At 45.9% G+C, this 117,232-nt stretch overlaps 1 protein-coding gene across 1 annotated transcript; it reads right to left on the reverse strand.

Moving 5' to 3' along the window:
* Positions 1 to 20,472: 20,472 nt before the first annotated feature.
* On the reverse strand, positions 20,473 to 91,083 carry SLC9A1 (solute carrier family 9 member A1). The gene is made up of 12 exons (XM_072609498.1): positions 89,781 to 91,083; positions 35,046 to 35,506; positions 30,901 to 31,151; positions 28,587 to 28,804; positions 27,250 to 27,452; positions 25,576 to 25,665; positions 25,024 to 25,094; positions 24,760 to 24,933; positions 24,276 to 24,390; positions 23,849 to 23,950; positions 23,190 to 23,262; positions 20,473 to 22,417 (listed from the first exon to the last, which is right to left on the reverse strand). Exons 1-12 carry the CDS (start codon positions 90,124 to 90,126, stop codon positions 22,095 to 22,097), a joined length of 2,427 nt encoding a protein of 808 aa, XP_072465599.1. The 5' UTR covers positions 90,127 to 91,083; the 3' UTR covers positions 20,473 to 22,094.
* Between the last annotated feature and the right edge of the window lie 26,149 nt (positions 91,084 to 117,232).

Below are 117,232 nucleotides of genomic sequence, written 5' to 3' on the forward strand. Positions count from 1 at the left end.
AGTTGTTTCACTTGTGTCCAACTCGCCATGATCCCATTTAGGGTTTTCTTGGCAGAGATACTAGAGTGGTTCGCCATTTCCTTCTCCAGCTCATTTTACAGATGAGTAAGCTGAGGCAAACAGGGTGAAGTGACTTGCCCAGGGTTACACAGCTAGTAAGTGTCTGAGGCCAGATTTGAACTCAGAAACATGACTCCAGGCCACTGGGTTGCCCTTCCACAAAACAGCCCCTTCAAATAGGAGAATCCTTAAAATACAGAAGGCAGCTTGGTGGCTCAGTGGGTAGAGTGCCAGGCCTGCAATCAGGAAGACTCATCTCACTGAGTCCAAATCCTGACTCTGACACTTACTACCTGTGTGACCCTGGATAAGTCACTTAACCCTGTTTACTTCAGTTTCCTCATCTGTAAAATAATCTGGAGAAGAAGAAGGCAAGCCACTCTAATATCTCTGCAAACAAGACCCCAAATGGGGTCTGGAAGAGCAGGTCATGACTCAACAATTGCCCTTTCACCCCAATGGGCTATATGACTACAGTGGCATGCATTCCCAGTCCTTTTCTTCAGCAGGCACCTACTGGGCTCAAGACCTTGGGCTTTGTGCTGGTCTGGAGAGAGAAACGAATGCCCAGCCCCCACCCTGAAGGAACATGCTGTGGGGGAGATAAGACAGTAGCATATATGGCTAGGACACAAGACAGGTTTTGATAAAAGACCTGTGTTAAAGATCTGGGAGGCGGATACCACTTCTAGCCAGAGAGATCAGGAAAGACTTCCTGGGTGTCATGGGACAATGGAGGGGGGAGCCTTGATGTATGGGGAGGGACTCAAGAAAGGACAGCAGGAGAGAGCATTCCAGGCAGAGAGGAAATGGTGAGCAAAGCATCAATCCTGCTTAGCTGAAGTTGAGCAGTAGCTGGACATCAACAGTAAAGGTTATTGGGAGCCAGACTGGGGAAGGCCCTTAAAAGGCAGCCCCAAGAAGTCAGAACTGGATCTGGTGGCTGGGAGGGAGCCACTGAAGATCTTTGAGCAGAGGAGTGTCATCACCAGAACTGTGGAATGGATAGACTCCCATGAAGCCTGTGGAAGGATAGACTAGAGAGAGATGCATCTATGAGATCAGTTAGGAGACTTTTGTATTACCAAATGAGAGGGGGTGAGGGCTTGCACCAGGGTAGGAAGGGATAGGAGTGAGAAACAAATCCCCCCCCCCCCCCAACCCTATTTGTAGGGAGAGGAAGAGATCCAAAGTGGGACAGATCCTCGTGTTTCTGGCCTGTATGTCCCCCTCCACACCCAACTCTGTGAACCTCCATTTCTTCAGACTGGAGGGTCATGGAAGCCATGCCTCTACTTGCAAGCTGTCCTGCATCTGAGGCCTCTAACTTGTGCAAGGCCTGGTGTCTGTGCTCCTGGCAGGCCACGGGTGAACGCCTGGAGCAGCCCTGTCTGAGGGCCCAGTCTGGGAGCCCGCCCCCTGTCCTGGCCTCATTCCTGGCCCCTCCCCAGGCAAATGCTCCCACGAGGCCCTGCCCACTCTCGGCCACCGAAGCAGTTCCCACGGGAGGAGCCAGGTTCCTTAAGAATGGGCCCTAGGGCAGGGAGGGAAGAGAGACCGAGGGACTGGTAGAAATTCTCCAGGTCCGCTGGCATTTTTTTGAGGAGAAAGCCAGCCTAGGATAGGAGGATTCTTCACCTGCTCTACTCCTGTGGGCAAGGATGGCCATGCCAGTGTAGACTGCCCTTATTGACCTTGAGCAACAGACCCACTGGTGATCCTGGCTTCCACTGTTCATTCTACTCATATTTGTCAATCACTTTCTATATGTCCAACCTTGTGTTCTAGACTGTGGGAGAGAGGAGAGAGAGAGAGAGAGAGAGAGAGAGAGAGAGAGAGAGAGAGAGAGAGAGAGAGAGAGAGGGAGGGAGGGAGGGAGGGAGGGAGGGAGGGAGGGAGGGAGAGAGGGAGAGAGGGAGAGAGGGAGAGAGGGAGAGAGGGAGAGAGGGAGAGGAGAGGGGAGGGGAGGGGAGAGACAAGAACAAGACAAACTCTCTTGCCCTAAAACAAAACAAAACAAACAACTTTAAATCAAGTAAAGGAGATGATAGAGCAATCATGGGATAGAATGTTAGAAGAGAACTCAGGACATAGAACACCAGGGCTGGGAGGGCCCTTAGACCGAAGAAGGTGGAGCTGGGAGGGGCTTTAGAACATTGGGGGAAGGGCAGGAAACAAACATTTATTAAGTGCCTACTGTGAGCCAGACACTGTGCTGAGCATTTAAAAAATTTTGTCCTTATAATGACCCATAAGAGACTTAGGGAAACTGAGGCAGACAGAATGAAGTGACTTGCCCAGGGTCACATAACTGGTAAATGTCTGAGACAGGACTGGAACTCAAGTTTTCCTGATTCCAGGTTAACCAAGTATTCTCATCTGCTCTGCCACTTACTGCCTCTCCAGAGAACGTCAGACCCGTGAGGGCCTTTTTGTCAAGCCCCTTCATTTCACAGATCATAAAACCAAGACACAGAGACTTGAAGTTACTTGCTTACAACCATGCATCAGCCTGTGACAAGTTCAGGATTAGACACCTCAGGTGACCAAGTGCTCACCCTTGGGGGAAGAAGGTGGAGAGGAGGGGAAAGGGCTTAGGGCCTCCCTAGTCGGGGTGGCCTTGTGCTGTAGGGTCCCCCTCCCTCACTACTAGTGGCTTCCATTCACACTGGATGTACCTTTGTCTCCCCCTTAGCTTGTAAGCTCCCTGAGGACAGAGGCCATTTCTGCCTTTCTTTGTATCCCCAATGCTTAGCACAGTACCCAGAATATAGTAGGTACTTGATACCTGTATCTTGCCCGGCCATGTTGGGTGGTAAGGAAGCAACAGAGCAGAATGGAGGGAGGACAGGAAGTAGAATCAGGAAGATCTAGATTCACATCCTATCACTGATGCCTATTAGCTGTGTGACTGGATAAGTTATCCACCCTCTTGCACCCTCATTTTCCTCACCTGTAAAATGGGGATCATAATAGTGCCAATCTCTCAGGGGTATTAGGAGGCTCAAATGAGAAAATATATAGAATTGCTTTGCAGTCTTCAGCTAGAAAAAGAAAAGTGAGCTATTTCTAGCTCTTTGTCCTCTGCCTCTGGAACTCAGAAAATCCTGGGATTGCGGCTCAAAGGGAAAAGGAAGAGAGAGATCATCCCCAAGGGATGGTGGGAGGCAGGTTAGATCTGTAGAATCTATAAACTCCTCCCCCAAATCCAATTTGCCCTTTCCAATTATTTCTTAAGTTATGAAAAAGAGCTATTACTAAAAGAAAAACTTTTCTCATACCCATTATTTCCGCGGTGGGGAAGTAGGATAAAAGACTTGTGATTTTTGACTCACTTGTGTTTGGAAGGAGAAGCATACCTGTAGGGGGCTGGGCTGTCTGTGCCCTCACGGGAAAACCCTGGTGTTCAGAGGCAGGCCTATCTGAATGAGAAAGCACTTCAGACTGCCTCTAGTCCAACGACATGCCCTAACCATGAATCCCATCTCAACTATCATGACGGGGAACTCATTACCTCCTCCTTTTGGAAATAGAATATCCTGTTTCTTTTGAGTCATGGCTATCATGCTGGGTACTTATTGCTAGGGGATCGCTGTCTAGGGGAGGGGTGGGGAACCCTCGGCCTTGAGGCCACATGTGGCCCTCTAGGTCCTCAAGTGTGGCCCCTTGGGCTGAATCCAATTGGCTGAATCCAAACTTCAGACTAGTTTGGATTCAGTCAAAGGGCTACACTTGAGGACTTAGAGAAGCACATGTGACCTCAAGGCCCCAGTTGAGTAGGGAGCTCATTCAGGGGATTGTGGTTACAGTTCAGTGTATTGGTCAGGATTAGGAATCAGTCTGGGTTTGTGGTTAAGCCAGTGACCAAGATTAGAGCTCAATCTACAGCTAGGGTTAGGGTTCAGTCTCTACTTCAGACCTTGGCTTGTGGCCACGGTGGTGACAGTGTAAGGTCTGTGGCCAGGATTAGGGTTTGTTCTGTGGCTCGGGAGAGGGTTCAATCTATGCTCTAGATTAAGCCAAGAAATGGCTCAGCCAGTGTCCAGGGGGAGGGTTCAGTGTGGGACTAAGGTCGAAGCTCAATCTGTGGTCTGGTTAAGGGTTCAGTCTGGGAAAAGGCACACCAAGCATCTAATTATCCCTTCTATCACACCCTCACTTTGGCCTTAGCCCCAGGCACCTGGAACTAACTAGCCCAGTCTCTGAACCCTGTCAGAAGGACTATGGTTGGGATGGAAAACTGGGTTGGAGGGGTGGGCATCCTGAGCCCCACCTTCTGAACTGCCAGAAATTCCAATATCCATGAACTCCTCCATCCCAGTGGGGAGATGACTTGCTTTTACCCCACTCCAATCACTCTATGGAATATTTCCCATGTATTTCCAGGAATTCTCAGTGCCCACATTCCCCTAAGGGCAGGGTTGCCCAGGGTCTTGGTCTGTCTTCCTAGTATTACAGCTCTGGATGATTAGCCGGTTAGCTTTTATTGAGGTAATTCTAGTAGCCAGAAGGACTGGTCTGGGAGCTGGCCTGCCTGGCCTGTCACTACACTACAGTTCTATCTAAGGACCTGTTGGAGGGAGGGAGGGGCATCTGCCAGCTCAGCTCCACCATCATCACTCCAGCTGATGTCCGTGGGATGGTAATAGGATGCTACCACAACTAATAAAGGCCTTGGTACCACCTGGCTGACAGGAGATGGGCCATCTAGGCCTGCCTTTGGCCAGAAGTTTCAAAGACTCAAGATTCTCCCTGAATCCAGGTTCAAGGTCCCCTTCTAGAGGGCAGTTTGGAATCTGGCAAGAAAAGTGTTTAAACAGTCAGTGCCCTTTGAACAATGAGTGGACTCCCTCTTGGGCATATGTCTGAGGAGTAAAAGGCAGAAACCGAGCCCCCAGAAGCCAAACCAGTGACAGTGGCCTTACTTGGGGTTCAAATAGCCACCTGGATTATCTTGTGACTTTTCCTGGCAGGATATTACATACAGCAGGTGCCTAATAAGTGTTGAACAGTGACTGAATTCTCTGAAGTAGATGCTGCAGATGGCCTCATCTCCATACCCACAAAGTGGGTACCCAGTGACTGGGGGATAGCCACAAAATTTCAGTATATGAATGGAATGGAATATTTGGGGGCAGTTAGAAATGACCAGGAAAAATTCAGAGAAACATGGAGTCGTTGGTATGAACTGCTACAGTGAAATGAACAGTGTACACAGTGATGGCAACTGTGTAAATGAAAAGATTGCTAAAAGGAAACCAGCATCTGAGTAATTAAAAAACATAGTGATAATCCCTAAGTGCAGAGGATGAAACTGACCTCCTTCTTCCTGGCAGAGAGGTAGAGGACTACTAGGGCAGAATGGTATATACATCCATGGGCCCAGCACCACCACTGATTAGCATGAGAGCTTTGATTAGTTCTATTTCTGACCAGGGCTAGTTCACCTCTTCTTGGGCAGCCCACAGGGACCAACACATTGGTGTTAAACTTAATGCAGATACTCCACTGGCCCAGTGCATGAGGGCTCAACTCTGAAGCTTAAGTGATCCCCCAGCTACAGACTCCCAAGTGGCAGGAACTATAGGCCTACCTGGCTGATGTTTTATGTGTCAACGGCTCTTCTAGCTTTAACATTCTAAGTTATAAGATCCCTTCCACCCCCAAAATTCTTTGTTCTAAGTAGTCATTTCAAGTCCTGGCACTGTATTAAGGCCTCTCCCAGTTCTGACATTCTGTGTTCTAAGGCCCCTCTCAGCTCTGACATTCCATATTTTAAAGTAATCCCAGCTCTCACAGTTTATTTGTTTACCTGTCTAGCCATAATTCAGACAGTCTGATATCTGAAGGATATTCTCCCATCCCCACAGAAGGCTGGATCGCCAGCTAGTCCTAGTGAGAACCCCATCTTTTTTCTCATTACCATCAAACAACATTTACTGGTCAGCTGGGTGGAACAGTGGATACAGTGCTAGACCTAGAATCGGGAGGACCTGAGTTGAAATCCAGCCTCAGCTACTCACTAGCTGGGTGACCCTGAGCAAGTCACTTCACCCTGTTTGTCTCAGTTTCCTCATCTATAAAAGGAGCTGGAGCAGAAAATGGCAAACCATTCCAGTATCTCTGCCAAGAAAACCCCAGATGGGGTCATGAAAAGTCCAAAACGACTGAACAAGAAGATTGTTCCTACTCCAAAATAATAATTAAACCTAGCTGACACATAGAATGCTCTAAGGCTCATAAAGTGCTTCCCGTACGTTATCTCCCTCACCTTTCACAGGGCCTTGCACATGGCGTTATTGTTGCCAAGTTGTTCTAGTGATGAACTAAGAACTGTTGAACAGATGAATGCATTTGCTATCATAACGATCCCATGAGATAGATACTACAGATGTCAGCGCCCCCATTTTACAGATGTGGAAACTGAGGGCTTGGGAAGATTAAGGGATTTGCCTAGGTCACAAGTGATCACAAGTTAGTAAGGATTAGAAGCAAGGCTTCTATCAATCAGGAAGCATTGTTAAGTGCTTTCACGCATTCCAGACACTGGGTCTAGATGTGCAAAGTGAGACAGTCCTTGACTTCAAATCACTTGCATTCTAAGGGGGCAGGGGAGGGTACATCAGCTATTGGGAAGAAATGTTCTGGGAAGGAAGCCCTAGTCTGGGCACTGGGCACAGACAGCCATGACCTTCCAAGACCAACATCATGCTGTGTCGACCCAATGACAAGTCCCAGAACAAGACCGAGAGGTAAGGAGAGGGCATAGAGGAGATAGTTTTTACAGTACCTTAAACTTTGCAAAATTCTTACCCTGTATGATCTTATTGGCCTCTCCTTACCATCCTTTGAGAATGGTACTCTAGGTACTGCAGATATTATCCCCACTTTACAAATGAGAAAACTGAGGCTCAGAGAGATGAAATGACTTGTCCATCCATGGTCACATGGTTAGAAAGAATCCGAGTCAAAGAATTTGAATTCAGACCCAAGGACTGGATTAGATGACTCTAAGGTCCCTTCTGACTCTAAATCTATAATCCTCAGATTTAAAAAAATCTTGAACTTGACACACACCAAAATCAGATGAGTGCCCTAGCTCCCAGGGTTGTTTTGAGAATAAAACAAGACATTTGTAAAGTGCATTGCAAATCTTGAAGCACTATATCAATGCTAGCTATTATTACTTTTCCTATGTTGTACATCGGCTCAAAGGGCAACCAAAGTGTGCATACTCTTTGATCTAGCAATACCACTGCTAGGTCTGTATCCCCAAGAGATCATGAAAAAGGGGAAAGGGCCCACATGTGCACAAATATTTATAGCAGCTCTTTTCATGGTTGCAAAAGATTAGAAATTAAGGGGATGCCCTTAAGGGAATGACTGAACAAGTTGTGGTGTATCAATGGAACAGAATATTACTGTGCTATAAGAAATCATGAGCAGTCAGATTTCAGAAAAACTTGGAAAGACTTAACATGAACTGATACTGAGTGAAGCGAGCAGAACCAGGAGAACATTGTCCACAGTAATGGCAACATTGTACAGCGGATCAACTAGGATTTGACTTAGCTCTTCTCGGCAGTACAATAATCCAGGAAAATTCCAAAAGACTCATGATGGAAAATGCTACCCACATCCACAGAAAAAACTTTGGAGTCTGAATGCTGATCGAAGCACGCTATTTTCACTTTCTTTGTTTTTTTTCATTGTTTTGTACCCTTTTGTTCTGATTCTTCTTTCACAACATGACTAATGTGGAAACATATTTAACATGATTGTACATGCATAACTTCTATCAGATTGCATGCTGTCTTGGGAAGCAGGGAAGGGTGGGAGAAAAATTTGGAACTGAAAATCTTATAAAAAATGAACTTTGAAAATTGTCTTTACATGTAACTGGGGAAAATAAAATGCAACTAAAAAGAAACAAATGTGTTGTACACCTGAAGGAAAAAGTTCTACAGAAGACTTTGAATCTCTGTTTGCAGAGTTTGCGTTTTTTTCTTAAATATATAATATATTTAACTTTCAAAGCCGTTCTGCTTGTCTGAGGAGCCTCTGAATCATTTTCTCTCCGAGTCCAACCCTGTCTCCGCCTTATATCACTCTGCTTCCATCTAAAAACAATGAAATGACATTTAACAGCTTAACATACATCTTTGTATCCTCAATGCTTAGCTCAATGCCTGACATATGTTGGCCTTCAGTCACATCCAACTCTCCATGACCCATTTGAGGTTTTCTTGGCAGGGATTCTGGAGTGGTTTACCATTTCCTTCTCCAGCTCATTTTACAGAGGATGAAACTAAGGCAAACAAGGTTAAGTGACTTGCCTAGGTCACCCAGCTAGTAAGTGTCTGAAGTTGGATTTGAACTCAGGTCTTCCTAACCCCAGGCCTCACTCTCTATCCACTGTACCACTTGGCTGCCTGTCAGCTATATAGCAAGAACTTTAAAAAAGTGCCTGTTGGATTATTTATTAATATGATGCCCATTACAAAGTGTCTGATTGGGGGCTGGGAGTGTTCTTGACTTTTGCATCCCAAAACTGACAGGAAACTCATTATCTTACAAGGCACCTATTAGACTGTTTAATAGCTCTGGATAGTAGAAAGAACCTCCTTATATTGAATGGAAATCTTCCTTCCTATTACTACTACCCGCTGAAGGCAAAGAAAATAAATGTATTAAATTGTTGTTGACTATGTCCTCCTCTAAGGAGAGCCCTTCAGGTATGTGAAGACAGTCAGTACCCCTAAGACCTCTCCATCCCATGCTAACACTTGGACTTCTTGTAATCAGTATTCTATGAGGCAGCTAAGTGGTGCACTGTCAGGATAGACCTGAGCTCAAATCTTCTTTCAGACATGTACTAGCTGTGTGATCCTGCGTAGGTCACTTAACTTTTCTCAAATTCAGTTTTCTCATCTGTACATAATGATAATATTGACTCACACGGATACTGGAAAGATCAAATGATTGTATTAGAACATTCCATGTTCTAAGGGCCCTCCCAGTTCTGACATTCTGCATTCTAAGGGTCCTCCCAGCTCTGACATCCTGGGTTCTAAGGCCTCTCCCAGCTCTGACATCCTGGGTTCTAAGGCCTCTCCCAGCTCTGACATTCTGTGTTCTAAAGCTTCCCTCTTACCTCTCTATCTTGTACAGCACCTGGCAAACCTTGATGTTAATGTTAATGTTAGCTCTTACTATTATGGTTTGATCCCCAGTCCCTTCACTGTGCTCCAGATAGAGGTTCTCCCCTTGACAATGTCCTTAATAAAATGTGACTAGGGCTGGACAAAGTGTTTTGATTATGGATCAAATGAGGTTTCTAGGCAATAAGGACTAAGGGAATTCAGAAGAGGGAGAACTTAGGATGGGATGAGGGGCTCAGGGAAAGTCTTCCTGGAGGAAGTAGGGCTGGGGCTGAGCCTTGAAGAAAAACTTAGAACTATAGTCATGAAAGTAATCAAATGGGGCTTGGAGTCAGGAGGACCTGAGTTCAAATCCACCCACTGGGTAAGTCACTTAACCTGACTGCAGAGAAAAAGAAAGAAAGAAAGAAAGAAAGAAAGAAAGAAAGAAAGAAAGAAAGAAAGAAAGAAAAAAAGAAAGAAAGAAAGAAAGAAAAGAAAAGAAATCCAATGATATAGCCATGATTAAAAATGATCATTTTAACCCTTTCTACTACATGGGGAGGCAGGACAGCTCAGTGGAAATGGGGATGTGGAATGAGAAGATTTGTGTTAGAATCTCACTTGGGCAAGACACTTTATCCCTCTGAACCTCAGTTTCCTTTTCTGAAAAATAAAAGAATTGGACTAGGTGACTTCTGAGGCCCCTTTAGAGCTCTCTGAGCTTCAGTTTCTCCCTCTGTACAATGAGGAGTCTGGATTAGATGGCTACTCAGCTCCCACCTAGCTCTGGATCAAGGATCTGTAATGACTTCCAACATTTTTATGATCATTATTGGCTCTCTCTGGATCTGTAATTTCATTGATACAGGGAACTCCCAGGTGAGGCAATCCACTTTACCAAGGCAGATTGACACCTTCTCTGAAACTTCCAGTCTTTGACCATTGTCTAGAGCACTGGAATGTGACTTGCTCAGGCTCACATAGCCCTGTATCAGAAGCAAGACTCAAAACCAAGTTCTTCCCCTCTCCAAGGCTGTCCCACTACCCACTGGACCATACTACCTCTCCTCAAATAACTTTTATCTATAGATTTAAAGATTGCAAAGCACTATATACTACCTACGTACATATCTATCTATCTATACACATATATAGACAGTGAGAGAGACAGAGAGAAAGAGGAAGAGAGAGACAGAGAAATGGACATACAGACAGAGAGAGAGATGACTAAACCTGAGAATGTTATGGAAACAGTAAGAGGAGAGGAGGGAGAGAAACAGAGAGAGAGAGAGAGAGAGAGAGAGAGAGAGAGAGAGAGAGAGAGAGAGAGAGAGAGAGAGAGAGAGAGAGAGAGAAACTCATTTGAATCTCATAAGAACTCTGGGAGGTATGTACCCATAGGCATGATTATCCCCATTTATAGAGGAGAAAACCGAGGCTTAGAGCAGTGCTGAAGGGTCACATCACTAGTAAGCTTCAGAGGCAGGAATCGATTCCAGGTCTTTGTGACTCAGTCCTCTGGATGCTTCCTCACACTTACCCCTGGTGAACTCTGCTCCTCCTATGTCCATCCCCCACCTGTGACCTTATAAGGAATAATGAGGTTTGTGTCTCTTCTTTGGAACTAATCAGAACTAATTTATCTCATGAGTTGAGTAGAGACTCACAGCAGGGAAATTATTGAATCTTTCAGCTGGAAGGGAGTTGAGAGCCCTTCTCATTCATTCATTCATTCATTCATTCATTCATTCATTCATTCATTCATTCATTCATTCATTCCTGTACAAGTGCCTTGGTGCTGATGACTTGAGCTGTCCAAGGTGGCAGAATCAGGTCTTTTTTCACTACTCCCTTGAGAAGAACAAGAACCTATGGGTAGTTCTTCCATCCATTCCCCTGCCTCTGTGAGGCTTTGCCCTTACCTCGGACAGTGATTTCTCCTGCTCTGAAAATTTATAAATAAAGGTTGGAAAGGCCTCTGCTACCTTGGGAAGGTTTTCCCATCCAGTCCCACTGCCCCTGGGTTGAGGCCCCATTTTACCCATCCTTCCTGTTGTCTGTAGGACATTGAAACCCCAGCAGCAGTCTCCAGGGAGGAGCCTTCTCAGCTGGCTGGGATCCCCTGGGAATGAGCTCTGGCGAGATGGGAGGTGAGGGGAAGTCAGAGACAGTTCTGGGCCTTTGGGGTAGGGAGGAGGAGAGATACTGAGAAGGCTTATGTACCTACCCTAGATAGCTGGCTCCCTAATCCCCCTCACTGAGTCCCTTATTTCACTTACTAAAGCCCCATTTAATATACTTCATTTCCATTTCTTTTACTTTATATCTCATATCTACTAATTACTTAAGACCATGGAGTTAGAGTTAGAAAGGACCTCAAAAGTCAACTAATTATATCTTATTTTACAGAGGCAGCAAGGTGGCTCAGTGGTTAGAGTACTTACTGGGTCTGGAGTCAGGAAGAGCTGAGTTCAAATCTGTCCTCAGATACTTGCTAGTGTTAGGACCCCAGGCAAGTCACTTCACCTCTGTCTGATTTGGTTTTCTCTATTTTTTTTTGTATTTTTCTGATTTATTTCCCATAAAATTCAGATAATAATAACGCTTGCCCAACAGAGCTGTTGTGAAGATAAAATTCGGAAAGCACTTTGTGAACTTTGAAGTGCTATGTAAATGCCAGTTATCATTACTTTACAGATGAAGAAACTGAGGCATAGTGAGGTTAAGGGATTTGCTCAATGTGGAGGCCACCATTTGCATCAATGTGGAGGCAATGGTCATGTTTTACAGAGGTCATGGGACTTGTCAAACCCCCTTGGCAGTCACTCAGAAATAAGATCTGAATCCAGACCATCCTATTCACCGAATCTCCCCCCTCCCCACCCAATATACTCACATCTCCTCACTGAGTCTTAATGCTGTACATGGGACTCTCCTCTCCATACTGGGGACTCAGGTAGGAGAGGAGAATTCTTATAAAGCAAGATGCCCATTGGTGTGACTGGAAGGCTTGGCTACAGTGTAGGGATGGAGGATTCTTCTCCCCAAGGAAATGGATGACTCAGGAGAGGAAGGAAAAGTTTAGTAAGTGGGTTGGAGACTCAATGAAGGAGATCTCTTCCTGAGCCCCCTACCTAATCCCCTCACTGAGCTTCTCATTTCTCTCATTAGTTACCCATTTCCTCAGAGAGCCATTTGTTAAGTCTCTAACCCTTAAGTCTTTCCCATTCCTATATGAATTCCCCCCAATACTTCCTGAGTTCCTGGGCCATACAGGGGCCCAATCTCCCTTACAGGGAACCATCATAGGGTCATAGGATTATCATGATAACAAATCAGAGAAGAGACTTCAGAGGTAAGTGGCAATTATGATTCACACCCAAGTCCTTGACTCCAAATCCAGTATTGGTTATAAGATACCCTGCTGTCCCTTCATTGGGTTTCCATCTTTTTGTTGTTGTTAAGTTGTATCTGACTCTTTGAGAGTCCCTTTTGGGGTTTTCTTGACAAAGATATTAGAGCAATTTGCCATTTCCTTCTTCAGCTCATTTTACATATGGGGAAACTGAGGCAGAGTTAAGTGACTTGTCCAGTGTCACATAGCTAGCAAGTGTCTGAGGGCAGATTTGTACTTCTGAAGATGTGTCTTTCTGACTCTCGGTTCAGTACTCTATCCACTGTGCCACCTAAATGCCCCTATGCCATTTCCTTCTGTTAGCCTTCACTAATTCCAAAGCCCCTTGTTAAAACTCCTTTGAGTCTCTTTTCATTTCCTGAGCTCCCATGCTCCCACTGACTCTTTATCTGCTAAATCAGCTCCTATCCCCTATATTAAGCATTCCTGAATGAGCAAATGAGACAGAATTTATTAAGCACTTACTATATGCCAAGCATTAACATGTGTTAATGGCTAGAAATACAAATAGAAAAATCATGACAGCCCATGCTCATACTAGGAAGAGATAACCTCTCAAAGAAAGTTCAGTTGAAAATCAGATCATGAAGTCTCAAAGTTCCAAGTGACCTTAAGTGAGATGATGATGTAGATCAAATGGCAGTGCCAGTGCTCCAGAGGGCACAGAGGCAGAGCAGATGGCAGGCAAGCTTCCTTCCATCCCTTTCCTGAACCTCCATCTCACTGGAAGGAAGAGAATCTATCTCATTCAAGTAGTGTGAGCAGTCAAGTCAAATGGGATTTCATTGGTAATAAGACTTCCCACTGAAGGACTCCCTCTGTCAATTCAGATCACTAGGTGCCCTTTAACTTACAATCTAGTCTCAGAGAGCAGCTGCCTGGGACCCTGAGAAAGAGGTTCACTGGCTCAGTTCAGAGTCACAATGTGAGAGGTTCCAATCCTGGCTCTGACACAAACTGCCTAGATGACCATGGGTGAGTGGATGACCTTCTCTGTGACCCTAGGCATCTCTCAAACATTGTAATTTGCAGAGATAAGTTGAGGGAGTTTCTTCATGCACACCCCAGCTTCCTATTGTTCAGTTATTTCAGTTGTGTCTGACTCTTCATGACCCCACTGGGGTTTTTCTTGGCAAAGACACTGGAGTGGTTCACCATTTCCTTCTCATTTTACAGATGAGGAAACTGAGGCAAACAGGGTGAAGTGACTTGCCCAGGGTCACACAGCTAATAAGCATCTGAGGCTAGAAAGATAAGTCTTCCTGACTCCAGGCCCAGAACTCTATCCACTGCGCCACCTAGCTGCCTCTACCAGCTCAGGTCTGTACCAAACTGCCCCTCCAAAAGTCAGTGCTCATCAGTTATTTAATAAATGTTTTTTGAGTTAAATAGAGCCCACATACTCTCACTGAGCTCCTATCCCCCTCCTAACTTTCCCCCATCCTCCCACAGGAGTAGCAAACATTCACAGACTGCTCTCCACAGGGGTTGGCACAGAACTTTTAACCTCCTCTTGTTTTCCTTCAGGCAGCCAGGTGACCCTCCCCTCCTGGAGGCTCTCACTACAATGGTGCCAGCCTTAGTGAGGACAACAGAGTGGCTTGAGCCTTCTTGTGCCCCAGCTCTCCTGAGCTCAAGCAATCCACCAGCCTCAGCCTCCCCAGAAGCACAAACCACCTACCTTAGTAAGAATGACATTAAAAAAAAGAAAAAAATGAAGGAAAAAAAAAACCTAGCAGAGACTAGCTTCCCCTTCTGCTCTGCTTTACTCCCACATAACTCACTGATCTCTCACTCACAAATTTCACCCCTCTCCTTTTACTGAGCCCTCATCTTGTCTCTGAGACTCCATCTCCTGTTTGAACCCTCATCCCCTTATGAAGCCTTTGTCCTCTCCCTCAGGTCTGATTCAGCCTCCACTTCCACAATGAGCCCCCACCACCTCCCTGGGCATCTCTCCTCTGAATAGAAGCAGCATCTCTGTGAGCATGCATGCCCCCCCCCATCTGCTGTCTGCTCACTCAGCCATCACTCCCACACTGATTGAGCTCCCATCTTTTCCCCATCCCCAGCCCTCCTCAATGAGCCCCAAATCCCCTCATTAAGCCTTCATTTTCCTCGCTTGCATCCTACTCACCGATTGAGTCCCCCTTCCTTTCACAGAACCCCACTGTCTCATTGAGCCACTGTGTCCTAGCTGAGCCTCATCTCAGCACTGAGCAACCTTTTCAATAAGAAAAGAGCCCTCATTACTGTCCAATTTTAATCACTCACAGAGTCCCATCCACCTAGGATCCCTGGCTAATAGGATTGGAGGGGGAAAGGAGCTTAGCGAGATTCAGTTAGGAGCCTTCCCCACCCTCCCACACTGGCTTTTCTTTTTTTTTAAGGAGGAAAGGAAGGCCCAGGGAAGATAAGTAATTGCCCAAATCAAAATTCATTAGGAAGAATTTGTTAAGTGCCTGCTGTGTGCTAGGCATACAACAGGCAAAGCTGAAAAAGGCCTTTGCTATGAAGGTTTTGTTGTTTTTTTTCTTTTAAATGAGGAGGAGGCAGGAGAGAAAGTAAATGATAGTTCATTGAAAAACAAAATGAAATTTAAAAAAATGAAACAATCCCTTGTCTCAAGGAACTTACCAGGAGAGACACTGCTGTTGCCACAATTATCACAAAGTCCCAGAGTTAGAAGGGACCTGCCAAGATCCCACATCTTTACAGGATCCCTGCTCCCCACCCTGCATACTGGGCCTTTATCCCCTCCCTGAGATCTAGTCCCCCTCATTGAATCTCCCTGAATTCCCATTCCTCTCAATTAATCTCATGTTCCCAGTGAACTCTCAACATTCTCCCCATGGGCTCTCATTGTAGGCCCATAGGCCCAGAATCACAGGACTTCAAGCTAGAGATTATTTTATAAATGGGGAAACTGAGGCCCTTAGAGGGAGGAATGACTTGCCCAATATCACATGGGTAGTCAGTGCTGTCAAGACTCTTCATGGCCCCCTTTTGGGGTTTTCTTGTCAAAGATACAGGAGTGGTTTGCCATTTCCTTCTGCAGTCCATTTTATAGATGAGGGAACAGAGGCAGGTGGGGTTAAATGATTTGCCCAGGGTCACACAGCTAGTAAGTGTCTGAGGTTGAATTTGAACTCAGATCCTCCTGACTCCAGGCTGGGCACTCTATCCACTGTTGCTTCTGGTAGTAAGTAGCAGACCTCCTATTGAACCAGGGTTGTTTTTTATTCCAAATGCTCTTTCCACCTCTGCACTGGGCCCCTATCTCTTCAATAAGCTCCCACTCTGACTCAAACCCTGTCTCCCCAACACTGACCCCATTTTCCTAAGTGACCAACCCATTCTGCTTCCTGAGATTCTCAGGCTTTAAAGTCCTTCTTCCTCTCAAAGGTCAGTTTGCATTCCTCTCACTGAGCCCCTGGATGAGCCCACCTCCAGGCCTCTGTTGCCATACTGGATCACCACCTTCCTACTCATGGAGCACCCATTTCCTTGACCTCATCATTTTACTGAGCTCCCATTGACTTATTGATCCCCTAGAACCCCATTGAACCCTTATCCTTAGTCATCCCTCCTTCCCCTCATTCCATACCCCATCACTACTGCCAATGGACCCATTCCTAGGTCTCATTCGTTTAACTGGGACCCTGTTCTCTGAGCAGCCATGATGCCTCCAGAAGCACATTCCTCCTTCAGAATGGTTGATGGGGGTGTCTGTGAGTAGACAGGGCCGGAGGGTTTAGTGATCTTGGGGGGTGGAATAAAGCAATGGATCTCAAAGAGAAGATGAGGGCCGAGGGAAAGATACAGGAACTCAATTTGGGGGCTCATGAAATTAGCATAGAGATGGGAACTTATTGTAGAGATGAGACTTAATGGGACTTAATGAATTAAATCCCTTTACAATTTCCATCTTCCTCATAGAGCAATCACAGGGCAGCTAGGGGGTGCTATAGAGCACAGAGTGCCAGGCCTAGATTCAGGAAGACTTGTCTTCCTGAGTTCAAATCCCACCTTAGACACCTACCTTGCCCCCCCCCCCCATTCACTTCATTTATATTATCAAATGAGATGAAATATAATTGGGAAATCTTAAGGCCTCAAATACATGTCAGTCATTATTATTCCCTGATGGACTGGGGTAGGGAAGTTGTTCTTTGGGACTTTACCTGTGAAAGCCTGGGCAAGTGAATGCAGGTTAGTACCACTGAATCAGGCATGCACAGCTAAGGGGTGTAGAGCTAGGGGTTAGGCAGCAATGTCCCTTCTAGATACAATTGAACAAGGGTCCCCTGCCAGCCAGTTGGCTTGGGGCGTTCAGTAAATATCTGCAAAACTGAATTGAATCCCTGTTGTTGTTTGGGTCTAGCTCTGCCCCACTAGCAGTCTAGTGGTCCTACCTATGCCTGACAAGGTCCATTGTGCCCTTGAGCACACTCCAAGACTACCATACCAACCTGGACTGCTCATAGTACTTTCTAACAGCACAGGAAATCTCCTTGGAAGAACCAAGCCTTCGTTCCCCTTGATAGGTACCTCACCCACACACCCCACCCCAATCCCACCTCATGTGTACTGATTCCCAGTGAGAACTCTGAAGAACAAGGGCAGTCTGGTAAAGCATGTACCTACTTTCAAGGAAGAAGATGCTCCTCTAGGGGTGGCACATTAGAACAAGCTGGAAATTGGACTGGGCAGAGCTGAAGAAGGGCCTTCCAGGCATAAGGTACCACTTGTGCAAAGACATGGAGATGAGAGATGTGGCATACTGGGTCAGCTAGACTGGAATAGAAAGTGGAAACTGGAAGGAAGCCAGACTGTAGAAATGTTTAAAGGTCAAAAGGCCAGATTGAGAGACGGAGGAATTTCTATTTTTTCCTCTGGAGGTGAGAGGGAACCATTGAAGATTTCTGAATATGGGATGTGTGTGACGGACCAATTTGGTAGCAGTGTGAAGGACAGGACGGCAATTAGAAGGTGAGGGGATGAGGAGAAGGAGAAGAAGTAGAAGAAGAAGAAGAAAAAAAAGAAAAAGGAGAAGAAAGAAGAAGAAAGAAGCAAAAGAAGACCTCCAAGATCCCTTCTAGCACTAAATCTACAAATACAGCACTTTAGCGCAATTGGTTGTTCAATCATGTCTGCCTCTTGGTGATCGCCTTTGGGGTTTTTCTCAGCAAAGATACTGAAGCAGTTTGCCATTTCCTTCTCCAGCTCATTTTGCAAATGAGAAAACTGAGGCACACAGGGTGAAGTGACTTGCTCAGCATCACCTATCTAGCAAATGTCTGTGGCCACAGATTTGAAACCATGGAGATAATCAGGCCCAGTGCTCCATCCACTGCGCCGCCTAGTTACCTCTAGTCAGCACTTAATAAATGCTCATTGACTGACCAGCTGACAATGAGCCTAAGACTGCATGCCAAGAGCCAGGGGCGAGACTACTCATGGTAGTCTGCCCCATCCACGCAGTTACAGGAGGTGGCTGCTAGTCAGAGAATAATTAATCTTTCTTAGCGCTCTTCTTTTGATGATCTCAAAGTACTTAGCACAGTTTCAATGCCCCTGGGAACCAACGTCAAGGCATGCTATCTGCATGCCCAGCCTGGACATTCCCTTGTCTGGCAGTCATGTCATGCTTAGTGTGTTTGCAAGACAGACTGAATCTCTTCTTATTCCCCATCCCTGCTGAGTTGTGCAACCCAATTAGTGTGAGAAACTTTGAACAAATACCCTGGCATGGGAACAGCTGGTTCTCTAACCAATTCTGGTTTCATATCCTACTTTATATTGTACTCTCTGGGCCAAGTGGTTATCCTTTTCTGGATCTCTGATCCCCTCCCATAATCCAATCAGGAGTAAAGAGAGATACTATCTTGGGGTTGCCAGGGCACCTAAATGGCTGTGTTCAACTGTCAGGCTGCTGGCCCCATGATTTCCTAGGAGCTGCAGCTTTGCTAGTAAGTCAACAAGAATGTGTTGACCATCTACAACATGCCAGTTATGGTGATAAGCCCTGGGTATACAAAGAAAGGGAAAAAACAGTCCCTGTCCTCAAGGGGACTACATTTTCATGGGGGAGACAACATGCAAACAATGATGTACATACAAGACATTTACAGGGTAAATGGGATGTGGTCTCAGAAAGGCATGGGGTAAGCGATGGGGACGACTAGGAAAGTCGCTCCACCAAAGGTGGGATTTGAGATGAGCCAGGAGCTGGAGCTACTGAAAAGGCTGATGCTGGAAACGGAGTGCTATTAAGGGTAGAAAAGCAAGAAGGCTGGACAGCTGAAACCTTAAAGTACTTGGAGGGGAATTAAGGAAGACTAGAGAGGTAGAAGGGGCCATGTTGGGAAGGGTTTTTTGTTTGATCCCGGAAGTAATAGGAACTCCTGAAGTTTGTTGAGTGGGGGAATGACCTGGAATTTAGGAGAATCTCTTTGGTAGCGGGATGGAGAATAGACCAGGGTGGGGAGAGACTTGAGGCCGGGCCAGAGTGTGGTACAAGGAGATGAGGGCCTGCACCAGAATGCTGGGAGTTTCAGAAGAGTGAGGGGGGAGCGTAGGGGAAATGTGAGGAAGCTAGAAAGGGCATTTGGCAACTAGAGGGGAGTTGAGGATGACAGCTATATTGCAAAGCTGGGTGAATGGGAGGATGGTGGCACCCTGCTCCATAACAGGAAAGTGAGGAAGAGGGGATGTTTTGGGGGGAAAGCAATGAATTCAGTTTTGGACATGCTGAGTTTGCACTTCCTATGGCACATCTATGTAGAGATGTCCAAGAAGCAGGTGGTGATACAAGGTTGGAAGTCAGGACATAAGTTAGGGCTGGATAAATAGCTCTGAACATCATCAGCACAGAAAGCATTTAGTATGGACTTGGGGTGCTAGGGCCTGTGTCCAGGGCAATTCAGGTGCCCTCTCGTGTACCCAAAGTCCACTATTCAGCTAGCGGGGTGCAGAAGGGCCAGAGGGCTCCATCTGCTTTTCTACCCTTAATAACACTCCGTTTCCAGCATCAGCCTTTTCAGTAGCTCCAGCTCCTGGCTTCCCTCAAGGCTCATCTCAAATCCCACCTTTGGTGGGGCACCTTTCCTAGTCACTCCCATCCCCTACCCCATTCCACATCCTGGACCCTAATGGCTAGTGCTTTTCTCCTAGTCTCCTGCTGGATGTCTCTGACCTGGTGATCTGGTAACGGAGAGGGGAGCACCTCAACCCTAGAAGTGTCCTTCTCCAATACTCCAGGGCTCATGGCAGCGTCTTGACTTCAAGACACAACATTGTGTAGGTGGAACCTGGAGTCAGTAGCATTTGAGTTCAAATCCAGTCTCAGATACTGGTGATTTGATCCTGGGCTAGTCACTAAACCTGTCTTCCAACTATGTCTTCATCTGTAAAATGGATAGGACAGTGCCTGGCTTCCAGCCTGTGAGGATCAAGAGGCATGGAGTGCTTTGTAAACCCTGAGGTTATCATTCTGGACGGAGAAGTCAAAGGGAGTTTGTCAAAGGGAGAAGTCAAAGCAAGTCAAAGAAGACTTGCTTGAGTCACCTAGGATAGGTGGGTAAGCAGAAGAAGAAGGACAAAGGGCGGCTGCCCTCCCCCTTCAGCTGGGCCAGCTCAGGGAAGCACCTCCCAGAACTTGGTGTTCAACATCCATTAGGTGCCATGGGGAACTCAGGACTGCAATGCCCCCTGCAGGATACCACAGCATGCTGCATCCCACCTGCATAGGGACTAGCTGGTACTGCGATTGACTATACTCCTTAGGGGATCCAAAGCACACAGTCACATGTCCTATGGCTGTCTCATTCTCCAGGAATAATCCCAAACATATTACAAAGTCACATTGATTTATTAGAATATGAAAAAAAGATTTGTTTCATTTTATACACAGGGAGGTGGGGGGGATGGGAGGGGGAGGTGGCAACCATGGCCTTATGCCCAGGCAACCTCCTCATTGCTTGGGCATTTCTGCCAGGGATGGCATGCGCACCCAGGCAAAGGGTGGGGGAGAGGGGCGGCCAGACCCAGGGGGGTGAGGAGTCTAGAGGGAAAGACAGAATATTGCACAATCGTTGTGGGGGTAAGGGGAAGGTGGTGTATGTTCTGAGGGACAGAAGGGGGGGGCTTCATAACATCCCTTCTTTAGGGTTAGGGAGTAGCCCCCAACCTCCTCATCACCTCCAGGATCACAGACGCTTAGACAGCAGGATCAGGATGAGTGAAAGCTAGCTATTGGCGTGTGTGTGTGTGTGTGTGTGTGTGTGTGTGTGTGTGTGTGTGTGTGTGTGTATAGAATGGCAGGGCCTGTGGGCACCTGCTTCTATGGACCCTGGGGAAGGGAGGTGGTCTTCAGGCCCTATAGTCGTGACCCTCATGAGGTGCCAGGGAACCCTAGAAATACACTGACACATACTGTGGGGAGAGGAGTTCCCAAGAAAGACATTAAAAGTGGGGGGATTCAGAGACTGTCAGGGAGGCACAGAACAGAGATTTGTAGGAAAGAGGTCCCCTAGGTGGGTGCCACTGGCTTAGTCTCGGGCAATGGGAATGGGGAGGACCAGGACACAGTGGGGGCATCAGCATTTCCTTTTCTAAAGCAGAGCTTGTGGGGACAGCAGGAGTGGGGCCCATGGCTGAGAACTCTGGATTCTGGGGAAGGAGGATAAAGCCCCATTCACAACAGTCTGCTTTCAGAAGCTTCAGTTCAGGTCGGGTTTCCACCGATGCGCTCTAGGGCTGACAAGACTCCCTGCTTGGCCCTAAAGAAGCTTCCAGGACTGACACCCCTCTACCCCTCTCCTGGGCCACTCTGCTTCTCCTCCAGTCTTGTCCTTTCTCCTCTGTAGACTCTGTGTTGCACATGCGGTGCTGTGAAGTGAACTGAACGAGTGGCTGGAGACAGGCAGGGGTAAACAGCTGCACTGCTTCTAGACTCCTCCACCCCCAGCCAGAGCAGGATCAAGGGGGCCAGCTGGGCAGGGAGAACCTGCCAGGGAGGGGAAGGTTCTTTGGTTACAGACACTGATAGGGTTTAAGGAGAACAAAAGCCTATTGGAACTAGGCAGGGGAGGAAGGCTTTGCCTGTGGGGTAAGGAGGGTCTGGGCCAACCATGGAGCGCCATCAAGGGTCATCAAGCCCCGGCCAGGACCCCAGAGTTCAGAAAATCCAGCGTTTGAAGATGACAGAGAATTTAAAGAGGGAGAGGTTATTAATGCCAACCACCTGTGTAGTCTCAAGGAGGGATGAACACAGCAATCAACCTCACTGTCCTCAGCAGGAGAAAGGGACTAAAGCTTTTCAGTGGTATCCACTGCCACCTTCTGAGGGCTGGTGCTGGGAGGAAAGATGGGCACTGCCCAGCAGGTGTGGGAAGCCGTGCTGGAGCCCAGCTGCCATGCTGTAAGGAAGGGGAGAGGTTCCCATGGGTCCTCAGTGGCCCCTGGCCCTGGGGTTACTGGCCCTTGGGAATGAAGGGTTCCCCCTCGCCTGGCTCTGGGCGAGGCCCAGGATCACTGAGGCATCGGAGCATGCGCTGGGTGCTGGGGCTGTCTCCTGGCTCAGGGGTGAAGACGTCATCTGTGCCTGGGGAAGAGGGCTCCTTGGGGCGCATCACAAGGCCAGGCTCGTCTTCCTCTTCCTCCTGCAGCACTGTGTCTTTGTCCTTCAGCTCTTCATTTACCAGGTCCACGGACTCGGGGGACTGGGGTGAGGCGGGATCAATGGTGATGATAGGGAGGTTTTCTGAATCAGGCTTTGGCTCATAGGCTAGGGGATCTGTGGGTCAATGGGAAGGGTCAAGGAGAGGAGGAGATGGCCATAACCAGTCCGTCCTCTCAAAGTGAAGCCTTGCTCTGCCCGGCTGTCCTTCCGGAAGGAAGGTCTCATCCCAACCCGGCTCCCTCTTGTCATGCACACACGGCCTCTTCTTTCAGGCCACTTGCCCCTCATAGGGCCAAGACTGGATCTCCTCTCTTACTCTGGGCTTATGGATGGATCTCTGTGCCTACCATGGCAGCAGGACAGGACGCTGGGGGATGGGACTCAGTGACTGATGGCTTGGGCCCATTCCCTTCAAGGCTGAAGGGAAGCAGCAATGCAAATGATCCTGCCCCTCCCTCTTCTAGCAGTTTCTGGACCCCCTCCTCTTCCTGTGGGCCTCTCTCTGGGATTGGGATGTGGGCCTAGTAGGCTGTACCAATGGACCCTTTCAACTCAAATCTCTCAATCCCACAGTCTCTGGACACCCCCAACCGCCTCCTCCAGGACACCAGTGTGATTCAGACCCAGTGTCTGTGTCTCCTCCCTACCCCCTTTCTCTCTCTCTTTCCCCAACCTGGCCTCTCCTTTTTAGACAGTTGGTAGTGGAAGAAAACCATCTGGTTTTGTTTCCTTGCCCATTCCCAAACTACAACAAGGGTGTGACGGGCAGAATGTGCCAGTCCTAGGGGGTGGGCATACAGGCCCCTCCCAACATTTGCAGCATTCGTTCTTCAGGACCTGAGAAGAGATGACAAGCCTGGGGGAACCCCACCACCACTCACCGTACCTGAACCAATTCGAGCTCGGGACATGGTAGGAGAGTCCAGTTTGCGGGCCGGCACTGTCAGGTAGTTATTGATCTGGGGAAGGGACAGAAAAATACATGGCAGGCTTGCGAGTGGGTCCCAAGGCACTCGGTGCCACAGAGTTCAACCTGTGCTGATTCATAGAAAGCCTCATCCTAGTCCTCCCTCTGTCACTCGCTTCTGTTATATCCCTGGAATCTTCATTCTTTGTCTGACTCTCAATATCCTGTGCAAAGAAAGGGTTGAACTTCATGGCCTTTAAGATCTTTCTCACCTCTGATGTTGCTGGGGGTGGGGGGGGAGGTTGGAACCCAGTCCCTGAAATCACACCCCTCCCCCCAGTAGTAAGGAGAGCTGGTGCCAAGGGGGGGAGTTAAGGGGCTGGGCCCCGGGGATCCAGGGCTAAGGGGCCAGGGGCCAGGGGACTGGGGCTGAAGGGCTGGGGGCTGAGGGGCCAGGTGACCAGGGGGCTGGGACCTGGGGGTGCATGGCTGAGGGTCCGGGGGGCTAGGGGGCTGGGGCCAGGGCCATCCTGCTGAGGACTCTCAGTGCTAGGTGGAGGGTGGGTCTTCCATCCTGAGGCAGGGCTGGGCCACACTTTGCCCTGCCCAAGATGACTCCTCAGGCCATGCCCACCTACCTTTTGTTCCAGCTGCAGAACCTTCTGTCTCCTCAGCAGCATCTGGTTCCAGGCTTCCTCAAAAGGATCAGCTACCAATGTGTGTCTGTTGTAGGATTTCAACTGCAAGGAGCAGGAAAGGTTAGTGGGTGGGCAGAGAGGGAGGTGCTGGGACTGGGGTGGGGAGGGAGGGAGACTCCAATACAGAGTCAGAGAATGTAGCAATACTGGAGGGGCGACACAGAGAGAGTGGGAAGGGGGAGAAAACAGGGAATATCCAAAAAAGGAAAGAGGGAGGTGAGAGAAATCCCACCATGGGGGGGGGGGGGGCACACAAAGAGGAAAGAGAATAAGGGATGATTCCAAAATGAAAGGCTGAGGGCACAGAGGCCAATGTCAACATGGGCTGAGCAGGGGCATGGGGAGGCATGCCAAGCCACACTCTTACCCGCTGTCGGGTCTTCTGTAGGCTGTTGCGCAGAATTTTTCTGATTTCCTCCTCCTTATCCTTGGACAGTGCTGGCAGAACTCGTTCTGAAGGCAGGGCCTTGGGATGGATGTTTCTGGGGACAGCCGCCAAAGAGTCAAGGTTAGGCACAGTCTCATTTCTGTGTAAAGCCCTTGATCCTCAGTGGGAGCCTGGGCTGGTTTGGAGATGGAGGGGACGAAGTCTGGATCTCACCTGCGTGACTTGAGGAGCTCAAAGGAAATGGAGGCACATTCCCTGTGTCCCCTCCCATCTCTGAAGCCCTGTTGGGGCTCTCTCTAACTAGCAGGCCAAGCACTGACCTCCCATAAGCCTGGCATTCCTCCCCCAAGCCTCAGGAACTTCACGCCCTCCCATCAGACATTCCAGTACAAATGCCTGCACTTTCCTTGGCTCCTCTCTTTCTCCCCAGGCCCAGAGGCCCACCCTGGGCAGCCCCACTTACTGCATGGAGACAGTGGAGACGGCGGGAGGGATCTTGCCCACGCCCCCGCTCTCCACAAGCTCGATGGCCTGCTTCATCTCCATCTTATGGTAGAAGGCGATGAGCTGGGGTTCGTTGGAGCGCTCCCCGGCGATCAGACACCTCTTGACGTATTTCTTATTGAACCGATTAAGTCTAGGGGCAGAGAGCAGATCCTCTGCAGATGCTGGAGGCCATGCACCCACTGACCCTGCGCTCTAGGCTCCACTGCCCCCCACAGCTTACTTATCCTTCCAGTGGTGGTGGCCGTAGTGGCCGCAGATGTCCTCGATGCCCGTCAGAAGGTGATCCAGGAACTGAAATGAAATCAACACCATGAGGGTCCCGGTCCCCACCATCCAGGTCATCCATGTCCATGCTCCTAGCTCCAGGGGCCATGGGCTCAGTGACTGGGCTTGCAGAGCACTTCCCAGAATGGACAGGAGGTGGCAGCAGAGCCTCACGTGGTGAGCCAGCCTGGGTCCAGGGCATCCCCACTCAGGAGGGAGGCCAAAGGAGAGCCGTGCCTTCTCCTCCCCCTGGCTGCTGCCCACATAGGACGTGTAACCTTGGTGGGGCCAGACACCTAGGAAAGCTCCAACTCATGAAACAGTCTAAGACCTGGAAGGGGTCTTGGAGGTTACTCCTGAAGCCCTGGTCAGCCAGCCTTGATCTGAAGGATCCCAGAGAAGGAGGGCTGGCTCTTTTTCCTACTTGGGTCAAGTTCTGATTGTCAGAAAGCCTCTTCCTTCATTCCCTTCTGTTTTGGCCCCCAGCCCAGGCCCATCCTGCCTTTACCTGGGTGTGGATCTCCTCATTGATGGACCGCTTGCTCTCCTGTTTCTTCTTCACAGCCAGCAAGTCCACCAAAGGCCGTATAGTCATGCCCTGTAGGCCAGAGAGGATGGAGGATCACCTGGGAGGGAGGATCAGACCTCCAAGGAGCCCACCCCCAAAAAGAGCAAGGCCAGTGGTAGCCCCAAATCTCTTTGCGAAAACTATTTTGGCCACATCTTGCACAGAGGGGCCTGCTACAGCCACCTCAGTGGTTAGATTTAGCCAAGGGAGATTGTGGGTTCTCTCTTATCATTTAAGGATGGACAAAAAATTCCTGTTCTTTCTTTGGCCCTAGATGACCCTTGAAAAGAAGAGAGGAGATAAGGAATTTAAACAAATTCAAACAATCTACATGAGTATTTATACTTAGCACATGCCGGAGCAGTCAAGGGACCTGTGTTCAAATGCTGGCCTTGCCCCTGCCTGGCTGTGTGGGCAAACCTTTCCCTCTCTGGGCTGATTTCTTCATCTGCAAAGGGAGGATTAACACCGTCTGCCCTACTGAATATAAGGGGACCAGACAAGAATTCAATGGGATGAGAAAGTGAACTGCTAAGTGGATGAGGTCCTCAAAGTGTCATTGCTTGTGAGTGAGTGAAGAAAACACTTTCCAAGTTGGAGAAATGAAGACCACAAGGCCACTTCCTTTACCAGGGTACCATCATTAACAGTGGTGCCAGGTCTGCCTGGAGCTGTGTGGATACAAGGTGCCATGTAGGGAGCATGAGCGACTGATGATAATTTTCTTAATTCTCCCATTCCCACAGTAGTTCATAATGGGCCAGTCAGGTCTTGGAGCCAAGAGCCTCCACACAGGGCTCCTTCAAATTCCCAGGCTGCCTTTCTGGCCACCCCTCCTGGCACTGAAGGGCCTGCCCTTCCTCAGCCTCACTCCAGCAAAACCAGGCTGACTCATCTAGGGCCTTCCTGTGTCTAGGCCTCTGTTCGTGCTCGTCCCTCACTCCGACCTGCTGAGATCTTGTCCATCCTTATCAAAGCGTAGCCTCCACCAAGTTCTGCTTGATCCCCTCAGACAGAAGAGATTTCTCCCTCCTCTGAACCTAACCCTGCCTAGAAGCTCAACTATAAATTCCAGTTTAACTCTGCAGGCCTCTGAGGATTCTCGGGGTGGGGCCTACACCAAAGGACTGAGGCCCGAGTCACACCAAGGCAGGTTTTGTAACACTCCAAACCTCATGACGAGCCTGGCAGGTAAAGTGTACAGTCCCAATCGTCCCTATTTCACAGAAGACACTGAGGCTTGGGGAGGAGAAGGAATTCGTTGGTGACTTTTCCACTGGGCCACTGTCTAATCCTCACTACTCCATTCCCTAAGATGCTCAAGCCTTTGGTATCTCATGAAGATCTAAGAGCCTGCGAGAAGGGAAGGGGTGCAGATCATTCCCCCCTACTTCACACTTGGGCCCGGGGAGACCCTGTGGCTTGCCAGAAGTCACAGAGCAGGTATGAGGATGGTCCAGAGCAGAGGCTGAGGTCCTGGGTACCAGCCTCCCTGTAGACAGCACAAAGCCAGGCCTCTGGTTCCATCTGAAGCAGGAGAAAGGCCCAGAGGAGAGCAGACACACCAGGGGCCTGTCCCTCCCACCCCCACCCTTTAGCCCTGACCCAAGCAACCTGCACGAAGACGGTAAAGAAGATGACAGTGATGATGGCTGTGAGGAAGAGCTCCCTCATCGGGAAGTGCCGGACATCCAGCAGGTAGCCCAGGGAGAAGGCGATGGCCCCTCTGAGGCCACCATAGGCGATGATGAACTGGTCCTTGGGAGTCAGCTTCACAATGCGGAACTTATTGATGAACCATGTAAGGCCCAGTACACCTGGGGGAAGGGGAAGGGAGAAAAAGACCATCGATGTGAGAACAGGCCAGCCATGGGGACCTCCTTCCACCTGTGCATTGACTGCCACTCCCCCTCAAGTGTCGACCTACGCAGCCCGCCTCCCTATGGAGCCTACTATCCAAACCACTGTTTACTGATCCCCTTAGTACCTGTCATGCAAAGTGCTGAGAAAAACAGAATGCCAGAGCTGGGAGGGACCTTAGAACACAAAGTGTCAGAGCTGGGAGGGACCTTAGAACACAGGATGTCAGAGCTGGGAGGGACCTTAGAACACAAAGTGTCAGAGCTGGAGGGGCCTTAGAACCTAGGATGTCAGAGCTAGGAGGGGCCTTAGAACACAGAGTGTTAGAGCTGGGAGGGGCCTTAGAACATAGAATGTCAGAGCTGGGAGGGCTCTTAGAACCTAGAATGTCAGAGCTGGGAGGGCCCTTAGAACATATGATGTCAGAACTGGGAGGGTCCTTAGAACATAGGATGTCAGAGTTAGGAGGGCCCTTAGAACACAGGATGTCAGAGCTGGGAGAGACCTTAGAACATAGAATATCAGAGCAGGGAGGGCCCTTAGAACCTAGGATGTTAGAGCTGGGAGGGGCCTTAGAGCACAAAATGTCAGAGCTGGGAGAGGGGGAGGGAAACATCTTAGAACACAGGATGTCAGAGCTAGAAGGACCATGAGATATCATTTGCTCTACGCCCCTTCTTTTACAGATGGAGAAACTGAGGTTGAAAATCCCAGAAGGTAGGTGCCAGGGCCTTAGAACTCAGTTCTCCTAACCCCCAGGTCAGGGCTTTCTCATGCCACAATACCTTATTTGGTTTGTACTGTCAGCTTAAATGCTGGTGTCAAGTGTGCATGTGTGTCCTCTCCTCCCAAAGAGATTGTAGCTTGAGGACAGGGACTGCCTGGTGATTCTCATCTGCCCTCCCAATACACCCTTGCCTCCAGCCTAGGGGATTGCTGGGTGGTCAGACTGAGGCTTTGCAGTGACATCAGAAAACTCTCTTCCCTAAGGCCGAGCCCAGAAGTGGCCAGCCTCCTGGATCCTAGCCTTTGGAACCAACAGCTTTCTCCCAACCTAAGACTGTTTTCTATGTCCAGATCCCCAGGCTCACCCAGCACCCGGGCAATGAGGCAGAAGAGCAGTGTGCTGATGACAAACGTCCAGTTCCAGTGGTGGGAGCCGGCCACAGTGGAGACGCCCAGGAAGATGAAGATAAGCGTCTCGCTGATACTGCTCCACATCTTTAGGAAGTACTTGATGGTGGTGTGGGACTTGTGTGAGATGTTGGCCTCCACGTAGGGACGCATCATCACCCCTGAGGCGATGAGTCTGTGGGGACAGAGGGCTGGAGGAAGCATCATGGGACCCACAGGCAGGGCCCCAGGGAAGGTGGGGAGAAGAATGGAGGGGTGGCCTCATCTGCCACTCCTCAAGCCTTTCCACTCTCTTCCCAAATCTGCTCAAATCTGATCTAACTCAACAGGTACCTGTCACGTGCCACGTACTGTCCTAGGGACATGATGACTAAAAGGGAGCCTGTTCCTGCCCTGGAAAAGCTTATAATCTGTTAATGGAGACTAACAGCACTACCTCCTAGGATCATCATGACAATAACAACAGACAACACTCTACCAGGGAGACATGAACTTTGGGTCCCCTATCCCAGAGAAACCTTCCTGGGGGAGCCCTACTTGGCTCTGTTGGCTCTCATAGGCTCCCCAGCCCTCTAGGTAAACACACCTCTTCTGGGGCTATCAGCTATGGAGAGGGCATTCATCCCTTTCCCCCTCCTCAGGAGAGGACTGAGGTGCCTCACCCAGACCACAAGCTCTCTGAGGGCAGGATCATTCTTTCCCCTTAGTCAGGGGTAGGGCTGGCAGCCACTTTCCCACTGGCTCTGTGTAGCAACTAGCTGAAGGCTCTGCCTCAAATGCCATCCAAAGTCCTCCTGAGAGGGTCCTCTTTCTCTTGGGATACCCAGGTTTGCAAGCTTAGAGATGACTGTGATTCCTGTCCCCTCAATCCATCCTTTTCTTGCATCTTGCCCCTTCTCTCTACTCAGAGAGTCACCACTCAGGAATCTCAGGATTGGTGCTGGACACACATCAAGGGGATCAAGATCATCTCTTAACTTTTACAGATGAAAAAACTAAGGCACAGTGGAAAGAAAGGGACTTACCCAAGATCACACAGATTAGTAAACCGCAGAGTCAGGATCTGAACCCAGATCCTTGGCCTCAACTCTCAAGCTCAGGCTCTCCTTGCCTCTTAGAGATCAGGCCACGTGCCATGCCTCCAATGGCTCTGGATAAAATACAACATCTCAGCATGGCCCTGAAAGCTCTCCAGAACTGGGCTCCCAGCTACCACTCTGGTCCTACTTCACACACTCACCACTGCAGGCCAACTGGCTAGCTCTGTCCCCCTCCAAACCTCCAGGGGCTCACGTGGGTCCCCATCCCTTGAATGGTTCCCCTCACCTCGGTCTTGCAGACCCCCTGGCTGGCTTCAATGCAGGCAACTCTCCACCCCCTACCCCTCTCAACAAGGCCCCTTCTCATCCTTCTGTTTGCCAGGACACTCTACCTCCACTTTGTACCGATATACAGTGGGAGAGCATTGGATTGGGAATCGAGAAGACCCAAATTCAAATGCTGCCTCACACCAGCTGGGCAGCTTCAGTCCCTTATCTGCAAAACACCTCCTAGGGTTGTTGTAAAGATCGAATGAGATATAAAATGCTTTGCAAATCCTAAAACAATATAAATGCTACATTATTAATACTGTTGCTATTACTAGGTAGACACACATTTTCCACCTCTCATGCTCAAGGTCAGTAACCATTTTGTCTTTGCATTCTCAGTGCCTTGAATTGGGCTGGGTACTCCACAGGCAACCAATTAATGCTTACTGAACGGAACTGATCAAACTTGCTCTCTAGCACCAACTAAAATATGATCTCTGCTCACACTATGTGGCAACATCTCTAGTCATTCAGTGGTGAAGCCCGAGGTCCTGCTACTCACCACCTGTGTGACCTTGGCCAAGTTACCTACCCTTCTGGGGTCTCAGTTTCTCCATCTGTAAAATGAGGAGGTTGTGCCAGTTCTGACTCCAGGGATATCTGCTCACACTGTGTTCCTGACTAACCAAAGTCCCACCCTTCAGGGTCAGGGGAAGTCCTACCTTCCTAGGCATCCATCCCCTTCTACTTTCAACCACATGAAGTATGGGTAACCTCAGCCTCCTGAACTTTGGGAACATGCACTGCTGCATGAAAACTCATGTACTATTTAGCTAGAGGCCATGGCCATGAGGGCTCGCTCTTAGCCATGTCAAGTCTGCAAACAATGTTCTAAGCACTCAGGGAATGGGCAGCCTCCCCCCAAAGCAGGTGAGAGGGAGCCCCAGGCCCAGGGACTCACGCCATGATGCCAGACAGGTGGAAGAGTTCAGCTGACAGGTAAGCCATGTAGCTGTAGAGGAAGACGAAGAGCGGCTCGATGACCCGGATGTGGGAGGTGAATCGAGAGGTGAAGGCTGCGATGATGCCGTAAACCACACCCACAAACACCCCCCCCAGTGAGACCACGAAGAAACTCAGGAAGCCCAGGACGATGTCAACGATGGTCACTTGGTCGATGCCAGCAAACTCTTCAAAGAGATGGTACAGCACCTGGGGGGATGGGGCAAAGCTCAGCAGAAGGTGAGGCTCACCTGCTCTGCTGGGGATAGGGACTGGGCCTCACTCTGCCACTAACTAGCTTTATCACCTTTCCCCCTCTGGGTTTCTGGATACTCCTCTGGAAAATGAGGGAGCTGAATTCAATGTTTTATTTCCAGCTCTGACATTCTGGGCTCTAGTGATAACAATTTCATTTTCTACAGTCTTTACATTCTATAGATTTAGAGCTAGAATGTAACATCCAGGGTCATCGAGATTAACTATCTCATTTATTTGAACATTCTATGTTCCAGAGACCCTTGTAGCTCTGACATTCTGAGATTCTCTTTCCAGATGACCTCTAGAACAGGATTCTGTTCCTAGTAAGAAAAGGGAATAAATACCTATCTAAAACCCATTATGTGACAGGCATTGTGCTAAGCACGTTACAGTTATTATCTTATTTGATCCTTGCAACAACCCTGGGAAGTAGGTGCTATTATTATCCCTATTTGACAGATGAGGAAACTAAGGGAAACAGTGGTTAAGTGACTTGCCAGTCACACAGTTAGGAAGTATCTGAGGTCACATTTGAATTCAGGTCTTCTTGGTGTAGGGTTAATGGGATATAAGATCTTCCCCATTCATTGATAGGCCTATGTGACCACACGTCCCCTTTTTCCTTAGGATAGGAGCCGTTTCCAGGTCTAAAGGTACGCAGGTATTTCAATCACGGATGTCTTGTTGCTGTGAACACTGGTTCAGTTCACAGCTGCGACACATCCTGAGTCACATAGAGCCCTGACATGGAGCCAAGCAGACTCTGGACCCCATGGATCCAATTAAGTGCTGAGGCACATAGGTTTTTAAGCCTTTCTTTGTTTGAAAACTATACATACTTGAAGGCTGGTATTTCTGTTTTGAGGCTCACTCTTAGGGAGAATGTTTTTTTGTGATTTGGCCAGATGAGACTCTGAGTGGCTGTTGTTAAGGGGACCCCCTGGCTTTGTGAACCCACATGTTGGTGCTCCCTGATCTGGTGAGTATGTATCTATTACTCTGTTTAGACAGTTGAAGCCCTGTCTACTGGATTCTTTCTTGTATACTCACTTCTCTTTACTTACATATCTTTCTCATTGTTTAATTAAAGTAGGATTATTTGTCCCTTTGAACCTGTCTTTCCTTTAGAAAAGCAGATCAAGAACCTGTATTAGGAGCACTCCTAGGTGCTGGTGTTATTGGTTTTACACCTCCACAGTAGCTGCTGGCAGCATTCCCACTACATCTGGCTGCAGGCTCAGTGCACTATCCACTGTACTGCCAGCTGAAAAAAAAATCAACTTCAATGGCAATGATGGAGGCCATTTCTTCACCCACCATCTAAAGCAGGGTAGTGCAGGTTAACAGATGCCTCATTAGTGACTACCTACATGACCTTAGACATGTAATTTCCTCTTTGGGATTCAAGATTCCCTATCTGTAACATGGCTGCACTAAGGTCTCTAAGGTCTCTTCCAGATGAGTCCTGTGATCCTCAGGACCCACTACGATCCAAAGGGATTTCACTTGGCCCTCACAACATGATCCTGGGAGCTCCATGGGCATGGGTGGGCTGAACACATTACAAGACCTGGGAGGGCCTTTAGAGATCATCTCACCTAATCTCATTTTCTCCCCCATGGTAATCACAAAAATACATACAACTATTTTAAGGAAATGAGCAAAAAGTTTAACAGTCAGAATCTGTCCCTGATAGTGACAGTTAAAAAAGAGGGCGGCGAGGACCAGCTGGTGGCTTGTTCTGTGATGCCGCTAACAGAACACCCTGGCTTCTGGATTAACTGTGTTCTGTCGTGTCTTTCCCCTGGTTGCTTGGTTGGGGTCAGGTTGCTTAGAATGGGAATCCAAATGCTCTTGCTATTCACTGGGCAGTAATGAGGGTGAACTTCCTGGGGCTTGTGCGCACCATCACCGAGGGCTCAAGCATTCTGAAGTGCCAGGTCCAGTGGAGCCTCGTGTCCCTGGGGGGTCTAGCTCTCCCACATGTACATGGAGACCCTCTGCTCCTTCCCCACAGTCAGCACTCCTCAGGTTCAACTTTAGGGAGCTCTATCTCTAGATCATAGAGGCTGGAACAAAAAGCACGTCTATAAAAGGGGCAAGTCACGCCAGCATTTCATTCATAGTCTAACTTTATTTTACCGATGAGTAAACTGAGGCCCAGAGAGGGAAAAATGACCCTAAGGATATGTAACTAAGAAGTGACAAATATTCAGGCCTTGTGTCGGGCAGGGGTGGGGAACCTGTGGCCTTGAGGCCACATGTGGTCTTCTAGAACCTTAAATGCAATCTTTTGACTGGATCCAAATTTCACAGAACAAATCCTGCTGCAGGTTCCCACTCCTGATCCAGGGAGTCTCTATATCATAACACTGCTGCTACCACCACTGACGCCCACTGGACAAATGAGAACATGGAAACTTTGCAAGATCACGTAATAAATTGTGGGTTGAGTAGGGATGAGAAACCAGATCTCCCAACTCCAGTCCAATATGGAGAAATTAGCAGGGTGGGTTTTTCCCCCCTGAACTAGGCAGGGCTCTTCCTGGAAGCTACAGCCTCTGCCAAATAAATTCTGGTCTGTCTGTGTGTTTGTGCCCCTCCTAGTCACTGCCCCAGTGACTCTGGGGAGAGGGGGAGGGGGAGGAGAGCCCACCTCCCCCTGAACTGGATGCTCCCACCTTTCTCCTTCTTTCTATGCAGTTCTCTCATTTCTTCTGGGGGTGTCTGGGGACACAAGCAGATTCTCTGTCCTATGTCCCTGGGGCAAGTTTTCCCCTGTCACTGTGGCTAAGCTATGATTGACTTGGGCTTCCATGATCCAGGCCTGCTCAGAGATTCATCCATCCACAGGGGCTCTTTCCTAGAACAGCCTGGAAGGCTAAAGGCCAAGGCCTCTCTACTGTTAGTCTGGGGCACTGAGCAAGGGGAAGTGAAGGCTGTTGTCAGCCAAATACCACTGTCCTTCCTGAGTGCTCCGGCTTCTGTGGCAGAGATAAGAGTAGAGTGAAGGCAGAGAGACACATGTTCTTTCTTCCTGGAGAGGGACTGGTAGGATTCCAGCTGGGAGATCAGAAAGCATCTGACCCAGCCCATACCCGAGACACCATCTCTTTGTGTCTCTGTCTCTCTCTCCATCAAATACCCCAAATTTCTTCAACTAGCCTGCTTATGGCATTTCCACTGCAGTCTGCCTGATGGAGCTCACATCAGCTTCTGTGTCTATTCCCTATCCAGGGCAATGGTAGTCAGACCAGGGCAGAAGATGTCATACAGGACTGTCACTGCTGCCCTCATCCTCTTCAAGGACTCAAACCCTAGTAGCCCTCCTTGAGGCACAGGACATGGTATGTCCCTATACATCAATCAGCTTCCAAATCTTGGCTGTTCTACTTCCAGAACATCTCCTCCTGCCTCCCCTCCAAGCTCCGGCCATGCCTCATCTCTCCTGGTCTACTGTAAGGGCCTGCTCACCAGACTCTGGCTTCCAGTTCAGACCCTCTTGAATCTATCTGTCACTCCACTGTCCAAATCGTGGTTAAGCTCTTTCCTATGATCCTCCTGTGACGGCAAAACCCTTTCCTGTCTGCTGGCTCCTTGAGCCCTGGGAGGCCTTCCCTCCACATACTTGGAATGTTCTGGCCCAAGTGAATTGCCCTTAGGTACTAATGTCTTCTAAGTCTGTCCTTCCCCATTAGGCCATAAGGTTCTTGAGGTTAGATTCTGTGCCTCATGTCTCTCTGTATCTCCAACATTAAGAACAAGGTCCTGCATTGTGTAAATGTGTGTGTCTGAGTAGGAACTGGCAATGAAGGGCCTCCCCCTGCTCCTCGTCCCCACACTTACGACAGTGACCGCATCATTGAGCAGGGACTCCCCAAACACAAGGATGTGCAGCAGCTCATTGATGTGGATCTCCTCAAACACGGCCAGCACGGCCACCGGGTCCACAGCTGAGATAATGCTGCCAAACAGCAGATTGTCCAGGAGGGTGATCTCATTGATCTGGGGGCCCCCGACCAGGCACACAGCATACATGAGCCCACCAAGGAAAAAGGCGTTCCACAGCGTGCCCACCACAGCAAATATCAGGATGGTGCCCAGGTTCTCTGTGAATGGGCGTAGGGGCAAGAAGTAGCCAGCGTCCAAGATGATGGGGGGCAGGAGGAAGAGAAAAAAGATGTCCGACTCCAGGACGGGGGGGCTCTCCCCAACTCCTTTAATCAAGCCCCCCACCAGCAGCCCCACCACGATCAGCAGGCAGCTCTCAGGGACGATGTTGGAGATGGTGGGGATCACATGGAAACCTGCAGGAGAATAACAAGAGGAGTTCATGTTTCTCTGCCCACAGTGGCCTCATGAAATGGGAAACAAAGGGCTAAGTGCCCCACAATGAGACTACATGAGGGACTGGAGAGAGCAGGGAGTCAGAGGACCTGCATTCAAATATCAGAAGACCTTGGCAAAGTCCTTTCTCCTCCTCTACAAAGTGAGGGGCTTGGCTGTGTATTCTCAGAGGTCTCATTCAGTTCTGAATCAGATGTTTCTGTTCACCTGTGACTCACTAAAGGTCAGAGCTAAACAGGAGGAAGTGTGAGATGGAAGAAATAGGGGGTCACCTTAACTTCTCTGCCCTGGAGATACCACAGAAGAGAACAGAAATGGATTCCAAGCTCAACAGGCACAGAGAGGCAAATGCAACCTGGAAGAGATGCTCCTTCCCCTAAAGAAGGGGACTAGGATACAAACACAGATACAGTCAAGGAAACTGAGGCTCAGAGAGGCTAAATGACTCAGCTATAGTTCCAGGTCAAGCATAGACAGGAGATGCTAGGATCATGGGATTATAAATTTAGGACCCTCGAAGGAGACCAAGTTCAACCCCCTCATTTTACAGATGAGTTAACTGAGGCAGACAAGGTCAAAAAGCTAGCAAGTGCCTGAGCAGCCTCTGAAGCTGGATATTAAACCATTATGAACCAGTATATTCAGTCCAAAGTCACTATTGGATGGGAGAAAAAGCTCTCAACATAGGGAGCCTCCGCAGAAAGCCAAGGTCAGATGAAGTGCCCTGAGGCCTTATGGGGAAACTGCTCAGGACTAGAGAACAAAAGGGAGCGTGGAGGAGAGGGAAGTCTCCCCGTCTGTCCCTTAAAAACTCCAGGCAGCCGGTCTGTGGGGCCTGAGGCCATCACTAGCTTGGGTCAGTTTAGCTTATGAGTCATTTTCCATTGAGGAGGCCAAGAGCTGTGTCCCTGTCCCTTACAGTCAAAGGTCACGGGAGCAGCCCACTTTCCCTCCCACACCTGTGCTCCCTTGTGTGTGTCTGGAGCAGAGGCAGAATCCCACCTCAGACACAGAATCCCCTAGCCACATAGAGTTCAAGGCATCCACTCTCCTGTCTCCCAAAGAACCCAGAAAGAAAGCCGCCCCTTCGCTGACGAGCCTCCAAAGTTTCTGTGGCACTGGATTTGTGTTCTGCCCACTTGTCTAATGGGGCGGTCCTTTTAAATCCCTCTTGCTATGGAGTGGAATCTTTCCAGCTGCCTGACTCTTCTGGGAGATACAGGTGGCAGTGGTGGTATTAATGCAGTACAAGTTGTAGAAATATGGGCTCATTCCATGGAGGGCTACAGGGTCCTAGACCTGGAACTCATTTAGTCCACCTCCTCATTGCTAAGATGAGGAAACTGGGATCTGGAGAAGTGTCACATAGGTAGTAAGGGGAAGAATCAAAATTCAAACTCAGGTCCTCTGTTGCCAAAGTGAACATGCCTTCCACTGAACCACAATGAGTCTCTGTTGTAGTCATGATGGGGCAGTGATTATCCTATCCACAGTAAGACAGGAACAGAGGATTCAAAAAAAAGAAGTCTCCATCTCTCCAAAATATCATCTTGGTTTCCAAACACTTCTCTCTCCATTCTCCCTCCAAGAAAACCACCCCCCATAATAAAGAAAAAACCAGCCTAGACCAGAAAAGCTAATCTGATATTATGTGCAATATTCCATATCTCTCATTCCACACTTCTGCAAAAGAAAAGAAGCAAGTGCTTTCTCATCCCTTTCTTGGGGAGCCAAGCTTGAAAATGATCATTTCAGGGCATTTAGTTTTGATTTTTTTATACCACAGGATTTACAGCTAGAATGGACCCACCCTCTTCATTTTACAGATGAGTAAACTAAGGTCCAGGGAAGGGGAGTGACTTACATAAAAATGTTCCATAAAATGTTTAAAAGATATGTGTGTGGGGCGGGGGGAGACAGATTTCATAGACTTTAGCGCTAGAAGAAACGTTTGTGGTCATCTTATGTAGAATGTTAACAGGTCAAGAAAAATGAAGGAACCTGCCCTCAGGTGACACTTGGATTAGTAGCAGCCAGGATTTGGACACAGGTCCCTTGCCTCTTAGTCCTACACTTTTTCTACCAGGCCATACCTGCCATACCTTTGCATGCCAATTCAGACTTAATGAGACACTTTCCCCTTCATTACCTGGGTTCATTCACTCACATCCTCTCTCATTCATTCCACTCTCATATTTATTTGCTAAGCCCTAGCTACCATAGGCAGAACCTGGGGCTGCAGGGGAAACAGAGCTTTCAGTCCAGCACCGGGATAAGACATGGCATCCAAGGATGCCCCCACAAAGGGACAGGCAGGCTAAGCTGGCCACAGGAACCAAGGCAAGAGCAAAAGTTGGGGTGGAGAGGAGGTTATGCCCAGAATCGTGACAGGATTCTGGGGGCACTTGGTTCAACCAGCACCCCTGCCTTGTCCAGGTGGCCCATCTCACGGAAGCCATGCCCAGCCTCCTCAAGAGCCCTGTGGGAGAGGAGAGAGGTGGGCCAGGGAGGCACATTAACCTCATGATGCTGAGGAGCAAAGCCCTTTGGTCTGGGTCACCTGGCCCACAAACTCAGAGTCCGGCCTCCTGACCTCCTCCCACTACTCCATATTTCCCTCCAGGTTCATCAGAAACAACAAATTTTTATAAATTTATATTTATAAAGCATTTTTATATTTATTTATAAATTTTTATAAATATTTTACTTATTTATATTCATTATATTCTATTTATATTCTATTATTATATTCTATTATATTATATATTATATTTATATTATATTCATACTTATAAAGCACTCATTTGGAGGCGACTGGTTGGCAACATGCTTGACTCAGGGTTACCTCAAACAAATCTCACCCAGAGAGGAGGGTGTTGCTTTTGTCATCCCCATTTCCTAGAAGAGGAACTAGACCTAGAGAGAGCTAAGTGCCCCGCCTGGGGTCACACTGATAGGAGGGGCTCCCCGGCCCCCCCCTCCCCATCCATTCATTTGTGGAGACTGAGGAGGATGCCCATTTCCTCTGGCGTGGTTCCAGACATACAGCAGGCACTTCATAAATGCGTGCTGACTTGAGCAATTGAAGACATCCTTGTTTTCAGCCCTGCTGCTCTGGGGAAGGGGAGGAGAGGCAGGTGGCTGGGATCACTGGGCCTTAGATATGGAAGCTATGAGGAAGTAATTCATAGGACCAGAGATTTCTAGACAGAAATAAGCAGACCTCCTTACTATGCAGAGCTGTAAAATGAGGACAATGATCACACCTACCTGTCAGGGCTGTTTTGAGGATAAAATAAGACAATATTTGTAAAGTGCCACTTATAGAAAAGCTGGTTATTACTGCAGATGAGCAAATTGAGGCTCAAAGGTGTGGGTAAAGTGATCTGCTGAGGTCACAGGCAAGAAGTGACAGAGATGCAGGTCCTCCCCATGGCGCCATGTTGGAATGGCTGGTTCCAGTGAGGCAGGCAGTGAGAACAGGAACGCAGACTGCTCTTGCGGGTCAAACTCCTGGAAGCCACCTGGCCTCCTCCCAGTGTTTCAAAGCCCCTGGGCCTTCTCCACTAGAAGGGTATCAGATCCTGCTCCCAAGAGTCCCTATGTAACACAGCACTCTTACCCTTACTACCTGAGGGACAAAATGCAAACTCCCTGGTCTCTCTGAAGCAGAGGGTAAGGAAGGGAATAAGCTTACCATGTGCTGGGCACTGTGCTCAATGCTTTCCACCTGTTGAAGGACTGGTATAACATAATCTGGATTCACAATGGGGGAAAAGGAGTATCTGAAAATGAAGAGACAGAGAGACCAAGAAGGGGAGAGGGAGAGAGAGGGAGAGAGAGACAGAGACAGAGAGAGAGAGAGAGAGAGAGACAGAGACAGAGACAGAGACAGACAGAGAGACAGAGAGAGAGAGAGAGAGAGAGAGAGAGAGAGAGAGAGAGAGAGAGAGAGAGAGAGAGAGAGAGAAGGAGAGAGAGAAGGAGAGAGAAAGGGAGAGAAACAGAGACGGGGGGAAGGGGAGACAGACAAACAGAGACAGAGACCCAGAGAGAATATACAAAGAAAGTACTCTGAGACACTCAGGTGGACAGGTGTATGGAAGGAAGGCAACATAGACCCAGATTTTGGCTCTGCTCCTGATTCAAGTGTGACCTGGGGGCCTGTTAACCTCCTCTACAAAAGACAACCACAAACATTCCTCTAAAGTCTATGAAATCTATCTCCCCCCCTCCCCCACCACAACATCTTTTCAATGTTTTGTGGGCCATTTTTATGTAAGTGTCACTTTCCCATGATTCCCCCGCCCCCATTATTTCTGTTGTAACTGAGAAGCAAAACCAAGCAAAAGAAACCACTGCCCTGGCTGCAGCGTAGGATCAGAAAATGCACCCCCTGGTCACCACCCTCTGTCTCCTGAGACACGGGGTTTGAGGCTTTATCATCTGGTTTTTAATGTCATGAATTATTAAGCCTCCCTTTCCAGCTTGCTGTCACTGTCTGTCTCTTGTCTCTATCTCTGTCTTTACCCTCCCCATTTCTGGGTGCATGTGTCTCTCTTGACACACAGACACACAGACACAGACACACACACACATTCACACACACACACACACAGACACACACACAGACACACACACAGATGCACACACACACAGACACGCACACACACAGACACACACACAGACACAGACACACACACACATACACACACAGATGCACACACACAGACACAGACACACACACACACAGACACAGACACACACACACACACACACACACACCCTCTCACTCCTTGCTTGCTCTCCCATCTTGTCCTCCTCTGCCCTTTCATCAGGCTTATGCCTCATGCCTGGAATCCTTTCCCTTCACACGCCCGCCCTGTGAAGCCTTCTCCTCTTGCTTCCTGATCTCTCTCAGCCTCGAAGGCGAGGACTGATTTTTTGTGTTGGTAGCCCCAGAACTTAGCATGCTGCATTGCAGGTAGTTGGAAGTGACTCTACGCTTGTTGGACCGGATGGGATTCTGTTCTTAGTCTAGGGACCAAAGGACCTGCGCTGGAGAGCATCCTACACACTGTCGAGTTCACCCACATTTCTCATAGTGGAAGCTGAGAACTAGACAAGTGACTTGCCCAAGATCACCCTGCTCTTCCCTGAAAAAACCAGCCCCTGTGTATACCTCTCCCCCAACTTCAAACCCAGCATTCCTCCTGTCAGCACCCCACATCCTTGAGCTAGATGGTATCTGGGCTGCTCAGGATCCGAACTGCCACCGACAACAGCAGCAGTGACCAGCCCGCAGTGGCAGTGGAGGCATTCTGAGAGCCCTCGTCCCCAAATCACCTGGTCCCTCTGAATGCCTGCTTTCTAGAGAGCTAAGAGAACAGGCAGTCCATCCCTGGTGTAGCAGGAAAAGAACAGTTTTTACAGTCAGAAGACCTGGGTTTTAATCCTGACAGGGATCACTAACTTACTTTGTGATTACGGGCAAGTCATTTACCCTCTCTAGGGGACTCGGCTTACCCACTCATCAATGAGAGCAGCTTGGCTAGGTGTCTTCTTAAAGTCCTGCTATTTTGCCAGCTGAAAGTCTCTTGTCTCCCTGAGGGGCCCCTGAAAGGGTGAACAGAAGCCTTAGCAGGGCCTGGCTGCCATACTGCTTGGACCACACTAAGGGGCTTGGCAGGAACCTGCTTCTTAGATATCCCATGCTGGATCTTTCAGGACCCTCCAACCTCTGCCCAGATGTGTGGCCAAATTCAAGATACTAGGCATCGGCGTAGGTTGGGGAGGGGAGGAAAAGCCAAGGTCAAAGTTAGTCCTGCTGGGTCACAGGCTAAACATCCCTCTGGGATCAGTTCTGCCTCCAAAGGCTACCAAAGGCTTGGTCCTTGGCCATGGAACAGTAGGATGTTTTCCCTCCTGTTCTGCCTGACGGTGTGATTATGAAAAAAATTAACTGGCCATGATGGACAGATTTCACCAAAATACTAGCTCTCCGGAACCTGGCCCCCACAGCTCCTCCCACTCAACAAGGAGGGTTTATTTACATCTCCTTCCCATCTCCATCTGCTGAGACAAGCAAGACGCTCTAGCACGGGCCTCCCTCACGTCACTGCCTCTGTTGCTAAGGGAATCAGACACTGCTGGGTTACCGTTTTCCATCCCTCCTCTCTGACACAGGCAGGAGGCAAGGGACTGTGGCCCCCAGGCAGAGCACCATCCTGGGCCAGGTGTTTGCTGGATGGCTGTTTGCAGCAGGATGCCCATGGGCTGGGCTGGCCCCCTGGCTCTTCAGGAAGGGTCCTGGAGTACCAGCTCTGGTTCACTCTGGGACTTCATGTCATCTGGGCCCCAGGGGCTCCTGCACTACACAATCATTCCATTTTTTCAATTCCCTCCTTGAATGCCCGGCAACAAGGCTGCTGTCTGGAGAAATGTGGGTGGAAGACAGAGAGGTATGGGGGTGGGGGGGCAGTAATAAAGGGAGAGCCAGCAGGGCAGTTCAGGGTTATGCTGGGCCAAATGGAGCCTGGAGGGCTCCCATCTTTTATATTTTACCTTGAGAGCCTGCCTATTATTAGACATCACAAAAATCCTACTGATTCCAGGCCTCCTCCTCTGGGAAGTTTTCTCGGATCACTCAGTCTGGAAGTAATCAATCAGTTCCTCCTGGGGAGGGGGGGCACACTTCCTGTGGCATGGTTCATACTCTGCTGGGTGATACAGATGTATGTACCCATGGCTTATCTCCAGCAAGTGATGACTAAGCACTTAGTGTGTGCAGAGTCACAGCCAGGCACTGGGGGAGATACAGAGGCCAGATAAGACACAATCTCACAGGCAGGGCCTGGGCCAAGTACAGTGTCTTACACAGAATCACACATTTGTAGCTGGCAGGTATTTCAAAAGGTCCATCCTTTCACTGGACAGAGGAGGAAACTGAGGCCCAGAGCGATTAAGTGCTTTGTTCCAAACCCCAGTTAGAAATGGCAGAGCCAGGATTTGAACCTGGGCCATCTGACTGCAGTACCAGCTGCTCCTCTCCCCATGGCTCACCCCACCTCACCCAGGGCTTTCTTCCCACATAGCAAGCACTCCAATATTTGTTGAATGAGTAACCTCTCACTTCCTTTCCCCCTTCATCCAATAGTCCCCCACCAAAGAAAAGCTGGCACTGAAACAGTCCTATGCCAGGGAAAGTGTCCTGCTCAAAAGTTGTGGACCAGGTGGGCATGGTGCCTTATACAGAGTCACGGCTGGACCAGCTATTGAACAAGGTTAACAAGGCTGGGATTGTGGTTATCTCTTGTGGGTCAATGAGTCTTGTATACAGAGAGAAACCTCTTCCTTGGCCATACAGCTGGTGTGAACAAGCAACCCTTATTCTCTGACTGGCAGGAACTGTGTTTCTTTGGGCTCTGAACATCTCTGCTCCACCAAAAGCTATGGCTCCTGTCTCTATGCCAGGGATGGAGCACTCCTTCCATAAGGCCAACTTGCTGGGAGCCACAGGTGCTACAAGGTGAGAGGGGGACCACAAGGAAACTGATTTGGCTGCCAGATGTGGCAAATCTCAAGGCTGCTGCTGTCATTCAGTCATTGGTCATGTCTGACTCTTTGAGACCCATCTGGGGTTTTCTTGGCAAAGACTCCTTCTTCAGCTCATTTTACAGAGAAGGGAACTGAGGTAGATAGGGCGAAGTGACTTGCCCAGGGTCACACAGCTAGGAAGTGTCTGAGGCGGGACGTGAACCTGGGTCTTCTGGACTCCAGGCCTGGCACTCTACACATTATAGTGATACCTAGCTACCCATGAAATCCTAAGGATCTGAAGAAATTGAAATCATGCTTTTGTGACTTGAAAGGTAGCCTGGTGTCACTGGGAGAGAAGCCAGCAAGCCCCTGAGTTCAAATTTCACCTCTGACATATACTGACCTTGTGTGATCCTAGGTTCAAGCTGCTGACCTTTATTGGTAGAAGGAGTTTTTTCACCTGAGGAATTGCCTAAATCAAAGAAATTCTTTCAGCCTGAACATGCTCTACCAAAATGGGAAGGTGGGTGTGTTGGGGCTGGAACGACTGGCCCCAGAGACTGTAGGAAGAGCCAGCTTCCATGGGGAAGAACTGGCTGAAACACGCCCTGCTGGAGCCACAGGTGCTGACCTGGAGAAGGTTGGAGTTGTCTCATCCAGTCCCACTCAGCTAATTGATTAAGCACTCCTTCCATTCCTGGCACTGGGTGAAGCGATGGAAAGACAAAGACTGAGGAAGGGCACACATACATGAACACCCGAAACGTGCATGGAATGGATGGCCACACTTGGAAAGGCTTTATGTAGGAGGTGGCGCTGAAGCTGAGACTTGGACGATGCCAGAGATGCCAGCAGGCAGAGGGAGGACGAGGGTGCACTTCAGGCAGGGGGTCAGCAAAGGGAAAGAGGTAGGAGAAGATGTGGAAAATGGGCGACAATGGCTGGATCTCAGAGCCAGAAGGGAGAGAGTAATGTAGAAGACAACTGGAAATGGAGGGAGAGCAGGCTGAAAAGAGCTTTCAGTGTCAGACAAAGGAATCTATACTAGATTCTAGAGGTGCTGTCAATAGTCCTGGGTTAGGAAAACTACTTGGTGGCTGGGGAAGATGGACTGAAGAGGATTTATCTGATAGATTAAGAAACCAAGGCCAAGAACCCAAGTCACAAGGAGCTGGTCTAGGATGGGAGTGTGGTCTTCTGACCCCCCCCCCCCCCCCCCCAAATCTAATTCTCACTTTTCCCTCTGCACCAAACAGAGTTGTACTTTGGTTCTGCATCTCCCCTGGGGTTGAGCAGGCTTTCTTTACACACTCACAGCAGGTGGTGGATAACACTGTTTACAATTAAATGAACAGAGTTAGATGGCTGGTGAATTTAGAGAAGGAAGGGGCAGAGCTCTGCCCCTATGGATGTGAGGGCCATGCTGTGGTTACCACGTGATGCAAGTGATGGGCAAGGGCTACTTTAGCCAGCACTAATGGCTACCCCAATTAAGGATCTCTTAAGATAAAATGGTTGTGTCTTGTGACATTACGATTTTGTAATATGTAAGGGATGTTTGATAATCTTCTTTTCCTCATAAATTCTAGGAAAGACCTTTTCCAAAGCCCAAACTTAACCTGGTGGGAGGAGTCCCAACTAAAGCCAGGAGACTTGGGAGGGGACTGCAGCAGTCCCAGGGCCTAACCCAAAAGAGTGGGCCCGGAGCCTGGTATACCTGCCTCCTAATCCAGCTTTTTCATTTCATAAATCATACCACCACTGCTGAGGGCTGAGAGGGTAAGAAGGTGGATGGCTCAGCACAAGTCAATCTCTGGATTCTGAGAACACTTCCTGGTTTGTGTCCTACAGACTCTTGGGTTCATAGCATCCAGGATCTGAGGACTTGGATCGAAAAGGGACTTCAGAGGTCATTCAATTTATCCCCATGACCTATCTTACACATGAGACAGAGAAGGGGTGATTTGACTACTGTCACACGGCTGGCTGAGGTCCCTGACTCCAAATCTGAGCTCTTGCCACATGGGTAGAGGAAGAGGAGGGGAAGGGGAGAGGGAGAGAGGGAAGGAGGAGAAAAGAGGGTGAGAGGGGATTTCACACACCATACTAGGAGATAAAGTGAAGACTTTTTCCACCAATGGCTGATGGCCAACAGGCTGAGCAGGTTTTTCAGTGCTGCCTTATCTCACCCTCCTTCAACTGTCGCCTTTAGGGCTCTTTTACCAGTTACTGGGCTGGGTCCAATGGATGAGGGGATCATTCTTCATTGGTCGTTGGATGGTCATCTGGAAATGAGAAGAGCTGAACAGAAGACAATGCCCTTGGATCAGGTGCCTAGGAGGTCCCTGGGGGCAGGCCTGGCCCAGGAAAAGCTCACTATCAAATAGAGTCACTGGGCTTGCCCAACAGGCTGGGGTGTAGTAAGAACCTAGGCAAGAACCCTGGCTCTTCTATTTACTAGCTATGTGACCTCGGCCAAATTTGCTTCAATCTTTGGGCCTCAGTTTCCTCATCTGTGAAATGAACTACTGGATTAGATGACTGCCTAAGTTCCTTCCCTATCATACTATGTTTAATACTTTTCTGCCTCCATGCTTTTGCTTATACCTTTCCCCACCCAGCTAAAAATGGCCATTCTTCATCTGATTTCTAAGTATAGTACATCGTTTCTACCTTTTTTAGGCACATACGTTCTCATTTGTATCACATTTATTTGTGTAAGTACTGAATTTCCCCAGCAGCCTATAAGCTGGTTCTCTCTCATTCTTCTCTCCTATTTTCTCTCCCCTCCCCTGTCCTGTCTTCTCTCCTATCTCCTCCTCTTCCTCCTCCTTCCCACCCCCCCTCTCTCCTAGCACTCAGGAGTAGCAGGTGTTTGCTCAATCCAGTAACTGGAAAAGGAGTTCAGGAGGGAGGCTCATGGGAGCAAAGACACAAGGCAGGCCTTGAAGGATGTGAAGGATTCAGAAGTGGGGGCAGGGAGTAGTTGCAGAGTACAGCAGAACACTGCAACTCCTTAGAAGGTCTGGGTTCAAGTTCAGCCTGTGATATTTCTGACGCTTACTAACCAGGTCACCTTTGGCAAGTTGCTTAACTGAGTCTGGAAAATGGGAAGTGGCACTGCCTTACTTCCTAATTTACTGAGTTGTGAGAGAAAGGTAAGTGAGAGATGGGGTTGAAAATGCAAGCTGGGGTAATGAAGGGCCTTAAATACCAGGACAGGAACTTGCAAGCGAGAGGAATAGTTCTAGTTTCTTTCATCAATTCAATGAACCTTCTGCAGCAGGTAAATTAATTCGCTTCCCTCCTTCAAACATCTGAGATTCCTGCAGCCCCAGCCCACATCCACCTTCAGCCTCAGCCTGGCATCACCAGCTCAGCTCAATAGTCTGCCTGGCCTCCTGCCCAAGTCTCCCTCCCCCCTCACATCTCCCCTGGATGCCCAAAGCAGAGAAGGTGCTATCAGGCCCCCACATACGAATCCCAGTTCTGTCCCTGGGTCTCCGTTTCTTCATCTGTCAAATGAGGGGACTGGGCCTTACTATTATAATTCCTATGACCCTCCCCCACCTCCACTGCCACCACACCCGAGTGCCAGGAAGGTCCCAGTCTAGGCCATTCAGTCCTTGAAGGGTTAATGCTACATATGACTCATGTTGGAAACAGGCTTCAGCAGGAAAGTAAACAGCTTATGTGGGTTAATGAGAGAAGAGAGAACGCCTGGCGAGGGATCCAGTCTTTAAAACAGCGACCCCCCAGCCCAGGGGCCTGCAAGAGCAAAGGAGGCAGATAGCGTAAATCCCCTTCCCGTCCCCATGGGCAAGAGCTGGGAAGTCAGTCTGGGGTGGAGGGCAAGCTGGCCCACAGCAGAGTTGGCAAGGACCACTGGAAGTGGTAATTAAGTGCAGAACAAGACCAAGAACACCCCAACCAAGCACCCAGAACAAGATGGTGAGGCTGGCCTATCACAAAATCAAGGTCATTGAGGACAACATAATAAAGTCCTTTGAGATCTTTCAGCAGGAGGAATGATGGATTTAGACTCCTGGGTGAAGGGGGGAGGGGACCAGGTAGCTTTTTTGCCACACCCTTGTTCCTGCCCAAGGGGCAACGTTTTCATTAGAATCATATCTTAGCAAAAGTAACATTCCGGCCCTCTCCTGGAATGATTGCTTAGGAGGTCCCCAATGGGTTCCCCAATCCCCATGCCTGCTGTGCTAAGAGTCAGGGAGAATGGGGGAAGGATTTCTGAGCTCAGAACCATGCCTTGCCCCATCTAACCCAGCCACTCCACAAGCTGCTCAGGGTTTTTCTACTTCTACCTTCAAACAGGTAGGTCAGGGTGGAGTAGGTAGTGGGGAGAGATGGGGAGAGGCCAGAGAGACAGCCAAGGTAATTATGAAGAATCCAAAAAACCTGGAGCCAGCCTAGCCCCCTGAAATGTGGAACCAAGGGGTATCTGCATAACTCTGCAAAAGAGGGGGCTGGGTTGGGGGCAAGGCAGCTGAATCAGCAACACAATGTTTCTAAAAATGACAAAGCCTTGGTAGTAAATCTGGTTGGGGAGGGGACAGAATCTTGGGGGAAAACTGAAAGAAATGCAAGAGAAGTGAGGTTCATGCACATGCATACGCGCAACTTCACTGCTCTCAAACCATTTTGGGTAGTTTAGTAACAGGAAAACATGCTCAGCCTAACTTATTTTGTTCTTGATCGCATTTGTGACTGTGTGTGGGAAGGAAGCAGTGGGAGGCTGGGGGGCGGGGTGGAGAGAAGAGGAGAGAAGAGAGAGACCCCGCAGTTAGCAGAACAATCAGTCTTCAGGGATCTCGGGAGCCATGTCCTGTTTTCTGCTGTCTGATCCCAAAACTACTCTGCAGAAAGGAGGGGGAGTGGAAGTGGAATGTTTCAGAGAAGTGTATGATGGGAAAAGAGAAAGCCCACCCCTCCGTGGTCCTAGCCCAGCAGGGCCTAGGGATGGGTGCTGACCGCCCTTTAAGTCTGGAGCCCCTTGTGGGGGTCCTGCCACTTCCTATGTGGTCCCAGAATCATTCTAGACCTCCATTTCTCACCCACTAAAATGGAGATACTTCCTAATTACCTTTCTCCAGAGACTATGGTGAAGATTCAGTGAGACAGTTCATATAAACAATGCCCATATCATCTCATCTAAGCTGGGAAGCACTTCATAAATGCAATTTATCCAATCCAAATCAAATCCATAATCAGGGAGGAGAGGAAGTGTGGCATAATAGCATGAGTGGGAGATGTGGAGTTAGAGGGCAAAGTGCCTGGTCTGGATTCACATGGATTCCATGAGGTCTATTTTAAAAATTCACTGTTATTTTATTTTCATTCCAAATTCTCTCCTACACCCCCCCCCACATCTATTGAGAAGATTAAACAAAACTGTACAAATAAGTATATTCACGCAAAACAAAATCCTGCCTTACCAGGTTCCAAAAAGGGAAGGGAAAGAAAATATACACACTGAGTCAATTCTCTCTCTCTGGGTACCATGTTTCAACATAAGTCCTCTGGAACACTACCAAGATCAGAGGCTAGGATGCCAGACACTAGCAATTAGTGCTTCAGGGGTTAAGAGGAGAGAAAACTGGCCATAGGCAGTCTGAGGTTTTCTGGAGGAGGGGGAAATCAAGCTGTGCCTGGCCCTCAGAGGGCCTTGCTCCATAAACATGGGCTGAATGACAAGAGAGGAAAGGCTGAGAAAGGATACTGGGATAGCCTTGCAGGTAGGGGATGTGGTAAGCAGAGGGACAAAGCAGAGGAACATGGCCCAGGGCCCTGCTAGCCAGCCTGCAGGCAAAACCACAGATATCTCCAAGCAGCAAGCAACTCCCAGGTCCAACTGTCTGGTGCAGGGCTCTTAGCCTCTTTGGTGTCATGGCACCTGGTGATGTTTCTGGACCCCTGATCAGAACTGTGCTTAGAAATGGATAAAATATAGTACCCAGGATCACAAAGGAAACGACTTTGATTGAAATCCAAGTTATCAACATAGAAAAATGGTAAGAACAGTCATGGCTCCCAGGTTAGTGAAGGAGCCTTGATTCTAGTGCAGCCCAGCGGCGAACAGGGAATCCTCTCAAGCATGTGCCTCACCAGTGATCATGCTGTCCCCTCTTGAAAGGACAACCTCTTGTACTTCCTTGTATGTGTCTGCCTTCCCATTACCCCCCGCTTCACAATTCCATTCAATGCTCCCAGATCCCCCTCTCCAGCACCTGAACTCTCAAAACTTCCACTACCTTGACTCCCCCTACCCCTCCCTTTTCAGGTCCCCCTGAGGACAGCCGCTGTCATGTGTTCATATTTCTGCCATTCAGCAGGGCCAGGGGCAGGGCACATGGTAAATGCTTAAGAAAGGCTGGTTGACTTGACATCCGCTGGTACCAAGCTGGGCAAGTTTATTTGCTCTTCCATATAGCAGTCCCTCAAATAAATAGTTGGAGACAGTGATCATCTACCCCCAAGTCCACTCTTGCCCAAGCTGAACACCTCTACCTTCCTTCTACTCGTCGTCAGAGGACAAGACTACCATCCTGGTTGCTCACATTCATACCAAGTAAGACAGTACAAATATTAAACATCCCCATTTTATAGTTAACTAAGTGTCAAAGCCTGAACTTGAATCTAGATCTGACTTTACCTAGTGAAGAGTAGGGAAGAATGAAAAGAGAAAACTGGCTATTGGAGGCAGGGGACCTTGAATGCCAACATCCGTAATAACAAAATGTCAGGGCAAGAAGAGACTCCAGAGATCATCTCATTCAAAGCCCCCCAGTTTCCACATTTTGCATCCCCCTCAACTGATATATAAAGAAAACAAAGCCCAGAGAGGGGCAGTGACTCCCTAAGGCCACAGGGTTCAGAGAAAGAATCAGGAGATGAATCACCACCAGAGGAGGTTGTCCAGCCTCTGCTGGAGGAAAGCAAGCTCCTAGACCGCTCAATAGCCCTGACTACCAGTGATTTTCTTACATAAGCTGAAATCTGGCTCCCTACAAATCTATCCATCAGGCCTGGTTGTGACCTCTGGAGCCAAGCGGAATGAGGAGTCTCTCTGTTTTGGGCAGAGGAGAGACACAGTTATCACAGAAGAACCTAAGGGCAAGAGAGAACGGGTACTGGCCCTCCCTGACATGATAAAGGTTTCATATCACAAATACATAAAGGCAATTCAAATATGTAAGAACAAGAGCCATTTCCCAACAGACAAACCATCGAAGGATAATAGGCACTTGTATTTCTCAAAGGAAGTAATCCAAGTGGTCAAAAAGAAATAAATGGTTCAAAGCACTAGTAACCTATAAGACTGGTAAAGAGGACAGGAAAGGAGAATGGTAACTGCGGGATATCCTACCAGAAAACAGACATACTTAATGCACTGTTGGTGAAGCTATGAACTGGTACAGCTAATCTGGAAAGCAATTTGGAACTATGCCCAAAAAGTGACTGAACTGGGCATATCCCTAATCCCTATCCCTAATCCCTAATCTAGCAGTAACATTGTCAGACCTATACCCCAAAGAAATCAAAGAAAGGAGGATTTATATGCACATTATTTATAGCAGATCTTTCTGTTATAGCAAAGAAGTGGAAATGAAGGGAATAGTCATCAATTAGGAAGTGGCTGAATTATGTTATATGAAAGTAATGGAATATCATTACGCTGTAAGAAATGATAAAAGAGACAATTTTAGAGAAACCTGAAGAGACTTGTATGAACTGATACAGAATGAAGTGAGCAGAATCAGAAGAACAACTTCTATAAAAACTCTGTGCATCAGGGGCTCAATGATAATAATATTTGCTACGTCCTGGCCCAAGGTGTAGAACAAGATATGAGTGTTTTGGGCATAGCCAAAGTAAGAGTTTGCTTTACTTGACAATGTATATTGGTTACCAGGAATTTGTTCATCTTTTTATTTTCAATAGGGGGTAGGGAGAAAAATATTTGTTAATGGGGTTTCTTTCAAGGTTTTTTGTTTTGTTTTTCTAAATGGCAATGAGGAGAAAGGCAGTAAGGAAGAGGAGGTTAGTAATGCATTTGAAAAGAAAAGAATTAAAAAAGAGAAAAAGAAAAGGAGATTACAATTTTTTAAAAAAGATGCACAGAAAGCCAGAAGAAAACACAAAGTTTTGAAAGTTATGTGTTAAATGTCCTTAAAATGAACAAAAAAAAGAAGCAGTACATGTAATGAAGGCTCACCATTTCATTACAATTTGTTTCTGTTCTACTTTGTATGTGGAAATGTTCATTTTATTTGGCTTTATTAAGTTGACATTTTTTTTTAATTCTGCACAAAACAAAGGTAGCATTCATTCTGTTCAGGTCACATAAGGGCATTGGGGGCCACGTTGTCATGGGAGCTGTAGCCCCTCGACACCAGTTCTTAACCTGGAGTCTGTGGAGAGATTTCAATTGTACCACAAACACGATGGGAAAAAAACTGACAGCTTTATTCACTAACCTTGAACTAAAATTTAGCACTCCCTTCAATTATAAATTTAAAAAAGGAAAAAAAGTCCGTGTTCTGAGAAGGCATCAGCAGACTGCTGGCAGAGCTGCCCATGGCACAAAAACAGTTAAGAACTCTTGCCCTAAAGGGTTTACTCTTAGGAAAAAGAAGGCTGGTCAGGAGGAGACCTGGAAGGAGTTGCAGAAAAGCACCTGGTAGCAAAGCTGCTCTTTGGTCTCAGGGATGGGCCTGGGAGGTTCCCAGCGCAGCTTCTGCCATAAAGGAGGAGTACCCAGCCCAGGGCCCTGCCCTTCATTCACTGAATTGGCTTACAATGTTCTGGTTGCTTTCTCCCTAGGACCTTCCTCGTAGCAGGGAGACAGATGAGAGGATCCTAAATTGGCCAAGGCCTGAAGAGCAAGGAGCAGAGCTGGGATTTGAACTCACGAGCTTTTTGTGGGCAGGGATAACTCGTTGTCTGGTGTGGGGTATGCACTTAATCAATGCCAGCTGGATTGATTCCTTCCTCTTCCCACTCCACCATGGCCTGCAGTTCTCTCCCTATCTTCCTGACCCCGAGGTCTTCCACTGCTACTGCCCAGCTCTGGGCCTGGGAAAGAAAAGTCTGGTGGGCAGGCTGCTTCTCAAGTGAAGTTAGCTGGCGCTGGGGGAGATGGCAGGAAGCACAGTCAGGCTGACGGCCCATCAGGGAGGGGAGGCATGTGGCCCCAATCCCACTGTTACAGAACACCTCAGCTCCATATGTTGGGCTGAGCACAAAGTACTTGGGCTAGAAATGCAAGACCTGGTTAAAGACAAAGAATCGATCTAATTTATGGGCTACGAAGGGTTAAGACAAACAGCTAGAACACACATAACACCTGTAGTCTCAGACCAGTGCCGGGTGCAATGTGAGGGCTGTCAGAGAGACAAGGTCATAACTCACTGAGGGCACATGCTTCCTGGAGGAAGCGGCATCTGAGCTGGATATTAAAGGATGGGCAAAACTCCACAGGAGCCAGGAGAGTGTGATGGGGATGTCTTGGCTTAAGCAACTGAACACAGGACAGTCAAGGGCATGGGCAGACGATAGAAGACAGGCTCAGAATCGTGGAATCCAAGTTGGGAGGGACCTGAGAGATCACAAAGCCCTTTCTTTTACAGATGAAGAGACTGAGGCCCACAGAGATGTGAGGAGCCTTTCCATCCAAGGAGGAGGAGATCCAGGGAGAAGGCGCTCAGAGAAGACTGCCCAATGCAGGGGGAACGAAAAGTCAGGACTCGAACTCAGGTCTTTGGGGTTCATTCCAACTTAGTCTCTACTCCTACCCAAAGCAGACTGAACATACAGGGTGCAGAAATTATATGGCAACAAATTTAAAGCTGGAAATGACCTTCCAGGTCAGGAAGTCTAACCTGCCCATTTCACAGATGAAGGTGAACCCCAGAGAGGTTATAGGACTTGGCTAAGGTCACAAAGTGATTCAGTAAGTGGTAGAGTCAATGTTTGTGAGCCTAGGTCTGACTCCAAAATCAGCACTTTTTCTGCTATCAAATACTCAGAGGAAGTGGTCAGACCTGTTCTGTTTGCCAAAGTTTCTGTCTGCAGCAGGATAATCATGTTTATCTGAGAAAGAGTGAGGAGCTAGCTGGCTGGGAGGGGGATGTCAGAGCTCATTCCAAGCCTAATCTCTCCTGAGCCTAGGTCCCACACCAACAAAGGCCTCCTGGACATCCTGAATTGAATGTCCTGGGGCCTTTCAAATTTAGCAAGTCCAAAATAGACTCATTATCTCTCCCCCAAAGCTGAGAGATCTTCTGAACATCCCTATCACTGTTCAGCCCCAAAACTGGCCTCCAAATCACTGGGCCTCCAAACCTCAGAGTCATCCTTGACCCTTCCCTCTCACTTACCTCATGTAGCCAATTAGCTGCCAAATCTCATCATCTCTAGGTAGGGTCCAGATCACCTCTCACCTGGACTATTTCCATAGCCACCCAATCAGTCTCCCCTATTCAGGCCTCTTTCCTCTCAGATATCCAGCCACCACAGGGATTTTCCTAAGATGCAGGTCTGATCATGCCCTATCCTTCCTTCCAATTCAAACTCCAGTGGTTCCCTATTATCTTGAGGACTCTCTATTTGGTATTTCCAGTTCTTAACCGGACAGACCCCTCCCAGCCTTCCCAGTCTTCTTAACCCTCTGGGCCTGTCTCATAGCCTAGTCACTCATTCCATGCACCATCTTCTCTCTGCCTCAGCCTTGGCTGACCCACATGCCTGGAATGCTCTCCACCCTCCCCTCTGCCTCCTGGGAGTCCCCTCATTTCCTCCAAGCCTCAAGTGGCCCTTTCTGGCACCCAGGCTGCTAGTGCCCTCCTGGCCTATTTGCACATGTTTTAGGTTATATTTAGAGATGAACTGGTCTGCCTCATTAGAACATAAACTCCTTGAGGGCAGCGTTGGTTTCACTTTGGGCTTTTTATCTCCACCGATTCCTGGAATATAGCAGGCACTTTGTAAATGCTGGCTGATAAATTGATTTACTAAGCAGGCTCTGGGGAATTGTGCTTCTGAGGAAGGAAGTCCTAAAAAAGGGCAGTAAATTGGGTCTCATACTCTTCCTCAATCTGCGGCCAAGCAGTCAAAGAAGGAAGGCCAAGAGGATATGGGACCTCAGAGGCCCCAGGCTTCCTTTTCTCCACACCCTAGACTGGAAGGCCTGATCAGCACAGGAGAGCTGAGCATGCTCAGCAGGGTCGCCCTTTAGAAGGACATTGCAGAGGGGAGTGCCAGGGAGCCAGCTTGCTGCAATCTCCAGTTCTGGGAATGGGATGGGATGGGATGGGAAGGAGCAGAGGAGAAGCCTCCAGCTGGGGACAGGGAACAGTATGGGGGAGGAGGAGGGCAGATGCATGATCAGGCCTTTCTGCAGGACACTCTGCACCTTCTCTGTCAATCACACTGCATAGCGACCAGGATGGTGACAGAGAAAACTACTGCCAGCCAGGCTGGAGCACCAAGGAGGTCCAGAGGCCATGAATATTACTCAAGTGGACCCAGTGCTAGGGCTCATCTTGCTTGTGGAGCTGCCCACCCCCAGTACTGAATTTGGAGGAATGGAGCACACATGGTTCACCGGATGGCAGTAAGGTGCCTTGGGGTTCCTGCAGAAAGGGAGGGGAATGCTGAGATCAGCATTAAATCAGTCACTGAGCAAGAAAGGCTTGGTCATCTATGCTTCTGGAATTTGCACTAAGCAGCTGAGGGATTAAAGGAGAGGAGAGTCTCTCCATTAAAACACTAGAGGACTGGAATTCAAGGGCCAGTTGGTCACTAACCAATGGAATAGACTTACAAAGGTGACCTCAGCACCCTTACCTGCACAATGAGGAAACTCGATTTGCTTTAATTCAGGGAACATTTATTCAGCACCTCCTGTGTACCAGACACTGGCCTACCAGCTCTGCCATTCTGGGTTCCAAGGTCCCTTACAGCTCTGCCATTCTCTGTCCTAAGGTCCTCAGTCCAGCAAAAACTATATGAATGATTTTAGGAGATGGCCAGAGAGGCCTCAGAGTATGAGTCTGACCCTAGGAGTAGGGAGTAGTAGTCTAGCCCCACCTCCACCCTTCCAGCCTCCTTGGGGCTAGTCAGCCCCAGCATTCAGGAAGGAGATAAGAGGGCCTTTGTCAGGCAGGACTTCCGCTTGGCCTTGCAGCCTCTTTTTCAGCAGTAGCAGCCAGCACGTGGCACAACTGGTGGGGTGCACATGCTCCCCTTGTGGAGGAAAGTGAGGCCAGCCATGAAGGGTTGTGCTGCTGGCAGAGGAAAGACTTGGAAGGGAGGGCCTACCTGCCTCTTACTAATAGCTGCTTACATTTCTATCACACTTTGAACATTTTCCTCACCAACCCATGAGTACTGTCTTCATTTGACAGATGAGGAAGTTGAGGCCCAGAGAAAGAAGATGGTTTGCCCAAGGTCTCCCAGCTAGTAAATGTCAGGAATCAGCCTAGTCTGATTCTGCCTGGGCCTGTGAACCTCCCAGTGATGAAGGTGGGCTGCAGACTAGCCCCTTCTTTCAGATTAAGGAACAAAGGGGGAGCAGCCCACTCAATTGAGGTGGGTTTCATGGTTCATAAGTCTAACCTTCCAAGTTCAATGCACCATCATCTGTGCCAGTCACCCTAAGCTGCCACACCTTGTAATCTCAGTCACTCCTATCTCAGGGGTGGAGCCAGACCTTGCCCCGTTGCCCTAGGCCAACCTGGCACTCCCCTGCCTCCCTCCATTATCAAAATCAGGTGGTGTTTGTTTGTTTGTTTTTTTAATCAGGGGCAATTCTGAAAGGGACTAAGGGCCCCAAGGAGTTTCTCCATTGTACCTGGCACCACTTAGATTTCTAAACACTGCATGGGGCAGGCTTGTGCTGCTTCTGCAGAAGGGGGCCAGGTGTGTCCAGGAAACTGTGAAGCTGGCCAGAACAGCATGGATCTTATCAAGGAAGCCAGCAAAGGAATTTGCCATGGGGAGGCGAATAGCCTTTGCCCCACCCTGAGCCCAGCACTCAAAGACCCCTAAGACTTCAGTCTGGAAGGGACTGTAGGGATCATGCCCTTTCAGTTTACAGATAGGGAAACTGAGACCCAGAGAGAAGTCACCCAAGTAGTATGGATCAGTGCTGCCATTTGAACACAGGTCATCTGATTTTGTTGGGAGTTTCAGTCTCATGCTAGGTCTACTGTCAATAGACCTAGGACTAGGTATCACCATTGTTCACCAAGCTGCTCCTTGCGGCAGTCATAGGAGAGCTGGCCCTCTGACCAATGCTGGGAATGTTTTCTGGGCCTCACTCTTCACTGTCTGCAAAATGAGGAGACTAGACTAGACAGATGATGTCTCTAAGGCTTATTCCACCTCTGACAGTCCATGAGGCTGATACCCAGCAGGGGCTTCCCTGAGTCACAGGAATGCTAGTGACTTTTCCATGGGGGAGGGGGCTGGGAGGCAGCCAGGACAGAACAGAACCCCCACGGAAGGCTCCTTGCCAAAGAGCACTTTCTCCTTTGCAAAGCAACCAGAGAGGCTTAGAGGAGATGAGGCCAAAGGAAAAGTTGATTTTTCTGATTATTAACAGCCAACTATCTACCCAGGGTGGGAAGTCAGAAGTTTCAGGGAATTTTAAGAGATGGAAGAGACCTCAGAAATCTAATCCAACTGAATGGTTCATGGGAGGAAACTGAGGCCCACAGAACGGCCTTGGACAAGGTCCCACAATTCATGGCAGGGCTGGGATTCAAACCCAGGTCTTCTGACTCCAAGTCCAACATTCTGGCTCTTGTGCTAGGCTTCCTAGAAGGGTCAGGCGCCTGATGCTAAGGACACAGGAATTACTAAGTCTGAGAGCACTTGCAAGAGATGAGTTCCACGTAAAACAACTACAAACCAGCCGTGAGTGGCAGGCAGGGCTCCAAGGCCCAGGATGGGAAGCCACGAACTCCTAAATGGCCTCATCATGGGCTGCTGTGGTCAGACCACTTTACTAAGTGAAGCCAACAGCCTGATTCTCTGCAGAGCCTGAAGAGGCCCAGTAAAACTGTCTGTTAAAACTCTGAAAGACTTGGGAACTCTGACTGATGCAATGACCAACCAACGTTCCAGGAGACTCATGAGGAAACACACTGTCTACCTCCTGATAGAAAGCTGGTGGAGTCAGAGTGCAGGCTGAGACATTCATGAGATGTGGGGGAGCAAGGGAGAGGAAAGAAACAGAGAGAGAGAGGGAAAGGGAGAGAGAGGGGGAAAGGGAGAGGGAAACGGAGAGGGAAAGAGAGAGACAGAGAGAGGGGTGGGGAGAGAGAGGGATGGAGAGAGAGGGAGGGAGGGAGGGAAGGAGAAGGAGAGGGAGAGGGAGAGGGAGAGAAAGGGAAAAAGGGAGAGAGAGGGAGAAGGGGGGAGGGAGGGAGAGACAGAATGAAGAATGGAAAATAAAGTTGAATTTAAAAACAAAACATGTTAAAGGGTAAGGAGGTTAACTCAGCAGGCTCTGGACCATGGAACCCTGAGGCAGGCCAGGCTCCTACTAAGGGCAGAGGTTAGAGTAGGGGACTGGAGGTGGGCCCCAGTTCGCAGCCACCAGTGCAGCTCTCAGAGGCTCATTCCTGTTGGGGAGATGAGGTTGACCCAGGCTAAGCATCAGCTCAGCTTGATGCCAGCCAGAGCTTCTGTTTCCTTGGGCCTGAGGCCTAAGACCCTTGCTTAAGTCTGGCATTCACCACTTGTTCTGGGAAGCCAGCGGGGTGGGGGTCTCAGGGGGTGCTCTGGGATGGCAGAAGGCCTATGGTTCTCTCCCGAGGACCAAGGGAGAAGGAGGGGGCAGTATTAGACAAGTAGCTTACATTTCCACAGTCCATTTTGGCTCATAAAGCACTCCCAGGTGATCAGAGGACATCCAGCCTGAAGGGACCTCAGAGAACATTTAGTCCGGCCACTCCATTTTACAGATGAAGTGATTACTAAGCTTCTGAGAGGCAATGGGATTGACCAAAGTCCCTGAGACATGAAGTGACGAAGTTGGCCCTCTGACAGGGTTGATCACTTGGTCCAACCCATCCCTGGAAAAGGAGAGGAGCCCACTACCTTCACAGCAGCCCATTCTACCTACTGACATCTCCAGCTCAGAAAGCTTTTCCTTACCATTAGATCTAAATGCGTTTCTTTGCAAGTCTCTTAATTCCAAGTCCAATCAGCTAAGCCATTCTGAATCCCCAGAAGAGTGAAAGAGAAGTGTTTCTTGGGGGTCTCCTGACAGTGACTTCAGGCTGGAATGCTGCTTGATCAAGGACATATAGGAAGCCAAACACTAGGGCTGGGAATACCCAATGTCCAAGATGGCATCCTGATTCACTGTGGAAACTCGAGCAAGTCATGGGGCCTCAGTTTCCTCCTCTGTAAAATGATAAAACTAGATGCTCTTGAAGTCCTTCAAGTCTTTGAGTCCCTTCAAGCTCTGGCCCTCTGTAACTCTTCTGTTTCTGTGGGAGCTCTGACACAAGTGGCTCCACCCTTCTCTCCAATAACCAGAGGTCTATCCAGACACTTGATTCTGCGTCTCAGGGATAATCAGCCCCGTATCCCCCAGCCCTAAACACAGGTCTTGCTCCCTGGTCTCCAGTGCCTTAAATTCCAACCTTGAAGGTTTAGAAGTAATCCCATCTACCATGCCAACAAGGGGAAAGAGAAAGAAGGCAGTAACTCTATGTCTTTCACTAACACTGTTCTCCTAACCCAACACATTCCTAGTACTTTCCAATTGGGTCAGTTCTCAGAAAGCAAAAGTAATCCTGGGGGAAGAAATCAGTCAGTGTCTTGGCTGGACAAATGGGAGGGACTGGGTGGAAAGAGAATCATTCACATCTGATGAAGAATGGGCAGTGTGCTAGCCTTGTTACATTGCATCATGTGCTCACATGTATGAACACACACAACACACATGCATGCATACACATAAGAATGCCTGAGATGTGAAAGCTGGGTTCTAATCCCAGTTTTGACCCTGGCAGAGCAGAGTATAAAAGAAAGAAAAGTGAATTTTTAGGTCAGAGAACCCAGGTTTAACCTTTGGCTCTGCTACTTGCTAGCTCTGATCTTAAAGTAAGTTACTTCCACGTAGGCAGCAGTCTGGTTATCTGAAAAACAAAGGGCTGGGGCTGCTTATCTCCCAGTTCTCTCCAGACTCGGTAAGGCTAAGTGGGTTCAGATCCCACCTCAGAAACGTCCTATCAGTATATTTCCATAACGGATCAAGTGCTGGATTCAAAAAGCAACCTCAAACACTTACTGGCTGTGGGCCCCTTGGCAAGTCACTTAACCTCTCTGAACTTCAGTTTCTTCACCTATAAAATAAGGGTAGTAATCACATCAGTCTTACAAGGTTGTTTTAGGATCAAATGACATTAATTATAAAGTTTGCAAAAGAACCTCAAGCACATTTTAGCTCTAATTTATCCTCACAACAACCCTGTGAGGTAGGAGGGACTATTATACCCATTTTACAAATGAGGAAACTGAGGCTCTGGAAAGTAAATAACAGTTCACATTTCTAGAGGTCTGCAAAGATCTTTACAAAACACCACCTGTGAGTTATTGTTCATTTCTCAGTCTATTTCCTCATCTATTTAAAAAAAAAATTGAGGTAAGCAAAGTGATAGAAGGAAAACATACCTGCACAAAGACTACAGTATATATACATACAAAATGAGTATAATGAAGAAATGGGAAAATCGACAGAAAAGTAGAAACCAAATGTGTGGAATTATGATGACCATGCTTGGATCCAGAGAAGAAACAAGAAGACATTAGTCCACCCTCACCCCCTTCTCTGCAGATCGGGGTGAATACGGGGATGGAACATCGCATTAATGCCAGATGTTTGTGATCTGCTGGTTAGTCTTACTGAACTGGCTTCTTTGCCTCTTTTCTTATTCTTTCTTCTAAAAGATGCTTCTCTGGGACAGGGAGGGAGACACTGGGAAATGCAGGGGATGGAAAAACAAAAGGTACCAATAAAAACTTATTTTTTAAAATGAAAAAGTGGGGATGCATTAATACACCTTCCCTACAAGTTTGGGAAGTAAGTTTGGACCATTAAAGAGCTGCATGAATCTGCATGATTAGCCAGTAGCTTTGTGGCCTGGGCTAAAGTCATTTCATCTCTCCAGGCCTCAGTTCTGCTTGTAAAAAGAAGGGGCAGAACTAGATAGGGAAAGGTCCTTTCCTGAGGATTCTCACTCTTAACTTCTCCCTTTCCTGACAAATCTCTCAGGCCCCTAGCACAAGGGTTCATGTAGCAATGTTCAGGCCTCTCCACCCCATCATCCACATGACACATCTGATGATGCTGCCAAACTGGCGGGAAGCACCCCTCCCTTCTCCCCAGGATTCATCTCCCAGGCCTTGGAGCTAGCTCCGGCTTCAGACAGCAGCCCCTTTCTTTGCTGTGGTCCTAGATCTCAGTCTAATGATCTGGCAGAACCCAGGCTCCTAGCTGGCTCTGGCATCCAGGCTGCATGCACCCCCTCTTGCTCTCTGGCTCTCCCCCAGACACAGGTCACGACTACCTGCCTTGTTCCAGCCTCGTCGTGGCTTCCTAAGCTCTCCTGTCCAGGTCAGATGGTTCAGAGCTGCCTGGAGAGGCCTTTGGGAGGCTTTCTGCTGGAGGAAGTTAGCCATCCTATCATACATGCTTCTCCAGGTCATGTCAAGCTAAGTTTCTTGAAACATTACCTCTCTCCCTTCTCAGAGGAAAGAAATGGAATACTTAATAGAGAAGTAAGGATCCCCTAACAAGGTGAAGGCAGCTTCAACCATGGACTTGAGGCCTCCCAGGAACCACAGAAAGACATTTTAGATGAGGAAACCAAGGCCCAGAGAGGTAAATGATGTACTAAAAGCCATACAGCCAAGCAGCAAGGTCAGGATTCAGGACTTTCTCTTCATTAGCACATACTATCAAGGATTTGCCCAAGGTCACTTGGCAAGCTTAGTGGCGCAACAACATACACGCTGAAGATGCCAGATTCCCACCCAAGGTTCCCAAAGGAAGCCATCAGTGCCTGTGGCAGACACATAGAGGTCAGCTAGGAGCCCCCTCCTACCATGGCCTGTGTTCGTTTGACTAATGCCAAGTGCACAGAGACGCTGAGGCCAAAGCCTAAAGAAGGACTGACGTTCCACTCTCCCTGTGGAACCTAGGACTGACTATCTCCTCAAGAGCAGCCACCCAGCCTCCACTACCTGCTCAGAGCAGACCATTCCATTTTTGGACAGCTGTGACTGTTAGAATGTTCTTTCTTACAGCAGGTCTTGGTCATCTGCTTTGCCGCTTATCCCTGGGGCTCCTGGTTTTGTCCCCTGAAGCCAAGCAGAATGTGGTCAATCCTCCTTTGCCCTGACAGTTGTTCAGCTATACTTGAAGATGGCCATCCCATCCTCCCCACCCCATGCAAGTTTTTCCACCACTAGTCTAAACATCCCTGGTGCCTTTCATGGGAAGTAGGCTCAGGAACTCCCAACTTCCACCCCCCACCCCATTCTGGCTGCACTCTGGTTCATCCATGTCCTTGCTAAAACATGATGCCCATCCCCAACACAATATGGCACATGTGACTGACCATGAGTGTGAATTACTGAATCAGGGGCAGGGCACATCAACACTAGCACCTCTGCCTTCCTTTGAGGCCCTCTACATCTCATCTTTCCTGCTTTCTTGAACGCTAGATCACCCTATGACACAGTGAACTGGCCATCTACTGGAAAATGTGAAGCTAATTTTGGATCCCAAGAGGAGGATTTCCCATTTATCTCTGTTAAATTTCTTCCTAGATTTGACTCAACATTTAGTTTGTTGGGATCTTCCAGGACCCTGTAATACTTCCCTGATTTGTGAGGTCTGAAGATCTGATAAACATATCCCATGAAAAATGTTCAACCATAGAGATCCAAGGCCTGGGGTCTAGGGATGGGGCTTCCTTACAGACTTCCCTCCAAGCTAACAGCTCTTTGGAGCAAGTGACTCCAGTCACCAAACCAGTTCACTCAGCTGTACTAAACTTATCATCCAGCCCATATCTGGGGCAGCTAGGTGGTGCAGTGGCTAGAGCACTGGGTCTAGAGTCAAGAAGATCTGAGCACAAAATATGCCTGTGTGACCCAGGGCAAGTTATTTAACCCCTATATACTCGGTTCCTAATCTGTAAAATGAGCTGGAGAAGGAAATGGCAAACCACTCCAGTATTTTTGCCAAGAAAACCCCATGGACAGGATGGGTCCACAGGGTCATGAAGAACTGGACACAACTGACCACCAACAAAAAAGTCCACATCTGTCTTGTCTACAATAAGAGCACGTGAGATTTATTAAAAGGCTTTGATGAAATGTAGATAAAGTGTATCCACCACCTCCCTGCTTCCAAACTTCCTGTTCTTGTCCAAGGCATCGCCATCCTCGGAGGCCCCAACTTTTGCAACCTCTGCATCATCCTGGACTCTTCTTTCTCCCTCACCCCACACATCTAATCACCTCTTATGTTCCTACCTTCACAACATTTCAAACATCCCAGCCCTTTTTTCCATTTACAGAGGTGTCATCTTGGTTCAGGCTCTTATCCCCCCTTGCCTAGATGATTATAACAGCTTCCTAATTGCTCTCCTTGTCTCAAGGCTCTACCCACACGGGTCTATTTTATTCCTGCTGCTCAAGTATTTTTTCTTAAGTGCAAATCTGACCATGTGACTCCCCCTACTCAACCAACTCCAGTGGTTCCCTAGCACTTCCAAAGTCAAATAGAAATTCCCCATCTAGCTTTAAAAGCCTTCCACAACCTGGCTCCAATCTATTCTTCCAGCCTCACTGGGCACCACCCCTCCTGCTATACAGTCAAACTGACCACTGTCCTCATTTAGGACACTCTCATCTCCTGTCAACATATCTTTGCACTGTCTATCCCTGATGCCTACAACGTCCCCCCTTCTTACCCCTACTTCATAAAGTCTCTCTCTTCCTTAAACAAGCAGCTCAAGGACCATTTTCTACACAAAGCCTTTCCAAATTCCCCCTAGCACTTGCTGGTGACCTCCATCCCAAATAACCCTGAGTATAACTGTATTTTTATTTATGCTGTATAGATCTTCATATGCATTTGCTGTACCCTTGCTGAAGCATCTCTAACATACATCTTGGGGCCACACACAGGCTTTCCACATATTATTCCTTCATTCAGAAATGCCTAACGGCTTCTGGCCGTCTCCATCCTGCCTGGTCAAGCAGTTAAAACAAGGTCATGAAGTAGGGAAGACAGATGCATGAACAGGCTTCTTTTCCTTCTACCTGCGGCCACATTCCCAAAGTCAAAGGTCAGTGGTTTGAGGATTATTCAGGAAGGCTTCTAAGATTGCCCACACCTCCAGTCAGTAAGAACCTTTTTCATACTTTGACCTCAGCATCATTTGTATGCCCTTCTCAAGGGTTTTTACCAGTGTACTCAACACTAAAACTTGTAATATCTATAATTTCTTCAGAGGGAGCATTCTCTAAACTAGGGATAGCTGTAAGATTGAGGTGATGGTCTTCAAGAGTGAGGTGTCATCATTTGGCATTCGAGGTATCTAGATATTCCACTCACATTCTTCCCAGATCCCTCCTCACAGTATAGACAGGCTGCATCTCCCTCGACCCTGTAGGCAAGCTCCTTGGGGGCTGGGACGGGTTTCACTTTTGTCTTTCTGAGGGTCTTAATAAATGTTTGGGGATGTCCTAATTGGAGAACCCACTGAGTGTGGGTTCTTAAAGGGCAGAGTAGAATCTCCGTCAAGTCTTAATAGGACAGAAGGACTCAGGCTGGCCTGTGATGGGCCATGTCTGTTGCCAAGGCCCCACCTACAATGTTTGGAGAGGTGCCTCCCCAAGTTGGCTACAAAGTGATGAATGTTCTGGCCACGGCAATATTGTAGGATCATCTGCCAAGTGGTAAAGAAAAGTTATACCAGGGATTGTTTCATTCTTTGACTTTGTATCATTCTCTTACTACACTATCAGTTCCACAAGATCAAGAATTATGTCTTATTTCATACCCTTATGTCCCTCTTAGCTGCCAGCACTAAGCTAAGTGGCACAGTGGAGGGAGTGTTGGACTTGGCCCTGGAGTCAGGAAGACTGGAGTTCAAATTTTCCTCACACACTTACTAGCTGTGTGACTCCGGACATGTCCCATAACCTCTCTCAGCCTCAGTTTCCTCATCTGTAAAATGGGGATTAAAAACTGCACCTGTCTCCCAAGGTGATTGTGAGGCTCAAACAAGATCATATTTGCAAAGTGTCTTTCATTAATGCACACTGTCATTGTTATGGTCTGGTACAGGGTCCTGAAATCCACAGGAACTCAATTACAGAACTTGGGAGTTGGGAGGGACCTCAACAACCACTTCATCCAACTTATATCCAAAAATGTTCAGAGTTTTTGATTGTTAGTTGCCTTCAAAACATTCTGAGCAGCCGTGGGACCAGGGACTGGGGGCTGAGAGGGATAAGCCATCAAGCAGGGTACTTAAACATTCCTGGGAACAAGACGAGATACAGGGTAGAAGATAAAATGACGGAACAGATTCAGAATGGTAGATGGGCCGGGACCAAAGAGTTGTCAGTTGTTAATGGTTCTAGGCCAGCAGGGCAGAAGTTTCCAGTTGAATGCTGCAGGGCTCTGGGCTTCATACTGACTGATGGCAGGAAAAATTTCCCACCCATGGGAGATGCCCCAAAATGGAATGGACTATTCAGAGAGGGAGTAAGCTCCCCATCCTTGACAGTTGAAGCAGGAGCTACAGAACTACTTGTTGGGTACGCTAGAGTGGGGATACTATATGGGTTGGACAAGACCACTGAGGTTACTTCACAATCTCAAATTCTATGATTCTGGGGCACTCAGATGTGAGTGAAAAGGCTGCAGAGTCTGATCCAACCTTTCATACTTACTACCTGTATGATGTTGGAAATCACAGTGTTTGTGGCTCAACCTCCTCCTGTGTAAAAAGGAGGGACAGGACTACACAGTCTCTAAGGTGCTTTCCTTATGATCTACAACCTCACAGAGCTTCCCTGGACGCCTTCTGGTGTCTGCTGGACAACCACTGGTTGGAGACCTTATGGAGCTGAAGTCCCTTCCAATTCTCAGCTTCTGTGACTGTGATCTTACATTATTAGGAAACTGAGGCCAGAAGGGGAGTGACTCACCCAGAGAGATGCTAAGTAGCAGCTCAAGACCTCAACCCAGGGCCTCTGCCCACAGATCCAGGGCCCTTCCCATAATGAATCTGGGGCCAGGAGGCTGGATCCTCCTTTCTGTGAGAATGTTCCAGGAGAACTGTCTAAATGAGGTATCCGACAAAGCTCCTAGGTCAATGCCCTGCATCCAGTGGCCTCTCAGCAGCAAGACAGCTACAAAGCCCCAGCCTAAGGGTCCTGAGGGACCAGTAAAAGGGGCGAGGATACAGTCCAATATGGGAACTGTGGCAAGACTGAAAAGCAGGATGGTGCCCCAGTACTTGGCACCCAGCTGGGAGGGCAGAATTCCAGTTCTACCTGCCATGAGCTGCCTTTGAGCAAGTCACAGCCACTCTTGGGACTCAAGTCCTTTCTTTATAAACAAGGGTAAGCTCTAGGACAGAGAGCAGAGAGAAGAATATACAATAAGAGGGTTGAGGTAAATAAAGTCACAGAGAAAGGCAACCAAAAGACTTCCTTCAATACAGAAGTCAATGTCAAAGCCTTATTGCCAGAGTTAAAGGGCACATTGCCCCTTTCAGTAAATAACAATAACCTTTCTTGGGAGTGTACTTTGTAAAAGGATTGGCCTAGATGCTAACTGGGAAATATCTCTTGGATAAAAAAAAAAAACAACCACAGAGAAGCATATGTGTGCACATGTGTGTACACATAGACACAGAACTGAGGAGCTGGGAAAGGCTTCGAAGGGCACCAAGTCCGATTCATGCCTAAACCAGAATCCTCTCTACTGCACACCCAGCAAGTCACCAGTCTTTAAGACCTCCATCGAGGGGGAATCCATCAAATGCTGGGTCAGTCCATTCCACTTTGAGATGTCTCTCTAATTGTTGAGATTTGGGATAGAGTTTTCTCCCTTAAATCTGCCTTTATGAGACATCTACAGTTCTTCCCTCGGGCTCTGCAAGTTAAGTCTGATCCCTTTTCCATACGGCAGCTTTCAAAACACTCAAAGATGGCCCTAAGTCTTTCCAGAGCAAAATATTTCTCTTTCTTTCAACCATTCCTCCTCTGGCCTTACCCCACCCCAGGTGTCCTGCTCTGCCCACTCTCTAGCTTATCAATGTGGGGCCTAAAGGTGGTGCCCAGAATAAAAGATAATACTCCAACTATGTCAGACAGTTAGCTAAGCCAGTGTTCACTCATTTTTCTTTTAGCTCTAACATATAATTCAACTCACACACAGATGGAGTGCTTATTTTATCAAAGCACTGAATCCAGTTGAAGAACACAGCATCCTGGAGCTCAGTTTAGGTCCTGTGATGGATGGCCACATTCTGGGGCTGGAAGAACTAAAGATCCCAAGGACTGCCAGGACAGGCCTCATTATTTTTCAAAAACTACAGGCAATCTGTGGGCAAAGCCAAGCAAAGGGGTAATGGTGTTAGAACCTGACCATTCTGAGAGTTTTCTCCTTGTTCCCTTCCCATGCTTGGTACCTATAGGAGGAAGGCGTACAGATGACTGCAATGTTCAGGTAACTCAGAAACCTCAGGTTAGCCCAAAGCCTCCAACTGCCCACTCACTCTTCCTGGTATCCAGGAACCATCAGCCAAGGTGATCAGCCTTTCTTTCCTCCCTGTTAATTCTTTCAAACCTGACCACCCATAAACTGATGGAAAGAAGTTTCTGCTTGTGAAGGATACTGGATGAGCTGGATACTCAATGTCTTCTAGCTTGCCTTACAGAGGTAGCACAGCATGGTGGAAAGGATCCTTGACATGGAGTCATGAGACCCAATCTTCCTCTTATTCTATGTTGTGACCTTGACAAAGTCACATAACTTCTGAGCCTGTTTGCTCATTTGTAAAATATTTCAACTTCTTTAAAAGGTGTGGATTCTCAAAGCAGGGATTATCACTACTAGTGGAGATTAATATGTGAAGTTGAATTTCATGAGCTGTTGTGCATCTTCCTTACCCACCCTACTCTCAACACTCTCCCTGCAAAAAAAATCCTTTGGTGGCCAAACCCTTGACTCAGTGTCTCCCCCATGTCAGCTGGTGCCTTAATCGACAAATAGTCTATTGGCATAATCTTCCAGAGATTATGTTCTGTGGACACAGCCTCAAGAAGGCAGGGCCACCTTCACATCAGTGCAAAGCAGAGAGACATCAATAGATAATTTGTTTAATTGAGGATCAAGCAAAGTCCTGTGGACAGAGAACCAAACTTGGAAATGTTGAGACCTCGGTTCTAGTCCTGGCTCTAACATTCACCAGCTATATGGCCTTGGGTGAGCAAGGCAATTCCCATCTCTGGACCTCAGCTTCCTCCTCTACCAAAGGAGGATAATATTTGACTACTTAACCTTTCAGATGAATGAACATATTGGGAATATGCTTTGCAAACAAGAAAGGGTTATACAAAGTGAGCAACTATGTACCCCCAGCACATTGCAGATAGAGAAAGGATCACAGAGAGTAGCAGAAATAAGTCAAAATAGAAATCTGGGGTGTCCCTACACAGTGACATGAGCCACCAGGAGGGAACTGCATCAATTCAGAACTGCCTGGTGGAAGGCTCCTCCATGCCCAGAGGCCAGATGCCAACCTGGCACACCCTGCCCCTCACAGGTCCTGGCATCACAGTAACATCTTCCTTCCAATATAATAAAGAAGATGATCTCACGATACCAAGGGTAGCAGGCACTGTGAGGTACCCATGTATTAAAAAAACAAAAACTTGCATGTAACTTGAATAAAGGGTCCACCCAGTTTTGGCTGTGCTCAGTCAGGGTGATGGCGCCTCCTTGGGCTGGCAGGAAGCCTGCCCCAGTGAGGTACCCAAATTCTTGCAGGGTTGGTTCTAGGACATTGGAGATAGCATGTTCACGCACGCACACACACACACACACACACACACACACACACACCAGTAAAAGATGCTGTAAAAACTCAGTATCTGATTCAGTATTTGTTTTCAAAAGTATTTAAAAGCCGCAGAAATTCAGAAGCTGAGGTCTGAAAGGTCCCTTATCCTTTATTCAGCTCTGCTGTCACTTGACCCAGAGGAGGTTGGGGGGGAACAGCGGGTGGTCAACCTGACAACCCCTTAGGAAGGTTCATCCTGGAAATCCCCTGGACTTCCTTCTGGGGAGGGGCTCACAAGCATCCCAGTAGGGCAACAGGAAGCTTGCAAAAGTACCAGCAGATGATTTAATCTCAGGCATAAAAGCCCAATGGGAAGATCAACATCCCTACCACAAACTAAGTTATAGCATAGAGTCAGTCAACAAGCCTATTATGTACCAGGCATTCTGCTAAGCACTAGAGATATAAAGAAAGGCAAAAACCAGTTCCTGTTCTCAAGCAGTTCACAGGTGAATGAGAAAGAAGGAAGAGATTTAAGTTCCAGCTCTGATACTCATGAGGTAACCCTAGGCAAGATATTTTTCTCTAAGCCTCAGTTTAGAAGCTTAAAATGGGTCACTGTTGTACTACCTCCATCCCAGCATTTATTTAGAAGAAAGTGTCATGAAAATGTAAGGTACAAAGACCTCTTTGCAACTAGGTTCCCAAGACAAGAGAAGCCTTAAGTTGGTTGAAGAAATGGGCCAATGCACAAAGAGCACTAGAAATGTGAACTCAGAAGGGGGTCCTAATCCAAGCTTTGATACCACCTAATGCTGTGGCCCTGGGCCAATCATGTCTCTAGGACTCAGATTACTCCTTTGAATAAGAAAACTGGACTGGATATTTTAAGGCCCCTGTCAGCTCTGACACTGTGTTCTAAAGGCTCTCCTTGCTCTGACATTCTGTTTTTGGGGTCCTTTAAATTGACTATTCTGTGTTCTAAAAGTCTTTTCAGCTTTAACATTCCATGTTCTAAAGTATCTCTAAGCCAGGCAGTAGCTAGATGGTGCAGTGGATAAAGTGGATAAAAATGGATACAACACAGGGCCTGGAATCATCTTCCTGAGTTCCAATCTGGCTTTAGACACTTATTGGTTGTGTGACCCTGAGCAAGTCACTTAACCCTGTTTGCCTCAGTTGTTCATCTGTAAGATGAGCTGGAGGAAGGAAGGGCAAACCACTCCATTATCTTTGCCAAAAATCCCAAATAGAGTCATGAAGAGATGGACGTGACTGAAATGATTCAACAACTCTCCCAGCTCTGACATTCTGAGTTCTAAGGACCCTTCCAGCTTTGACACTCTGTGATTTAAGGAGTGAAGTTCCCATTACCATTGTTTTCTATGTGGCAAAGTGGATAAAGAGCTCTTGACCTACAGAAAAGAACCATTCAAATAGGGTGGAACCACAGGAGCACACAAAACTTAGCAGCCACTGCATTATAGGAGTGGAGGGCTTGGAATATGATATTCCAGAAGGCAAAAGAGCTGGGATTACAACCAAGAATAACCTACCCAGCAAAAGAGTATAATCATTCAAGAGGAAAGAAACGAATATTTAATGAGATAGAGGGTTTTCAAGTATTCCTGATAAAAAGACCAGAAATGAATAGAAAATGTGACTTTCAAATACAAGACTCAAAGGAAACATAACAAGGTAAACATGAAAGAGAAATCATAAGGGACTGAACAAGGTTAACCTGTTTACCATTCTACATGGGATGATGATAGGCATATCTTCTAAGAACTTTAATCATTATCAAGGGAAAAAAATTCTACATAGAAAGAAGGTACAGGAATGAATAGATTATGTTGGGATGATATAAAAAAAAATAAACAGGCAAGAAAGTGAGATGACCTGGGAGAAGTGGGGAGAGGAAGAATGGGGAAAATTATCTCACATGAAAAAAGCATGCAAGGAAGAGCTTTTACAGTGGAAGGGCAAGTGTGGGGAAGGAGGGGCAGGGTGGGGCAACAGTTGGTTCAAAAACAGAAAATACACATATACATGCTCAACTGGTAATAAGAAGCTATCTTACCCAACAAGGAAAGAGAACACATAGCTGATAAAAGAAAGCCAGGATGGAGGGAGAGGAGGAGAGGGGAAGAGGATAAAAGGCAGTGGTCAGAAGCAAAACAGACTTTAGAAGAGAGAAGGGATAAAAGAAGAGAAAGATAAACAGAAGAAAACAGGATGAAGGGAAATGCACTGTTGGTAATCATGACTGTGAATATGAATGGGAGGAACACACCCATAAAATGGAAGCAGACAAGAGAATGAGTTAGAAATCAGAATCCAACAACATGCTGTTTACAAGTGACATGCTTGAAACAGAGAGAGACACACAGAGTTAAAATAAGGGCTTATTATGTTCAGAGGAAGTCAAAAAAAAGCAGGAGTACCAATCATGATCTCAAACAAAGTAAAAGTAAAAACAGACTTAAATAAAAGGGATAAGCAAGGAAACTACATCTTGCTAAAAGGCACACTAGACAATAAAGTAATACCATTACTAAACATACATGCACCCAATGGCATAGAATCCAAATTCTTAAAGGAAATATTAAATGAATTACAGAACAAAATAAACCATAAAACTATAGTAGTATGGGACCTCAACTTTTCCCTCTCAGAGCTAGAAAAAAATTTAGCCATAAAATAAATAAGAAAAAAGTTAAGGAGATGAATAGAAGCTTAGAAAAGTTAGATACGATACCTCTGGTGAAAACTTAATGGGAATAGAAAGGAATATATATACACCTTTTCTCAGTTCTACATGATAGCTTCACAAAACCTGACCATGTATTAGGGCATAAAAACTTGAGAATCAAATGCAGAAAAGCAGAAATGCACACTTTTCAGATCATAATGCAATAAAAATTACATTTAATAAATAATTGTGAAAGCATAGATTAGAAGTTAATTGGAAACTAAACAATCTAATCTTAAAGAATGAGTAGGTCAAAGAATAAATCATAGAAACAACATTTCATTAAAGAGAATGACGAGACAAAATTCCAAAATTTGTGGAATGCTGCCAAAGCAATACTCAGAGGAAAATTTATATCTCTAAATGCATGCATCAATAAAAAAGAGAAAGAACAGATCAATGAGCGGGCATACGATTTTTAAAACGTAGAAAAGGAACAAATTAAAAATCCCTAATCAAATATCAAAACAGAAATTCTGAAAATCAAAGGAGAGATTAATAAAAGTAAAAAAAACCATTGGACAAATAAATAAAAGTAGGAGCTGGTTTTATTTTTAAAAAATAAACCATTGGTTAACTGGATTAAAAAGAAAGAAAATCGAATTTCCAGTATCAAAAATGAAAAGAGCAAATGTACTACCACTGAAGACGAAATTAAAGCAATCATCAGGAGTTATTTTGCCCAAGGATACGCCAGTAAAATTGACAATCTAAGTGAAATGGATGAATATTAACAAAATTATAAACTGCCCAGATTAACAGGAGAGGAATTAGAATACTTAAATAACTACCTCAGAAAAAGAAATTGAATAAGCCATCAATGCGCTCCTTAAGAAAAAAATCCCCAGAAACAGATGGATCTACAAGAGAATTTCATCAAACATTTAAGGGACAATTAATCCAACTACTATATACACTATTTGAAAAACACAGGTAAAGAAGAGTCCTGTCAAATTACTTTTGACACATAACTCTGACACCTAAGCCCAGGAGAGCAAAACAGAGAAAGAAAACTATGGACCAAATCCCTTGATGAATATTGAAGCAAAAATTTAAATAAAGTACTAACAAGGAGATTACAGCAATATATCACAAAGATCATATACTATGGCTAGGTGGGATTTATACAAGCAATGCAGAGCTGGTTCAATATTAGAAGTATCAGCATAATCAACCATATTAATAACAAAAACAACAAAAATCATATGACTATATCAATAAATGCAGAAAAAGCCTTTGACAAAATACAATACCCATTCCTATTAAAAACATTAAAAAGCATGGGTATCAATTGAACCCTTTCTTAAAAATAAGTAGTATCTATCCAAAACCAAGAGCAAGCAATACCTCTAAAGGGAATATTCCCAATCAGATCAGGAGTGAAGCAGAGATGCCCATTACCACCACTGTTATTCAGTATTATACCATAAGTGCTAGTAGGTGACCAATCCTGCTGGTAAATCCTGTGGAGTTCTCATTTTTCATTTAGCAGCTTCTGAATTTCCGCATCATTTTCATCAAACCAGTCTTGGTGTTTATGAGTGTTCTGACCCAGATGAGCAAATGCAGTGCTGTACACCAAATCCCTGAACGCTGCCCACTCCTTTTCTGCTCCACTGTTGCCAATCATATGTTGGCTCAACTTTCCCTCCAAGTCAGCAACAAACTGTTCACACTCAGAGAAGAGCTTTAATTTGTTGACATTAATTCTTCTGGTAGTCATTCTGCCTTGGGAGTGGTGCTTTTGATGAATGCAAATATTTAGCTTGGAAAGGATAAGTCTATGATCAGTCCAGCACCACACATTGCCTTTGTCACTTTCACATCTACCTGAGAGCCAGTGTGGCTTCAGAAAGGGCCAAGGAACAGTTAATATGATTTTTGCTGCCCGACAACTCCAGGAGAAATGCCAGGAGCAGAACAGAGGTCTGTATGCAATGTTTGTAGATCTGACCAAGCCCTTTGACACTGTTAGTCATGAGGGCTTATGGGAAATTATGTCAAAATTTGGTTACCTGGAGAAGTCCATCAATACTGTACATCAATTTCATGTTTGCCCGGGTTCTGGATAATGGACAATGCTGTTGTGCCTTCCAAGTCACCCATGGAGTGAAACAGGGCTATGTACTTGCTCCCATGCTTTATGGCATTATGTTTTTAGCCATGTTGAGAAATGCTTTCAATGAGGATGAACATGGAATCAAGGTCAACTACCGTACTGATGGTAAGTTCTTCTATTTGAAAAGGCTACAAATCAAGACCAAAGTAGAGGGAGTATTGTAGCATGATTTTCTGTTTGCAGATGATTGTGCACTCAATGCAGCCTCTGAAGCTGAGATGCAACAAAGTATGGATCAATTCTCTGCTGCCTGTGCTAATTTTAGTCTAATAACACCAAGAAAACACAGGTACTCCATCAGCCACCACCACACCATCCATACGTGGAACCATTGGTTACAACAAATGGAGAAGTTCTGAATGCTGTGGATAAGTTCACTTGCCTTGGTAGTGTACTTTCCAGGGATGTACACATTGACAATGAGGTTGATGAACACATTGCCAGAGCTAGCTCAGTGTCTGGGAGGCTCCAAAGAAAGGTTTGGGAGAGAAGACGTATTAGACTGACTACTAAACTGAAAGTCTACAGAGCTGTTGTGCTGACCTCACTGTAACATGCTTGTGAAACATGGACAGTCTACCAGCGCCATGCCAGGAAACTGCTTCCATTTGAACTGTCTTAGGAAGATTCTGAGGATCACCTGGGAGGATAAGATACCAGACACTGAAGTTCTTGCTCAAGCTGAACTGCCAAGCATTCAAACTATGCTTCAGAGAGCGCAATTCCAATGGGCTGGTCATGGTGTTCAAATGCAAAATGTATGCTTGCCAAAAAGAGTATTTTATGGAAAACTTGCATGGGGCAGGCAATCACATGGAGGTCAGAAGAAGAGATACAAAGACACTCTCAAGGTCTCTCTCAAGAACTCTGAATCTGACTGTGCAACATGGAAGACACTGGCACAGGACTGCTCAGCATGGTGTGCCCACATGAGAAAGGGTGCTGCACTCTTTGAGTAAAGCAGAATTGAGACAGCACAAAGTAAACACAGAGTGCTCAAATTTGGGATATCCATCCCAAATATCCACACAGACTATCTGTGCCCAGCCTGTGGTAGAGCATTCCAAGCTCATATTGGTCTGATCAGCCAGTCAGACACGCTGAAATTTCACTTAATCATGGTGATGTCATTTTGGTCCTCCTCGAAGACTTCAAAGGACAACAACCAACCATAGGAATCCAAGGAATGAAAACAGTCAGTGAAGAAACAAAACTATCACTCTTTGTAAATGAAATGATGACACGTTCAGAGAACCCGAGCTGTTGTTCCAGTTGTGTCCAGCTCTTCTTGACATCATTTGGCGTTTCTGTGGCAAAGACACGGGAGTGGTTTGTCATTTTCTTTTCCAGCTCATTTTACAGATGAGGAACTGACTTGCCCGGGGTCACACAGCTAGTAAGGGTCTAAGGTCAGATTTAAACTCATGAAGATGAGTCTTCCAGATTCCAAGCCCAGTGCTCTATCCATGGTGCCACCTAGCTGCCCCTAGAGAATCCTAGACAGTCAACTAAAAAACTAGTTGAAACAACACCTTCAGCAAAATTGCAGGATATTAAATAAACCCACGTAAATCATCAGCATTTAAAATCACTGCAGACAATACAAAATACTTCAGAATTTACCTATCAAGATAAACTGGGGGATTACATGAACACAATTACAAAACACTTTTTACACAAATAAAGACAGATCTAAACAACTGAAGAAATATTAATTGTTCATGCATAGACTCAGCCAATATAATAAAAATGACAATTCTAGCTAAGGTAATTTACTTATTTAGTGCCATAACAATCAAACTACTGAAGAATTATTTTATAGAGCTATAAAAAATAATAAAATTCATCTGGACGAACAAAAGTTCAAAAATATCAAGGGAACCAGTGAAAAAAATGTTAAGAAAGGAGGTTGAGCAGCCAGATTACAAAGCAACAATCATCAGAACAATCTGGTACTCACTTAGAAATAGAGTGGAGGATCAGTGGAAGAGACTAGGCACACAGTACACAGCAACAAATGACTAGAGTAATCTAGTCTTTGATTAGCCCAGACATTCAAGTTTTCAGGGTAAGAAGTCAACATTTTGGGGGGGAAAAATTATTGGGAAAACTAGAAAGCAGTTTGGCAGAAACAAGGCACAGACAAATATCTCACGCTGTACACAGAACATATACATATAAATATATATATATATATACACACATATACCTATATATGTATACACACACATCTGTGTATACATATATATAAAAAAGGCCTCAGATCAAATCCAGCCTCAGACAATTACTAGTTGTGTGAGTCTGGACAAATCATGTAACTTCACTTGCCTCAGTTTCCTCTACTGTAAAATGAGGATAAAAATAGAACCTACCTTCCAAGGATGTTGTAAGGATCAAATGACATCTGTAAAGCACAGTGCCTGACATACAGTAGGCACTACTTAAATGCTTATTCCATTCTATGTAAGCACAAAGGGTTTTCCTAGTTGAGTGGACTGAGCTCCAGATCCAGTGTCATTCCCATTACACATTCTGGGAATTATTTGAAACTAAAGTCATCCATCTCAATAGGAAGGTGATTCCAAGCTAGAATTCCACGTCCTCTTGACCCTCTCAACATATACATAAATCTGTACAGAGTGCTAAGCATTGAGTCCTAAGGGTAAATGGCCTCCTTATTTCCTAGCCACCTTGCAGTCTTAACCACAGAATGGCCCATCGCCTCCAGTGGCCTCTCTTCCAGGAAAAGATCCGACCATGATCACAGACAGAGGAAAAGGTCCCATGCATACACAAGTATTTGGAGCAGCAAAGAGGTGAAAGGAAAGCCAGGAGCCTGCTGATTGGGGAGGGTCCAAACAAAATGAGGTAAAGGGATATAACAGAATATCACCAGGCCATAAGAAATGAAGGTTATTAATGAAGGTTATTCTGAGAAACTTGTGAAAACTGCTATGAACTAATAAACCTAGAAAAGCATATACACGACAGTCACAATGATGAAAGGGAAAAGAATACTGAAGGACCAGAACTCTGACCAACACCATGACCAAGGGTGACTTCCAAGGCCTCACAGAGAAGCTAGCCTCCTGCCTCAAAGTAGAAGAGGTGGGCTGCAGGTAGGAAAGAGGGATTGGGGTCAATGTGTTGATCTGGTTTGCACGACTGTACTTATTTGTTCCAAGGGAAGGAGTAACTGGAATGAACTGTGATGTAAGAAAAGAGCATCAATAAAACTCTTGGGGAAACTCCAGTTCCCTGTTCTGAATGGCAGAGGCAGAGGGCAGCCCAAACGGGGATGTGCATTCTCCTGCCTAGCCCACTGAGCAAAGGGAGGTGGTTGCAGCCCACTTCACATCAGCAATGTCTAGCCAAGCACTGCAGTATGGGAGAAGAGCAGGGCAAGGGAGACCCTGCCCCAGTGAATCACCATCTGAGCAATCTCCAGACCCTGAGACAGCATCTTGGGGATTATCTGGCCTGAACCCCTGGTGTGGGAGAAAATTGGGACCAAAAGGGGAAATGACTTGCCTAAGATTTCACAAAGAATCAGTGGCACAGACAAGACTAGAACCCAGTGCTCTTGACTCCTTTTCCAAGTCTCTTGTCCCTACCTGATGCTGCCTCATGCTAGAATGGAAGAACCACAAGCTCTGGAGCCAAGGACCTGGGTTCAAATACTGGCTCTGACACTTTCTGCTCCTATGACCTTGGGCAAATTGCTTCATATCCAGGTGAATGTACTAGATGGCCTCTGACATCCCTTTCTAGTCCCAAATCTATGACTTTATGACCAGTTAATCCATCCATGTGGCTGGTGCTCTGCATACAGGTCCCCAGAGACCTTTATCTGCCATCCTGTGACTATTCCCTAGTTTTTCATGTGTCTGTCTTATCTCCCTACAGAGGATGTGAGGTCATGGGCAAGATGTGTGTCTCCTGCTTTTTTCATACCCTGCACAGTACAAGGACACAAAGTGGGGCTCCCATAGAAGCAGCATAACCTAGCAAATAGGCTAGGTTGTTTACACAGCTATGTGCCACTTTCTTCATAACATTTCTGGAAGACAGGTCACGCAAGTACACCTGCCCCATATGACAGATGGGGACAATACCGTCCTCCAGGAAAATACCAATCCCATCTCAGAATACTTGGAATATCCTCAGCCAGTCAATAAGCATTTATTAAGCTCCTACTATGTGCCAGACACGAGCTAAGTGCTGAGGATACAAAGAAAGACAAAAGACAGTGTCTGCCCTCACGGGGCTCCCAGTCTAATCAGGGAGACAATGTGCAGGGCAAAGAACTCTCTACAAACTAGCAATATAAAGGATAAATAGGAAATAATCAATAGAGGGAAGGAACCAGAATTAAAAGGGGCAGGGAAAAGCTTCCTGTAGGAAGTGAGATTTTAGCTGAGACTCGAAGGAAGTTGGAGAAACTAGGTGGTAATGTGAGGAAGGAGAAGGGTTTCCAGGCATACAGGACCACCAGGGGAAATGCCTTCAGTTCAGAGATGGCAGGATCTCCTTTAAGAGGCAGCAAGGAAGCCAGTGTCGCCTTCTCCTCCAGACTTCTGTTTATTTCAAGTCTAAAAAAAGGCTGATCTGCTCAAAGATTTTTTTTTCATGGCAGCATGATATAAACTGAAAAAACTAGAAACAACCTAAATGTTCAAAAGCAAGGGGAATGGCTGAACAGACTGTGATACACTCATAAAAGGAAATACCATAAAGCAATTAAAGGGAACAAGTATGATGAAAGCAAATGTGCAAAGACCTTTGATGAAATAATGCCAAGCAAAAAGGCAGAAGCAGAAGAATGGAGCAGACTTTGACTGCAACCAGACAACCACGACAGGGAAATATGGGGATGAGAATGAGTGGGCCAGGGATCCTGATGGGGACTGAGAAGGAGGAAATGAAAAGGTGGTGTGATATCTGACATCAGAATTAACTGAAATAGTAAATGATTTGAATGGATATCCGATGTTAAGTTTTGGGGCTCTTTTAATACCACATTCCCTTTAAAAACTAACGTCTCTAGTCCTCAGCTTGCAGGCCCATCGCTTCCAGGGAGCCTTCACTCAGCCACCCTTGAATGAACCCAGTCCCTCCTCTGAATGTCCAGGGGCACTTAATTTTTGTAGCCCTTCCCAGACTGTCCCTTTTGTACGTTCATGCTCTTCTGCCCTCAAATGACTCAGCCCAGGGGAACTAGAAAGGACTTTAAAGGTCAAATCCACTTACAGTCTCTCAGAGGGCAAGGAATCAGGTCTTACATTCTTTAGCATCCCTATCTAGCCTAGGGAACAGTACATAGTAGGTGCTCAACAAACACTGATTGACTTCAGCTGAGGTGTCCCCTTGACCCTGCTTTGAAGAGATGCTGACTGACCAATCTCCCCAAGTCTGCACAGCCCACCCAGGCCAGCCCCAGACAACCACACACAACTGGCCCTAACAAGGCCAGGGGGAGACTGTGGTCTCTACCCATTATCACCAATGATGTCGAAGACGGACAGATGACCATGCAAGCATCTCATTTTCACCCTCACATCAGCGTATTGCCCAAGGGACAGTCAGGGAATAGGGAGGGTGGCAGTGAAGGGAAGAGAAGCGGAGGGTGCTGCTGTCCTCCCGAATCCTGGGCAGCAGCTGATTGTAGCTTCTCTCCTTGACCCTGCTGAAGGAAGCAATTTCTCGGGAAATAGCCTGCTGCCATAATTTGGGAAACAAGCCCGCTCAATCCCAGCAGGCAAGGAAGTATTAAAATAACTCAGGCCCCAGGCTGGCCCGATGGACCCCAGAAACTGGCTGTGCCTGAAAAGCCCAGACTGTGACCTGCTGGGCAAGGTCTAAAGGAAAAGAGCAAACAACTTGATGCTAGACGAGGGGACGGGGGAAGCCCCCAGCTCCAGGCCCCATCAGATGGCTTAGCTCGGTTCAAATTAGATCTGTAAGATTTAAAAATACCTAAAATATAATCTTGGGCTGTCTTAAAGTATTACTTGATGTTTATCAGCATGCAAAGAGATGGTTTGGCCCAGTATAGCCTGTGCAGACAACCTTGGTCAGACAGGCCTGACTCAGATGTTTGCAGGGAGGAAGGCTGCACCGGGAGACACAAATGCGGATGACTCAGTAAGAACCCAGGCTCCGGTCTGTGGCTGGCATGGGAGGCACTATGAGGGGAAGCACCTGGGGCTCTCAGGGGCCCACCTTAGCTTCAGTTATTCTCTTTCTGTGCTAGATTTCTTCTAAAATGAAGGTGGCAGTTTTGGGCCTTACACTTTGGAAGGGCAACTTGAGGACACAGAAAACTATCTCAATTTCTGCCAAAAGCCAAGGATGCTTTGAAATACAAAAGCCTTTAAAAGAAAGAAAGCTTCCCAGCTCCAAACTTAAACACAAAATTGTGAAATATCACAGCTGGAAGTGACTTTCTAACACAGATGTTACAACACAAAGTGTCAGAGCTAAAAGAGAAACCTTAGAAGACAATGCCAGAGCTAGGAGAGGCCTTCGAATGTAGGATGTCAGAGCTGAAAATGGCTTTTGAGATGATCTAGTTCAACCCTTTCATTTTGCAGATGAGGAAACTGGGGGCCAGAAAGTAAGAACAATTTGTCTAAGGTCATATAACAAGGTCAGCTCCTTGGGCATTAGCCCAAGGTCATCGATTTCATTCTTTAGTCTGAGAGAGGAAACAAAGGAAGACCCAGACCCACCAGGGCTTCAGCCACCATTCCCCCTCCTCCCTCCTCTCTCCTCTCTTTTTATGGGCTATATCATGAAGGAGGAAGGGAGAGAAAGAATGAAATCATTAAACCACCTTGGCCAGGCTGATCTATATGGAACACTCAAGTTCAGGGCTGGCCCTTCCCCCACAAGCTCCTCCCATTACTACATTGTTTTCTCCAGAATGGTCTATTTGGAGAAGACACATCAATCACCCCCCTCCTCCAACTCTTTCCAACCCCTTACACAAAGGAAGTGGCATTTCCACTAAAACCCAACCCAGACCTAACAGCACAGGGCTCCAGACTTGTCTAAGGCCACATCACAAATTGTGGTATCTGTCCTAACAGCTCCTCCCCACCCTAGAATCCCAATAGTAATCACCACATTCTCAAAGACTGAAGCAGACAGCTACAAGCTCCTACCTTCTAAAACCAAGGGCATCACCTGGAAAGCACCACTTGTATCATCTCCTCCTCGCCCTAAGAGGAAGGTAGATTGTTTTTCTGGTCCAAGTAATTCACTTGTGCCAGTTGATCCAAATCTCAGGGAATCCTGGTGGTTCTCCAGCCCAGAGATGAAAGGAGGTTACCCAAAACTCTTCCCTTTCTAAAGACCAACAACATGGCCCACTGTATAAAAGTACTCTCCTGCCTGTAGTAATTTTTCCAACCCGTGAATCCTTGACTGTCCCTAGGCCAAAGGGATGTCCTTGGAGGATACTAGGGAAAGATACTAGGGAAAGAAAAAACTGTAGTTAATTCCCTAAGGTTTTGATTTTAGTTTTACGGTCTTCTTGATTTCCAATTTATCAATTTCTCCTCTATTTGTATAATTTCCTCTTTTGTGCTTATTTTCAGGTAAGCTGGCTGGCTTTCAAAATGAATCCTCTCTTTTTCTATTTTGTTAATGTATGGGTTTTACAAGCACAATTTCTCCTTTGAGGATGACTTTCACAGTATCCCAAAAATGCTGGCATCTTGTCTCAGTGTCATTGTTGTCTTTCACGTAGTTAGTTTTTTTGACTTCTTTGAAACATTTGTTGAGTAGGGTTTCATTATCAAATTTCCTTTTAGATCTGTGTCTTTTGCTGGTGCTCTCAATATTGATTATTACTTATATTATTTTGTGGTCTGGAAATGATGTGTTTAATAAATTCATTTGAACTCTTTTGCAAGACTATACATATACAGCCAATATTGAATTGCTTACTTTCCCAATGGGGATAGGTGGGGAGGGAGGGAGGGGAGAGATGGGGAGAAAATTTGGAACTCAAAATTTTATGGAAATGAATGTTGAAAACTTAAAAATAAACAAATTTATTTGCAATTTCTCTAGGCTCTAACAGGTAGTCTATTTTTGAAACTATGCCATGTAGTACTTTGAGAAATATGTAGAAATATGCATATTCTTCAGTGGTCTCGTTCAGAAGACGCCATGAATTTTTTTGGCCCTAAATTCTCCAACAATTCAGTTTATATTTGTTTACTTGTTTGTTAAATATATTCAGCTCAGAGAGAGGGACACTGAAGTCTCCTATTATTGTGCTCCTTTGGCAATTAAGTTAGCTTTTCCTTTATGAATTTAGATGCCATATATATGAATTTACACGCTACACATATGTTTAACATGGATACTGGCTTGTTGTCTACAGTTTCTTTAAGTTATGAAAGTCAGGTTTGTGGGTTTTTTGTGTTTACGTTTTTGGTAATGAATTGTTTTTATCCCCCTTCCTCTTATGTCCAAACATTGACTCAGAGTTTTGAGAAAGGGCCTGGAAGGGAGCTAGGTGGGGAGGAGTAGTTGCCATTTCAGAACAGGAACCAGATGCTAGAGAGTATAGTCCTAGGGATTGGGTCCAGGCCTAAAAAGACACAAAGTAGACACACCTGAAACTATCCTTAGGCTGTCCTAGGTCGGCCCTTTGGAGAGGGGTCCCATGCTCAGTCGGTCCAAGTCTTCTTGGTCTGATATAGTGAAAAGAGTACAGACTTAGAGCCAAAAGACCAAGGTTCAAGTCTGGGTTCTTCAGCTAGTCAGTTGTGTCTGATGTTAGACAAGTTGCTTCATTTCAATAAGGGAAGTTGAACAAAACTCTAAGGTCCCTTCCTGCCCAGATAGTCTATGGCCTAAGGTTTCTCTCAGTTCAACAGTTTCTTCCAGTTTTAGAATTCTACATTCTCAGGTCCCACTCAGGTTTAACATTTCCACATTTTAGCACTGCCTTTCCTAAGAGCTATAAATGACCTGCCATCCTATCCACCTATAATTCGCCAACAGGCCACCACCAATCAAGCAAGTGCTTAATGACCACCTCCATGCAGAGGTTGCACAAAGGCACCCCCTCTCCATTGCATTTGCAGAGAGAAAAATGATACTACCACCTTCCATTCATAAAGTCCTTTATAGTTTCTAAAGGACTTTTCCATCTGTTATTAGATCTTTGTGAGGTAGATGAGGCAGCCATTATCCCCATTTTACAGATAAGAAAATTGAGGCTCAGAAGTGACTTGGTCAGAGTCCATGCAGTAAGTCATGTATAATACGTCCTCTCTGGACTCCAGCAACATACAATTTTTAAGGAGAGGGGAAAGGCTACACAAAGGACAGTGACAAAAGGGGTGAGGAAGCATGATGGAGCAGAAAGGGCACTAGATTTGGAATCAGATCCCAGTCTGAATCCTGGCTCTCTTCCTTCCTTCCTCAGCCAATCGCTAAACTTCTCTGGGCCCAAGCTGTAAAGAAGGCAGGGGGATGCAGTGTGGAAAGAGCACTGGATACGGGAGCCAAAAGGACCTGGGTTCAAATCCTACCTCAGAAACTTATTAGCTGAGTGACCCCTGGGCAAGTCATTTAGATTCTCCAAGCCTTGGTTTCTTCATCAATAAGAGGAGGATGGATCAGAGGGTCTCTGAGATCCCTCCCAGCAGTTCTACATCTCTGATCAGCTATCACAAAGTGATGATTGATTAGCCACCCAATAACTGACAGAGACCCCTTGTGGGTTGTGATGGTCAGGGAAGGCTTCCTGGAAGATGAGGACTTGGGGCTGGCTCTTAGAAGATTTGGAAAGCCAACAAAGGGGAGGAGAGAGGGGCTCCTGGCTCCACTGCCAAGCTTTTAAATATCCTCCTCAACCCTCCCCATCTCCCCTGCCAACTACAGAGGTGCATCTTAGTTCTTAATCAGCCTACATCCTTTCTGCTCTCTTTCCCTCCTGTTCCCCTCACCCTTCCAGTGCCTAACTGAACCAGTGTTCTAACCAGGAGAGGCTACAATTTAGGGGTGCAAAAAAAAGGCTGTTTCCAGGCCTTCAGAGGGGGGCCTCTGGTAATCGAGTGAGAGGCCAGAGTGCTTGCCCATGGCCTGGGTGACTTTGAGGCAAGTCATGTAGGGACTGTTGCTAGTCCTCAGTTTCTTCGCTAGTAGGACAATAAGGTAAACCTGGACAGTCCTGCCTCGAGGGACGGTTATTCAATACAGTGAGGCAATGTGCAAATGCACCTCAAAAAACAAAAAACAACTTATGGGGAGGGAGGGAGGGAGGTCTGCAGGCCACAAGGTATAAAGGAAGCTCTTGAACACTGATTGGAGGATAAGTGGAGTAGCTTTATTATCTATTAGGCTTCAATTGGACGGTGTCCTGGATGTTCCCAAATATCCTGGATGACAAAATCAAGCTGTTATCACGTCCTAGCAGAAAAAAATGGCCTGCAAGTTTTCAGATGAAGAAATTAAAGCTGTGTATAAATAAACACATGAAAAAATGCTCTGAATCACTATTGATTAGAGAAATGCAAATCAGAATAACTTTAGGTACCACCTCACAACAATCAGATTGACAATATGACAGAAAAGGAAAATGATAAATGTTGGAGACAACGTGGGAAAACTGGAACACTAATGCATTGTTAGTAGAGTTGTGAATTGATCCAACCCTTCTGGAGAGCAATTTGGAACTATGGTCAAAGAGTTGTAAAACTGTGCATACCCTTTGATCCAGTAATACCACTACTACAGTAATACCCAAAGAGATCATAAAAAAGGGAAAAGGACCCACATGGACAAAAATATTTGTAGGTGCCAAAGAATCGGAAATTGAGGGACAGCCCATTCATTGGGGAATTGGCTGAATAAGTCATATTATATAAATATAATGGAATACTATTGTGCTATCAGAAATGATGAGCAGGCAGACTTCAAAAAAACCTGGAAAAACTTAACATGAACTGATGCTGAGTGAAGTGAGCAGATCCAGGAGAACACTGTACACAGAAACATTGTGATAATTTAACTATAACAGACTTAGCTCTTCTTAGCAATACAAGGATTCAAGGCAATTGCAAAAGACATCGGAATTATAGAAAGAATTATGGATCTGAATGCAGATCAAAGCATACTATTTTCACTCTTTTTTTTGTGGTTTTCCCCTTTTGTTTCTTCTTTCACAACATGACTAATGTGAAGATATGTTTAACATGATTGTACATGTATAACCTTTTTCAGACTGCTTGCCATTTTGGGAAGGGAAAAAAGGTGGGAAGATGGGAGGAAGGGAGAAAAATTTGAAACTCAAAATTTTACAAAAATGAATGTTGAAAACTATCCTTACATGTAATTGAAAAAAATACTATTAAGGAAAAAAAGAAAGAAAAATGGCCTATGAATTGGGAGACGAGTTCTGTTCTGAGTTTGCTGCTAATTCACTGTATGGTCCTGTATGACCTGGCCAAGGGATCTGTCATGGCTTGGTAATCTCTAAAGGTTTCCAGTTTTGACATTCTACAGTGTTCTAAGGTCCCTCCCAGCTCCAACATCTTTTGCTCTAACGAACAGTCTATTTGTTCTGACAGATGACTTTTAAGGACCTTTTCAAAATCTGACATGCCCTGTTCTAAAGTTCCTTCTAGCCCAGATAGTCTAAAGTCCCTTCCAACACCAACATCCCCTGTCCCAATGCCCCTTCTGGTCCTGAAATTCTCCATACTGAGGCCCTTTCCCAGGGAAATTTCCTGCTCTAAGGGTTCTTTCAGCCTAGCTATTGTGTCCCAAGGTCCCTTCCAGGTCAGACACTGTGATCTAAGGTCCCTTCCCCCTCTTGCAGGTCTTTGCCCTGAAGTTCTTTTAAAGGCCCCCACCCCAGCTCTGACATGACAGTGATTACATTATACTCTTAGTAGAGTCTTCTAGGTTATTCACACAGTCAACTTCCCTCACTGGATCCAATGCCTCCAAATCACAGTATTGGCTAACATATCAATCCTGGACTTCCAGGAACACATTTCCAACCAGCCAGCAAGATCCCTAAGCAAAGGCTGTGTGCCCAGGACCAAAAAAGGGACAAGGGGAATGGCAAGGACCTAAAGGTCAAAACTAAAACTGCAAACTACATTTCTGTAGTAAACTACTTACCCCAAAACCTAGTTTCTCTCAGGTCCACAGAATCTTTGAATGTTATTTGGAATGGACTTTAGAGACCAACTAGTCCAACTCCATCCTTCTATACAAATGGAAACAGACCAGAGAGGGCAACTGTTCTACCCAAGAATCTGAGGTCTTTGCACTACAAACAATTTTCATATATGGAACCTGCTACCTCCACCAAAGTATATGGCAGATAGCCCCATCTCTAGAGGCAGCTAGATAGCACAGTAAATGGAGTCAGGAAGAGCTGTTCAAATCCATCCTTGGATACTTTCTAGTTATGTGAACCTGTTTGCCTCAGTTTCCTCAACTGTAAAATGAAGACAATACCTCCTCCCGGGGTTGGAGTGCGGACCAAATAAGATATTTGTAAAACGCTTAGCACAATGACTGGCATGTAGCAAGAGCTTAATAAATACTTTTTTCTTCCCTTTCCTTCCTTCTCAGAAAGAGAAACAAGGCTAACAAAAGGGAATTTCCTCAGTTCCATATAGTGAGTCAACAGTACATTTGGGAGAGAACTTGGGAGCCTTTTTTCTCCATCCAGGAAGCTATATAAAATGAGAGGCTTAGACTGGATGATTTCTAAGATCCCTTCTAGATGCAATATTTTAAGTATGCATTAATACCTAGGTGAGATCCCTCCTGGGTCTGACATTGTCTGTTCTGAGACCCCTTCCACAGTTCCCACAGACATCCCATGTTCTAAGCAAGATCCCTTTCACTTTTAACATTGTATGATTCCAACCCCCTCCTTCTACAACAACCACCCAAGCTTTGGGATAAAAGGGAGCATCACATACAGCACTTTCTATTCTTAAAGGAAGGGGGTCTTGCCAGGGAAACAGCTGCCTTGGATGACAGAATCAGGGCTCAGGGCACACAGGGCCTGCCTACGTTAGGGCAGCAAGAGAAAAGGCAAAGCCCCAAAATAGCCCACTAGATCTCTTGGGTATCTGCTCATACAGCCAGGGGAGCCAGCCTTAGCAGCCCCAAGGGCACTCTACCTCATCTCTCACTTATTAACTCCCTTGAGAGCCAGCCTGAAACCGGCTTCACAGAAAAGAACAAAGTCCATAAGCCAACACCCCCCCAAACCAGCTGCCTCAATATTCCCTGGGGTGAGACATTTAAAATCTAGGATCTTGGGGTAATACTTCAGCTGTCATGGGTTAAGAGGTGACTATTTGTGAATTACATGGTAAGTGTTTAAAACAGGACGCAAGCGAAGATAGAAATGAGGACTTGTCTCACATCCTAGAGTCTCAGAAGGGTCCCCTAAATCTATTGGCCATACCCCTTTCGCCCACTGGATGATGGCAAAAACACAAAGCCTGTTTGGTCTCAGCTCTGACCCTGTGTACCTCTGGGTACCTCATTTCTCTCTGGGGCCCAGGTGCCTCCCCTGCAGAATTTGAAGGGTTGGGAAATCTAGTCTGTTTCCAGTCCTAAATCATACACTTCAATGATGCTAGGTCACAGAGGGACTTTTCAGTGTGGCTGGCAATGCATTACAAGCCTGTGAGAGGAGTCCCCAACATCCTAGGGACTCCCCTCCTCATCGCAGACTGGTCTGCTAGGGAAGCAACCCAAGCCCATTAGAAAGGAATTGGGTATGTTTACTTCAGAGAAGACTTAGTGGGACATGACAGCAGTCATCAAGCATTAGGAAAATCGTCTGCAAGAACCAGAGTGTAGATCTACAAGGAAGGGTTAAAGGAGCGCATTAAATAGCAGGACAAACTTGCTACAATTACAATGCCCAAGCGGAATAGGCCACCTTAGGAGGTAGCAAGTGGTCCCTCCAGGGAGGGCTGGCTGACCATTCATCTAGGATGCTATGAAGGGCATTTCTGTGCAGGTATGGGTATGAGAACCTAGGGCAGGGGTGGGGAACCTAAAGCCTGGATGCCACACATAGCTTCCCAGTGCTGAAGGTTCCTCACTCCTGCCCCAAGGGGCAGCAAGGTGGTACAGTGGATAGAGTGTCAGGCCTGGAGTCAGAAAGACTCCTCTCCTTAGTTCAAATCTGGCCTCAGACACTTCCTAGTTGAGTGACCATGGGCAAGTTACTTAACCCTGGTTGCCTCAGTGTCCTCATCTGTAACATGAACTGGAGAAGGAAATGGCAAACCACTTGAGTACCTTTGCCAAGAAAACCCCAATGGGCTCACAAAGAGTCAGACACAACTGAACAACATGAGGACCCTTTCAACCCGGAGATTCAGTGGTTTTAGAACCTAAGCCTGGAGGAGACACTGCAGACTGGCCAAGAGCTGCAGGCACACTCGGTTCCTGGGCTATTTTTCAATCAGCTGCACCTGCAGAAGTGGTAGTGAGTGCTAAGCCCTGCCTCACACACTGAGGCCCTGCCCAAATGTGTCCATGGGAGGAGGGAAAGATTTTTTACTTATACTTATGTTCGTGCCGCTGAAGTCTGTTTTCATGGACTCAAAAGGCGGACACATCATAGTCACATCAAGGTGCCCCAAAGCCAGAACCTTAACGCTCACATCCATGCCTTTGTACATGGACAGTACAGTTTGTACTGTCCTTTATTACCATGTATGCCAGGTAGTAGTATCGGCCACTGGGAAGCCCCGGTTCCCTTCAAGCATCACCTCATGCACTACATCTCCAAAGGACACCTTCCTCCTTAAATTACATTTACATATTGCAAAACATAAGCTATTGGAAGGCAATGGGTTTTCATTTTGTCTTCCTCTTGTCATCTCTGGCACCAAGTACACTGCCAAGCTCATTTATTATTGGGCTAGACTTGTGATTCCACTGACACAGAGAACTCTTGGTAAGAAAATGCCAGGCAACTGTCCTGTAACTTCATCTTAAGAGAGACGCTGAGAACACTGAAGGGTGAGGGACTTGTCCAGGGTCACTCAGCCAGGCAGGGTCAGCAGCAGGACTTGACTCTAAGGCCAGCTTTAATCTAACTGCATCGTCACACCAGTCACTTAATGCCCGATGGATTAAACTGATTGATAAGACAATTGGCATGGTCTCTACCTCAAGAATCATTCCCACTTCACAGAAGGTGAGACTGGGGCAGAGAGAAATTCCATCCTGCCAAGGTCACAGGATTGTTTGGATTGGAAGCTGAGGCTGCTTGACTCCAGACTACTGCCTCATAAGTAGGTGCTGCTGCCTGCAGGAAATTCAGCTGCAGTGGAGGCGCCGGAAGTGTAAACTAGGACCAGGGTCCCAGGCAGCAGGGCCTCTGCCCATCTTGCCTGGGTGCATATCATATTCCTATACCAAATTAGCTATACAGTGAATCAGAAAAGTCAGTACTACCTTTTTGCATCACTATCTAAAACCCAACATCCTGACATCACTCCTGCATGTCCTTGGGAAGGTTCTCCACCAAGCCCCTGGAACATCCAGGTCACCAAAACTCCTACAGCTGGCCCAGGGCCAAACTAGCTTAAAAGGCTTCCCTGATGCAAAATCAGTCAGGGATTACTGGCCATCACAGGGTCCAGACAGGCTGGTCCATCAATCACCCATGTGACACTGGCTCAGTTCACCTGGGCCTCTTCAGGAAGGAGCCACTTTTCAGTCACTAATCCTCCCCAGCCACCCACAATCACTTCTCCAACCAGGATGTCCCTTCCATAGTGCTAAGGACCTTCACCCATCCATCCAGTTCCGGCAGCTCCCAGGCCAGCACCATGGCCAGGCACAGGCTGAGTTTTAAGAAACAGCTAAGTACACACTTGGGACTGATCTGGTAACTAGCCAAGATGAGGCAGACTCCTCCCCAAGCACATATCCAGTTCAGAAATTCCCAAGGTCTACCCAGCCCCATAAGCTGAACAGAGGACAGCATTATAGACACACAAATCATCTCCAGGCTATTCCCAATCAGGCCAGGATGCAAAGCTGACTGCTAAATCTTGGGAAGTGGAACATGGACACAGGAAACACCTGCATTTTCAGTGAACCTCTGAACTCCTAAAGCCCCAGTGGCTGAGATGTCTTAGGGTTCCCAAGATGGGCAGAGGATTGCTGAGAATGGGAAAACAAACTCCTGAGAAGAGTCCTAGACCACCTAAGCACGGGGTCCACCTGGGATTCAAGTAAGTCAGAAAAGAAATACAAACCACCCAGGGCCTCAGTCCCATAGATGACTGCCACTAGGCAAAATGGAAGGTATTCACAGCAAAAATAGAAACAAAAAAGACCACATTCCTCACCACCAAATAACCATCTGGCACTTCGGACCCCAGTGAAAGCGTCACTAGCCTTCACACACACAGAAGGCACAACCAAATCTGTCCCTTAGGCCTGCCCATGCAGTCCTGTCAGAGACTCTGGACCCTTCAGTAATGTCAGAGAAAACAGCCCTGCTGAAAGAATTAGGACTATAGATTTCTGACAGTTGGCCTCAAAAACCCCAGGCTGGGGCAGTGGGGAGCTCTCCCCAACCCACTGGGGTGATTCTATTTGCACAGTACATCCTCCAATCCCTACCACCCAGCTTAGACAGAAGTCACACAACATACCCAGCTTCATCAGACAGGCTAGCAGGATCCAGAGGGAGATCTCAAAGGGGGTCCGCACGTGAGTGTAGTCAATGCCCAGGACAGGGAAAGGCTTGCGTGGCTTCCCGTGAACGGTTCCCGAATAGTTGGTCATCGGGTGGACTTCGTGGCTGACCTCTGGTGGAGCTGAGGTGACATCCCCCTCCCCAGGACCTATGTACAAGCCCATGGTGGACACTTTGGATGTCACTGTATTCTGCAGCCCATGGCTCCTCAGTACTGGAAGCAGCCCCAGCAGGGCAGCCACCACAAACACGGAGGGGAACACCCGGAGTGGTGAGAGACCACAGAAGCCAGGCCCTGTCATCTTCTTAAGTTGTTCTTTGAGGGGAGGGTCCCTCCCACCTCAACAAGGGAAAAGCAGAGTCTGGGACATAGGCAGCAAAGAATCTAGGGAGAAGTCTGGAAATCAGAGAGCCCAAGAAAAGAAATAAACTAGTAAGGGGAGGCGGGGGATGGAATAAAGACAAAACAAAACAAGGATTACTAAGGCAAGCTCATGTTTTAAAAGGATAAGGAACTGCTCTTCTTAGAGGGAGGAGAGTTGTGGGGTCGGGTGAAAAGGGATGTGCACAGACCAGGGGGGAAGGAGGAGAGAGGGGACCAGATTTCCATATGAGGGAGGAAAGGAAAAGAAAGCTGAGGAGCCTGGGAATCCCGGAGCTGAGGGGATGAGAGGGAAGAAGAGGGAGGACTGGGATTCCCAGCTATGGGCAAGGAGAGAGAGCTAGGTCTCCCCTCCACCGAGGAGGAGAGGGAGGAAGGGAAGTTAGGAGGCCAGGTGGAAAGGAGGAGGTAGAAGAGGGAAGCGAGACTGAGGAGAGGGAGAGAGGGGCTGGGACCCCAAAGCTGGTGAGGGGGCAGAGATGAGGCTGGGACCCCCCCAGTGGGGAAGGGAAGGGGAGGCTGGGAGCCCGCAGTGGAGAAGGGGAGGGGAGGATGGGACCCCGAAGTGGGGGAGGGGAGGCTAGGACCCCCCAGTGGGGAAGGGGAAGGGGGAAACCGGGACCCCGGGCAGGTGAGCGCAGCCCCGGAGCTGGGGAAGAGGCCGGTGGCCGGGCGTGCCGAGGTGAGGTTCCCCGAGAAAGGGCGGGGTGCGGAGGCGGGGAAGGGGCTCCGGCTGCTGGGGGCGGCTCCAGAGGGCCGAGAGAGCCCCCCGAGAGAGCGTAGCCCCAGCTCGGCGCCCCCGGCCCTAAGGCTCCTGCTGATCCCCCGTAGCTTAGGTTCCAGGTCCGGCAGCAGCGAACTAAGCCCACCGTCCACCCGGCACCGCCTTTTATACGTACCACAGAGCTGCCGGCGCGGCGGGCTAGAGAAACACCGGCGGAGTCCGCCGCGCCACAGCGCCTCTTAGCGGCGCTCCGGGAGGTGTGCAGGGGGCTGCAGCCGACTGTCCAAGTCTGGACTCAGGACATCGGACCTAGAGTCAATCTGTACGGCTCTGTGCCTCAGCTTTCCGTGGAAATTGAATGGAAGGTGTAAGGAGAACCGCCTGAAGGGTCAAGGGCAGGGAGACAGAGGTAACAGGGTGGGCAGCTCAGTCAGCATGCGTTTAATAAGGGCTTGCAATGTGCTAAACTCCAGGGATACCAAGAAAGGCGTAAACGTTGCCTGACCTCAAGGAACTTGTATTCTAATGGGGGAGACAGACACAAAAGCAAGAGATGCACGTGCTACATATAGGGAGTGCGTGGAGGGGGATCTCAGAGCCAAAGGCACTCCCTTAGCCTGGAGATGGACCTGAAGCTGAGTCTTGACGGAAGCCAGTGACTAAGCGTAGAGGTGACGGAACAGCATCCCCGGCATGGGGGACAGTCAGTGAGTACAAAGACATGCATGGCGCAGGGAGGCATAAGTAAGGAAGATCAAGCAGGAGGGCCATTATGGCTGGGAGCAAGGTGTAAGAAGGCTGGTAAAGTTCGTATTTTATCCCGGAGGTACTAGGGAGCCACTGCATGTCATATCTGGGACACTTTAAGAAAATCCTCTGGGCAGCTGAGTGGAAGTAGAATTGGAGTAGGGAGAGATGAACTAATTAGAAGGTTATCACAATAGTCCAGGTGTGAAGGGATCAAGGCTGCACAGATGTAGTGACTGAATGAGTAGGACAGAACAATCTTGAGATGCGGCAATTGAGACGTGGGATTGAGGGTGATAGTGGAATCAAGGCGGGCACAGAGGTTGGGAGCCTGGGTGACTGGGGGAGCACTTACTTAAATGTGTCAGACCCTGTGCCAAACTCAGGATTGAAAAAAAGAAAGGCAAAAACATTGTTCCTGCCCTCAAAGAGCTAACATTGTAACAACGGAGACAACATGCAAATAACTATGTTATTTACATGCTATGTAAGAGGAAGTCAATTCCAAAAGGTGCCTTCCTTTTGGCAGGGGGAGAGGAATGGAGAAAGACCTCTTGTGCCTCTTCCAGAAAGTGAGATCCGAGCTTTCTTAAGTCTTGTAGAAAGTCAAGATAGAGATGCCCTGGACAGTAAGAGGAGAGTACAAAGGAGGGAAAGATTAGGGATGGGGGTGGGGGGTGCCAAGACAAGATCAAGGATTCCATATTGGACATGCTGAGTTTGAGAAAGCTGGGAGGAAATCCAGTTCAAGATGTCCAAGTTGTATTTGGTGACACAGGGATTGAGAAAGACTATGGCTGGATAAATAGATCTTGGAATCATTTTCATTGGGGTGAGGGAGCTGGTGAGTCAGTCAGTCAATAAACGTTTATTAAGCACGGACTATGTACCAGACACTGCGCTAAATGCTGGGGATACAAATTAGAAAAAGAAAAACACTACCTTCCCTTAAGAAGCTTCCAATCTAATGGGAGAATACAATACCCAAAAGACGACCAAAGGTGGGAGGGTGGGGGGAGATAGTGGAACCCAGACCAAGTAGGGCAGCTGGTGAGAAATGCAGTTGCTAACCTGAGAGCCTCTCTTTAAAATGGAGGTTTGGGAAGGAGTACTTTGCTCTAGCGCTCCAATCCAAGAGGCATAGGGTATTGAGGGCACTGATGAACTAAGTGTGAATTCCAAAGCTGATGCAATCTCAAAGGCAGGGGATGGATTTCCTGGTATTGAGGTTTCTTAGGCGCGTGATCATGGTAGAGTCCAGTTTGAGGATTTCAGCTGGTAGGAAATGCAGATCTAAAGGATCTAAAACCAACTAGAGACCTTCAGGTTTTACCCTTTGTTTTACCGAGAGGAAAGTGAGGGCCAAAGAAGGGTAGTGATTGATATATAGTTTCCTTTGATATATAGTTTCCTACCTAATCAATGTCAAAGCAGTATTCAAACTCAGGTCTTCTGACTCCAAATCCATTGTGCTCATGGACTATAAAATCGATGAATCATCCATGAGTGGGAGGTGTCAGTAGCTGATGAGAGGACCCATGTTCAGGACCCAAAGCAAGAAGTAGTAGAGCAAGGGGTTCCAGGGAAGAATTTTCTTGGAGCTGGGGTAGGGGAACAGCAGAAAGAACTACCACTCTTTCTCAGCCGCTGAATCATCTCGGCTGACACCCTAAGCTGATTTGTTTCCTAAGGGCTTTCCCTATTTGACCTCCCTCTTCTCCATTCTTTGAGTACCAGCCAGGGAAGGAACCAAACCCCAATCTCTGTGACAGTCCTCCCAGCCCTGAGGCACTAGGACCAGGAAATGCCAGCCCCGGAGATGCTGAACAGCCTGGAGAAGGTTATAACAACAGTACTGTAAAAGGTAGGCCACGAGACACCACCAGGGTTAGCCACACCTGGCAAAAACAGGTATGAAAGAAAAAAAAAATGCATATGCCCTCTACATATATGGTCAAGGGGGAAAAGTCTATCTGAGCAACAGCTGTGCCATGAGGCAGCAAAAGGAGCATTGGACTTGGAGTCCTAAGACCTGGATTGAAATCATGACTTTGCCGCTTGCTAACTGGGTAAACCAAGGCAAATCACATAGGCTCACTCAACTCCTGTTTCCTAGGTGTCCTAGAGACAGCCAGGAGGTACAGTGGACAGAGCACTGGACAGAGTTAGGAGGACCTGAGTTTTAACTGTACCTTTGACACTTGCCAGTCCTGTGACCCTGGGCAAGATCTACCTCAGTTTCCTCATCTATAAAATGAAAGGATTAGACTAGATGGCCTCTAAAGTCCTTTCCAACTCTAAATCGATGTACATATTATGTCATTTCCTTTGTCTGGGCTTTTGTTTCCCCCAGAATAAAAATGAGGAGGATGATACTAATGCTACATGCCTCAAGTCAGCAAGCATTGGTTAGGTGCTTCCTATGAGCCAGACCTCAAATCTGGCCTCAGACACTTATTCGTTGTGTGACCCTGGACAAGTCACTTTAACTCTGTTTGCCTCAGTTTCCTTATCTGTAAAATGAGCTGGAGAAGGAAATGGCAAAGCACACCAATATCTTTGCTAAGAAAATCCTAAATGAGATCACCATGGGATGACTGAAAGACTTAACTGAAAAATATGCCAGGTATGGGCAAAGTGCTGTAGAATACAAAAACAAGAAGAAACATAGTTCCTACCCTCAGGGAAATTTTATTCTAATGGGGAAAGATAACAATACTAGGGAGCTGAAAAGAGAAGGAGGGGAAGGAGAGTTACTCTTCACTCTGGAACCATGAGCCATGCTTGAGCTGGGTGGGGTTTGAAGTGAGCCTGTGGTTGGCATGGATGGTTCCTCAAATATAAATTCCCAGGAGGAACTCACCCAAGGGATTGTCCAGGGTATTGTCAGCTGGAACATGGTGGTAAAGAAAGAAATAGGGGCTTATATATCACCTACAATGTCATCTCATTTGATGTTCACAACAACTCTGGGAGGTAGGTGCTATTATGATCCCCATTTTACAATTGGGGAAACTGAGGTAGAGGTAAAGTGACTTTCTCAGTTTAAGTGGCTTTTGAACTCAGATCTTCTCCTGAGTCAAGGCCCAGGGCTTTATTCACTGTACCACCTAGATACCAGAGAATTAGCTTCTAATCTTATAGGGTTGCTGTAAGGAAGCCCTTTTTAAGCCACAAAGAGACCTTTGAGTAGGGGCTTGAAGGCCAACCTGACAGGGATGTGACGGTGGGGATTCCTGTTCAAGTAAGGACCGAACTAGATGATCACTGAGGATGGCCTTCCCCCCTGAGATTCTGTGAGTCTTTGCCATGGTAAAGGAAGTTTCTGTACCTGTGAATGGATAATAGCAGCTAACATTTTATGGTTTGCAGAGTACTTTACATATGTTTTCTTAGATAGGCTCTTGTCCCTGTTTTACAGATAAGGAAACTGAGGCTAGAAATGTTAAGTGACCTGCCCAGGATAACACAGTTAGAGTCTGAGATAGGATTTGAATCCAAGTCTTCCTTACTCTACATCCATTACACGGGGCAGTGGGAAATTTTAAATTGCTCTTATCTGATCTCCCATCTCTCACAACCAGGAAGGAAGAAAGAAATGAAGGAATGAAAGAAGGGAAGGAGAGAAGGAAGGAATGAGGGAGGGAAGGAAACAAGGAAGGAAGGAAGGAAGGAAGGAAGGAAGGGAGTCTTCCAAGAGCTTACATTCTCATTCTAAGATGAGGGGCACAAGAGGAGAATGGGGCAGCTGCTTAATATATTTTTGATTTGATTACTGTACCCAGAGCTGGAGGTGGAGAGGGAGAAAAGAGCAGTATTATACTCCACATAGTGGCAAGGAGGATGGCTAGATGGGATTTGAAGTTGGATCTGCTGTTGGGGCATGTTAAGTATGGTTGGCTAGGTGAGTCTACACTTACTCATTCAATAATCAAGACAGCTCAGTCCCAGGGCAGAAGTTCCAAAGGTGAGTGGATTGACTGCCCTAGAGCCTGGGGCCAAAATTTCTATAGGTCCCATCTGGAGAATGCATATCCAGGTGGAGAGAGGATGAGGGGGCAGCATCTGAACAGGCAGCCAGATGGCTCAGAAGGACAGCTGGATGGAGTATATCTGTTGAAATGATGGGGGAAACAGAGTTCCAAATAAAATGACCTAAGAAAATTTTCATACAATTGTGCCCAGGGAAGACTTCAGAGAGGAGTGGGTACCTTTCAGCAAGATCCACAAAGTCAACTCTCGTGACCAATGGAATAACATGCTGCAGCCAGTCTCCAAAATACAAGAGAGTCCCTTATCAATAGGTCTTTCTTTCCTGGGATGCCCTCCTACCTTCTTTCCAGTTATCTAATTCTAACCATCCTTCAGGGTCTAGCTCAAGTGCCCTTTTCTTTTTTTTTCTTTTATTTTTTTTAAAGACTGCACCTCCCTAGCCTAGAAGCACAGTGGCCACTCTCAGGCCCACTGCTACCACAGATGGGCATGGGAGCTTTGACTTGCTCAGTTTCTGATTTTGGCTGATTGCTCCAGGCAACCCAGCAGCTCACCACACTGATGCCAAACAGTTCAGACTCCCTGATTGTCATAGTCCATTGAAACTCAGAACTCCTGAGCTCAAGAGATCCATCATCCTCAGCCTTCCCAGCAGCAGGGCCTATAAGTGGCCACCACCATGCCCAACTCAAGTGCCTCTTAAGAGAAGCATTTTCAGACCACCCCAGCCCTGTTTTGAGCTCTACCTCCAATGAAATCCAGCAGCACTAAGTTAGCTAGCCTGTTATTTGATGGTATCATAATGTAGTGAAAAGAATCAGGAGTGATATGACCAGAATTTTAACCCAAGGCAATGAAACATAAAAGGCATAGATATCAGTTGTGCCCCTTTAGCAGCAATTGAGCTTAGCATCTAGTTAACAAGAATAATTAGCTAAAATGAGAAACTACCAGATGGCCACTCCCTCCCCTCCCCACCCTCCACTACTAGAGTCATGCCCCAAGTTGGCCCCTCCCTGGTCCAGCTTTGCCTTTTGAACAATCTACTCAGCATAAGGCTTCCAATGTCCTATAAATAACTGCAGTGTCCTGGGATCTTGGTCTCCCCTTCACTCCCACCCCCAGACACTCACCATCAGGCAGCCTTGCCATTTCTCCCAACTGAATTTATCTTCAAATGTTGAGCTGGTGGCACATGTTGTTTAGCTTGCCTTGGGCACCAAAATTCCTAGTGATAGCTCTAGAAAGAGACCTACATCTGTAGATAAAGGACATGAGTACAAATTTCATCTCCATTATTACCCATGTAACCTTGGATGAACAACTCGACCCTTGTCTTCCTCATTAAAACAAAGGGGTTGAAGTAGATGGTTTCTGAGGTCTTATCTGCCTCTAAATACCATGATCCTACATTATCTTACTGTGTAATACCACAGTGAACTAGAAAAATGACTGGGTTGAAAGTCAGGAGACCTGAATTCAAGTCCCAGCTCTAACTATATGACTTTGGACCCTAATTTCCTCCTCTATTAAATGGGGAAGTGGGGGGAAGAATACCTGTACTTCCCAGGACTGTTGGGAAGAAAGCTCTCATTGGGTAAGAAATTATAATAGCTGGCCTTTATTTAATACTTTAAAATTAATAAGGCACTTTATTTTAATGTATTTTATACATATATATATTTTAATAAAGCACTTTACATTTTCTCATTTGATCCTCACAACAGCCCTGGGAAGAAGGCACTATTGCTATCTCCATTTTCCAGATAAGGAAACTGAGACTAAGAGAATTTAAATGACTTGCTCAGCCTTTTGACTAATGATTGTCTAAAAGCAGGAAGTCAGCAAACTAAAACCCGAGAGCCAAATCCACCTGCTACCTCCTTTTGTGTTGTATACCAGATAAGGATAGTTCTTATATTTTTAAACACAATAAAACTTTATTTTAAAAATGTAAAAATCTGGGAAACCAGGTTCTAAAGAAGCATTGGAACTCAGACCTCTCTGACCCCACATCCAGCGTTCTAGACCCTGTGGCACCTGGCAGCCTCTCTGAGTACTGCACCTTAAATGGCTCTTCAAAAGGGAGCTGAGAAAGAACTGGAAGCAAGGTCGGTGCCCCTCAACAGGGAATGACTAAACAAGCTGTGGCCCATGAGTATAATGGACAGTTACTGAGTTGTAAAAAGCAGTGACTATGATGAATGCAGAGAAGTATGGGAAGACTTGTGTGAACTGATGTAAAGTGAAATGAGCCAATCCAAGAAAACAACGGACACAAGGATCACAACAAAAATGTAGGACAAAAATCAAAACGGAATGACCCAAAATTATAATGACGAAGCTTGCCCTCAAAGAGTGGATATTAGAAAGTATTCCATCACCCTGCCCCATAGGTGGACCCTTATAGGTGTTGAACGTTGCATATAATGTCAGATTATTTTGATATGTTGGTAGCTTTGTTGAACTGGTTTTTCCCCCCCTTTTTATTCTTTGTTTTACAAGATAGCACTCTGGGTAGAGGGGAAGTGATACACTGAAAAATAGGTGACCAAAAAAAAAAAAAGAAAGAAATGTTTTGTTTTGTTTTTAAATAGGAGTTAAGATTGATAGTCTTTCCAATTATACTGTAGGTCCCTTGAGGGCAAGAGCCAAGTCTAATTCATTCACTTAGCTGACATTTATTGGGCACTGGGTACATGCAAGGCTGTGAGGGATAAAAAAAGATGAATGGTATGGTCCTTGCACTCATGGAGCACATAGGAGAAGGACCATAAGGCATTTGTAAATCAAGTACAATGGAGTATTTCACTTCTGACAAGAAGAATCTGGCAGACTTCATGGAGGAAGCTTCATTTGATCTAGGTTTGCAGAGGCAGAGAGGTAGTGGATTTTCACAAAATTTATAATCATAAGACCTGAGTTTTAATCCTATGTCAACAGACAAAAATGTAATGTGAAAGTTTTCTAATTAAATTGAATAGTAGATTTTGGGAAAAAATATGATTAGACTGTTTTTTTCTAAGAATTTTACATATATATATGACTGGTTTCCAAATGTATCTAATATGGAAATTTAGACTTCGAGTATGTTATAGTAAAAGTTCTCAAAATTGGATTACATATAAAATTGAGTTGTAATTGTAAAGAATTGAAATTATTTTCCCATTTTAAGGTATCGGATACTATTAAAAGACAGAAGGGCTAATTTTATAAGTTAGACACATAAATTTTGTAAAAGGTCCTTATATCAGGTGCAGGGTTCAGGTAAGGATACAAACAGGAAGTGGTATATAAAAACTGAAATTCTCCGAAGTTTCAGGTTTGGAAAGCCAAATTTAAGAGAGTGTACTAAATTGTATAAAATCTTGTAAACTAGCAGAATTATCTAGAAATGAACCAGAGAAGCAGAGCTTCCTTCATAGCTGTCCTGATTCTAGAATGTCCAAGAGAATCTATCCAGAGACCAGCTGACTACATGAGACATCTGAGATTCAAAATGTGCTGATTAAATGGACTTTTGGAGTGGGTTACTAGGATATAAGAAGACTTGATGTTAGTTACTATTGAAGATCATTGCTGTATTGTTTTGCCCTTTTGTTTGTTTTCTTAGTTACCTTGGTGACATGTAAATTTCCATTCTCAAAATTAGTCCATTGTGAACTCTTTAAGTAGTTTGTTCTGTAACTTGACTTATGTAATTCTGATAATGAATATGTGAAAAAATCTTATAAATCTGGCTTATAGATAAGTGATCCATGGGGGTAAGTGGGCTGCCCACACCCCCATAAATCAAAAGGAGGAACTGAGGAAACTGATAGAATTGAGAGGATTAGGACAGCAAATGGTTAATTGTGGGAATTGAGCAAACCACAGTGACTCCATCTTGTGACTCAATTCTGGAACTAGCTTAGTTCTCTTTCTGTCTCATAATTAATTATGACCTGCTGAGAGGTTGGAAGCAGGGAATATTCTCATCAGAATATTGTGCTGTGATACCTCATGCAGGATAGATTGGATAGGGAGAGACTATAAGAAAGGGAATGAATTTGGGAGGGTTATTGCCATAGTCAAAGGATAGATAATAAGCTCTCAATTAAGCTGCTAGCAGTGACAATAAGGAGAGAAGGGGAGTCAGATGCAAAAGACATCATGATGGAAAAATTAGCAGGATTTGGCAACTGATTGAATGTGGTGGGAGAGAGAGAGAGAGAGAGAGAGAGAGAGAGAGAGAGAGAGAGAGAGAGAGAGAAGCCAAGAATGTGTCCAAGATTTTGTGTCTGGTGACTGAGAGGATGGTGACATCAAAAGAAATGGGGAAGTCAGAAGGGGAAACTGGTTTTAAAGGGAAGGGGTTGAAGTGATCTTTGGACATATTGATTACGGGATGTCAGGAAAATGAAGCAGAGATGTCTAGACAGCAAATGATTCCAGAGCTCAGGAGAGAGATCAGAGCTAGAGATATAGCTCCAGAGTTCATCCACATAGAGACAACAGTTGAGACTGTGGGAGTAGATGAGATTGCCAAGGAAAGAGTGAAGAAAGACATGGGCTGAAGATGGATTCTTGAATAATGCCTCTGTTTCTCAGGGAGGAGGGAGGAGGAATAGTCAAAAAGAATGGAAGGAAATAAGTAGAATAGTGGAGCACATATTTAAATGTAGAATATAAAATATTTACAAAAGAAAGAATAGTGTGATACAAAAAAAAAAATCAAAGAAAAAGAGTTTCCAGAAGGATGGGGTGGTTAATAGTATCAAAAGCTGCAGAAAGGTTGGAAGGATGACGCCTGAAAAAAAAGATTGGATTTGTGATTAGGAGGTCATGAGTGACCTTGGAGTGAGCAGTTTCAGTGGAAGGAGGAGGAAAGGAGAGGAGGCAGACTGTAAAAGGTTAACAAGGGTGGTAAGGAAGTAAAGTGAGTGTATCCAAGTTTGGAAGAGAGAGAAAGAAAGAGAGAAAGACACAGACAGAAGGATGGACACGGACGCAGAGAAACAAAGAGAGAGACAGACATAAAGAGGCAGAGCAAGAGAAAGTAAGAGAGAGAAAGAGGGACAGAAATGGAAACACAGAGAGAGAACAGCAGCTTAAGGAAATAATGAAGTGAAGAGGAGTTGCTATTGTTTTGGGGGGGGAGGTTGAGTTACTGTTGTTTTCAGGGCTAGAAAGAGATCTGGGGGTCCCAGTGAAGGATTTATAGGAGGGCATGGAGTAGAACTGCTTAGGATAACAAGGCCCTGATAAGTTGTGGTCTGAACCATTGTGGAGTGTACTCACATCAAATGAGATCACAGATCCATTGAAACATCAAAGGAAGGGGAAACTGAGCTTGTTTATAGGCTGAAAGGAAGGAGCTGGTGGAAAGGGAGTGGTCAAAGAGGCAGGAGATAGTGGGGGATGGGTAACTGATGAAGCAAGGGCCCAGAGGATGTCAGAGGGCTTGGGTTCAAGAATACAGGAAGGACAGTAAATAAGGAGATTGTGATCAGAAAAGAATTCCAAGAACTGTAACAATAGCTCACATATTTATAGTATTTAACAGTTTTCAAAGCACTTTCCCTGTGCAACATCTGGCTGCTCCTCAACATGACCTCCTGTTGGCTACTCCCAAGTCCATGGTACTCACATCTTAATTGTCTATTTCAGTGCTCACCTCGCAACCCCTTATTTCCACTGAATTTCTCTAACTAAACCAGAATAAATTACGATACCAAATTAAAGCAAAGGACATTTAATAAAAAGTAGAAGGAAGGGTAAAGAAAGAATTGAATTAAGCAGCAAATGCTAGCATATATTTCTTAGAAATTCACTTCCTAAGCCACCAAAAATTGTCCGAGTCAATTCTTCATTTTTTATCTTCAGTACGATGGGAGAGGGGCACAGGCAGTTTCACTTCTTACCAGCCTGTTGAATTTGTCGACTACAAGCATCTCCACTCTCATCTCTGTATCTTATGCTGGCTTCTAAGCACTCCCAGCACTGCAAGCTGGGGCCAGAAAGGTTGTCAAAGACATGCCATTTAGAGAAATACTAAAGCATCATTGTATGGAAGCAGTGGTTTCTTGGCTGGAGAGCCACAAAAAATTATGCAGACCTTTGTTGCTTCCTTTTAATAATGACTCTGCCAAGATAGTCTAAATACAACCAAAGGGAAAGCTTCTTTTAATTTTTCTTCTCCTTCCTCTCATGCCAGCTCCAGCCTCCTGTGATTCCTGTCCTTTCAAACTAGGAATGCTAAAAGTTGTTGAGCACTAATGCACAGACTTCTGAATGGTATCAGTTCCTCAAAAGAAAAGGGGCATACCCTCCCCCTTTCGACTTGCATCAATATATGATAGGTAATTAAGTGGTTATCATGTCCATTTTATAAATAAGGAAAATGATACCCAGAAAAATTAATGATTTATCTAGAGACCCAGAGCTAATCATTGCCAAAGCTAGGGTTTGACATAGATCTTTTGACCTCAAATCCAACACTTTCTCCCATTGCATTAGTTTGTTTCTTTCCACTATACTATGATGCCATCTTCATGTAGTTTGTAAGCTCTGGCTTTCTTTTCCAGAATCAAGCTTGCTACATTTTCCCTCAAGGTTCCAAAGGATAATAATGAGAGGCTCTTGTGTATTATTTCTTTAATGTCATTGACCTGAACTCCCCCTGGCTGTGTTCCCCTCCTCCTCCAATCCCATCTCCTACATTGTTAGGGACCATTAACCAGCACTTAGTTCCATTTAACCACTTAATATTGGGTAGTTTTTACAGATGAATATTTATAACCAAGATATAGCAAAAACCAAATGTACAAGCTTTCTTCTCAATACCTCTGGGGCACATTCTTTCCTATTCCACCTTGGTCTCTGGGAAATAAGCTCAGAACTTAACTCAGTTTCTACAAAGAACTGGTCCCACAGAGTTGATATCTAGATGTAGCATGAATGCTGGGTAGGTCCTTCCTCTGGGCTAGGTCATACCTAAAGGTTGCTCCTTACTCCTTATGCATAAATGCTGCATTTGCTGTGAAACCCTGCCTGGATTGCATCTCCTGAAGTTTTATGATTTGTTCTCCCAAACTGAAATTGAAGACTTCACTCTCTTCACTTGTAATGGGGAAAAAATGAATTAAAAGGTCAAGGACTAAGTCTCATGTTTTAGGTGCCATATGACAGTGAAGGGAGACAGAAAGCCTTATGGCTTTTAGCCTTGCTACATGGTCTCTTTGAATTCATTGAGAGGAACAGTCACCAAATGATTTGATTGAACTGGATCTCCAGAGGGGCAAGGACATGTGATGGGAAAGCAGGATGAGTTGGACCTTGGGTAAGACAAGCAAGACCATAAAAGAAGAAAATCGATGAGAATGTGAGAATCACCCTCAAGGCATGATCCCCTGATGTCACAGGCTGGGAAGAGACAAATAGAAGTTTGTCTTGGAAAGTGTCCCAGCAGATTTGAGAAGACAGCTCGGGCTGCTAGGTAGAAGGAGGAAGGACTAAGACAGTCAGAAGTTGCATGAGACAAGCCACCCTTCTACAGCTCTATACTTTGGATGATAGCCCAACTTCAAACCCAACTTGTCTAAAATGGAAGCGATCCTTTTCCTTCACTTTCTCTACTTCTGCTGCTGGCACCACCATCATCCTCCCACTCACCCAGGCTCTTAAATTTAGAGTCATTTTTGACTCTTCCCTCTTTCTGGGAAGGGCAAGACCTTGACATCCAATCAGTTGCCAAGTCTCTGGCTTTCATCTCATAATATATGTAAAGTGCTTAACACAGTGCCTGGCACCTAGTAGGTACTATATAAATGCAGGCAATTATTTCTATTATTTTCTTTTTTTTAATTGCCAAGGTTATTTAATTATAAAGAGTTATTTAATGCTATTTATTTATTTTGGTATTTTATTTTTCCCCAGTTACATACAAAAACAATTTTAACATTCATTTTTAAAACTTTGAATTCCAAATTCTCTCTCTCCTTCCTTCCCCCTTCCCTATGGAGACAGCAAGTGGTTTGATATAGGTTATACGTGTGTAGTCATTCAAAACACTTCCATAATAGTCATGGTGTGAAAGAAAACATAGACCAAAAAAAAAAACCTCTCAAGAAAAATAAAGTTAAAAAAGAAGTTAAAAGTAAGTTTAAAAAAAGTATGCTTCAACCTGCCCTCAGATTGCCAAGATACCATCAGTTCTTTGTCTGGGGATGGATAGCATTTACATCATTAGTCCTTCCAATCTTTGTATTGCTGAGAATAGCTATGTTATTCACAACTGATCACCCTACAATATTGCTGTTACTTTAAGTACAATACATTTTACTATGCGTCAGCTCATGTAAGTCTTTCGAAGTTTCTCTGAGAGCATCCTGCTCATTTTTTCCTACATATCATTCCATCATAATCACATACCACAATTTGTTCAGCCATTCCCTAATGGATGGGCATCCTCTCAATTTCTAATTCTTTGCCCCCAGAAAAGAGCTGCCATAAATATTTTTGTACCTAGAAGTCCTTTTCCTTATTATTATTATTTTCTATTCTGATTGCAACTAGCCCAGTTCCATCCCTTATCTCTTTTCTTTTAAAAGTTTTACTAATACCTTTTGTTTTTACATCATACTTACTTATAGTTATATTCTCTCCTAAAAACTCCATCCTAGTCAACTTTCCCTTATAACAACAAAAAATAGTTAAGTAAAACCAACCAACATGCCAACCACATCTGAAAGTGCATGAAATATTCCAGAATCCCTTCCCTTTCCAATAAAAGGAAATACATTTCCCCATTAAAATTTTTGTAGGATTATTATTTTTATATATAATTTTCAAACAAAAAATCAGTTTTCTTTCCCTCCTTCTTTCCTACTTCTGACCCCTTTTGAGAAGGCAAGCAAAACAAAGCAAAAAATAAAATAAATCCCCCTGTTACAAACATTTATAGTCAAGCAAAACACATTTTTCCCCATTAGCTTTGTTTCATTCTGAACTCTGAGTCCTTTATCTCTCTGTCTGGAGGTGGGCAGCATGTTTCATCATAAGGAATTATCATTGGTCATTGAGTTGATCACAGTTTCCAAGTTTCCTTTTTTAAAAAAATATCTTTTATTTTCATTAGCCAAGATCCACCCTTTTACCCTTCCCCCACCCCTACCTTCCACCATTGAGGACACAAAAAAACAAAAGCATTACAAATATCCATAGTCAATCAAAACAAATTTCCACATTGGCCATGTCCTAAAAAAAAAAAAAAATTGTCTGTGCATTCTGAGTCATTTGCCCCTCTTTCAGGAAGTGAGTGGCATGGTTCATCATTGGTCCTCTGTAATCCTGGTTGGTTGTCATGATTAAGAGCTCAGCATAATAGTATTCCATCATATTTGTATACCAGGACTTCTTCATCCATTCCTTAATTTATGAGCACCGCCCTCAGATTCCCATTTTTTGCCACCTCACAAAAAGCCATAAACGTTTTTGTACATCCTTAGAATTTGTTTTGCTGAGGCCATCTATAGTAGGTGCCTCCACTTTCTTCCCACCCTCTTCTTTACCCCTTATAATCTGGCTTCTGATCTCAATATTTCATTGAAACTCTTCCAACTATTCCAAACTATTCATCAATAGCTCCAAAGTTACCAATGATCTTTTAGTTACCAAATTCAATGGCTTTTTCTCAACCTCCATTCTTATTGACATCTCTGCAGTCTTTTGATTAATCTCTCCTCCTTGATACTTTCTTCTTTCTAGGTTTTTGGGACACCACTCTCTCCTGATTCTCCTCCTACCTATCAGAGTGCTCTTTCTCAGTCTTTGCTCCAGGTCATACCACCTAACCATGGAATTTCCCACAGGGTTCTGTCCTGTGCCCTCTTCTCTTCTCCTTCTATACTGCTTCATTTGGTGATCACATTAACTCCCATGAATTTAATTATCATTTCTGTGCTGAAGATTTTCAGATCTACCTATCCTGTCCCAGACTCTCTGCTGACTTCCAATCTCATATCTCCAGCTACCTTTTAGACATTTCATACTGGAGATCCAGTAGACATCTTAAACTCAATATGTCCAAAATGAAACCCATTATTTTCCCCCCTAAACCCTCCTTTGTTCCTACCACCTTCCTTATTATTGTAGAGGGTAATACCATTTTCCTAGGCTCTCAGGTTCCCAACTTAGGCATTGTCCTGGATCTTCACTATCTCTCATCTGCCATATCCCAGCTGTTGCCAACAGCTGTCAATTTCACCTTTGCACCATCTTTCAAATATGCTTCCTTTTCTCCTCTGACATTACTGTCATTCTGGCACAGACTTTCATCACCTCTTACCTGGACTATTACTTATAGCTGCTGGTAAATCTGCCTATCTCAGGTGTCTCTTCACTCCAATCCATCCTCCTCTCAACCACTAAAGTGATTTTTCTAAAGTGCAGGTATGACCTGCATGCTACCATGCCCTCCTCAGCAAACTTTAGTGTTTCATTATTGTCTTCAGGAACAAATATAAAATCCTCTGTTTGACATTTAAAGCTCTTTATACTACTTTATACTACTCCCACCATTTTCCAGTTTTATTACACCTTTTTTCCTGCTGCATACTCTGATTCCAGTGGCACTGGCCTCTATGTTATTTCATGGACAAAACCTTTCGTCTCTAGCTCCTAGGTATTTTCTCTGGCTCTCTTTCCTCATCACAACCTCCTGGTTTTCCTGGTTTCCTTCAAGTCCCAACTAAAATCCAGTCTTCTATAGAAAGCCTTTCTTAACACCTCTTAATTCTGGAGCCTTTCCTCTGTTAACTATTTCCTATTTATCTTATATATAGCTTGTTCAAACGTATTTGTTTGCTTGTAGCCTCTCTCATTAGAGCAGAGATTGTCTTTTGTCTGTTTTTGTGTCCCCACGCAGTGGCCGGTGCACAGACCCTTAATTAGTGTTTATTGATTGACTGTTTAACCTCTCCCTTAATCTGCCCTCCCTCTAATTCCTCTTCCTCCCTTCTCCTCTTTCCCTCCCTCTGTTTAATGAAATGTATTCCTGTACCCAACTCTGTGTGTGTGTGTGTGTGTGTGTGTGTGCTTGTATTTTTCCTTTTTTTTGACCAATTCAGATGAAAGTGAGGTTCAAGTAGAAGCTACTTGTTCCACCTCCTCTTCCTTTTTTCAATAGAGGTACTGGTATGCCTTGATTCCATGAGATAATTCTCAGCCCGGTGTATTCTTTCCCCCCCCCTCTATCCTTTCTCTTCTTAAGATAGTCAAGATATAACAGGAACACTAGAAGGCCTTGTCTAATTAGACACTCTCTATGAGCTGTGATGATGGTAGGCGTCAGAAGGGATATATGTATCATTTCCCTATATTTGAATATAAGCAGTTTATCTTTGTTTAACTCCTCATCATGGTTCATTCATGTTTACCTTTTTATACTTCTCTTTCCTCCTATGTTTGAACTTCAAAGTTTCTCTGAAGCCCTGGTCTTTTCATCATCAGGAATACCTGGAAGTCATCTATTTCATTAAAGGTCTAATTCTTCCCCTGATCATTATACTTAATTTTTCTGGGCAAGTTATTCTTGGCTAGAAGCCCATATCCGTTGCCTTCTGGAATAGCTCATGTAGTTACTGCTTAATCATGTGTGATCCTGACTGTGGCTCCTCAGTACTTGAAGTCTTTCTTTCTGCTTACAGTATTTTTTTTTTTTTGACATAGTAGCTCTGAATTTTGACTGATATTCCTGGGAGTTTCATTTCTTTTTCTATTTTCACTTTAGGCTCCTTGGTCCTACAAGTTCTGAGCAGTTTTCTTTTAAGATTTCTTGAAATATAGTACCTAAGCTCTTCTTTTTGGTGATACCATTCAGATGGTCCAATGATTCTTAAATTTTTTTCTACTCAAAATCATTTCAAGGTCAGTTTTTTTTAATACCTTACATTTTATTCTATTTTTCAGTCTTTTGACTTTGTTTTAATATTTCTTGTTGCACCATGGCGTCATTGCCTTCTATTTGGTTCATTTGAATTTTCGGTATCTCTTGTGCCAAGCTGTAAATTCCCTTTTCCATTCTTTCATCTATTGCTCTTATTTCTTTTCCAGTTTATTTCTTCACACACTCTCATTCTATTTGTAAAAACGTCTTTTAACCCTTTCTATAAACTCACGCTTCTTCTCTTCTGGGAATTCTAGCTGAGTTTGTGCCCCAAGCTACATTTTTCTTTGAAGCTTTGCCTGTAGATGTTTTTCTGTGTTTGTGTCTTGAACCTCCCTGCTCCCATAATAGCTCATTATGGTGGGCTTCTTCTTTTCATTTTCCCATTCTTTCATCCTCCTTCCTGACTTCTTGACGTAAGTGCTGGGCTCTGTAGCACTTCTGGGGGGAAGGTCTGGGCTGATCTTGTTGCTGTTCTTTCTTGGGTTACTGGGTGTTACGTTATTCCAGGATCTCAGAGTTAGGCTGGGGATCTACAAGCTTTCAATGTTCCCCAAGTAAGGGTGTGGTGGTACCCTAGTTTGGGTTTGGGAACCTCCTCTAGTCCTGGTACACCGTCTTTCCTTGGGCACACAGAGTACTCCTGACCTGACTCAATTACTGGCATCCACAGATCTCTCTATCTGTCTCCCTATGCTTACCTAGACTAGACAAATGATTCACTGTGACATTCTTTGGATTTCCCCATCAGGATTTGATCTGGTTCATTTTCTGGATCTGTTAGGAGGAATTGTGATTTGGAGCTCACTGCACTGCTTCTTATCATGCCACCATCTTGGCTTCACCCTGTCCCCATTCTTTCTCCAAAGTAAGATTGGTCATTATAATTATATAACATTCACCTTGGTTTTATTATTTTTTTTTTTTTGGTTTACATCCTTGTAGGCATTAGGTACATTGGTTTTCCTTATTTTACTGCATCAGTTCATATCAGTGTTCCAATGTGTCTCTGAATTTCTTGTATTTCATTCTTCAAGGGGCAATAAATCTTCCATTACATTCCTGTGCCTCCACTTTTTTTAACCATTCTCCAATCAATGATTTTTCAAAAAGAACTGTTATGAATAGGATTATAGGTTTAGAGTTGGAAGGAATCTTGGAACCTATCAACCCCAACCCCATTATTTTACAGATGAGGAAATAGAAGCATAGAAAAGTGACTTGCTCAGTGTCACATAAGAATCTAAAATGGAATATGAACCCAGATATTCCTGACTCCAACTCCAGCACCCTATCGACCATGCTATTTTGGTCAATAGCCCTCATCTGTTTTCACATAAATTATTTTAAGGGAACCTCAACTGGTTCACCTGCATACAAGCTAAGATCATAGACTGTAAAGTTAGAAAAGGAAACGGGGACCCAAAGAGGTGAGATGGCATGTACTTATAGGGAGTAAATAGTAATCTTTTGGCCTCACTGCTGCCTAGTATACTACTAGTTTAAAAAACTACTTCACTAGTTTAAAAAAAAAAACTTTAGTGAACCCCCCTACCACCACTGCCCACTGAATAAATTGCAAATCTTGACTCTGACATTCAAAACCTCTACAACATTCTTTTCCAGCCTTACTTCATACTGCTATCTTTCACAGACCACTCTATGGTCTAGTCAAACAATTTCCATTCTCTGTCCTTATCCTACCCTCTAAGTTCAAATCCTAACTCTGCTGCTTCCTAATTATGTGACCTTGAACAAGTCACTTAACTTTTCTGGACCTCAGTTTCCTTATTTGTCAAGTGAAGATGTTCACCTAAAGGATCCCCAAGGGTATTTCCAGCTATGATTCTATGTTTCTTTTTTTAATATTTTAACTCTTTTTGTTCCTGATGTTTGGAATTCATGCCTTCACCACCCCACCCCCCCCAGATCTTTGTCTGATGAAGTCCTCCCCCTCACCACTTTCTTTAAGGTCCAAGTGCTTCTTCATGAAGCCTCCTCTGTCCTCCCTCCTTGTCCTGTTTCCCAACTGAAAGTGATTTCCTACGCAAATTTCCCGTAGCACTGAGCCTGGATCTTCTTCCCCTCATCACATTCTACCTTATATCAGAGTAGCCACTATTCCTAGTTACTCTATTATAAGCACTTTGAGGGCTAGGGTTAGGTCATTTGAAAAATAAAATAAAATTCTGTATCCCCAACAAAAAATACAGTGCTTTCTACATATTGTAAATCTTTGCTGATTTGACCGTCTTTCTCTAGTCCTATGGATTCGGTTATCCTCTGAACTCTCATTTGATCCTTTATGACCTTTGTTATTCTCTTAGAAAAGAACTTGGACCATCCCCTTCCTTCTCTGTTCCCTACACCCACATGCCAAGGCCTGCTTCTTAATGATCTTTTCATTAGATCTACCTCTTCATGGAGACTGGGATCCCACGGGAGAAAAAGAAGAAAGGTGAAAAGAAAAGAAAAAGAAAGGAAGAAGGAAGGAAGGAAGGAAGGAAGGAAGGAAGGAAGGAAGGAAGGAAGGAAGGAAGGAAGGAAGGAAGGAAGGAAGGAAACCTTTATAAGAAATAGGCAGTCAAGCAAAAGAAAAATTTCCATATTGGCCATGTCCAAAATGTAGGTGCCATTCCGCATTTTAAGTCCATCATCTCTCTGGTAGGAGGTGGGTGAATGTCCTCGTAAATCAGGATTTATAATTGCATTGATTGGAATTCTAAACTCTTTCAAAGTTGTTTTTCTTTATTGTGCTATCATCATATAAATTGTTCTTTTACTTCTCACTTCACTCTGAATCAGTTCATAAAGGTCTGGGCCAGGGGTGGGGAACCTACAGACTTGAGGCCACATGTGGCCCTCTAGGTCCTCAAGTGTGGCCCTTTGATTGAGTCCAAGTTTTAAAGAACAAATCCTTTTATTAAGGGGATTTCTTCTGTGAAGTTTGGATTCAAAGGGCCACACTTGAGGAACTAGAGGACTACACCTGACCTTGAGGCTGCAGATTCTCCACACCTGGGACCATTTCAAAGAAAACTGTCCATTTCATCATTTCTTACGACACAATAATATTTCATTACATTCAGATGACATAATTTGTTTAGCTGTCCCCAAATAGTAGGGCACCTCTTTATTTTCTCATTTTTTACCTCTTTAGTTTCTGACTCTTTTACCAATAGACCTATAAATATTTAAGTAAATATGAGTGTTTTTCTTTTCTTTTTAAAATGTTTTTCTAAAACTTAATTTATTTGTTTTCAGTTTTCTACAATCACTTCCATGAGTTTTAAATTTTCTCCCTCTCTCTTCCTCTTCCTCCTTGAGATGGCATGCAATCTTATATGGGTTCTACATATGCATTCTTATTAAACATATTTTCACATTAGTCATGTTGCACAGAAGAATTAAAATGAATGGGAAAACCGTGAAAAAACCCCAAACAAAACATAACACAAGAGAAAAGAGTCTGCTTCATTCTGCGTTCTGATTGCATAGTTCTTTCTCTGGATGTGGATGAGATTTTACCTCAAGAGTCCTTTGGGAATGTTTTAGGTCCTTGCATTGCTGTGAAGGGCTAAGTCTATTGGAAGCAGTCCTCACACACTGTGGCTCTTACTGTATATAATGTTCTCCTGGTTCTGCTCATTTCACTCAGCATCAGTTCATGTAAGTCTTTCCAGGTTTTTCTGAAGTCTACCTGTTCAATACAGGCATTTTTCATCTTTCTTTGATCTCTGGGATATATATCAGGCAATGGTATTGTTAAGTTGAAAGGTATGCATAGATTAGTGACTTTTTGTGGTATACAGTTTCAAATTGCTTTCCAGAATGGCTGGACCAGTAAGCATTTCCATCAACGGTGTATTAGTGGTTCTATTTTCTTTTTTTTTTTTTTAATTTTTTATTATTTTTTAATGTTTAACAATCACTGCCATACAATTGAGATTTTATCCCCCCCACACCTACCCCCCACTACCCCCCTCCCTCCCCACGACTGCATACAATTCTGTATAGGTTCTACACATACTTTCCTATTGAGTATATTTTCACTATAGTCATGCTATGTAGTCAGACTGAAATAAATGAAAGAAATCGTATAACAAATCAGAACATGATACACAAAAACATACACATACACAAACATGATCTGCTACATTTTGCGAATGACTTCCATATTTCTTTCTGAGTGTGGAAGGCATTTTGCCTTGAGATAGTGGTTCTATTTTCATACAGTCCTTCCAATGGTCATCATTTTCCCTCTTTGTCATCATGACAGGTATATTGCAGAACCTTTAACTTGCTAACTTAAGTTGCTTTAATTTGCATTTATCTAATTATTAATGATGTGGAGCATGAAAAAAAACAAACCCATGGCTGTTGATAGCTTGGGTTTCTTCCTTTAAAAACTATCTATTCATATTCCACTGATCAACCTCTGTATTTTTTTAACCAGTCCCAAATTGTTTTGAGGATTACTGCTTTGTAATATAGTTTAAGACTGAAATGACCAGGGTTGGTCCCTTGCTATGTTTTTAGGTGGAGTGATAAGCTCTTCCTAGTCCCTCTCTGTGTCTCCTGGGGACTGGGAGGGGTGGTGCTGACTTTTACCTGCCAGCATTCAGTCTCTTCTCTGTCCCTCCGATCTTTGAGGTTTAGAGGACTGGATCTTTAGGATTTTCTCCAACATCTCAGGACAGAGAGTTTAAGGACCCCAGAGCCCCTGGGCCTTGACCTCTTCTAAGAACTGGTGAAAAATCAGCTTAGTGTTAGTTGCTGCACTGCTACCACTGACTACCAGGGGTGGGGAACATGCAGCCTCAAGCCCCTTTGACTGAATCCAAACTTCCAGAACAAATCCCACTGGAGAGGTGATGGACTTAAAATGCAGAATGGCACCTATACTTTTGGACATGGCCAATATGGAAATTTTTCTTTTGTTTGGCTGCATATTTTTTATAAAGGTTTCCTTCCTTCCTTCCTCTGGTTTCCACTTTGGGTCATTCTTGAGGGAGCCCTCAAGTCTTACTAGCTCTGGGCCCAGAGCTTTGAAAGATTTCTTTTCCTCTGTCCATGGGCTTCTGGATGAATTTTTGCAGAGCTATGGGCTGGACCTTGTCACGCTGTAGTTTCTCATTGGAGTTCTTGATCATTATGCCATCCAGTGTTGCCTGAGTAGACATGTGGGAGCCAGGTCCCTGGGGCCTTCCATGTGGGCAGCCATCTTGGCAAGCCCCTCATGTGACCCTTTGGGGTATCTTCCTATTGAAGGTTATTTCCCATAGCTCTTATAGATTCAGGCCCTTGGTATGTTGTGATCACACAGATTTTTAATAACAGAAATGAAATACAAAGTAAATATATCAACTCCCCTCACCACATCTTTCCAGATTGTTTGGGGCTGTTGAGAAAACTCCTGAGTTCACTCACCAGCGTAAACCAGCTTAGTCCCTGCCAAATCAGCTTGAGCGCCCCCTCGCCTGAGAATGACCTGAAACCTGGACTGGCCAATCAGGAGGAAGACATTTTTTGGCCCACTCTGAGCTTAACCTATCATAATGCTTTACATGCTCTCTGGGTGAACCCCAAATGCCTCTTCTTGTGTCAGCTACTACAAGACCAGATGAAACTGACCAGGAGAATTCTTCTGTTTACGACTGATATGGACCAGGCTCCTTGAACTGGACACCATCTTGAATAATGGTATTTCTCTTCTCTTGTGGACACTGTTTTGTTACATCCTATTTTGTTTTATTCCCGTGTTTATGGCTGACACCTATTGACATTATAATTTGGGCATCCTGAGTTAGGAGGGGAGCAGGGATTCCTCTGAGGATTTAGGGTCCTCTTCAGCTATATTTTCTTTGAGCTGATTTTCCCGTTGAACTCCCACGCATATCTCTATATGCATGTTCTCCCATTTTGAGAGAAATAAACATGCGCGTGTAGCCTAATTTTGTTTGGCTTTCCTAGAACAAACTGTAAGGTTGATGTAAATGACTAACGGAAATGAAGGAGACAGAAGAGGGCATTCATTCTCTCTGTCTTAGGCTCACAGATTACATGGGGAAGAAAGGGAAGAACCATTTATAAAGCTCTTGCTATGCGCCAAGCATTTATATCATTTGACCCTTGAAACAACCTTGGGACATCAAGTGCTATTATTATCCCCATTTTACAGGTGAGGAAACTGAGGCAGACAGAGGGGAAATGACTTGCCCAAGGACTCATAGCTAATAGATGTCTGAGACCAGATTTGAGCTCTAGTTTTTCTGATTCTAGGCCTTGGGCTTTATCAACTGCACCACCCAACTGCCTCTGAAAGGAGGGAAGCTGATGTTTCCCCAGCTCACCATGCTACAGATGCACAAGATCACTATGGATGCCAGACCTCAGCTGATGCCGTGTGGCATTAATCATGGCTTTAATGCTGTCTAAAGAGGTCCACCTGAGCACTCCAGGGTCCTGCTTGGCCCCTCTGTATGTACCTCTGCTGTGTCTGTCTTGGTCTTCACTGCTATTAGTGTCAGAGACAGAGGGACAGAGAGGAAAGAAGTCAAGTATGGCCACTGTCCTTTGAATCCTGGTTCACCAGCTCCTCCCGTCACAAGAGACAACATCATCACAATCCCAGAGGGTACACGATTCCTTTTGTGTGCCAAGATCATCAGAAATCACTCTGCCAGTCACTCTCTCTGTGAATCCTCTCCTCAGGCACCAGAGAAAAGGATTTGAAGAGATAAATGGCAAGGCAAATTCTCCCTGGCTACAAATAGAATGTCAGCGCTGCGAGGACCCTCAGAAGACTGAATGTCAGAGATGGGAGGGATCTTAGAACCTAGAATGTCAGAGATGGGAGGGCCCTTAGAACACAGAATGTGAGAGCTGGGAGGGCCCTTAGAACACAGAATGTCAGAGATGGGAGGGCCCTTAGAACACAGAATGTCAGAGATGGGAGGGCCCTTAGAACACAGAATGTCAGAGATGGGAGGGCCCTTAGAACACAGAATGTCAGAGATGGGAGGGCCCTTAGAACACAGAATGTCAGCGCTGCGAGGACCCTTAGAAAACAGAATGTCAGTGCTGCGAGGATCCTTAGAAGACAGAATGTCAGTGCTGCGAGGACCCTTAGAAGACTGAATGTCACAGCTGGGAGGAATCTTAGAACCTAGAATGTCAGAGATGGGTGGGCCCTTAGAACACAGAATGTCAGAGATGGGAGGGCCCTTAGAACACAGAATGTCAAAACTGGGAGGGCCCTTAAAACATAGAATGTCAGAACTGGGAGGGTCTTTAGAGATAATTACTCTAGTCTAAGACACATAGCGCTTAACTATGAAACCCAAGCTGAAAGTGACTTGCTCAAAGTCATGTGCCAAGTTAGCAGCAGAACCAGGAAGAGAGCCTAAGTCCCTTAATTCCCAGCGCCCTAATGGTTTTTGGACTAAAGCTATTAGATTCTCCCTCCACACAGGGAGGGTGAAAAAGTCTTTCCTTCCTCCTTTGAGATCTGACATGAACTATAATGAAGGCTGCTAACTTCCTCCAATATCCAGACATTACAGCAAGCCTCCCAAGACAGGGTCAAACTGGAAGACCTTTACTAATAATTCATGTGGGGGATGGATGATACAATCAGAAGGAATCCAGCAAGTATTGGAAAGGATTATAAAGACCTCGTCAAGAAAAGCAATACCTTGGGCCCAGACCAGGCTTTCATCATTGCTTCCTCTTAAAGACAGAACCTTAAAAAGTGAAAACCAAGTTTGTGAAGGGGCAACTGGCTAAGTAGATAGTGGCTGACAGTGGGATTTGGTGATCAGAACTCTACCAGCACCTTGTTGAGGGGGCAGTGTGCCTAAGGAGGACTGGTAAAAATGTATTTGCCTGAAGTTGCAGGTTACAAAATAAACCCACATAAATCATCTACATTTCTGTATATTACTAACAAAGTCCAACAGCAAGAGATAGAAAGAGAAATCTCATTTAAAACTATAGTGGACACTATAAAAAATCTGGGAGTCCACCTGCCAAAACAAACCCAGGGACTATATGAACACAATTACAAAACACTTTTCACACAAATAAAGTTAGATCTAAGTAATTGGAAAAATATCAGTTGCTCATGGGTAGGCCAAGCTAATATAATAAAAATGACAATGCTACCTAAATTAATTTACTTATTCAGTGCCATACCAATCAAACTGCCAGAAAATTATTTTCCTAGAGCTAGAAAAAATAATATCAAAATTCATCTAGAAGAACAAAAGGTCCAGAATATTAAGGGAATTAATGAAAAGAAATGCTAGGGAAAGTGGCCTAGCCCTACCAGATCTCAAATTGTATTATAAAGCAGCAATTATCAAAACCACTTGGTACTGGTTAAGAAATAGAGGGGTAAATCAGTGGAACAAGTTAGGTACTCAAGACACAGTAGTCTATGAATATAGCAATCTACTGTTAGATAAACCCAAGGACTCCAGTTTCTGGAATAAGAACTCACTGCTTGATAAAAAGTGCTGGGAAAACTGTATAACAGTGTGGTGGAAACTGAGCGTAGACCAATGCCTGACACCGTACACAAGAATAAAGTCCAAATGGACACATGATCTAGGTATAAAAATTGATACTATAAACAAATTAGGGGAGCAAGGAATAGGGCATTTGTCACATTTATGGAGAATGGAGAAATTTTTGACCAAACAAGAGATAGAGAACATTATGAAGTGCAAAATGGATAATTTTAATTACATTAAATTGAAAAGTTTTTACATAAACAAACCCAATGCAACCAAGAGGAAGAGGGAAGCAGAAAACTGGGAAAGAATTTTTGCAACTAGTATCTGTGATCAAGGCCTCATTTCTAAAATATATAGAGAACTGAGTCAAATTTACAAGGACACAAGTCATTCCCCAATTGATAAATGGTCAAAGGATATGAACAGACAGTTTTCAGAGGAAGAAATTCCTCTGCTATCTATAGTCGTATGAAAAAATGCTCTAAATCACTATTGATTGGAGAGAAGCAAATCACAACTCTGATGTACCATATCACCCCTGTCAGATTGGCTAATATGACAAAACAGAAAGATAATAAATGTTGGAGAAGATGTGAGGGAGTTGGAACACTAATTCGTTGCTGGTTCAGCTGTGAGCTGATCCAGCCATTCTGGAGAGCAATTTGAAACTATCCCCAAAGGGCTACAAAAACGTGCATACCCTTTGACCCAGAAATATTGCTTCTAAGACTGTATCCCAAAGAGATCATAAAAATGGGAGAAGGTCCCATATGTACAAAAATACTTATAGTGGTTCTCTTTGTGATGGCCAAGAACTAGAAATCAAGGGGATGCCCATCCACTGGGGAATGGCTGAACAAGTTGTGGTTTATGAATGTAATGGAATACTATTGTGCTATAAGAAATGATGAACAGGAGGACATCAGAGAGGCCTGGAAAGACTTAATTGGACTGATGCTGAGTGAAAAGAGGAAAACCAGGAGAACATTGTACACAGTAACAGCCACAGTGTGTGAGGACTGTTTATGACAGACTTAGCCCTTCACAGCAATGCAAGGACCTAAAACATTCCCAAAGGACTCTTGAGGCAAAATCCCATCCATATCCAGAGAAAGAA

The sequence above is a fragment of the Notamacropus eugenii genome, chromosome 5, assembly GCF_028372415.1.
Source record: "Notamacropus eugenii isolate mMacEug1 chromosome 5, mMacEug1.pri_v2, whole genome shotgun sequence".
Taxonomy (NCBI): Eukaryota; Metazoa; Chordata; class Mammalia; order Diprotodontia; family Macropodidae; genus Notamacropus; species Notamacropus eugenii.

Coding starts and splice junctions, on each gene's coding strand:
- SLC9A1 (XM_072609498.1), bottom strand. CDS start 90,126: ATGACAGGGCCTGGCTTCTGTGGTCTCTCACCACTCCGGGTGTTCCCC. Junction 35,507..89,780: donor AGCCTGTCTGATGAAGCTGG/GTATGTTGTGTG, acceptor ATTCTCCTGCAG/GTTTCCATGTGATCCCCACC. Junction 27,453..28,586: donor CCTCATTGCCCGGGTGCTGG/GTGAGCCTGGGG, acceptor CCCTTCCCCCAG/GTGTACTGGGCCTTACATGG.